Genomic DNA, 138,863 nt, shown 5'->3' on the forward strand with positions numbered 1-138,863 from the left:
GTGCTGCGGCCTTCACCTAAGTCGGTCGCATTCGAGGGAAGACAGCGTCAGAGCGCGGCCACTTCTGCGTTGCCTAGAGTCGCACGGTCACACGGTCAGTCCTACTTAGGATGGGGGCTTCGCAGGGACACGAATGACGAGGCACCACCTTGCAGGCGGAGCAGCGCACGCTCTGCAGGAGAGGAATCCCCAGGGGGCGGGAAGAGGCGTGACTGACACCGGTCCTCGGGACGCCGATGGCAGGATGCGCGAGTCACCGCCTGGGGAAAGCCCTGCACGGCCCGGTCTCTGCTCAGAAGCCTGGCCACAGTCGAAGCGGAAATTATGACGGCCCGGCACTGTCCCTCCTCCTGCGATCGAGCGTGCGCGAGAATGTGCCCACGGAGAGCCAGCTCTGCGGACGGCATCTGTCACCAGACACGCGGGCCACCCCAGGTCGGCCAGGGACGTCTGTCTGCACGGAGGCTTCCCTCGTGCTCCTGAGTGCGCAGCCGGCGCACTGTCCCTGAGCGACGGGCAGCACCAGACGGTCCCATCGGCCACAGCCTCAGTGTGGAGTCCTGGAATTGCAGGACGGCCCGGAAAACCTCAGCCCTTCTTTCAAAGCGATGGGGACCCAGGCCTGCGGGAGGGGCTCGTCAAAGGTCCAAAGCAGGCGAGACTAGACTGTGGGCCTCGGCCCCCTGGAGGAGCCTCCACCCAAAACCGACGCAGGCGACGTCCCGCCACCGGGACCAGCTGCACGGGGAAGCGCGCCCTTGGTGACAAGGGGACTTCGGCCAGCCCTTTCTGAGTACACGAAGGCGGTTAACCGAAAACGAGCGCGCGACGCGCGTGTTCCCGTGAGGGACCTGATGACTGACTGGGAGCCGCCTACGGGACAGCTCACTGTTCTGCGACTGGTGGCAGGTACGTAAGGGCTGGCGGGAGGAACGCCCCTAGGCAGCTGCGTGTCCGGTGGGAGCGCGCAGGTGAACACGTCCCGGACGGACGGAGGGCCTGCGTGTGAAGAACCGACCTGCTCTGAGGTCGGTGCAGGACCCGAAACGGCTTCTTTACACTTTCTTGGCCTTTGTGTTCGCAACTGTAAAGCACAGGCTTAGAAAACGCTACGGGTGGAACTAGGTCCCTAAAAGACGCCGAAGCCCCGACTGCCAGGGCCTGCGGACGTGACCTTGCTTGCAAGGGGAGGTGGCAGGTGATCGCGTGGAGACCAGGTCGTCGGGGTGGGCTCGGCCCCAGTACGGCCGCGACCCCACACAAAGGGGCACCGCGGGCAGAGGCAGGGCGAACACGGGAAGGTGCCACGCGAACGTGAAGACAGATTTTCCATGTGTCAAAGCCAAGGAACGGCATGGGCAGCCAGCAAGCCCCGGGCGCACCGACGCGGCCCGGGACAGGCTCCGTCCCGCAGACCGCGCCACGCACGGCCACGCGGCCACGCGGCCATGCCGAGAGTCCTCTCAACCGTTCACAGCTCGCCACCCGTCTTCCGGCAGAAGACACGCGACAGATCGCCCACGACCACACGCGAGGCAAGGCGAACTTTTCTGCACAGTCGGATAGCAAAGATGCTAGGCTTTGTGGACCACGTAAACCTTTGCCACGGTCTTACGTTTTAACAACTTTTCGAATGTAAAATTCTTCCTCGGCACAGGGGACGCAGGAACACAAGCCTTGGTGCACAGCCGAGCCCCGGCCACGGCTGGGTGGCCCCGACGTGCAGGGCCAGCGAGCCCCTCTCCCCTTGGGCGCCCTTCTTCAGAAATGCAAGCCCACGGAAACTAGCTCACCTCCTCTTCGTGACTCGGGGGACGGTGTTTTACACCAGACCGGGCGAACCTCCGATGTCCTTAGAGCTACTGTCCTTTCTTGATAATACTATTACAACGGTCCAGAAGCTTTCCCTTCGGTTACTCTCCATGAACAAGGGGCAGGGACGTGCCAATCACTGATGACGGATGACAGGCTCTCAGAAGCACTCGTCCCTCATGCCACTGCCGAGGCCGTTCCCCAAGGATGCCCTGAGGACGTGCTGCTCCCACGTCCCAGAGCGATCTGTGTCTGGAGATTTAAACACTTTCATCCCCGCCGGGCACTGTGGGTCTGGCCGTGGCAGAGCTGTGTATAAAATGTAGGGCAAATGTAGGACTCAGAGCCCAAGCGATGTCGCGAGGCTATTATAGCCGCTCTTCCTTCTCTTTTCCCGAGTCGGGCCACTGCCGCTCTCTCATGAGAGGAGGCGGTTTAGTGAGGTGGGTGACGAGGGACGCGCTCCGTGAGTGCTCGGGCACTCGCGCCTCCGGTCGGGCTCCTCGCGTGTTCGCAGAGAGAACGCGAAAACGACGTGGAAGGTTCCTGCGGCTGAGGAAAGGCCACGCCAGCTTGTCGGGAGGACATGGCAGAGACGAGGGCCGACGCGGTGAGGGCCGGCGCCGGGTGTGTGCGTGTGCCGGACGGGGCAGGGCGGGGAGCGGGGGGACGGAGGGCAGGGTCACGGCCGCGGCGGCAGGACAGAGGCAAGAAGGCACTTCGAACCCGCTCTATTTCAAGGACCGGGTCATAGAACAATCTGACTGCTTTGTAGGAACAGGCGCCTGTGATCCATTCCTGATTTGTTTTCCTACGCCAAGAAGTTTTTGGTTTCGAAAGATGACACATATTTAACATCATGCGGAAGGGTGAAAAATGGGCCTGTGTTGGCGTGGTAGGGCTGCCGAAACAGAACACCGCAGACTGAGGCTGAAATAACAGAAATTTATTTTCTTGCACTTTTAGAAGTTGGAAGTCCAAGGTCAAGGTGTCTCACTTTCTCTCCAGGGCCTGTGCACATGCAGGTCTGGGCTCTAACCTCCTTATAAGGACACCGGCCTTATTGAATTAGGGCCCTCCATAAAGATTTCATTTCAACTTAATCGCCCCTTAAAAGGTCTTGTCTCCAAATATAGTCACATTCTGAGGTACTGGGGGTTGGAGCTCCCACGCACGCATTTGGGGGTGGGGTGGGGCGCAGGTCAGCCCATAACAGGCCCAAAGCCCAAGCTGTCAGCGCCGTAGTCTGCATTTATAGTACAGCGACCGCACCTGTGTTTATCTAAGTGTCACATATGCAAATGAGATAGTGGAGTATGATGATCTGAATTTATTAAAAGGCATCTCTCTTTTTTTCAATGCAAACCCAGATCTATAAATTATGCACTAAGCGTGGTGATTTGCTCGGCGATCTGCCGAGGCCCGCCCCGGCGGCAAGCGGACCACGAGGAGCCCCAGGGAGGGACCCCTTTCCTCGCAGCTGGCTCAGGGGCTGGCCGCGGGGCCTGAGATGCCGTCCCGCCCCCTCACTGGCTCTCGTTTCCTCCGCAAGTGCACGTGATCTCTGGAAGGGCCTTCCGCTAGGCGAGCATCAGCCACGGAGCCCCTTAGGGCGGAAGGGCGAAGACGGCAGTCTTCAACTGAGTCTGACGGACGCTCTTAGTCACTGCTCTGCGGCTGGCGTAAGAGTGACAATCCCCTTCAGCAATCGCTCTAGTCCAGGTCATTCGAGATTTAAGGCGATGAGGCAGAGAGTGCTCATAACTCTTTCTCTAATAGAGAGACCTGAGACGAGAAAGAGGAAGGCGCCGAAGCAGGCGGTTTGGGCACCTGCCCTCTGCCGCGCACGCTGCTGGGTGCTCGCCCCTAAAAATACTTCTGCACAGGAGTGCTGGCCCCACTTTACAGAAGAGGAAGTAGGCGCAGATAAACCACTGTCCCCGAGCTTGCTGCCAGGGAGCGGGGGGAGCTCACGTCTGGCCCCGAGGCTGGCCCGTCGGGTGCCCGTCCGTGGGTCAAACGGCTCGAGCTCAGCTTTAGTGGCCTCATTTTAAAAACAGCGATGCTACGGCACCCACTTCGCTTGGCCTTGCCGCGGGGTTTACATGGCTTCGTTTGCACTCGTAACAGTGTGGTGGGACGCAGAGGCCTCTGGCCGTCTCGGGAGAAGGCCCACGAAGCCCTGGAGCCCTTCGCTTTTGGCCCCAGGACAGACCATGGGGCGACACGCACACCTCGGCGAGGACCTGCAGTGTGGCCATCTCGCCCCGACTGCAGGAGCGGCCCAGGTGAGGCCAGCGGAACTTCAGTCACTACAGAGCACAAGAAAAAAGCCATTTTTTAAAGCCACTAAGTTTTGCAGTGGACCACAGATGACGACTTCCATTAGACTAAAAACATGTTAGCCAACTATGCCAAATTAAAAGCCTAAGAATGAGACGAAAAAGAACATTTCCTAATCCATACTTTGAAGTTTCTCCTCCCAGAGATTTCCAAGTTTGAAAAACTGATTTTTCTAGCATAGAAGTTCAGGTGACCTTAGCACCTTTGTGACCAGTAAGAGCCGGCAGGTTCTGTGCGTCTGATGCAGCCAACTCCTCGCTGAGCCCTGCGGAAGAGCAAGCCTTTAGCTGAAACCTGACTAAAGCCAGGGCACAGGCTCCCAGGTGTGCGCGACCAGACGGCCCCACCCCGCTCGTCCCCGGTCCTGGAGGAAGCTGGCAGTCCCTCGCCGCCGGGGGCCCCCTCGGCACTTTCCTCTGTGGCGTCCAGTCAGGGAGTTTCTTTAGTCTGTCATACCCAGCTCCGAGGCCTTCGTTCCAATGCTGACACGTGAACATTCTCCCATCATGGTGTATCTGCATCCACAGTCACGGCGATGGGCGATGTCTCTCCCGAGAGCAAGACTCGCGCCTCCTAACTGCCGACGGAGCGGCCTCGGGGCCAGTTCAGGACCGAGCTCCTCGGTCGCCGCTCCCCGCTTCCTGTGCCCTTCCCTCCTCTGCACCACCCGACCAAGTCCCAGTCAGGCATCGTTTCTCCCAGACCTCTCAAGACGCTCTGGGGCTAGGTCAGGTGCTAAGCCTTTCCTGAAATTGTGGCACTTTTCTTGGTACATCAGTATAATTGCATTTATTATTAAAATTGTGCATCTTGTATGCATCGTTATAATTGTGCTTCTCACCTTGCCATTCATTCAACAAATATAACACGTAAGGTGGTGATAAGGATGCAGGAGAGAAAAACGAGGGAGGGAAATGGGCTGAATCCACCTAGTGGAAGAGGTGCCCTTTCACATTTTGTAAAAAAAAAAAAAAAAAAAAAAAAAAAAAACAGCTTTGCAGGAGAAAACGCTGCTCTTCAACTGGTGTGCGCGTGTGTGTGCGCGCACACGCAGAGAAGGAGTCTGTAGGCAGTTACAGATTTGATCCTAATGAGATGGGAAGCCACTGGAATGCTTTGAGCAAAGGCATGAAATGATCTGCTTTATGTGTTCACGTGGCAATTTGGTGGCCGGATGGAGAGTAAACTGTAGAGACAGGCGAGGAAGCAGGGAGGCCAGGCAGCTACGCTGTACCCGGTGGTTCTCGACTGGAGGCAGTTCTGCCTCCTGGGGACATTTTGGCGATGGTCGGTGTTTTGGGTGTCACGACTGTGGAGGAGGGGGTTGCTACTGGCATCTAGTGGGCAGAGGCCAGGGGTACTGCTAAGCATCCCACAGTACACAGGAGAGCCCAGTGTCCCCCAAAAGAATTACTGGCCCCAAATGTCAGTGGTGCCGCGGTTGAGAAACTGTCGTAATCTGTGCCAGGACGGTGGCTCGGATTAAGAGGGTAGTGGCAGGAGCTGGAGACGTGTTTGGACTCGAGTTATATCTGACAAGCAGAGCTGATCATACTTGCTGCGGGATTAAAGGGACAGCGAGAGGGGACGATGGTGACAAGGATCCTCGCCTGAACAACTGCAGGACTGAGGTGCCTTGTACCGGGATGAGGAGGAGGGTGGGAGTAGTAGGTAGGGAACGGGGGCTTTGCTTAGTTTGGGGGTGAGCAGAGGGACTGATGGGATCCAGCGTTCATATCGAATTTGAAATTCTACCTACTTGGCGTTAAGTGACTACAGCAGGTGGGTGCGCGGATGTAGGATTCTGAGTTCCGGGGAGGCTGGGGCTGCAGATATGAACCAGGAAGCCTGCTGAGAGGACTCTACACAGTAGCTACAGGACAGGGTGAGGTTGTCTGGGGAGGGAACGGCAACTGGGCAGCGCGGTGAGGGTCCCAACGTGCAGAGGAGGCGGGGCCAGCAGAAGACGCCGAGAAGGGGAAGAAGCCTGAGGGGGAGAAGGGACAGGAGCATCGTCAGCCGTGGCACACGCTGCAGAGAGGCCAACGAGGACCCAGAAACGACCACCCGATTGGGCCACACGGATGCCAAGGGTGACGTGACAGGGAGCTGTTTTGACGGGACGGGGGGGGGGCGGTTCAGGAGCTCGCAGCTGGGAACTGGCGACAGTGGCGTGCCCGCCCTAGGCCTTCGTAGAGCTGAGTAAGGAGAACACTATCTGGAGGGGATTGCTTCCTCTCGACTTCTTGTTTTACATGTTCGAACATGGAGAAAAGCGTACAGTACGACGACTCCCCTTCTATCCACCAGAGTCCGCATTTGACACTACCATGCTTTTCCGATGTGAACGTATGTAGTCACATACGCACACACACACGCATTTCTAAATAGTGAAGATAACTTTGCCTCTAAATACACTTCAGATAAACCTCCTACAAAAGGCCATTCTCCTATATGACCACAATAACCATTAACACACCTAGGAAGATTAAATATATCCCAAATACAGTCTATAGCTAGGCATATTCAAATTCCCCCAATATGTGTCTCACAGCATTTTTTTCTCAGACCAGGATTTAATCAAAGTCTTTGCATTGCACTTGGTTATCATGTTTCTTTGGTCTCTATTGATTGCTTTTGAAAAAAAAAAACTGTCTTACAGGATAGATTTTATTCATTCTTTGCCATGTCATTTAACTCATTCTTCTGTCCTGTAAGGAAAGCTTTTGAGGGTGGTACATATATTTATTATTCTTGGCACAATACCTTAAAATTAGCATTTCCCAACTTTCCTGTATCTGCCTTTTTATTTTCAGAAAATACTCCATTTATTCGAAGATTTTTCCCCCTGTAACGGCCACCTATTATTCTGAAGACTTAACGGAGCAACTTTCAGGGGTTACACACTCCCCCGCCTCTCACCTACTGTAAGAATTCATGGGAGACCGCGTCTTAAAGCTAATCAACACCGAAAGCAAACATCATTTTATTGATTAATCACGACAAACTACCTTTGCAAAGTAAAATGAATTCTCTGAAATTTCATTCCTGATTAGCAAAATAGCTCCTCCTAATACTTGAGGGTAAGAGCTGCTGTCAAATGTGTCTGCGCGACTGAAATCATAAGAGCCAGATGCGCCGGCTGGGCTGGTGGCCGGTGACGTGTATGGCGCACTCGTCAATCTGCGTAGTCACAATTTCCGCAGGTAACACAAAATGTGACTATGCTTGTATTAGGGCTCCTAGAACTGGTCTTTTGGAACGTAGAAAGTTTTTAAACAATGCAATGAACCTTCTCTTAGCAACTTAAAATGCAAACTGACCCAACAATGTTCATGGTTAGAATTCCAAAGAACATTTACGCATTGCCAATTTACCTTAGAAAATTTTCTGCCATAATCTTCAAATTATTGTCTTCTTCGCAGTATTGGAAATCATTAAAAATAGAGTTTTTTTTATACAAATGGATTTTATACTCTTTACTTCAATGAACAGTTCAAGATTCCTTTAACTCAACATTCCAATATTTTTTTGCTATCTTACAAAGCCTGAAATTATCTAGTAGATTACATGAAATTTAACCTATCACGAAAACGAGTTCATCCTACTCATGGGTTCATAAAATAAAATGAAATAAATGAGTGAAATAGTGAAATAAGTTCGTTTCATATGATGAAATAAATGAATAAAAAATGGCTATTATTTTTAAATTTTTTTTATTAATGTACAGTTGGTATACGATATTAGTTTCAGGTGTACAACATAGCAATTCAACATTTGTATACCTTGTGATGTGATCACCACGTAAATCTAGTAATCATCTGTCACTGCGCAAAGTTATTGACTATATTCCCTGTGCTGGAAGCAACCTAAGTGCCCATCAGTGGATGAATGGATAAAGGTGAGGTACATATACACAATGAAATGTTACTCAGCCACGAGAAAGAATGAAACTGGCCATTTGCAGCAAACATGGATGAACCCAGAGGGCATTATGCTCAGTGAAATAAGTGAGACAGAGAAAGGAAAATACCACGTGACCTCACTTATACGTAGAATTTTTTAAAGGTTGAATTATTTTTGACCATTTTCTTTCACTTACTTGCACTTCTTCAGTGCTCTGGCACCTGTGCTTACTTAACTAGTCACCTTAAACTCCTCTGGGCTCATGGAGTATTTCAGAGAGGTCATGACTCTCCCTGGCCGCCCAGTCCACCCAACCCGATAAGCCCAGCAAAAATCCCCACTTGAATAAATCAGAAGCTGTGACTCAAGACTTTACGAAACACCTCTCGGGAGATCAGAAAGAAACGATTGGTCCACAGCGAAGTCAAAATCGTAGCTACTGTCACGTGCCGGCAGGCCCGCCTGCTCTCTCGCAAGGCCTCCTGGGAGACCGTGCGGACCGAGCGGCCCCTCCCGGACCGCGCTACTGATGGAGACGCAGGTGCACGGGACGGACGCGCCAGGGGCGGAAAATCGCCCTCTCAGCTTACGCTCCAGCTAAGAAATTACACACTCACGGAGACAAAAAGACGACCATCTCACGCGACGACCATCGACATTTTCACGATTTTAATGGTTCGGGAATCAAACACTGTTGAATCACTTGCTCTCAAATGAAGCGACACCACCAAACCAACGCGAGCCCCGTGAGGGTCACTGCGCAGCGGCCTCTAGGGCGCGCGCTCCCAACGCCCCGGCGGGGACACGTAATGGGGACTGGGGCGAGCTCGCGCATCAGGCCGGGGGTCTGTGCAACGAGCGATGGTGTCACCTCTGGCGCTGGGCCCCCCTCGGACACGCTCGAGGACACATGGGTAGCCTTCAGGAGCCCGCGGCCCCGCGACCCTGAACTGGACCCAGCCGCTGGGCCAGGCCTAGCTTCCGAACCGTCAGAGACGGCGTGAGACGACGAAGGCTTGGATTTTAAGCTGCTCAGGGTGGTTTCCTACATAGTAAAATATAGTTAACACAATTTTATACACGAATTATCTGGTCGAAGTTGTAACTTTAGTACCTGTCCTTTAGGTATTAAAACCCACAGCACACTGATGTGATTGAGGTATTAAAACATCCATTAACGAATACCTTAGCACCTCCGAGGGCAAGAAAACGCTCGTTCTCGAGACTTCCTTAGAGTACTGTTCGGACTGACGTCACCACCGCCCGCGGGCAGCGGGGAGTGACGGGTCTGGTAAGTTTGAGAAGAAATTCAGAGGCTCGGCCACTTCCGCTCTCCTGTCCATCTGGGGTTCAGGGGAGCGAAGGGAGCCATTTGCTCTGGTGTGCTCCCTGTCACACGGCCAGCGTGGTGGGCAAGCTCCACTTGTGTCCATGAACTCGAGGTTTAAATCTGCCGATTTCGGGCACGCAGCACTGCGGAGCTCAGCGCTGCTGCGAGCCTCAGCCCGGGCCCCGAACCGCGGGCGTGGTAAACTCCTGTTTGAATCTTTGTCAACCTGACTTCTGCGTCTCAGTCCTTAACTGAATCCAAACTTCAGCAAGAAGGAAAAACAGACCTTATCGCCCTCTATGCTAAGTGCCATTAGGGGTATTCTGTGCCTTTGTGGAGTTTCCAGGATATCTGGGGTGTAAACTAAAACACCTGAAGGGCTACCCAGAAGCAGCAGGTAATTACTAATAAACAGGTGAGGAACTATGGTCCTCGGTGAGCGTAAGGAGAAAGGAAAAACACAGGTGCCCAGACCCCATGCCAAACCCACAGAATCAGAACGGTCCCCAGCAACTCCATTTTTGGTAAGTTCCCAAGGTAATGCTGATCCATACCAATTTAAGAACGCAAGATACACTCGGTGAGCGCAATGACTCTGGAAAAGAGGAGACTGCTGTGAGCTGGCAAAGGAGAGATGACGGCTGGCCGAGCGAAGTAAACGTGAAAGGGCACGCGGAGTGTAGATGACGAGGGTCGGAGGAAAGCGGCATTTGCCGGCTCATCAACTGCCAGGCCCTGTGCTACCTGGAATGTCATTTAAGATGATTTCACTTCATATACAGAAAAACTGAGGTTCAAACAGATTACATAATTGGCCTGAGGTCGCAAAACTAGTTAAATGACAGAGCGGGATTAGTACTTCCATTTTGTAGATGAAGTCGAGCCTCGGGGAGGTTAAATATTTTGTCAGAAGTAGCAAAATTGGAAAGTGGTAGAAGTGTGGTTAGTAAGCGGCCACGCTGCAGTCGGGTCCGTGAATCTAAAGCCTGCATTGCTGCGGCTGCTTTTCTTTATTTACTTTTTTAATAAGGGGGGAGGAGACGGTCTATATCGCTTAGGAAAATGTACAAAGGTAGGGAACAAAAAGTAAAATTTAAAAAAGAAATCAAATCAGACCACCAAACATTCGTCTCTATTTTAACTTGTGGTGCAGCCAGAGAACCAAACATCACAGACCATCGATGGCTTAAAAATCACTGTAACTGATCATTAAACAATGACTGACTGAAATTAGTGACAATTAGTCAGAATCCAATTATTAGACTGGACCCATGACAGAAAAACTGGTTAGAAGCACCAACCTACTCAAAGTCCAATTACTCTATGGTTAACCTCAGTTTTAAAGTGTTATGTTTAAAGTCAGAGAACTTTTATTTGTAACTGAAATTTTTAAAGACTGCTTTATGACAATGTTTTATTAGACTTCTTTGTGTTCAATATTATTATTTTATAGACTTGTTAAAAAGTGAAGCTTAACATTTATTCATTTCTAGTCTCCACGTAGGGACTTCGGTTCTATTTTTCTATCTTCAAGACCAAAGTCAAAATTCGACCCTGTGAGGCCTTCCCGTAATTAAAACACGTCACCTCTTCTTCACTGCTGCTATGGAACATTGCTTGTACAGCTCTGTTTAGTACTTATTTTGCCTTGTATGAAGGCCATTTGTTTACAGATGTTTCTACTTCTCTGTAGGGATAAAGACTCTGCATCATTCACCTGTGCATTCACCCGGCATTTAGCACACTGCCTTGCACGTGCAGTAAAAGCCTACTGACGAGTTAGTATTTTTCTCAGTAAGATGAGCATACGACATACACACCTTCCGCCAAACCAATCCTCAGCTAACGAATATAAGAACCTGGGGAAATTTACTGTTGAAAGCATGCCAGTGTAAGAGTGGGTTTGGTCAGCTACGGAATTGGGAATTGGGAGCCAATGAGATCATTCATTCATCAACAGATGTGTTCTATGTACCAGGCACTGGATATACCATGGGACAGGACAGATGTAGTCCTTGCCCACAGAGAGCTCCCAACCTAGCAGGGAGACACACGACAACCTGCGCACACACGCACGCACACACACACACACAAATAAAGAACACGCACAGAAGGCGGTAATAAGAGATCAAAGTGGCGTGGAGGGCAGAGGGCTGCTCAGATAGGGTAGACATTCGACAAGCAAAATTTAAGCGGAGACTTGAAGGGCGAGAGTTCAAGACGCAGAGCGGGGGGCTGGCCAGCAGGGTTAAGGCCCTCGGAGCGTCTGGGGTGGCAGGCAGGGGCGCACTGCTGCAACGCCAGCTTCGGGGGAACAGTTACCACAGCACGTTCCCCAGCCTTCTGATTTTCAGTCTCGCTTCTATCACTTCTCTTTTTCTGACGGCTTAGATTTTCCCGGCTAAATTAAGTGATAGCATAAACACTGGGGAACATACGACTACCCATTTCCAGATAATCCTCATTTCCCCCCAGTCCCTGTGACTGATAAATTCCTCTCGGAGTGACAACTATGCCCCAATTAGGGAAGTGTTCCTCCATATCGCTTTTAATTCTGATTTGGAGCCCTCCTGATTGCTAATCAACATGTCGTGTGATTACTTCAACAATCACTTACGGAATGTTATCTTGTCATCAGGAGCAAGCGGCTTTCTGAACTCTAGCTAGGCCGAGCGAATGGCACCCCAGGCCGCCCCTAACCACTGAGCATGCTCAGATCTGCTGCTGGAGCTACAGGTTGAGCTAGGAGATCGTGAAGCCCTGGACAAAGCCCCGGGTCAGAAACCAGAGGTCGTAGGTTCTGGTCACAGGTTGGCCACTTTGCTATGCAAATATGGGCAAACTGTTTACTTCCTTTAGGCTTAGCTTTCTTATTGGTAAAGCGGGAATGCACAGAAGTTGCATCTTACACAGCTTCAACTACAGGTACATATGCTTGGCAAAAAATCTAAACGAAAAATATCAATTTAAACAGCACTCCACAGCGCATATGCCCTGGAGTAAGCAAGAGCTGAAAAGCCCAAATCTGTTGCTCCATCCACCTCAGTGCTTATGTGCCTCTCATTCGAAGTCTCGCTCTGCAGTAGAATTTCAGTCTTCGAAGATTTATATATTTGTTTGTTTAGAACGAGGTCCCTACATGTAATCCACCTGCTTCATCTAGGCCTCGAATGAAGAAACAGCCGTTCAGGCGATGTGATTTTCTCAAAGGTTTTCTTTAGAATCAAGCAGGGTGTCAATTCCACTATGCCACTCTATTACAGTGGCATGTAGGGGACCCGTACACCAAAGTTGATGGAATTCTAGAAATGGATTGTTGAGACTGTGATTTATCAATGTTTTTATGTTACTGGTTATTAAATTACATAATTCATCAACCACGTCACTATCCCAACGGAACTATGCTACTATCTAAGGCACAGATGTATTCACATATCTGGAAAATGATATATGTACAAAGTTATTCATTGCACAATGCTTTTAAAAAGGATCAGGTAAAAAAAAAAACCCTAAATGTACAAAAGGAGAGGACTGATGAAATGATACATTATCCAATGGAATATTATACAGTCATAAAAAATGAGGAAACACCTCATATGATACAGAACAACTTCTAACATCAGTGAAAAAATAAAGTATATAAACGACACATAGTATCTGCCATTTATGTAAAAATGGGAGAAAAATAAAATATATATAGTACTTATTTGGTTGTATAGGCTTAAGTTTTTTTGGAATAATATTCAACAAACTGTTAGCATTGGTTGCTTCTTCTGCAAGGAACTGGGTGGCTGAGGGCCAAGTATGGAAAGAAGACTTTTACCTCATGTCTCTTTGACTTTTTCAATTTTGAACTGTGTGACTGTATTTCCTATCAAAAAGGAAACACAAAAAGAAGTTTGAGACGAAAGAGGATCGCGTTCTTAACGGAAACCATTTATATATAAAACGTAGGCATAGTCTAAGGGTGAACACCTGTAGGTAGGATGTGGGACTATGAAGGACTTTCCTTAAGAGAGCCGTCTGTTCCAAGCTTCCCACTTCATAGATCTATGAGCCGAGGGCTTGAAAATTAAGTGACCCATGTAAGGTCACATGGCAGAAGAGCAGGGATTAGAAACCGGATATTCCAACGTCTACTCCAGGACTTTTATTATATTGTCTTCTCATTCTGTGTGGGCGACACAGAGCCCAGTACATTCAGGCTACATAATGGGCTGTCATGCTCTATCTAAATTTTAGACTCTGAAGTCAGAACGATCTCAAACTTTTGTACTACTCATTTCTTGTGTGGTCTGTGCATGGCTACACTTATAAACAGGCTGTGCATATTTCTATTGCTGTACATATTACAGTAAGATCCTTCTAACTCAACTGAATTCACTGAAGGAAAGAACTAAAATGTCTTATTTTAATTTTTTTTAAATATACAAATGCCTAGTACAACTGTACTGCCAAAAATATTAACATTGGTTTGCATTCCTTAACCAAATCTCAGGGGCTGGATGTGTTTTAGAAATAAGAATTTCTTGGAACTTAAAAAAGGTTACAGGGTACACAAACCATTATGTAAAACCTCACATACCAGTGGCCAAAGGCAGCACCCCATAATCAAACATATTAATATTTCTTCAGCAAAATATGTGATAAAAGATTACATGTATAAACTCATTAGTTCAGGTCGTATTTTGCTACCAAATGAATTTTGTCGCCAAGCTTAAAAAGTTTTTGGTCTTCAAAGCCTTCCAAATGTTGGAATTAAGAAATTCCAGACTTACAAAGGTGCAGCTAGAAAATATGGTTAGTCACCACAACTCTCATCTTTCTGATGGGGACAGAATAAAGAGGCAGCTTTTACATCCTAGATCTGGGCCAAGGACTTGTGATTAAGAGATCCAACCTAGTAGAGGGGGCAAAAGCTGAGATTATGATTAGAGAAGAATAAAAGAAAAGAAAATCCTAACTACAGCACTGCATTCCTATAGCAGCTCCATATGTTATTAATTTAATAAAAAGCTCCATTTGATTAGCTCTTGTTAGTTTTTAATGGAAATAGATAAATAAAACTCTGTCCCGCACTGCTGACGAGAGGACTGAGGAGGGAAAGAGCTTTAATCCTACTGGGAGGTAACTGTGCTTGGCCAGTGCAGCACACAGAAACAGCATTCCAAATACAGCGGGCAGGAACACACACCGTTTTCTCAACTTGGTACCACTGTGTTAGTATCCTTTTATCTTATAAAGGCGAGTTTTTTTTTTTTTTTCCACTCCTTACAAAGGGAGAAGCTCTGGAGTCAAAACACAGCTCACCCTAAAATCTTTTCTTTTCACAACCCAGGCTCCCCCTCCATTTTGTTGCTGTTAATATTACATACTTCTTTCCTGGCAAAAAATCAAATTTGCACTAAAAGACTATAAGTCAACTTTGCAGAACGATGTTTGATATATTTCAGTTTGCTGATACTCATTTCTCAATCTTAAAATTTTAGCTACATTTTAACTGAATCAATTATTTTGTTCAATTTATGAAGTTAACATTCAGCAAATGTTTATTACAAAAAAAAGTATATTCCATTCCGAAAATGAAAATAGCAATGGTGAACAAGAAAAAAAAAAAAAAACCCTAAGTGTTGGCTATTCCAGGAGGAAATGCTATGCTCTCATATTTTCATCATAATTCATTCTAAAAAAAAAAACCTAACTAGCTAGATCCTATAACAAATACACCAACACATTAATAACCTAATACAACAAAATAAAGTAAACAAAAACTAACCAGGCTATTTTTTTCAGTCTGAGAAAAACAACAAACTCCCTTGCTGGGTTTCTTGACCATTCGCATTGAGAAACAGCAAAAACTAAAATACTTTTTACTGTAGGATTTCACGGGACTTGTTTCCCCATACCATCCTATCTAAATGATCAGCGCTATCCCACAATATAATCATTCCGTTTGAGACCTCTTAATTGGGGAGGGGGGGGGGCGGGGAGCCAACAGTTACTCCATAAAGCACAGGTCAGAAACCACACACTGGTGTTCTAGGACACACAACCAATCGACCTGAAAGGACTTCTGGAGTTAAGCTGCCCCCCAGATTGGGAATGCAGACTCCGAAATAGCACACGCGGTCACGGCGTCCCTTAAGCCACATGACCTTCCTACGGAAGCAGAGCCTTTTAACTTAGAAACTGAATGAGAACTGCCCCTTCCTCCGACGTTAAGACAAGGCAGGGCGCTGAAGCCGGCGTGGCAGGGGCGGCCCGGCTGCCGACTGGGAGGGACCGGCCGCAGACAGCGCAGTGTCCCTGGGCTTTGACTACTCCCCTTACCGTTAGAAGATCTGGGAGGGAGGGAAAGGAGGAGAAACACGCCAGAATCCGGGCACAGAGGCCCCTGGCCTCGAAGGTGGGGTTTGGGGAGGCGGGGAGGGGCAGCTCCGTGTGTGGTGACCCTTTGTGAACGCGCATTGGGGCAGCTCGGCTCGCCCCGAGGCCTTTCGAGTCGTCGAGACCGCGGCGCCCCGGGGACGCACCGGCCCACGGCCTCCACTGCAGCCCCGGCGAGCTCGGCAGCCCGTCCCTCCCCCGCCCGCCAGGTCACTCAAGGGCGCGCCGGCTTCCGACCCGGGCTGGCGCGGGCGCGGGCCCGGGCCGGTCCTCGGCGTAATCCCTCCGCTGCGGGCCGCGCACTAGTTTTGATCACGCCCCACCCCCTGGCCGCTGGCGTCACCTCCGCCACCCCAGCGCCTTCCAGCAGCTTCCAGAAACGTCGCCTCCCCCAACGCAGCCACTCACAGATGGCGGGCTCTGCAGCCACCGGCCCCGCCCCCAGTCGTCGCCGCAGCAGAAACTGCGGCTGCGGCAGCCGGCTCGACGGCCACGCCTCTGCGGAGGCCGGCCGGAAGTGCTCCCGTCCTCGCCTTCCGCCACGCTCACGGACCAAATCCTTTGTGGCCCGGGAGGAACCGGAAGGGGAACTCTTTTGCCGCGGACCCAAACCGGAAGCTGCCTTCCCGGCGGAGAGGCCGCTGGGGGAGGAGCGGGCCGCGGCCAAACGTGGGCAGAACGTTTCGCCGCGCGGTTCGGCGCTCGAGCCGGGATCGGAGTTCGGAACGACGCGGCCCGAAGCAGAGTACCGGCGCAGGTAAGGGAGGAGGAGCAGCGTCCTCCGGCGCCGCAAGCGGGGACAGAGCCGGGCCGAGCTGCGGCGCGGCGTGCGCGCTGGCAGGGTGGGCCGGGCCGGGGCCCGGATCCGGGGCGAGGGGCCGGGGCGGGGGGAAGGGGTGCGGGTCGGCTTCCGGAGTCGTTCGGGCGCGGAGAGGTAAGAGCTGAAGAGAAACCAGAGTCGCGTCCGCGCGTCCCGAGGGGCGTGCAGCCGCGGAGGGTTAACGGAACCGTGCGCCGCCCGGGTTCCCAGGTCGGGTTTGGAAACTGACTCCTGGGTCGTGCCGGTCCCAGCGGACGACGGCGGGGCCTGGCGCCCGACCCCCCGCCTCGGCTGCAGGCCCCTCGCGACCTCGCCGTCGACAGCGCCCGCGGGGCCTCGGAGGGCAGGCTCCAGTGCCCGTCGGGCTCCTGTGTGAGCAGCGGCTTCTCTGGGTTTCCCCGTTATGCACGCGGGACTGCGAATCAAGCGTAGTTGCATCTTTTTCGCTTTCCCGCGGCCAACCTCACACATCCATTGCGCTGTCACCGCTGCTCACTGGGCCAGCGGTTCACGTCCACGCTTTCGGAGTGTCTGGCTCCCGGGAGTAAGGAAAAGGGGGGCGTCAGAAGAGATGCCGGGGGCGAAGCGGAAGACTGGGAGGCCGGTTTGGGCTGGCAGCGCAGTGGGCTTCGTTTTAGGTCCTCGTACTATACCTTCAGGTCACACACACACACTGCGCTGTTTGGACTTTCCCACAGTCGGGCTGGTGGTGTTGATAGGGGATTTTGAGCCGAGCAAGGACAGACTCAGACTTGTTTTATAGCGGTATGGAGTGCAGACGGGATGGAAGGAGACATGGGGATGGGAGATGCTCCCAAAGAACTGTCCACAGAACTTGGCGACTTACCTGTGTGAAGCAGAGGGAAGTGGAAGGGTAGAGAATCACTCAGATGTTCTAGTGCTTGTGTTTGGAACGATGGCGATACCAACGTACAGGCGAGATTCAAGAAAGCGGAGCCAGTTATTTTCGAAGGGAGCTCGGCCAAGGTGGTCATTTAGGGACAGATCGAGTTGTAAGAATCGCCCCCCCCCCACCCCCGCCCCGGATTTTGTATATAGGAGAAGGAAATTGTATTCGGAAGGCCTGAATAGCCCAATTTTTCAACTGAATTTTTTTCACCCAGCCACCAACCTACCTGCTTTTCTCGTTGATATGGTGACATGGGATCCGGGGAGCAGATTGCAAGAACCAGCCGAAAACGTTTTCTAGATCCCTCAAGCAAGTGGAAATTTTCATGAAGAACAGTTTCTTCAAGAGACATAGATTACCAGTTTTTCTTTTGAGAATAGTGCAGGACGATACAAGATGGGCCACATGTTTTCCACAGAGTGAAGTATAGAATTAGGACCGGATAAATAGTAGCTAAAATTTACCTGTGCCAGGTGCTAAGCATTTGACATATATCATTGCATTTAATTCTTAGAACAACCATTTTACAAATAATTTGCTGAGCCCAGATGGGCAGCTGTAAAGCCCAAGCCCTTAGCCACTCTAAACCTGTAGAAGTTTGCCTCTTTCCCGTATGGTTCCCTTTTGTAGGTATAGTCTAAGTAGAACCAGCCAAAGACAGTAAATTGGTATTGTCTGTGAGGAGCTTAAAAAGAAAGAGTTTAGCACAAAGCTTGTTTTTACCCTTTCGGTAGTGGTTCTCCGTGGGGCAATTATGCCTCCAAAGGGACATTTGGCACTGTCTGGAGACACTTTTGATTGTCCTAGCTGAGGGGGGTGTGCCATGGGCATCTAGCAGGTAGAGGTCAGCGATGCTGCTGAATGAACATCATAGGATCCATGGGGCAGCCCTCATGACAGAGAACGAGCTGGTCCAGAACGCCTGCAGTGCTGTATTCGAGGAGCCCTGTCGTGGGGATATTTCTTCTGGGATCGGAAATTGAGATGCACTGGGACCGATTTGCTTAAAAGCCTCTTTATTTTAAAAACTATTCCTTGGCTTGAAAGGTGTGTAAAGTGTATACAGCTGGAATAGAAAAGCATAACTTGTTTTTAAAGTGAGCTTGTGAGCTGCAGTTTCTCTGGAGATGGTTGTCATTAAATCATGGATTTTTAGATTTGAGGAAGACCTGCTTGAAATTATTTTATAACATTTCTACTGAGTCTCCCATATCTGGTTTTCCTGTATTTTAAACTACTTTTAACAATCACTTTAATCACACCAAGCCAGTCTCATAATTTTGACTTTATTGAATGTCATTCTGATCAGTGGGACTACACTCGAAACAAGCTTGTTACATGTGTAATTCGTAGTGTAACAGTGTTTCTGTTTTGGGGCCGGTACAGATCATTTACTTTAATGTAAAGTAGTATCTTGTTGGTAGCGTTTAAAAAGTAGCATTATTGGTGGTTGAAAGCAGTGTGGGTTCTTTTCTCCCTGTCAAGTAATGACACAATGAAGTTTTTAAAGTAGTAATGAGGTTTTTAAAGTAGTTTCTTAGTATCGTGCTGACATATTTGTTTCAAATTGTGCAAAAACTCAAATCTGCTGCATTCAAATTCTAGGCAATCTAAATTGGCTTTAAATAAAAGTTACCTCTATTAAAAGTTTTGATAAATTTGCTTGCAATAGAGTCTACTATGGAAACCGATCCTATTGCCAGCCTCTGCCTTCTCCCCACAAATTTGCTAGGTTTATAAATAAATTTAGATGTTTTATTTGCACTTCAAGATTACAATTTTAGACTGTTTATCTTAGGACGTGCTGTTCTCAGAATATACTTAGTATATATACAACTTGTAAAATAGCATAGTTCTTTTTCAGAGTAAATAGGATTTTTATTTAATTGTCTATTGACTTTTTTTTTTCAGGGTTCATTGAAAAATCCTTAGTGATATTGACATGTTTCAAGTGACATAAATTAGCCAATGACTCGGAATGATGGATTCCCCGAAGACTGGAAATGGTTTGCCAGTGATTGGACCAGGGACTCATATAGGGAAATCTTCACTCCACATGGTGGGGTATTTGGGAAAAGTTAGTGAACTTATTTTTTGCCTCCGTGCAAAGTTGGGTTTTTTTTCTCTTATTTTGAGACTTTAATTCGGTTTTAATTTTACCAATTAACTTTTAAAAATTTGTATCTTCCACGGAAATCTTACAGCAATGGCGAAAGATTGTTTTACTGTGTTTACCTCTCTGTCTTTTATTAATATGTGAAAGTAGAAATAAAGCGTAGATCTTATGGCTTACTATTCTCTGAAAATGTAGAACATGCATTTTCCTTGGCAATTGATGTTACTTTGTTTCCTGCAAATAAAACCGATGCTATTCTTAACACTTAATATTTAATATTTAGAAGTATGATATGTTCTTTTTGGAAAAATAGTTGTATTTAAAGCTTGTATGCTTTTTTATTTGCCATGTCAAAAATATCTTGCCAGTACATTTCTAGGTGAAAGGTGTAATTTTTTCCTGCTTACTCTTCCATTTAACTTTTTGTAATTTGATACAATGTAGGAATATCTATATTTTAATTTACTTTATTTCTCTTTTAGAATTCTGATTCTGCTAATGTCCTGTCAGATGGGTATTGCCCTGCTTGCAGAGAGAAGGGAAAGTTAAAAGCCTTAAAGACTTACCGAATTAGTTTTCAAGAATCTATCTCTTTGTGTGAGGATCTGCAGGTAAAGTATTAATCGTAGATAGTAACGAGATTTTAGTCTTCTGCTTTTTCTTGCAGTGTTTAATTTTGTGTTTTTCAGGCTGTATATTTGTAATACATGATAACCAGAGTTTCTAGATTTGTCTGGTATGCTATTGCAATATGTTTGATTTTATCGTCATCAGTCTTGTGAGAGGACAAAACATATTTCAAGATTGATTTTTTTTTTTTTTTAACTTGTCAAAGGGCCTTGCTAGCTGTTGGTATATAGTAGTTACTCTCTCATCTCTTTCGTGTATTAACTTCGGGACTGATCGGAGAAGTTATTAGTCTCTGCAGGTTATGTACTTAAGGCCCATGTCTTTTAGAATAAATTATAGTAATGTGTACCCACTGGTACAACTTTTATGTGGAAAGGAGCTCATTAAGTTCTGCAGAGCCCCACGTTGTCTTGTACTTGACTGCTGAGAAACTCACACACGCATTTAATTCTCACAAGTTCGCGAGGGGGGTGTCCCCAGGAAGGACACGTGCAGAGCTCAGGGGCGCAGGGCCTTTGGAGAGCAGCAGGCTGTGGCTGGAGCGCAGCCTTGGGGTGTCAGGTGCTTGCGTTCCAGCTAATCGAGCAGCTCGTTCGACCGCCCTGTGCTTTTCAAACATCCCTGGGTCTCACCCTCAGGTGCTGACTTGGTGGAGTTGAGCCAGAGACTCTACAGCTTTTTTAACTCTGGAGGACGAGTCTGGTGATCAGCCACGTTTGGAAAAAACTAGGCAGGATCGCACTGTTGGTGGCGCAACTTGGCTCGGAACAACTCGAGGAGAACCCCAGGCATTCTCACGGCTGGAAACACGTTCCTCGTGCGTTTACTCAGAAAACATTTCTTGAGCGTCACTGTGTTGGCACTTTTCAGATGTTAGGGTACAATCACAAACAGAAATGTCTCACTCAAAGAGGTGGTGTTCTAGAGTGGGGAAGAAAATAAACAAGTGAAGTATGTTTTGTTTTTTTGTTTTTTTTTTTTGGTGAGGTGATGAAAAGTGCTATGGGGGAAAATAAAGCCACGGGGACCGGGTGTCAGGGAGTGGGACCCAGCAGTGTCACGTAGATGCCGAACGAAACTCCTCACGGAGAAAGTGGCTTTGAGCAAAGACCTGAAGGAGATGAGGAGGAGGAAGCCGTGGGGCTCTCGGAGGCGGAGGCTGCCCGGCCACATCTGTGCGGGGCCACGGGGAGACCTGAGGTGGGTCCGGCAGAGAAGGCAGTGTCGCAGGAGATGGGTCAGGGAAGTAGCAGGAGCGGGCCGGGCCAAGGAGGGTCTCGTCGGCGTTATGAGGCCTCTGGCTGTTCCTCGGGCTGAGTGAAGAACCCAGGTAGGGATGTCGGCAGAGCAGTGACGTAATCTGACTTACGTGTTGAAAGGGGCGCTGTGGCTGCTGTGTTGAAAGTATGCGTCAGGGGCAAGACCTCAGGCAGGGAGACTGGTTGGAGGGCAGCTGCAGGGGCAGCAGGTGGGGACCGAGGCGACCAGGCATGGTTGCATTCTACGTGTATTTTGAAAGTGGAGCCAAAAGGATTTGCTGCGGGATTGGGCTACGCGGTAGGAGAGGTTGGGCTCAAGGATGAGTCCCGGGTTTTTGACCTGAATGATTGGAAGAGTGGAATTGCCAGTTACTTTGATGACACGGGTTTGGAAGGGGAGGGTTGGGAGAAGGATCAGGAGGCCAGAGCTGGTCATGCTGGAGACATCTGCCCAACATCTGTGGGTCTGGAGCAAACAGCTGGATCTGTGCTTCTGGCGTTAGGGGCAGGGTTTTTTGTGGCCTGAGATGCACGTGGGTGTCACCAGGGTGTAGTGAACCATGAGGCGGGGTGAATTTACTGGGAGCAGTCATCGCTAAAGAGCCTGGCTTATTCTTTATTAGGTAGGGCGCTGACTCTGCTTGAGATTGGGAAAGATTGTTTGCTTTTGAACTTTTGCCTCTTTGACATTTTTTAAAAATTTTAATCGCAGTAACAACAACAACAACAAAAAACCCATAACAAAGCTTATCGTTTTAACCGTTTTTAAATGTCCGGCTCAGGAGTGTCAGCTGCATCCACACTGGGGTGCAGCAGGTCCCCAGGACTTTTTCATCTCGCACAAGGGAAACCGTCCCCACGAAACAGTAACTCCCACCCTGCCCCGCCCCGCGCCCACCCCTCTGTCTGTCTGAGTTTCACTCCTTTGGGTCCCTCACGTGAGTGGCCGCGCAGTGATCGTCTTTCGGTGTCTGGCTCGTGTCACTGAGCACAGTGTCCTAAAGGTTCATCCATTTATAGCGTGCGACAGGATTTCCTTTTTAAAGGCTGAATGGTGCTCATTTTGTGCATATATCACATTTTCTTGGCCCATTTGTGTGTCCATGGGCACTTGGGTTGCCGCCGCCTCCTAACTGTTGTGAAGAATGCTGCCGTAAGCGTGGGCGTGCAAGCCTTTCTGAGGTCTTTTCATTTGGGGGAGTATACCCCCTTTTTAGGACATTTGAATATAAAATTATTGCTCTTGATTTTAAAGCATTTAGTGACACATGTAGGATTTAGGAAATACTCTCAAGGTGTAAAGTTGTTTGACAGTGACTGTACCACTAGTTGGTAACAGAAGAATCTAGAACTTGTTCTGTTAAGCAGTTTCATGATAAATGCAGCATCATGAGTGTCGCGTTTGTATTGAAGCAGCTGTATTTAGTGCATTTCAGTTGCCTGCTGCTGTGAAACAAAACACCGCAAAACTTAGTGACTAAAAAACTTCATGGTTTTATTTATTGTTCCTCGCGATTCCGTAGGTTGGCCGGGCGGCCCGTACACTTTGGCTGCCCTGGGCTGGATGCCTGAAGTGTCCGCCTGGCTGGCGGTGGGACCGCGCCGCCTGCTGGGCGCTCAGCTCGGGCGGTCAGCCGGGTCTAGGTTCTTCTCGCCGCGGGTCTCTCCTCGAGGCTGGCTTGGCCTCTCGCAGTGTGGTGGCTGGGACTGAGGTCTTCTGGAGGGCTCCGCGGGGGCCAGCCCCGCGAGCCGGCGCCTGGCAGGCCTCCAGGGGCGTCGCGCTTGCTGACGGCCCATCGCCGCTCATCACATGGCCTGGCCCTGCGTTGTGGGGCGGGTGACTCTGCGAGGACACGAGTAGCCAGAGGCGCCGTTCCTTAGTTCGGTAGAGGCCACCGAGGCAGCAGTCTGCTGCCCGCGCGGGGGCGGGGGCGGGGGTGGCGTGTGTGGAGTGAGGGCACGCAGCACATACGTTTCTTGAATTTGTCTTGTGAAACATTTTGCTGGCTATCAAACTTAGGGAAAACTTATCGATTATTTTAGCCATGTATTTATGCTGTTGATATTTGACTGAAGATGTGTTCATGCACAGCGAAATCTGACAAAGTCGTTGAAATCCGGCCAGTTTGACTCTCAGGCCCAGTAAGGATGCAAAGTCGAGGCACCAATGTTCTCTCAGGTTAATACTCAGCTTCAAAATGAAGAAGCAGAAGTGACTCCACGTCACTTTTTTATTTGAAAATGCTTTTCTAATTTTTAGTGTTATGCAGTGGACCTGTTCCTAAAAGAATAACATACTCATAAAAATATTTCTTTAAACTGTTGAAAATTTTTTATTCGCTTGACATTAGCTTTTTATTAAAGCAAAAGTATGTATGTTTTCCTTGTCAGCTTAACCTAGGGTAATTCAGATTAAAGCCTTGATTGTATAAATTCACTAAGAATAGTTATTCTTTTGAGGACCAAATGTTTTATTTAAAAATTGTTTATCTCTAGTTCCTTCAAATTTAGATTGATATTATATCCTCTCATGTCAAGTTAATGCTAAAATTTTGTGCATATTTTTAATGACTTAGAAACAGTAAAGGAGAACTTGAGATTACTTGACTTTCTGTAGTTTTATCATTTTATCTTTCCTTTCCAGTGCATCTATCCTTTGGGCTCTAAATCGCTTAATAACTTAATTTCTCCTGATTTGGAAGATCATCAGACTCCAAATAAGCCTCAGAAAAGAAAGCTCTTGGAAACCAGCTATAGAGGCTCACCTCCTTCAGCAAATTCCAAGAAGATTAAAGACCATGTCGTCACCAGTGGCGACCGGGACCTGGGCAGCAGACGTGGAGAGGCCCGTGATGAAGCCGCAGCGGACGCACCTGGCTCACCGCACGGCGGCCATCGGGACCCGGTCAGGGCCGACGATTCCTTGGAGCGAGACGAGGTTTTGGAAGCCGCCGATGAAGATGCCACTGCGGCGGGTGATTCTGGAGCTGGTGACGCCGCCCCTCAGCGTGAAGGCGGCATGCGGGAGCGGGGAGCGCCGCCGGCCCGCGCGTGCAGGCCGCTCTGCCAGACGCTGTGCGTGCAGTGGAGGAACTCGCACGCGCTCTGCTGGCTGGACTGCCTCCTGTCCGCGCTGGTGCACCTGGAGGCGCCGAGGACGGCCGTGCTGACCCACCTGCGCGCCAGGGACGGCTCCGTGTTCTGGCAGCTGTTCACGCGCTACCACCAGGCCAGCGAGCTGCTGCGCGCCAGCCAGGGGGACGTGGCCCAAGGTCCGTGCTCGTCCTTCGCTTCTCTTTGATCTCTCAGAGGTTAGCGTGGCCTTCCGTCCCACAGCCCGTGGAAAGGTGCCACCAGTCGCCTCTGTCCCGCGTGGAGAGCTGGGAGCCAGGCGCCCCGGGGGCTGTGGTGGCACTGAGGTGACACCGCTTCCGTGGGCACAACTGCCCCCGAAGGCGGCCCTTTCACAGAGGCCGAGTGGGGATCGCAAGGGGCTGTGGCGGGTCCCAGCTCGGGGCAAAAGGCGCTCCCCAGAGAGCCCATCACAGTAAGATTTTAAGGTTTTCAATTGCCGTAAAGCAGACAAAAGAGCACAGATCACCCACAGTTCTGCAGCTCCCCCCCAAATCTCTCGCCACAGTGAGGGACATATTTTTTGTCTTATTTCTGATAAAGTAGGATACCCACGAACCAGGCCCAGCCCTCCGCCGACCCAAGAAGAGTTAAGTAGGCTGGCGACTTGCGCCCCCCACGTGCTCCTCCCCGTCCCCGAAGGTGGTCATCGCCCCGAGTGTGTCCTGCGGGCGTGTCCTACGACGTACCGTCTAATTTGTTTTCAACTTAATAACAAAAGGATGTGATGCGATGTCTCCTGGGGCCCCTGTTTCTTTTCCTAAAGACTTATCCGTGCAGCTGCTCGCTTCAGTGGTCCGTGGGTGTTCAGGGCCGTAGAAGGTTTCCACTTTGTAAATCCGTCAGCACCTTCGTTCAGCCGCCCTCGCGTTGCTGTTCACCATCTCAGTGCTGCTGCCCCGACTGTCCTCGGGCGGGTCTCCTGGCACACGGGCAGCAAGCCCGTCGGCGCTGCGATGGGAACGGGATCGCCCCATCGTGGGTGCGAGTCCCGTGTCAGAGTCCTGGTGGTGAGTCGTGTCCCGCGGCGTTCACGCCCAGCAGCACAGCCCTCGTTGGCTTCGGGCTCTGCAGACCCTCCCCGGGTGCTGCTCCCGCCTGGGGGCCTTTGCCCTTTGACCTGTGGGAGCTGTCCGTGGGCTCGGCCTGCCTTTCCCAGACTGTGAAGAGGCCGAGCAGGGCTTCTTGTGCGGGTCGGCCGTGCGCCGTCCTCTGAGGGGTGCCTGCCCATCTGCGGCCACGTTGTCACTGCCTTGTGTGAGTTTTAGGTATCCTTGCTGCGCTCATGTCACGCATGTTGACAAATCTGCCAATTTTTACCTTTTTTTTTTTGATGGCTTGGGTGCATTTTACAGGTTTTTCAGAATTTGTGTTGTTATTTTTTAAAAGATACCTGTTTATGTGCAAAAATTGTTACTCTTTCCTTTTGTAGCTGGTAATTTGGCTTTTAAAAGAAAACTTTCCCCCGAATCACAAAGTCATTCTTGCCTATTTTCACTGAAAAGTCATCAAGTTTTACTTTTGACGTCGAAATCCTTAATTCCACCGGATGTATTTTTGTGGGTGTGCCGCGATGGCGCGGTCCCATGTTCCCCCCACCGCATAGCCAGTTTTTTGAGCTCTGCTTTTCGTCTCAATTCACGTGCCCCGCCGCTTTCGGCACACAGCATCCCGTATATGAGCACAGCCGTCAACTCCTAGTTTTCTTGGTCACTTCATCCGTCTCTGCTCCGATACCACACTGTTTTAATCATTACGGCTGTTTTGGTCTTGCTATGTGCTACTGTAAGAATCCTTTATTCAACTTGGCTTTGGTCATGTAGTCTTTTATATAAATCTTACATATTGTTTCCCCATTCAAGCTGCTCATTACCATTTTTTTGGTATTATGAATAAACAGCATGGCAGATATCCGTTTATCCTCTGAATCCCTTGCTGATTGTATCCTGGAAGGGATATTAAAGTACAAACATGAAGAGTCTTTCTGAATGGCCGTGCAGAAGGCTTACGCCCGCACGCCATTACGTTTTCACAGGTAGAAGAAAGCGTCCCAGAGCACGCTCGTCACCTGGGCATAACACCGAAAAGTTATTATTTTGTTAGATGGGAAGTATTTTGTTTCCATTTGACTTTCTTTGAGATCGAATTTCTTTGCAGTTTTTAAAGTTAAGTTTTTCCCAAGCATTTTTGCTTTCGTTGTCTATTTCTGTTTTCTATAATTATTGACACCGCAACGCTGAGTAGGGGACAATTCATTGCAGAAAATTATACCTCTCGCTCAAATTTCGACTTGACTGTTGAATTCATTTTAATTTTATATTTTAATCTAATTAATTTTTTTACAGAATATTTAATAGTATTTATAATACAGTTGTAATTACATTTGAGCTGTATTTCTTTGAATTATAAATGTCCTTTTTTGGCGTGGTCAAATAACAAAAATTCTGATTGATGGTTGCGATCAGCCATATGTATTATTTATTTGTAAGATCTGAGTGAAAAGATCTATTTGTAGCTTAAGAGTAACAGGATTCAGAGGTATATGGAGGCTTCTATTCAAAATAATTTTCTTATTAATCTTGGATAGTTTTCTGTCACAGTAATTCAATTTCGAGGACTTTTGTCCTAAAGAAATTATCAAAAACATGGACAAGTATGTGCCCAAAGACGCTTGTCATGATAGCATTCACAGTAGTGGAAACAAGCAAACGTGTTACGATAGGGGGATGATTAATAAAACCGTGGCTTCGCTGGAGTGCAGTAACGAGCCTGCAGAGTTTTTAATGAGGCAAATTTGAGTGAAAAAAGCGGGATGTGGAATTGTATAATTGCTGTGATGTTGTCGAAGACCCCTCAGACCCTTCCCATCCTCCCAAACAATGACAGAGAAGGAGGGATTTATACCAGATGTCTGGGAAACAGTCGTGACTTCTCAAGACGCCTGAGAGTGGCGTGGGCCGAGCCACTGGTGGGGGGCGCGTTCGCCTCCTGAGGGCGGAGGCGGGGTGCAGGCGGCGTGGCTTTTCGTTTTGTCTGTTTGCAAGACGTATTGACCGATACACGTTCGTTCTTGGTAATGTCGTAATGTTCTTTGGAAAGATGTAGATTGATGAGAAATGACGATGTTCTCTATTATATTTTTAGATGGAGATTGTAAACAACTTAATTCAGAAGTATTTGCGAAGATAGAGGCCTGTCTGAATGAAGTCAGAGATGAAATTTTTCTTAGACTCCAGCCTCAGCTCAGATGCACGTTAGGTAAGTAATTTGAGATCTAACTGTATTACTCACCTGCCATAAAGACATACTCACATCGTAAGGAAACGCAGCACTGTTTTATGACTTCGGATGGTCAGATTCTCGGGAGGGAGAACCGGCGTGGCTTCGTGTAGGAATCCACTGCTGTGTGAACTGCGGCGGGCAGAGCTGCGCTTTGTGACTACCTGGCCGCGCGCCACCCCTCAAGCGGGGGCAGGTCCCAGCCCGGTGAGGACTCCAGGGCGCACCTCCGCCTGCTTTCGCCCGGTAGGCCAGTCCAGCGTTTTCCTCCTTGGCTGTGCGTTGAAAACCACCTAGAGAGTGTAAGAGTGACTGCTAGTGCCGGCCCGTTCAGAGACTCGGGTGGGGCGCGGGTGTCAGTCATTCTCAGAGGCTCCCACGCGACCCTGACAGCGGGCCGGGGGGAGGGTCCGTGGTCTTCACCCAGCAGAGCGGTGTGCCCACCGCCGTGGCTGGTTCAGGCGTGGACAGATGGCACAGGCTTTGCCATAGGATGTGAGCAGAAGTACACTGATGACACCTTTTGGGAGAAGGGCACAAGAATGACACGTCCTGTGTCCTCTGATCGTCCTGCGGCCTCTGGGGGCAGAGTGGAGCCGGCCGCTGGGTCTGTGTTCAGCTTCGCAGGGAGAGGCTGTTGTGCTTAGCTTGTCTGAGGGGCATGTTTTTTTTTAATTTCTTATTCTTGTATTAACTATTAATAGTGGATCGTAGGAGCAGGCCGTACGGTGCCCCTGGTACGTGCCACCCACATTAGATCGTGCGACCTCGGTGCCTTCACGTTTCCCTCTCCGCGAGGGGCGGGCATTCCGTCGGGCCCAGCTGTTGCGTCTGGAAGCCGTGTCTCTGCTGCGCGGTAGTATCCCCAACTTCTTTGTGCTACCGTTTTGTGTCCTAGTTTTATCGTTTTTCATGAACACCCACAGATGTCGGCTTACTCCATTACTGTAGTAAACTGAACTTCCAGATGCCAAACCCTGGGCATGGCTACCTGTAGGTCGAAGGGCTGCTCAGGTAGCATCTCAAATATTCTTTTTTTTCTTTTTATTAAAGTGTGATTTACCTAAAGGAAAACCCTTTCTAAACGTATTCAGCTGTGTGACCATTACCACAGTCAAGATGGAGAATGTCACTGTAAACGTTGCCCCTGGCTGTTTAGGAGTCGGCCCCTCCTCGCCCCAACCGCCGGTCTGTGGGTGAACCCTCGTTTCAGGCGCCTTTTCCATAGGGCCAGCAGAGCACAGACCCAAGGGCTCCGTGCTGCGCTGTGCAGGTCCCGTTTCCCTCCCTGCCTGACCGGAGATGCTGTGCTCAGCGTCTGGACGCGGGGTCCCCTGTCAGAATCAGCACCTCCTTATCCCCGGCGATTGCGCTTGGAACAGGGGTGCATCTTGCTCCGTCGCTGCCGTGGGCCCGGCTTCCCTTGCAGCAGAGAAGGGGTTCGGAGTCACTGTGCAGCCAGGCGGCTGGCCAGGCCGTGTGCCCCCCCCCCCCGATCCAAGTGCGCCCCGCGTAGGGGTCGGTGCCCCCCAGCTAGCACCGCCGGATGCCGCGTTGGAGCTTGGGACCTTGCGGCTGGGGTCTGGTCTTTGCTCGGGGCACTGTGAATGTTCCCACGGGTCGTCCTCGTTCTGAATACTGCTGTGAAGAACTGGGGAAAGAGTAGAGTCTGCAGTGACCCTGAGCACGGGTCAAGCGTTTGAGATCAGCCACTTTGTCGTTTTGATTATTGTTTTTAAAAAGCACATCGTAAACTGTCCCCTCTGCTCTCACCCACAAGCACAGCCGAGGCCCCATTCTCGTCCCCAGTGCCGCCCTGCTCCCACAGAGGTCGCAGCCACCCTCGGTTGGGTGTTCTCTTTCTCTCTGACCTCTGTGCTCCTTGTTTTTTTTTTCAAGAAAAGATTAATATTGTTATGGTTTCTACTTATGTAAGTCGAAAGAGCTTCCTTCAGTCTGGGTGTTGTGTTCCAGTGTCAGGACAGAGCCCAGCAGGACAGAGCGGCCCAGGCCAGAAGGCCCGCTCTCGGCGGCTTTGTGCGGTGCCGGGCGGCGATGCGGGCAGGCGGGGCGAGAAGAGCAGCTGGTGAATGGCCCGGGACAGCTGGGTCCCGAGACGGGGGAATCGGATCCTACTTCAGACCATAAGCAGAAAGAAACGTCGTCATGTTTAAAGACCCAAACACGAAAAGCAGAGTTGTAAAACCTCGGAAGAAAATGTAGACGAATGCTTTCTCACTCAGTGGGAAAGAATTTCTCCAATAAAAGATTAGTAGATCTATCGTTAAACTTTAAATATTTCTGGGCAAAGATTGAACAGAAATGTCAAGTATATCTTATAAAAATATTTTGTACATATGTTAAAAAAAAAGACAGCTTGGTAGAAAAGTGATTAGAAGACATTAATTAATGCACAATTAACAGAACACTAGATAGCTAGACAGCAGAGTCACCGAAAGGCTTGTGTCATGGCCAACGAACGCGGCTGGGCGGGCGTTGGGGTCAGGTTAATACAGGCAGAGAAACCACCTAACGCTCTTAGGCAGGAGGTTGTGAAAAACGGAATTAGGCATTGGCATTATGTGTTCGCTAGTGGTGTGCTTGATATTTAATAGCCATAAAATTTATAATCAAAGGGGAAAAAGACCAGTTTAGGGTCTATATAAATGACCTAAGATGGTCTGTAATTACAACTCATTTAACAGTGTGTCGAGCTCTTTCATGATGGTTCATTGGGAACTTCGTGGATTTTTGGGCCTGAAGATTCCATGTTGTCATTATGAAATCCAAATGGTTTACTTTTCCGATTAATATTAAGCTGCAGTAGAGTGAGCATTAATGGCTAATGACAGACATGCTACACTACGTGCCGGTCACGCCTGTGGCGTTGCATGTGTCCATCTTCAGGAGATAGGTTTGTGTTCGTTTTATTTATAAAAACGTTTTGACTTTACATTTTTGTACACAAGTAGCGGCGGGACCACACCGCAGACGTGGCCGGCGCAGTGGCCGCTGTAGCTGCTGATCTTCCCGGCGCGTGCTTCTGCAGGAGCCGCTGCCGTCGCGCCTGTCGTTCCCGCCCGGGTCGCGGCCGGGGGCGTCCTGGCCGCCGCAGGGCCGGCCGGGGCAGAGCTGGCCACGGAGGTGGCACTGCCCGGGGACGGAGGGGTGAAAGGACCCAGAGTTGTTTTCGTGCCAGATCAGCGAGGCAGCGTCTGAGCTCCCTGAGGGTGGGATGGGAGAGGAGCCCGTGGGAGAAGCGGTGGAGGAGGGGGCCGGAAACCCTCCTGGGGGCCTTGCTTGCTGACCCCGCCCTGGAAGACAGTGTCCTGGTTCCGTTTTTGTTTCAATGACAGCAAAATTCAGAGCTCCTCTAGTCTTCACACTGCCGGAGTTTAATTTTAATTGTCGTGCGCACCGCCTGGCTCTGGTGGGGGGTGGCGGGGGGTGGGGTGGCCCAGCGCCCCCTGTTGCTAGCCGTGCTGTGCTGGGAAGAGGTTTGCTCCCTGGAGCTCCTGGCACAGAGCCTTGGGGCCAAGGAGGAAAGTACCGACCTCGCAGAGTGATGATGATGAGACTCGGGACTGTGCGTGTAAAGTGTCTGCTTCACCGCAGGTGCTTGGCACGTGGCGATACACACAGAGCAAAAAAAATAATAGTTAAAAGGTGCAGAAGACGAGTCAGCGAGGAGCCAGGAGACTCGGGCTGGTGCTCTACCCCGGGCGTCCTCACCTTGACTCCTGCCCTAACTTGGGCTCCTGCTCTGACCCGGGCTTCTGCTCTGACCCTGGCTCCTGCCCTGACCCCGGCTCCTGCCCTGACTCCGGCTCCTGCTCTGACCCCGGCTCCTGCTCTGACCCCAGCTCCTGCTCTGACTCGGGCTAGGCTTTCCACCCATAGAGCTGGCGTGGGGGTAGGAGTGGTTTTTTAACAGTTTTGTCCAATTCTGAACTTACTCTACCGTGTTTCTCCAGTTATGCTGTTTTTAGGATCTGTAGCAAACCATTTACAAATGTTTGTTTTCATAACGCCCTAGGGCTATTATAGTTCCAAGGATTAATTTTTTTTTTCTGAGTAAAGCTCACAAGATCCAAGAAGCTTATGGGTCTCCTGTGTCTTTTGTCTTAAAAAGTTTGATCAGTGTCCGTCAAGAAAAATGAGAAAATAGAGACGGAAGTGATCATTAAATCTTGACTGTGGACATTTTAGAAAAACGCTCTAGCAGTCTGCTCACGTGTGAATAGCTCATCTGCGGCGTGTTCGCGTTCGCCTGTCTTCTGCCGTGAGCGCAGGGGGACAGGCGACCGTCCGTGGGTGCGTTCGCCTCTTCCAGGTCTTCGCGAGCAGTAATTGTTCCTTTCTGTTTTCGAAGGTGACATGGAAAGCCCTGTGTTCGCCTTTCCCCTGCTCTTAAAGTTAGAGCCCTGCGTGGAAAAGCTCTTCACGTACTCTTTTTCTTGGAACTTTGAATGTTCACAGTGTGGTCACAAGTATCAAAACAGGTTAGTTTTTCTGTTTTTTAAAATTCTTTTGAACGGATTCATGCTGATGAAAATGGCCTGAGCAGTGACGTTTGAATAAAAGTGGCTGCCGGGCATAGCGCTGCTCCGCCCCCCTGACCCCCTCGGTGACGTCTCCCACGTGTCCCGAAGCGTCTTCAGCTTGTGGTCGAAGGGAGGAGTGCGAACCCCGGAAATTATAGTTTGCTTCTTTAGACTGGGGGAGTGAAAGACCATGGTTTGATACATTACTGCTAGTGGGAGTTATCCCGCAAGTTCCCAGTGGGGGCGGGACAGTGGGGACCGTGTCTCCCCCGTCGGCCCCCCTCCGCCTGCCTGCTGAGTGAGAGCGCCCATCAGACCCTCAGAGCCGCGTGCGAGCTGCCCTCTCCTGCCCTCTGCAGAGGCTGGGGTTTTGTTTACGTTTCTAGCACCATGGAAACATTTTAGGCTCCCCGAGTCTGGCGGCAGTTGTCAGAGGTAACTCACACCTTCCCATTCCTACTCCTGGTCCCCAAAGGCCAGCAGCAAGCACTCCAGAACCTTCCATGAGTGCAGTCAGCCATGTTTTCTGCCTCCCATGGGTGGGGAGGGTTGCGGTTGGTGTGCGGGGCCCCAAGGTCGGCTCCGGAGGGAGCAGGAGAAGAACGACTCCACAGGGGTCCCTCGCCCTGGGCACCCCCCAGGGGATGGGGGAGGGACCGGGGTTTAGAGGGGGGACAGGGAGGGACAGGCCCTTCGGACGCGATGCCCTCACTGTGTCCACATGCGGGAAGTCACTGGCTAGCGGCCGAGAGGATTACCAGACTGGTTCTGTTAGTCGTTTGTTCAGAATTTCTATAACAGAGAAATCCTTTCTTTAAACTCACCTACTCGTAAGTTAGAAAATTTGAAGTCTTTCAAAAATATTTAAAACAGTGAGAGGAAAATGATACTTAGATATTCATTACTTAGATTGAGGTGAGTTTTAGGTATTTGGGGTCCGTTGAGGGGCGAGTCTGAGAATGCCTTAGGGACTGTGCAGGCCACCGAATCAGAACACTTTTTTACCACTTATCTTCAAAGTACTAGCATTTCATGCATACATAGGACTTACATAAACTTGCGTAAGTAAATACGAGAATAAATACCTGTTTCCTGGTTTTTATCACCAATTTATGTAAATTACCTGGTTTGCTCCCCACTCGACAGATGTAGAAACTGAAGCTTGAAAGGGGTTAAACAGGTGCCCGAGGTGACAGGCTGGCAAGAGGCGGAGTTCGGTCAGGTTCTCTGGCCTCGCGGCCTCCTCCCTGCGGCCCGCTCCGGGACCACCCCGCTTCCCAGGACCACCCCGCTCCCTGGGACCACCCCGTTTCTCAGCTCAGCTCCAGCTTCTGCAAAGGCTGCGGCTCAGTCCGGCCGCTTTTCGCTGGGCACATCGGTGCCAGAAATCAGCAGCAGTGACCTTGATCTTGGCCAACCTCAGATAGCTAGAAAGATAACACACAAGCACGTAACAGAGGGTCGTGGTTATTTTGGTCTGTTGTCTGCGTTAAGTTATTTTGAATGTGAACCGTCAAGTCCATTTTGGAAGCGCATAGTAAAAACTCTGAAAACGCAAGGGAAAGAAGCCGCCAGCGACTTGGGTTGGCTCTTTTTGTTTTTCGTTTTTTGTTTTGTTTTTAACGTCCTTTGTTCTGAAAAAAAAAAAAAAGTAGTTTCAGAAGAAAAATTAAAACGAAGTGACATTTCATTAAATACATTTTAACATATCACAGGTTAAATCTTACTTTCACTCAAGCCGACTATGCGGCAAACTCGCTTGTTCTTGAGCTGCTGTCCTTAGTGCAAATTAAGGAACATCGGTGTCAGGCCCTCTGGGTTCAGACCTCGAGTCTGCCATTTACCGCAGGATGTGCATCCTGTGTTCACTCTTGTCGTCCGTAAAACGGGGATAAAAATAGCACTTAGCATTGTTTGGAGGACACGTGCTTACACAGTGTGGCCTGCCTCGCGCATGGTCAGCACTCAGCAGCTTTAGATGTCCAGTGGAGCATCGACACTTGTTTGCAGGGACGGGTTTCCTTTCATGGGCTGAAGAATAAGGGCCTTTGCAGCAGCCGACGCTGAGAACCAGGAGTTCATGGGGCATAAAGTCAGCGCATTGGTCGATCCCTCATGCCGTTAGCTTCCTTGAGAGCGGACCTGTTTTCACAGCCTGCGCTCACGTCACTTACCACACGCCAATGTTCATTGTTGTTCCGAAGGAAGCCAGCGTCTCTTAGGCAACAATTGTTTTTTTAAAGGTAGTTCGTATGAAAGTGAATCCAGCTGGGGCACAGTGTGCGTCTCTCAAGATCACTTTCGGGACGCCTGTTGGCGTCAGGTGCTCAGACCGCGGCGCCGGTGTAGCCCCTGGGGGTGGCCTGCGGAGATGGTCGCTGCCTTCACGAGTGTCTTCTGATTTTTAAGGACCAAGAGGGTCGAGTTGCAGATGCTCCTGATTCCGTGTCTGGAAATGCCCTTTCCATTTAGGGTTGTCAGTGATGGGTAGTCAGGCTGTGAATTTTTTGAGTAAAGTGTGAGAAGTTCATGGATTTGACAACAGTGGTTCTCTACTGGGGACACTTTCGTGCCCCGCGGGATGTTGGGCAGTGTCTGGGGAGCAGCTGGGGGCTGCTGTGGGGTCCCCTGTGCAGAGTCAGGCCCATGTGTGGGACGGTCCCCATGGCGAGGGTTATCCGGCGTGGGTGTCCGGGCATTGCTTTTGGGAAGCCCTGCCTTTAAGGTCGCCTTCATCTCTTAGCTGTACGGAACTGACGTGGAGAGTCCCGCACAGAGCTCGCCCAGGGTTAGAGGGCCGCGTCGGCCTGTTCGTTACGGGAGCCGGGGCGGGGTGAGTGTAGGTACCACCAGGACCAGTACCTCTTATTTTAGACGTCGATTTAAATTAATGGGGATGGATTCCATCCAATTGAATTAAAGCTATATCTTCTTTTTTATAGATGTATGAAGAATCTGGTCACCTTCACCAATGTCATTCCTGAGTGGCACCCGCTGAATGCTGCCCATTTTGGTCCATGTAACAACTGCAACAATAAGTCTCAGATAAGGAAAATGGTGCTGGAAAAGTGAGTTGAAATTGCCTTACTGATTTTAGAATGACGTGAAGGTGGGTTCACGTACTTTTTCGGAGGTGTGGAATCTACAGTGATGACTGCAGCCCGCCCCCCAGGGGTGTGTCCCCACGCCAGGGCCTCCGGGCGGGACACCCCGAGGAGCGGGCCCCCTCCCGCAGGGGTCTCTCACTCTTTTGCCTTCTCCTCCCTGTGGGGATATCAAACATCAGTTTTCCTCCCCTCTGCCAAGTGCCCGGAGTCACTGGAACCCCGCTGTGTCCGTAACCTAATCGTAGGCACCGGGGCGACCCGGGTGCCCGCAGGTGCGCCCGTCTGCATTCCCGGCTTCTCCCAGGCACCCTCCCATCAGCTCTCCGCGGCCCTTGAGCAGGAGTTCCTGTCATGTTTGGCCAGCCTTTCCAGTTGTCCTCAGTGGTCAAAACGACTGGTCAGGATGACCTTTTCGAGCGCAGCCAGAAGCCACGGGTCCGTCCCGCGCGAGGCGGTTTGTCTGCGTCCCTCTCGTTAAAACGCTCGCCCTCTCTGACCTTCATTCCGCTGCCCTCACCTGTGTCTCTGCGCAGGAAGTGTTCCGAGCTGTGATTCTGTGTAGTAATGAGCCAGTGACGGTGACCTTTTCGGTTGCCTTGGCTGTGCAAAGAAACCCCTCAGAGTCTTTGCGAAGGGTCTGTCGTCGTCCGAGTGAGAAGCTCCTCCCTTTCTTTTTCCCCCTGGACACCCCTCTTGTGCCTCGCATCCTCGCGCCCCAGCGTTGCAGTCTGTGCCGGCTCCGCTCGGGGCCTGTGAGTCGGAGCAGGCTGACACACTGTCTGTCCCTGCCCCAGGCGGCAGCCCGAGGCCCCGCCACCGCATCCTCAGCACGCGCTGCCTGTGGACGCTGAGTCCTCCGGGGGCTCCCTTCCCTGCGGGGGGCCCGCCTTGTCGCAGCCGCCAGGCCACCCACTCCGCGGCACCCGAGCCGCCGCTTCCCCGCTTGCCGTCTGGCCACTAAGGAGCCGTCGTTCTCTTGTCCTGTTTGCTCACGTCACCTTCCTTTTCGTCGTTCTTTTGGTTAATGACCCTTTTTTGTCCTTCACCGTCACCTGATGGCATTCACGGGGCGGGGCAGAGTGGGGCAGAGTGGGGGAGAGGAGGTCCCTGCAGCCGGAAGCCCTGCGCCCGTCTCGGCCGCTGGCGGTCCAGGTGTTGACGGGGCCTCTCGTCAGCCCTGTCCTTAGCGCGGGGCAGCGGGCTGCGGGCACGTGTGCGCCAGCCTGCATCGGACTGTTGCACGGCTCGGGCTCCTCCGTGTGTGTAATTTCATCTAACAGTTTACACCTACTTTTTCTCAAGCCCCAGCATGGACGACAAACTCATGCTACTACTTTGATCTGCAACATAAAATTTTTAATTACACAAATATGTTACTTTACTCATGTTACGTTATAGACTCATGCCTTATCTGGAAATGCATCTTGAAACCTCAGTGTTTCAGAGGGAAATGCTTCTAGAGTTCTGATGGTCCGTTGATCATCAGAATTGACGGCTCATTTCCTGCATTCAGTAGTAAATTTCACTTAAAATTTAAACGATAAGGTCTTTATAAAATGCTCTGTAGTGTTTTACTTAGGGATTTGTGTAACTTGTTTTGTTGGTGTTTCATGGAACTTAGAGACAAATGTAATACAGGGTTTTAAGGATAACTTAAAAGTAATTAGGCCCATTTTGATACCATGCACGAGTCAGCGTTACAGCGTTCCAAAAACTCATAGTGTTGTAAGTTCCTGAACACCTTGTCTCGGATAATCCGCCTCTGTAATTTAGTGTTCCCATTAGAGAGAGGCCAGTGATAAACGAGATGAATGATGTTTAGCAGCTTCGGGTGCACTTTTCTTCAGCTTGTTTAGGGCTTATATTCAGAGCACGGTGACATGAAGAACCAATTGAGAATCTAATGTACCTTCTGCCTCGCAGACTCTTGAAATGACTATTGCATTCCCATTACTGCCACAGTCTCCTTTAGGAGTTTGGTCACACACACCATCCTGGATCGTCATTCGAAAAGCTTATTTATTGAAACTTCAGTTTTAACACTGACTTAAAAAAAAACCCAACTATTCGTAAAGGATAGGCGAGTGGTAGAAGGAGAAATACAATTCTGTTCTGAGCTTTTTGAAGCATCCAATGTAATGATTTTGAGACTTTTTTTTTTAAAAGCACATAAATATACTTTTCCTTACAAAACTGTGGTTGGAATACTGATACATAAAGTAGTTAAAATTGTGTTTTTTAATTTAAATTTGTTATTTGGTAGAAAACGCTTTATTATTTATGAGAGCCTTGAGCCGCCTCCAAAGAAAGACACGTTTGTAAACCTTTGCTGAACCTTTGAATTTGTCTAAAAACGTATTTTCTAGTTTCAGGTAACATGAACCAATTCTGATTGTTTGAATTTCACCTGATTTTACTCATTTTTGTCATAGAGTCTGAAATAGTTTGAACAGTGACGTAATCTAAAATGTAATGAGGTTAAGTTACATTTGCAGACTGTTTTCTGCCTAAAGCCTACATTCTTACAGTTTGGAGGTAATATATTCACATTATTACATTGGCATTTTCTAAAATACGAATCATTATTGTGCATTAGTTGGGATGAAGGTCTGAAACTTGTACTCCTGGCCATCAGCCTGGGACTGGCTGCCCTTTGCTGGTCAGAGGCTCCCTATTCCCCCGCTGTCTTTGGGAGCGGGTCGGCTTGCACAGCTCCATCGTGCTGTCTGTCTATCTGTCCGTCTGTCTGTTTTTCTCCCTCTCTCCCCCTTTCCTTCCTCCTTTCTCTTCCCCCCTCCCTCCCTCCCTCCTTTTCCTGAGGGTAGATCTTCACACTAGGAAGGGTTGACGTGCACATTAGGAGATGAGTACAAACGGATCTTGACTTGAAACCTCTGGTTCCAGTTTCCTTGACCATCCCATTCAGTTTCCTGTGGTTGAGTCAGAACCTGACTTACTGTCCTCAGCTCTGAGCATCATCTTGGGCGCTCCAGGCATGGCGGGTAGGGAGAAGCCTGAGGATAAAATCTGCTGCCAGGGGTAAACTCCTGCCCTCCTGTGAGAGGCTGGAAACGAGACAGGCTGAAATCGTAGGTAGGAGAATATACTGTGACTTTTAGGGGGCACTGGAGTCTAGGGGACCCAGGGGGGAAATAAACTAGAAAAGGAAGAGGAGGGGGCATGTGCTTTATTTTATTGGCTCCAAGATGCCATCATTCGTAAGTCGTACCAGTTTCTAAATACGCCATTGAGAAATGCTGCCTCATATGACAACTTTCTGTGACGTCTTCTGAGGCTGGTTACTGCAGCATCTCCTGCTGGTCCAGACGACACGGTCCCGTGTCTTCCTGCCTCCTTCGTGTGAGTTTACGCGTGGGAATGTACGTATCAGCTAAGTATTAACGCTCAGGGGTCAGGCAGGCGCCCGCCGCCTGCTTTTCCCGCCGCGAGGCTGCGTCTTTGGCTGCACCGTGGCTCCTGGATGCTAAGTGCTCACGTTGTAGCGTACGTGAAACGGGACCCAACACCGATGGCCTGGTACAGCTTACTTGGCAGTATTCCTTCCTGGGGGTGCGTTTTGCAGTCAGCGGCGTCTCAGACTGACGGGACAGCTGTGGTACAAACTAACAGGAGCCGGGCGCTGCAGACGCCTTGCAGGACTTCTTGTTCCTAGGGACTTGTATTGTGAAGGCTTGATTATTCTCTAACAGAACGATCGACAACGGATAATTTACAGATTATCCTTGTCAGTCTGAATAATCTGCATTTTGGACATCGATTCAGGTTCATTTTCAGCGGAATAAATTTAGATAAGCTAAGTAAGTTTTGACAGCTGTTTCAATATTGGGAAGAGAGATAGTCAACATTTTTCTGCTCTGTTAAATTTAGTTACTTGAGGCTCATATTTGAGTTCTATTTTCTGGTTTGGCATGTTAGTGTAATGACATATTTCTGAAATTAGAGATGTCTTGAAGTTTATAGTAAATCAACTAGTATGTTTTATTTTCTTCTCTACTTAGTTCAAATAAAGCTTTTTCTAAATGGAAATTTTAATTTGATGGCCCTCTTTACTTCCTGAGATAGTAGAGAGAAATTGGCCAAATTATTAGCATTGTTGGGGTTTTTTAAATGTTTGACATTTTAGGCTTGTGACCTTGTTTTACGTATTACCTGTCCCCATAGTAAAAGCACTTTATTTGGGCACTCGATGCCAAAGGAAATTCCTACGTGTCTGGCTCATTCCTTTGACTCTAGAAAGTGGTTAAGAGACCTGCCTTAAGCCGAGGCCGCCCCGCGGCGACCTTTCGTGGTCTGCGCTGCAGCCTTGTGTGGCGGCTGCCGCCTGTCAGGGCGGCCGCGTCCCGCACGGGCTCCGCGTGCGCGCATCGCCGTCCTCCGTTCCTGACCGGGGCGCGCGTCGAGGGGCAGCGAGCCCCCGCCCGCCGCAGACCCCGGCCGCCTCCCCGGCCCGGCGGCCTCACGCGCCCGCCTCGCCCCCCTGTCCCCGCAGGCTGGCCCCCGTGTTCATGCTGCACTTCGTGGAAGGCCTGCCGCACAGCGCCGTGCAGCGCTACGTGTTCCCGTTTGAGGGCGCTGCGTACCACGTCGCCGCCGTGATCCAGTACAAAGCCAACAACCACTTCGTGACGTGGATTTTCGGGGCCGATGGTAAGTGCCGGACGTTTTCCTTTGTGATGGCGAGTGCGGAGCCTGAATGCCAGTTCGTCCGCTTGTCCGGAGACGCGCTTCGGCCTGACGCTGCCTCTCTGTCTTCTTGCCCTGGCCTTCCATCCTTCGCCCTGCTACGCCCGCGCCGTGGCTGAGAGCCACTTCCGACTTTTTTCTTTGCTTATATCAGCATGTTTATATTTCTTACATGTGCTTATATATTTTTTTAGACGAATAGTAAAATCATACATTACTAGTGGTTTAGAGTTTGCTTTTCCACGTAATAGCATTGCTTTATATGAGTTATCCGTGTTTAATGTCAAAAAACGAATGGTAACAATTTTGATTTTTTAGGTCTATGACCTTGTACTTCTCTTAAAAAGAAAGTGCATACAACTAATGGTTTTTAATTGAGGAAAAAAAAAAGTTTTGCTTACAGTCGTTAGTAATGTAAATAAAAGTAAACATCCATTTCTGAGACAGTTAGAGGTCACAGACCGTGTGGCCTTCTCTCAGCACGAAACAGTATCTGAACCCCTGGTCCACTAGCCTCTGTCTAAATAAACTTTGCAGTAGAAGGCTAAATAATATAGCTCGGGGATTTTGCTGATTTTCCCCTTTTGCTTTTCTAATACGGTTCACTATCAAGTTTGTTTCGCCCATAGCTTTTGCTTTGTCTTAGCGTAACCGCCTCCTCTTAAAGTGTGATGTCAGGCGGGGTACGGGGTCACTTTGATGTTTTTTTATTTTCCTGTATTTTATTGTTTGGACTCTTCATGTTTGATATTTCCTTCCTGGGGATGGTTTGAATGGATAACACAATAATGAGTTATGAAAGCGCTTTGCAAACTGAAACTCAAGTTATCAAGATAATCATTACCTTAAACTTCCACTCCTCCAGAATTCCAGAGGAAGTGATTCTCAATAACACAAACTAAAAAGCCAACTCATTTTAATTTTTTACTGCATTCCAGAGAATAAAAGTCTTCTTCAGGCAGAAGAGGTGAGATGGGTTCCAGCCGTGGCGCATAGAAAAGCCACAGATAAGGAGTGTCCCTCCTGGTTCTCCCCTAGACCGATGGCCTCTCTCTGGGTGGGGTCCGAACATTCATTGGGTCCCCCCAGTGCACACGTGGTAGAGGGCCGCCGGCCACCCAGTTTTACTGGGCACGGAATTAGAAGGGAGGGCGCGTCCGCATGAACCCAGTGCATGGTTTTCTTCGCATTTTTGTGTGTGCAGAGGAGGGTTAACCTCTTTCCTTGTCATTCATCATCTCATTCCCACTTGACAGATGAGAAAACTGAGGCTCAGGGGAAAAAAGCAGACACCTAAATACCTAAGCTTTTTTTGACCCCCCCCCAAATAAGAATTGAAACAAATGTAAATACTTGAGGTAACAGCTTCATTTATGTTGAAAAGTCACATGTATGGAAAAGAATCTATTTTCTGATATTGCTGGATAAGTTAGATGATACTATATTCTCAGTCCCCGAGGTGAAGTGTTGTTCTGTCTCGATTTTTGTGGGTATTTTAGGAAAGGTTAAAAACTACCTCCGTTTCCCAAATTTCTGGATGTACATAACTTCGTTATCCGAGTGAGGACAGTGGCGGCGGGAGGGTGTGGCCACGCCTCCCGGCGCTCTCCCGGGGTGGGTGTCCGACGAGGCCGCGGTTAGAGTGGCCCGAAGGAAGCGCGCCCGGGTGGGTGGCGGGTTTGGCTGTCTCACCGCTTTCCGTTTCCCTCCGCGTCCCCCAGGAAGCTGGCTGGAGTGCGACGACCTGAAAGGCCCGTGTTCGGAGAGGCACGAGACATTGGAAGTTCCTGCTCCAGAGATACACATCGTCATCTGGGAAAGGCAGACGTCCCGCGCCGCGGGCCCAGCGGCTGCCTGTCTCCCGCTGCAGAAGGCCGCCGAGCGGCGGGCTCCCGGTGTCGGCGGCGGGGGCCCGGGGTCCCCAGCGCCGTGCTCCGTCAGCGGCGCCGCCCCGGCCGGCGCGACCTCAGGAAGTCACCCCACAGGCGTGTCCGTCGCTTCCGACTCACTGTCGCAGGACGAAGCCGTCCCCCGCGGGCATCGCCTGCCCGCCGAGCCAAGCGGCGTGACGGACAGTCAGAGCTTACCTTTGGCGCCCGAAGAGATACGGGTTCGCTCCGAAGGTTTCCTCTTAGAAAATGGACCCGTGGCAGGAAACGAAGTTGCCGGGACAGACGCCTTGCAATCCCGCGAGCCCCTGGCGGCCGCCTTAGGGCCAGCCCCACGGAGGGCCGAGCGTTCCCGAGACCCGCTCGCGGAGTCCGGCCTTCCGCGCCCGACCGCGAGTGCACGGCGGGGCACCGAGGACGCGGCGGTCGCCAGCGCTGGGACTGGCACTGACGCCCCTCACCCCACTCAGGGGGCGGAGCCAGTTCCGGCGGAGGGGACAGTCGCCCCAGAAGGGTCTGTTCCGTTCAAACAACTCCTTTCCCCAGAAACTGAGAGATTAAAGCCAGAACAGTGTGTTCCACTTCGGATATGTGACTTGAAGAAAAAAGAAACTCCCGCGCTTTCTCGAACGGCCAGTTCCCCCCAGAACCCGCCTCCGCAAGAGGCTCGGAAGAAGCCGTTCGTGGGGAGCTGGGTCCAGGGCCTGCTGAGCAAGGGCGCCTCCTTCCTGCCGCCGTGCATGTCGGCCCACGGCAGGGCCACCGTGACCGGCCTGCAGCCCGCAGTGAAGGGCGCCAGTAATTTTGGTGGCTTTAAAACTAAAGGGAAAAGGCAGAAGGCTAACCAGGCCTCCAGGCGAGCCCGCGGGTGTGCGAGCAAGCCGCCTCCAGCCAGCGGCCCCCCGGCCGGTCACCCGGGGCCGGGCAGTGTGGCCTCGCCACACGCCGCCGTCAGCGCCAGCCCGCAGGTCGTGGCGGGGTGTGACAGCGCCCCCCTCGCAGCCCCCCTCGGAACCCCCCTCGGACCCTCCCTCACAGCCCCCCTCACAGCCCCCCTCGCAGCCCCCCTCGCAGCCCCCCTCGGAGCCCCCCTCGGCCACGGCTCTCATGGAGGTGACAGTGACGTTTCTTCCGCAAACCCCGGACACTCCGTTGAGGGTCAGATTCATAAACTTCGTCTAAAACTTCTTAAGAAACTTAAGGCAAAGAAGAAGAAGTTAGCTGCTCTCATGTCTTCCCCCCAGAACGGAAAGCTTCCGGGTGGAAACGCAGAACTCGCGTCCCAGTGTGGCTCTCCAAACGACGGGGAGTCGATCGAAGACTTGTTGAAGGAGCTGCAGCATCAGATCGACGTCGCTGATAAGTATGGGGGCGCCGCCGTCCCCGGCATGTCCCCGTGCGGCTCTCAGGCTCACGAGGACATCCTGGCGGAGCTGCTGTCCCCGGCGGCCGGCGTCTCCGCGGCGCTCTCGGAGCGCGGCGAGGCCGACCTCCGCTACCTGGAGGTGGGCGAGCACTGCGTGCCAGCCCCGGTGCCCGGTGAGCCAAGCAGCCTTCCCCGCCCCGCTCACCCGGGACAGGACCACAACTCCCACAGCCCCGCCAAGGACAGCCAGTGCGGGGTCCAGCCCGCCCCACCGACAGGCCCCGCCCGCAGCAGAACCCCCAGCTGGGAGAGCTCCGTGAAGCCTGACGTCTTCGACGACTTGTTCTCCAGTTCTGCACTAGACTCGTTAGCCCATGACACATTAGACTTACCTTATTTTGATGAGTATCTGTTTGAGACTTGCTGAGCAGTCGTTGACGCTCTAGTTTGGTATTTATTACTGTCGGAGAGGCGTGCCGCGTGTTTGTGGTGTGTGTGCACCGACCTTGTGAGCAACACGTAAGCGGGTCGAGGGTTCACCTTCGGTTCTGCCCACAGAGCATGTGATCTGTTTCACGGATTAAAACAATCAGGAATGCGTTCTTGTTGTCTTCATTTTGTGCTTGTAGGACAAGAAGGATTTCAAAACGTTAAGAAGGGAAAAGTAAGAGCGTTTGAGACCCTGCCTGCTAACACGTCAGCAGTTTGTCTCAAATACACTCAAAAATTCTCAGAAGAAGGTGAGAAGTGGTGTCTGGTTTCTGGCGGTTTGTGCAGTTCGGGTGCCTCGCGTTTGTTCGATTTCCATGCTTCAGGAAAAACGCTCGTTTACGCACCGTGCGTGGTGTATGACCGCGCCTGGTCCCCCGAGGGGCTGTGGCCTCCAAGAGCCCAGACCTGGCCCGCGCAGCGGCCGAGCGCTGTGGGAGGGGCTCGCCCCGCACGGCCGCCTGCGTCCTCCCCTTACGGACGGCGGCAGGAAACCTCGCTGCTCGAACTGGTACGTGACGGTAAGTGATCAGGAAATGCTCCGGAACAGGAAAGAGTCGTCTACTCTTGTGTCGATGTACAGAGACTTTGTCATAAACATCTGTCCCCGAGGCATGTATTTCTATAACCGAAGTGGGGCCCCATCGAACAGCTCTGTTTTGGAAGAAAGTAACAACCGTTGCTTATAAAGCTTGCCGTGTGTTCGGCTCTGCCATAAACAAGCCATCAACTCAGTTAAACCGCAATGTTCCTGGAAGCGAAGTGCTTTTACCACGTTCGGCAGAGCCCGGCCAGGCGTGGGGCTGGGGTGGGGAACCGTGGCGACCGCAGCGGTTACGAGAGCCGAACTTGGCGAGATGTGTTCGCCTCTCAAGCTTCCTCTGAAGTGTGGGTGCCCCGCAGCACCCCTACGCAGTGCCGAGCGGCAGCGGTGGTCGCCAGGGTTCGGGGGCGGCCGTCTTGGGTGCAGGGCTTTGCCAGGGGCGAAGTCCTTTATCATCAGTTTGTCAGATTTACTCCTAAACCTCCTGCTCCCTTTTTTTTTTTTCTGATTACAGAAGTAGCGCATGTTTGTTTGTGAGGAAAGACACAGAAAGACAGAGAAACAGCAAGAGGGTTTTGGATCGTCCATCTTTACACTGGGTGGTGGTCATTCCTGAACACGTTTTGATATCTATGCACACGGGCTGTAAGAAATAAAAGTGGGATTCTGTCGCACCTGTTTGATCTGTGTTTACCTAATGTTTAATGAGCATTTTCTCGTCTTACAGTTTTCGACAGCTTTTGGGTAGTCACGTGATGTCATTCCATGGTGTCCATCGTCTTACCAGTCCTTTTTGTTGCTGGGGTGATGTGTCGTATTGTGCGTTCGTTAACCGTGTTGCAGCAAGTATGATTGTTGGTAAGTTTTTGCACACGTTCAGGTCTTCCTGGGAGTGGAGCTGGGTCCGGGACACGCACTGTCAGAAAGCCTTGCCGGCCGCGGCGGGGTCCCCGAGCCCTCGCCGGACTCGGTCGTGGTGTCGCAGGTCAGGAGGCCCTTGGCTGTTGTGTGTAAGTTGCCTCGATTACCAGCGAGGTTGAATATTTTCTGTGACTTTATTGGTCAGTTGAGTTTCTCTGAGGACGCGCTAATCCACCCTTCATTCATTATTTAGTATTCATTCACATATCTGATTTCTCCGTGCCAATGCGCTGCTGTAAACCCCAGAGACGGGCAGTTAGAAAAGGAAGTTCGTGCCCTGCGAACGAGGAGGTACTTCCTGCTGCCGGGTGGTACCAGGAGGCGCGTACAGTCGACGCTTGTCATTCGTGGTAGTTGTGTGAAGTCATGTGAACCCGAGTCACTGGGCTCTGCCACGGCTCCTCGGGGAGATGCAGGTTAGGTTCCCGCCTCTGGCCACAGCGTTTTTGTCGCCGGATCGACCGATAACCTTGCTATTCGTGCGTCTCTGTTTAAAGACACCTGTGTTGTACAGTGATCCCTCCTTTTCTGTGGGGGCTAAGCTTCAAGAGCCCCAGTGGGTGCCCGAAGCCGCAGAAGGTACCAAACCCTGTACATACTGTCTCTTCCTGCACGTACCCCCCTGTGCTAAAGTTCACAGCTCCCTTCCGGCACACCCGGATGGCCGGCGTCACCGCCCCGGCGCTTTGGGGCCCCGGCCAGTGCGGGCGCGCACAGCGGGCAGGCAAGGGGGCTTGGAGCGCGAGGCTGCGGGGCTGGGGAAGCTGTGTCGGGCGGCCGGGGCCACCGTGAGGACCTCGTCCACGCTTGAGGGTAGTGGGAAGCCACTAGCAGGTTTCGTGATCCCGTCTGAGTGCCGAAAGGGCCACCGACGTGCGGAGCGACTCGGTCACATGCACGTCCCGTCTGCTACGATCTCTTTGGAGTTAGACCAGAGCGGTGGCCGTGGCGGCGTGAGACGCGGTTGGGTTACGGTGGCATCTCACGTTGAGCCGACAGGATGTGTCGGGGGGTTGGACGTGGGGTGGGAAGAGGAGTCAGAGACGGACCTCAGCTTCTGGTGCCTGACCCAACGGGGTGTGCGATGTACTGAGCTGAGACAGACGCGGGAAGGAAAAATGGAATTTAATAGTTCTTTCGGGTCTGTGAATTGTGGCGTGCCTGGCGGGCTTCCAGGCGGAGGCGATTTCCCAGGAGGCAGGTCTACAGTGCCGGGCCAGGAGCGAGGCGGGCGCGGGAGGCACTCGGTACGGACCCTGTGTCACGCCGGGCTGCAGGACAGGGCCAGTTGGGGGTTAAAACAGCAGGCGGGAGACCAGACGAGTAGGGTGTCCCGGGAGTCGAGGGCGGAGGGTCTGTCCTCCTGAGGGACCGGTGCTCGTCTGTCAGATGCCGAGAGCCGCGTGGTGTGAGGACTGAGGACTGACCGTCGGCTTCGGCAAAGGGCAGGTCCTCGGTGACTGAGCAAGGACAGCTCGGTGGAGCCGCGAGGACAAGGGAGTGGCTTCAAGAGAGCAGGGACGGCGACCAAGTGCAGACGAGGACTCGGCCTTCCGAAACACGCGGGGCCCGGCGGGGAAATGCGAGGTCAGGGTCCTCGCGATTTTAAGGTGAGAGGTGTCCTACTACGTGTGCGAGCCCGAGTGCTCCGTGGAGAGAGACGCATGGAAGCCACAGGTGAGGAGGGACAGCCACCCGCGCCCGTCTCCCCAGGGTGGGACCCAGTATGTCAGAGGAGGGAGTGGCCTTCCGCTCCAGACGAGTTTCTCGGTTTTAACTGTGGGGAAGACAGCGTGTGGCGTGCGGGTACAGATGTCGGGGAGTCTGACGGAGATGAGCAAGGCCTCGCGACTTTTCGCAGATGTGGCAGAATCTGTCGGCGGAGGGCGTGGGGGGGGAGGGCAGCTCTGAATCACGAGTCGGGGGAGCGGCCGTGCCGAGAGCCCAGTGGAGGCGCGTGCGTGGTCACAGGTGGAGCCGAGACCCACCAGCGTCGCCCATTTTCCTCTAGCCGAGTTTGCCGCTCCAGCGCAGGACAGAAAGGTGAGAAGTCGGAGGTGTCGTCAGACTCATGGGACAGAAAGAGGAAAGGAATCGAGGTTTCATGGAAAGGAAATGACGAGGGTGATGGACAGGAGGGGAGCAGGGACACGGGGCGGGTAGGTGGCAGTCGTTTGAAAAGTGGTGGCGGACCTCAGTGAACCGGAGGTGGGCTCACACCGCCCGTCGGGGCGAGCCGATTAGCAAGGCGCGTGCTTGAAACTGGGCTTTCGGAGGCAGCGCAGTGACTGGCGGGGACAGGCATGACGCGCGACGCGGCAGGACACGGCCGCGGTTGGGGGAGAAGTCCGCGCTCAGTGAGGAGGTGAGGGAACCAGCCCCACAAACGGCAGAAGGGGTCCCGACGGGAGGGAAGACAGCGAGCCAGGAGCCAGGGTCCTCAGGGAAAGGCGGGTGCGTGAAAATGCCACGTGACGGCAGAGGAACGGCCCCGGGGGTCGCCCGACGGTCCGCGCTTCGGGGCCGCTGCGGGGTCGCAAGGAGGATGGGGGAGCAGTGGCTGAAAGCATCGGGGAACCGGGAGGACGAAACGGCCACCGCGCGCCAGGGCTGTATGGGGAGCTGCTGCTTCAGGGGATGTTCACTGTCACATCGCACGGGGCAGGGAAGAGACCGTTTGCAGAAGTCTGGGACCCGGGAGGCCCTGCCAGTGACAGCCGTGCATTCCGGGGGGCACCGGCGGGCGAAGGCGTCGGACAGGCCTGGGAGACAGAGGAGTTAATGCCCCGGGAGGCTTAGAGGTCACAGGTAAACGAGAGCAGGTTCGTGTGGGAGCTCGGGAAGAGACGGGAGTCTCAGGGGTGCCCACGGCCCCCCACTTGGGGCGGGTGTCGACGAGGCATGTGAACAGGGAGCCTGAGGGGCTCTGAGGCCCCCTCAGTCCTTCGGGGGCAGAACTGGAGTCTCACGAATCTCTGTCTACTCGTTAAGTGTAAAGGTGCTAAACTTTGTCACGTGGTAATCTTGCTTTCCAGGTGACCATTTTTACCCGTTTGACAGAAGTTGTACATTTTAAGTCTTTTTTTAGTATTGTTTTAGCAAGGTCATTTCTACCCCAAAATACATATATTTACATATATCTCTAGAAACTAAGTTTCTCTCTCGCTGTCTCGTTCTCTCACGTGTGTGGGTGGAATCTTTAATTCTGTTGGAATGTGTTTTGATGTATTGCGTTGAGGTTTCTTTTTTTCCTCATTAGTAAATTCGTTTGAATACTATTTTTGAATCACCTCACTGAGCTTTAAGCATTCAGAATACACGTTCATACATCGTTCATAATAATTATTCAATTCCCATTGTAGGCTGAGGTTATATGGAAAAAAATTTAGTGACCAATTACAGAAGTCCAATTAAAGCATAAATACCAATTTCCCAGAAAAAAAAAAAAACACTAGGAGGAAAGTCTGTTAACTTTTAGCTGACTTTTCTCGCACTTTGCATCATCACGATGAAGCACACTGCAGGTCAGAGGGTGTGAAAAGTGGAAGACATGATCAGTTGTGTTTTATCCCAGTTTTATTGCGACGTAATTGACATAGGTCCTGTATACGTTTAAGGTGTGCAGAATAATGGCTCGGCTTACATATGAAACGATTACTGCATTGCTTTAGTTAACTCGGAGTTTTGCTGAGTTAACGCAAATGCAAACAACATTGAATGGAGTGGTTTCTCCAAATGCGGAGTCTGGGGGCCAAAAGAAAAATCGTGGGACCAGCCTGGTGGATTAGAGAATGCGTCCCAAAGAAGGAGTCATCCTCCGGCAGCCCCTGTGGGTGCCCTGCCACGGGTCCGAGCCACCCACCCTTGGCTGGCTCTGAAACAGGCCGCTCAGCGAGCTTCTCTGTGACTGTCTTTCTGGCCCATGTCTGCTCCCCCTCCCCCCCTTCCCCTTCCCCTTCCCCCCTGCTCTCCCCGAGCCCTCCACACACGTTGGGTTGCTTCTGTCCAAAGCAGGTCCGTGAAAAGGTGCTCGTTACCGTCCGCAAAGCAGCACAAGGGCTCCAGGGACAGCAGTTGTCCTGGGGAAGTTTAAAGCCAACAGGATTCAATATAACCACAGAAGCAAGAGGGGCTCATCAGGAGGACGAGAACGATGCACAGCGTCAGACCTCACGATGAAAACGCACCTTCTGCCCCGGTACCGCAGGCACCTAACGGCGTGCCGAAGTGCCCTTGCCAGCTCTCTCGTTACTAAACCCTTCCCCCCGGGCTGGGAGGCAGAGGCCACCCACGTGTCTGCAGCTCCCTGGTTAATGCGGCCCCAGCCAAGGGGGGCCAAACCAGGCCTTTTCAGCATTGGCGTCCCCCGGACGACGGGACTCGCGGTCACTGCCGAGGATCCCCGTGCTTGGTCATTAATGGAGAAATTCTGTATTTAAAATTTCCGTTCTGTACTGAGTCATCCATTGCAGATTTTGCCCATGTAGTAATTATAGCGGATTCCAATGATCAGACCAGCCTATACTCTAGTATAAGTGAATATATTGTTCAACTAAGTGTAGATAAACTATCATTATGCTCACAGATATAAATGATAATTATGATAATCTGTTTTTTACTGAGGTAGTTGAGCGTCTCCTTATTTAAAGTGTGTATTTGATTTCCTCGTCTGGGAAAAACTCATGTGAGTCCTTCGAGAGAGAATAATTTTTGGTTTTATAAAAAAAAAAAAAAAAAGCAATGAAACATGGGCTCATTTCTCTGAGCAGGTAACTAAATATGACGGTGCGCTGGGTGCCCTTAATGCAACTTGCAAGGGAATACAAATTGGTCCCGGCCACTGGCATGGATGGATGCATTAAGGCCCTCGCAGACGGACAACGAGGCGGAAGAGTTAAAACCTCAAGGAAAACCTTTTTTGCGTCTCGAGTTCTGTATTAGTTTGATATGTCCACTTAATTGCTCAGCAAGATAGGAAAAAAGAAAATTGGTTTCTCTGTCCTCGTCAGTAGTATTAGACATTTCCAGTTCTTTGTGTTACATTAAAAATCCGTTCAGCAGTTTTTCCATACCCAAACACTGTGTTTCGACACACTTCATGACCTTTATCGATCAATCATTAGAATACAAATCAAATAAGTAAAATATGAAGCCAGGCCTTCAAAATCTGGGGCCAGCAACCCTGCCCCAGAGAGTCCGTGACTCCCTTGGCCTGAGAATATATTCATTCCGGGTTAGAGGTCCTTAGCTTCCCACTCACATTTTCACAGGGCTCCACGGACCCCTACGCTGTCTCTTGGGAAGTTTATCTTAAAAGTTTGTCTCAAAATGACGTTTAAAAAGTGAGGATTGTTTATGGGACTGGGTTCTAGATGCACTCCATGGTGCAGAAGTAGCCACAAATAAGATAAGCTAAGAGCACGGACGATTTATAGTTTTTCCAACATCAAGGTTTCTTAAAGACCCCTCCAAGTTCCCAGTAGCAAGCAAGCAAGAGCATCAGCAGCTTCTGGTCGCGGAGGTCCTAAGTGTAGGCGCCTGCCTCACAAACGCTTCCTGTTTCAGCCCTGAGGTCTGTCCCATCTTCCCTCAGTCAGGCCGCGACCTGTTTTCTATGCCCACCTTGGCTGGGAGCCTCGCTGTTCCTTTCAAATAGAATCGCCCCTAACTATCCTTAGGATGGGGAAGGCCTGTGTGTGCGAAACTCGGGAACTTGAGCTGTATCTCAAAGGGGTCTCCTTTGGGACCTACAATGATCACTGACAGAAAACGGTCTCTTCCCTCAAGGAGCTCAGAGCGTGGTGTAAATACAGGCAGCTGCCAAGTGGAAGGGTGCGCTTCCTAAGTCCCCATGGCGACAGTAATGGCGAATATCACGCCTTCTTCATCTCGAAAAGGCTCCATGGAAACGCTAAATGATCTTGGGCCTTAATTCACCCCATTTTCTTGTTCGCACGGTAAGCTATCCTTAAGTGTGATGGAAAGTCTGGCATTCTGAGGGGCATCAGAAAGACCCCTGCCGGAGGGTATTTTGGGGGCTCCCTGTCCCACTGCCTGCCTCCCCCCCCCCCCACAGTGTATCTCCTTCAGGGCGCCTAACTCGACAGCAGAGGATGTTAGCAGCGGTAATTCGACGACCGAGCCCCGGCCAGCAGCGCCAGGGCATCCCTCCGGAGCCAGCCTGGTGAGGCGCTGGGCTCTGGTCCTCCCAGGTCATTAACTTCTACGCACGGTAAAGTCCCTGCCAGCGACCGGGTGCCTACTATGTGACCGTGACCTTGGCGGCAGTGAACAGTGCCCTGCTGTTACTGGGTTGCCCTGTTCTCCGTCTGCACAGGGAGTTGCGTGTTACCATCTGCTAGGAAAACAGGGGTGTGGCCGGTGGGCCAGGGGGGCCGAGAGCCACCGGGAAGCCGCGGCCTCTGCGCGCCCCCGGCGCCTGCGCTTCCACGGGCTTCTCGGCGCCGGCCGCGCGGCTCCCCTGGTCCGTCGGGCAGAGCCGGGGCGCTGCGTGTGCGTTTGGGGGTCTCAGGTTTCCCGAGACTGCCCTTGTCCGTGGGCCACCCTGTTTCCACCGCAGCCTGTGCACGCGGTGGGTGACGGCGCGGGCTCCCGGCAGGCTGTGTGCCCGTGTCCCCCAATTGCACGGAAACCGTGGGTGGTTAAAAGGAAGCTCCGCGGAGGTCGCCCCCAGAAAAACGAGCACCCCCGTCCCTGGGTGGGCTCGAACCACCAACCTTTCGGTTAACAGCCGAACGCGCTAACCGATTGCGCCACAGAGACTCGGCTGGGCAGAAGGCCCCGCGCCGCGTACAGATGCCCGCGGGCGCGCCTCTCCTGCCGCGCCAGCCCCGGGGGAGCGCGGCGAAGCGGGGGCGCGCCCCGACCCGCTCTGCGCCGCCGCGGCCCCGCGGGGCGGCCATGGCACGCCCGCCAGCCTGGGACCCGGAGCGCCTGGGACCGGGCGACGGCCCTGCGGGAGGAGGCCGAGCGCCCTGTGGGCCTGGCGGCCGCGGGCGCCGCACCCAGCCTGGGGCGCTTACCCGCGCGGCGAGTGAGTGCGCGTGCGCGCAACTGTGCGAGTGTGGGTGCGTGCATCTGTGTGTACGTGTATGTGAGTGCATACGCGAGTGAGTGCGCGTGTGTGCGCGTGAGTGTGCCTGCGCGAGTACATACACGAGTGTGTGTGCATGTGTGAGTGTGCACGTGAGTGTGCACGCCTGAGTGCGTGTGCATGTGTAAGTGTGTGCATGTGAGTGTGCTTGCGCGAGTGTGTGCACGTGAGTGTGCCTGCCTGAGTGCGCGTGCATGTGTAAGTGTGTACGCGTGAGTGTGCCTGCGTGAGTGTGTGCGTGTGTGTGTACAGGAGTGTGCCTGGGTGTGCGTGCAGGTGAGTGTGTGCATGTGAGTGTGCCTGCATGAGTGCATACGCGCGTGCGTCTGCGTACATGAGTGTGCACCTGACTGTGCGTGCAGGTGAGTGTGTGCATGTGAGTGTGCCTGCATGAGTGCATATACGCGTGCGTCTGCGTACATGAGTGTGCACCTGACTGTGCCTGCCTGAGTGCATGTGTACGTGTAAGTGTGCGCGTGAGTGTGCATGCGTGTGTGAGTGTGCACCTGCCTGAGTGCGCGTGTATGTGTATGTGTATGTGTATGCTCGTGAGTGTGCCTGTGTGTGTGCATACATGAGTCTGTGCATGTGAGTGTGCATGTGTGTGTGAATGTGTGCCTCCCTGAGTGTGCGTGCATATGTGAGCGTGTGCATGTGTGTGTGCTCGCCTGAGTGTGTGTGCGACTGCATGTGCACCCGATGTCCCCCCACACACACACCGTTGTCCCTAATCACCCCGGACACCTCCAGGGCAGGTCCTAGCACGTGTCTAAACTCGCTGCCCTCCTCTCCGAGCCTGGTACATAAACCGATTGTTCCACCTTCAAGAACCAGAGACCCCCACTGGGGAACTCCGGCCTCTGTGGCGGTTCCACGGCCTCGGGGACATTCGAAAGGGCGTTGTGGAGGGAGTGACCAGTGAGGTAGGCCATCCGTAGGTCTCGGCCCCAGAAGGCCCGCTTCCGCTGACCGCTGGCCCAACCTGCGGACACCAAGGTGCCAAGTTCCTGGGGCGGGGGCGGGGCGGTCCACTGTGCCACAGTGTCTCCAGCTCACTGGGACCCGTCCCGGCCTGTCCTCTCCTGTCCTCTCCTCGCCCTGCGTGATGGGGGACCCGCTCCGCACAGTGAATCCGCCCGGCGGGAGCCACATTCAGTGTGACCCACGGGCGAGGGGCCCTCGTGGCCCCGTCCCCACCCCCCTCCTCACGGTTCCTTTTCTCTTTATTTCAACCCTGTTCTGAGCTCCACGGTCCAGCGGCCCGTCCGCCATGAGGGCCACCCCACCACCACGCATTTCCAGAATGTCCCACCTTCCCGAACTGCACCCTGTCCCCGGGGGACCCCAACTGCTTCCTCCCTCCCCTTCTCCCGGCCCCACAGCCACCATCTACTTCCCGTCTCGATGACTGGACTCCGGGGACTTCGCGTAAGTGGCATCTCACAGCATCTGTCCTTCCGTGACCATCTGGCTTCACTGAGCATAAAGTCCTCAAGGTTCATCCGCGTTTTAGCCCGTTTCAGAATTTCGTTGCTTTTTTTTTTCTTTTTAAGGCCAAATCATACTGCACTGTGCACCCGGGCCATGATTTCTCTATGCATCCACCCGTCCGTCCACACCGGGGGGGGGGGGGGGTGCTCCCACTCGGGTCCACCCCTCCGTCAACACCGGGGGGTGCTCCCACTCCGGTCGCTATGAGGAATGCTGCAGTGAACTCAGCGAGCACGTATCTCTTCGAAGCCTTGCTCTCAGTTCTCTCCGGCGCGCACCCACAAGTGCACGTGACGACGCACACGATAATCCCGCCGGCAGTTTTTCGAGGAGCCGCCGTACCACGTGCCACCGCGGCCGCGTCATTTCGCCTTCCCGCCAGCGGTGTGCCAGGGCGTCTGTTTCCCCACATCCTCCTCCGACACTCATCTCCTTCCTTCCTTTCTCCATCCTTCCCTCCCTCTCTCACAGCCGTCCCAATGGGTGCGAAGTGTCATCTCGTTGTGCTTTTGATGTGTACTTCCCTAATGGTCAGCGACGTTGAGCATCTCTGCGCTGGGTTCTAGACCCTTCCGCTCCCTGCTTCCTCGGAGCTGGAGGCTGCATCGTTGAGCCGTCTTGCAAGGCGAGATGAAGGAATCTTCCGGATGAAGAGGGACCATCTCGAGAATCTGCCGTCACCAGGTACTAGCTTATCTGTGCCGGCTCACTGTCAGAGTCGGTTATGTTTATCCGGGCTCCGGAGGGCTAGTTACGGTACTGGTGCTCGTGAGTGGCCCCTGTGTGACCAAGAAACTGATGACCTGCACCTTGGAAATATTGGAACAGATACTGTTTCCCAAACCTCATTTGTAAGGGCGAATTTAAAATTACGCTAACTTCGTGGGATTTTTTTATTTGCATTTTCAGTTTCTTCTTAAGAACGGTGAGGATTTCTTATTAAGTGTGTAAACGATGATCTCTATCTGTGTGTGTGATTTCTCTCAAACAAGTGAGATCTTTCAGATGTGTCAGAAATAGAAATTTATTTTTCTATAACTCCGTTCAGTTTCTGGTTTGATTTCTCGTTCTTCTGATGCCAAAAAAAAAGGCAATCTCGGTTGATCCAATCCCGGGTTCCCACTGTTCCCTTTCCTGGAGCCGTTCCCAAGTGCCAAGGCTTCGGAGGGAGCTCGCCCGCCGGGCGTTTGGGTCACCCGTGCACACAGACCGCAGAAGAGGCAGGTCTGCTCCTGCCGCGGGGCCCGTGGCGCCCTCTCTTGAGAAGTCGGCTTTGTTGCCTCGGCCGTCGAATAGTCACCCCTAACACAGTCCCCTCTGCCATGGACTGAACGTCTGTACCCCCAGCATCCACGTGTTGAAATCTAATCTCCAACGTGATGGTGTTTGGACGGGGGGCCCATGGGTGGAGCCCTCGTCGATGGGATTAGCGCCCTTTTAAGAAGCCGCAGAGAACTAGCTCCATCTTTTCCCACCAGGTGAGGACACAGGGAAAGGGCCACAGTCCACGGCCCGGAGGAGGGCGCTCGCCCAGCCCTCCCACGCTGGCACCCTGACCCCGGACGTCCAGCCTCCAGAAGGAGGAGAAAGAAAAGTCCGTTGCGGATCAGCCACCCGCTCTGCGGTGGTTCGTATTAGTGGCCTGAGCTGTCTAAGCTGGGAGCCCGACCTTCTTTATTCTTATCCACGTCCCTCGCACACCCCAGACTGTGGGATACACCCGTGGTTGTAAAGTTTCTCCGTCCCCAGACTGTGGGATACACTCGTGGTTGTAAAGTTTTGGAGGCGCCTGTGCGGAAGGAAGAAAAGGAAATAGACAGTAAGCGTGCTCTCGGTGCCTCAACTCCCATCGGAAGGTCTGGGGAGGTCCTTTCAGTCATACTCGTTTGGGAATAATCGAATTTTCTCTGTTAGGCCGAGCTCCGTCTCGCCTCCCCCATATTCCTGAGGGTACAACGGTTTTCCGACAGGCCAGGAATGTTTATGCAGCCATCGGAATTCTCGAACTATAACACAGGTGTTCGGGACCTGGAGGGTTCTGTCCCTTGAAATTACAGTCTCGCCTGGAACCTCCCGCTCAGACGCAAACTCCAGGAAGACAGAGATTTTAGTCACCTCTGTCCCCTGCGCCTGCACCGGTGCCTGGCACACAGCAGGCTCTCAGTCACCACGTGCCGAATCAACGGGTAAATGAGAACCGGAAACCGGAAGCCGGAAACGATAAAAGGTGACAGAAAAATTACATTCCTAATGTATAAGGAGCACTTACCATGTAATTATAAAATAAACTCTTTACGACTGAACTAAAAACAAACAAACAAACAAAAAACCAAGGGAACAAAAAAAGGTGGGGCCATGGACATTTCCAAAAGAAGAAATGCGTGATCAACATAACCATAAAAGTTTAGCCTCGCTAGTCATTGACATTAAGATCACACGATATAAAAAATTTCCTTTTCCCAAATGGCAAAGAAGAAAAAGAGATAATACTAAAAATGCTATCGCGGGCGGGCGTAGCTAGAGGCCCCTGTCGCACAGACTGGTGAGGGTAAACTCGGAATGTCATTTCTGGTTAGCAGGCCGATGATGTACACGTTAAAGGACGTCCATACCCGATCGCTTTAGAAATTCTATGTTAGCAACCTACCCTCAGGAAGCAACCAGGGACGCATGTGACATTCTAGGAGTTATTTATAATAGTGATAAACAGCAAACAACCGAAACGCCCAGCGACAGGAGAAAACGATAAATTGTGATGCGTTTAGAAAACGGAGTATTAAATATAGAGAAGTCAAAAATGATATTCTCAAAGAACGTTGGCGGTGCGGTCCTGGTGGGCAGGGTGCCGTCTGCGGGGCGGGGTCCCTGTCCTGTTGAGGGAGAGGTGAGATGGGGAGCTGTGTAGTCACGACACCTGCTGGCCGCTCGGGTCCCCCGTGAGTGCTGCGGCTGGGAGCGCCCCATGCGCCCGCTCGTCCTGGGCCATGCCAGCTGTGCGTGTGAGGTGATCGCTGTGACTGCGATCGAAGCCTGCGGGCGCGGGAGCGTGTGCAGAGGGACCAGGCGAGAGGAAGGGCCAGGCCCCGGCCGCGGCGGGGCTCCCGCGGCCTCGCCCGACACCCCGACCCGCCCGGCCTCTCCCGGGTGAGCCCGAACTGTGGTGCGCGTGCGTGTGCATGTGTGCACGCATGCACACACGTGCTGTATTTGGAAAAGCCTCCCAAACAGGATTCGTGGTGGTCTCTGGAAGGTGATTTCTGGTTTCCTCTTCACCCCCTTTTCACTACTTTCTCAAGCGTTTGCAGCCAGTGGCATTTTCGAGGAGCCGGTGAGGACGGGAGGTAGCAGTGATTTCCCTAAATTTCAGACGGGGTGGTGGGTGGTTATTTTTGGCCAGATCGCCACGTGGGGAGAGGCGTGCCGTCTGCGAGTGGGGACCGTCGTCTGGGCTGTGCACACACGGGTCTTCGCCAAGCGCGGTACAAGTGTCATGATGGTACTTCTCCAACTCCGTTTGTCACCCGCCGTGAGGGAAGGGTGTCGGAGGGACACATCGACCCCTCTCGGTGTCCGTGATGCCGCAGCGTGTGACTCCTCGGGAGCGAACGTGCTTCCACTTAAAAAGAATTGGAGAACCTGAAACTTTAGGCGACTTTCACATTCTTTTTAATTTTTTAAAACACCTCTTGGCACGATTTTGTTTCTTTTTTTACGAGTTTTTTTTTTTTTCCATTTGAGTTGAGACGACTACAGTTGTGTTGAATATTTGTAAACAGACTATGAAACATTTAGCGCGTTTTGGGCTAAGTGACAGCCAGCAGGTGATTATCGAATCTCGTGAGGACCGGGGCTCGATGCTTCGGGGACCTCCCGTCACCCCAGGACTGTGAGACGTCATTCCTGCCCACAGATCCCTCTCCTCTACTCCAAGAACCAAGTCGTGAAGAACAGTTCCCAGGCAGCAGGTGACAGCTGCAGTCTGGGGTGGGAGCGGTCACCGAGCGCGCAATTAGACCCGTGCAGGGGGTGGAGGGGTGGGCGCTGGGCCGGTCCCCGGCTGGGTCCTTCACCCGTGAGAAGAAGGAGCAGGCTTGGACATAAGTTCAGCCCGGAGGAAGTGGAGGGTGACATGGAGCTCGGCGGGGCACAGAGACAGCTCACTGGTGACCGGCTGGAGGGTCTCACGTCCCAGGCTAGGAGACGGGCATCACGAATGGTTCGTGACGGGGGACATGGTAAGCGACTCGAATGCTCGTCGAAGGGGCAGTGCACGAGCTGCTGTGGGAGGTTTACGCAATGTGCGGGGAGCAGGCCTCGAACGGGGGCGAGCCCGGATGCCGGGGCGGGCTGGGGGAGGCGCAGAAGCCGGAAGGAGGGGACCAGGGGGTGACAGTTCCCGTAGACCAGGTGTGAAGTGAGGAGGCCCCACGAGTGTGGAGCCGGGATAACGGCGGCCCCGGAATGCAGAATGGAGGGACGGCATCGGGACGCCCCGGGGTGACGGGCTTCGAGACCTTCCCGTCTCCAGCTGGACGAGCACACGCCTTTGTACACTCACTCCCTCCTGGCATGTTGTCATTTTTACTGATTCGTCTAAATTTAATACACATATGATAAGGAGGTCTTCCATTTTTAACAATCTGCATTTCTTTAATTGCTTCGGAGGCCGTTCATTTTTTTTCCCTCCAGCGATTTATTCTGCCAATAAACATGGAATCCTCCCGTGGGCACTTTCTATTTGTCTAATAAACCAAAGTAAAAAAAAATGAGAAAGGAATCCCCTGATGATGGATGGGACATGTTGATCAGCACCAGGGTTGCAGAGAGGACTGGAATGTGGTCCAGGTCCTGGAGCAGCTGGCGCTGGGCCGGGGAGCTCGGGCCAGGGAGCTCGGGCCGGGGAGCTCGGGCCGGGGAGCTCGGGCCGGGGAGCTGGGGCCGCGGAGCTCGGGCCGGGGAGCTCAGGCCGGGGAGCTCGGGCCCGTCCGTGGAAAGGATGAACGTCGTCTTTCCCGGTGTGTGCCGTGCCGCGCAGCCACACAGATGCCGAAGGAGTGTCACCCGGAGAGGTCAGGACTGACTCGGCCACAAGAATAGATGTGTTTCTCTCATTCCTTTAAAAAGTCACCCCTTCCGGGGTGGGATGCAGCATCTGGGGTCGGGGATGGGAGTTCTGGTGGGCAGGAGGGGTAGTGGGGGCAAGTGGTGAGGGACTTGGAGAAAGGCGGGGCCTGCCAGGCCCCCTGGGTCCCCTGAGGCACGCCTGGGCCTCCATGGGCAGTCTCCACTCCTGGACCAGCTGTTCCAAAGGGTGTGTCCGCTCAGCTTTCTTTTGGGAAAATGAAGGCAGGGAGGAAGCTTCCAGCAAAAAGGGTCCAAGGGGAAGGTGTTTTACACGCTTAGCATGTTGCGCCGTCTTTCTCTACGGAGTCAGTCCTAAAAAAGGCTGTTTCTCCGACCGTGGTCCTCAAAGGAGGCAGCGTCCTCTGCCACAGAACCGTGCATTCTGTCCCCCGTCGACTGCTGGTGGCGTCAGACCCTGCGTGAGGTGCCGAGCTGTGGGGGGAGACCCTCGCCTCTGGGACGGGGGTCTCAGAGATCCCGCGTTCCCCTTCGTCAGTCAGCCAGGCAGGGGTCGTGGTGCTGCTGTCTGGCCGGCGCGGAGGAATCTGGGGGCTCGGCCCGCAGTGCTGAGCAGGTGCGGAGGCCCCGCTTCCTGTCGCCGCCTGGCGGCCAGTGCCCACCGACGGCCACTGGGGGGAAGGAGGGGGACCCAGAGTGACAGCAGCGTGGCCACCGCGGGCAGGGCAGGGGAAAGCCAGGGTTCCTGCAAAGCCTGGGCGGGGCGCGGGGAGGGGGACGGAGGGGCGGGGCGGGGAGGGGGCGAGGAGGTGGGGGGGAGCCCCCGTCACTCATGGGGCCCACGGTAAGCAGGTGCTGAGACGTGGCCTCCGGCGGCGGAACAGCCTGTCTCGCTGGAGGAGAAGGCGCTGCGGGGAGCAGGAAGGACACAGGAAGCGGCGGGTCAGGTGCAGCGGGCCCGGGGTGGGCCGGGCGGGCCCAGCTGCAGGAGCACTGCGGCCCCGAGGGGCAGTGGCCGGCGCGGGGCAGAGCCTCGGAAGAATCGTCTGCTTTCCCTCTGCCCGCACTTCCTCGCCCCGCGGGCCATGATCAGCGCCCAGGACAGGCGGGGGGAAGCCGGGCCCAGACGGCTCGCAACATGGGGAGGAGTGTCCCGCGGGTGCCTCCGGGTCAGGGAGGGGACGTCCCTCCTTCTGGTCATCTCCCTCGGAGCCGTAGGGGGGCGCCCCTGGGCGGTGGCCGCTCTGGGCAAACGTCATGGAGAAAGGGAGGTCAGCTGTGCAGCCGGTGAGGAACCGGTGCATGTACATGCGTGCATGTGTGTGTGCGTATGTGCACATGTGTGAATGTGCGCATATGTCTGTGTGTATGTGCACATGTTTGAGTGTGTGTCTGTGCGTGCACATGTGTGTGCATGTGTCTGCGTGTGTGTCTCTGCGTGCATGTGTGCACGCATGTGTGAGTGTGCACATATGTATGTGTGTGCATGTGTGCACCATGTGTGAGTGTGTGTTGGCGTGTGTGCATGTGTGTGCGTGCATGCATGTATGTGTGCATGTGCGCACATGTGTGTATATGTCTCTGTGTGAGTGTGCGTGCGTGCACATGTGTGTGTGCGGGTTTTTATGTGTGAGCGTGTATGTGTCTGCGTGTGAGTGTATGGGCGTGTGTGTATGCGCATGTGTGCGCATGTGTGCGCATGTGTGTGAATGCTCATGTGTGCGTGTGTCTGTGTGTGTGCATACGTGCGTGGGTGTGGGCGTGCGTGAGCGTGTTTGCATGTGAATGTGTGAGAGTGCGCGCGTGTGTAAGTGTGCATGGATGAGTGTGTGTGCGCATGCGCATGTGTGACTGTGTGTGCTTGTGTGCGTGTATGTGTCTGTGTGGGTGTGTGTGCACATGCGTGTGAACACATGTGTGTGCACTTGTGTGCGTGTGTCCGCGTGTGAGTGTGTATGCGTGCGTGCCTGCGTGCACGGAGCCAGGTCTCCAGCATGTGTTCCCCAAACTTTGTACCTGGCACCCTCACAGGGGACTTCCAGACGGGGCGGTGGGCTCTGGCCTTTGGCCTCCTTTGCCAGACCCTCTGGGACCCCGCCCCGTCTGTGGGGTTGCCACGGCGCCCCCAGCCCCTCGCCTCAGATGCCGGATGCCGGCCGGGACCTCGGCCCCCCTCTGCTCTGGGTTGGAGGCAGCCCGAGGCCAGGAGCCCCAGCCCCACGCAGAGCAGAGCCGCACCTCCCCCGCCTACATCGAGGCCAGGAGCGTGCGATGCTTCAGAGCCCGGAACCACGGTCAGGGCAGGAATGTCACACATTCACGATGGCAGTGCCACAGGGCGCAGGGAAGAGAAACTGGGTGCTGGACGTGGAGGTTTATTCTAAGGACGGGCGTGGCAGGAAAGACCAGTATAGCTCCTGGAGCGGAGAGTGGGTGGCAGGGAGGACGTGGGTGTCAGAAGGGGGGGGCAGGGCGAGAGTGGCAGCCCCGGGAAAGCGGAAGTCGGGGGCAGGAAGCCGGGGCAGACGCCGCCAGCCATCTCGCCACCCCCCCCCACCCCCGCGCTGTGCTCCGCCGCTGGGGACCCACAGAGCCTCAGCCTCCGACCAACGCGGCCCTCGTCTGTCCTTCTACAGCCGGGCCATTGGAAAGTACCTTTTGTTCGTTTTTTTTTTTTTTCTTCCGATACTCTGATTTGGGACGTTTGGCAAAAAAAGAAGCCGGGGCCTCATGCATGCTGCCCTGCTAAGATGAAAGTACAGGGGCTGGTCCAAACCATTACTTTTCTTAAAAGTTATTTGCAGAAAGAAAAATTTCCGTGATTGTTCTGGCTTTATCGTCATTTTTGCCACGTTCGGGATAGAGTTTACAATTCGATGCAACCTAACCACGTGCCCACAGGGGCGGGTGGTGAGAGTTTTGCGCTCAGGTCCTTTCTGTTTGCTGGGGATCGGCCACCGCAGCCCAGGGCCCGGGGCTGTTAGGTCGGAATGTGCCACCCGTTGGCTCTGTGACAGGGCCCTGGGCTAGCTGTCACCTCTGGGCCAGAGGCGCCTGCGGCATAAGCCGCCCTCTCTGCCTCTTCCCTTGGCTCACACCCCAACTAGAAACCCAAATAGACATTTTCTCTGACAGTTGCCCATCCTCATTGGTCAAAATGTGCCCCGAGGAAGATTCGCTTAACATTCCTTTTTGCACCAAACCAGTTTGATTGGGGCCAAGCGAGAAAGCCCTGAGGGAGGCTAGAGAAAGGGGGGCATTCCTTGTCACCTCGGGACCATAACCGCAATTGCGTATAATCCTTTCGATGCCCAGGGACATTTCCTGAAGCATCCCCGGCTAATGAGACAGGAGAGAGGTGGACTCGGTAAGGGACAGAGCGTTTGCGCCGAGTTCAGACCGGGGACATCTCGGTGTCCTACGTGAGCAGGGGACAGTACCCACAAAGCTGGGCCGGGGCAGGCAGGGCCCCCTTCACGGTGGGAGGGACAGTGGGGTTCGGCCGAGCAACATCCTCCGTCACTCTGAACGTATGGGGGCTTCCCCGGAATTTGGGGGTTTTTTTGGAGCTTTGCACTTAATTTGCAGCCGAGCGCACGGTGGAAAAAGGGGATGACATGTATATCCAGGAACTCTGGGGAGAGGACACCCCACGGGGCTCTGAGCCACGTGCCCAGGTCTCACTCACGCTTTCCAGGTCATCTTCTGACGGGAGAGGAGAGGAGGGAGCAGGAAGAGCAGCCAGAAGCCGCCTTGGGGCTTTCTCCCCTCACACAGGGGACCGGGGGAGCCTAGGGTAAGAAGGACCCCCTAACCAGAGCCGCTAACCCCCCCAGAAACATCGCGACCGCCGTGGCTGCTGAGCAGTTTCTTCTGCTTCTAAACCAAAGCTTTCCCAGGAGAGCTATGGCCCCCGCCAAGGAAAAGAAGAATTAAAGACAGCGAGCCATCACCGTATGGTCACCATCTGCTCCGCCACCACCTCCGGCTCCACAGGCGTTTGCCCGGCGTCTGTCCTGGGCCCGCGGCTGGTCTTGGTAACAGAACCTCGTGGTCGTGTTTCCATGGGAACCGCGTGGGGGCCGAGGAGCACCCTGGGCTCAGACTGCAAGGTCTTGATGGTAAGAACGTGAGGGCCCACACCCGCCCACCTGGGGTGGCGTGCTTCGGGTGTTCCCGGAGCCTCGGGCACGCTGGCCTGGGGTGTAGGAGAGGATCTGGGGAGAACGTCTGTCCTGGAGGCAGCAGCAAACGGACAAGGGAAGGTATCTTCCGGAAGAGGGTCCCACACCGCCATGCGCGACGCTGCTCTGGGCTAAAACCATAGCGAGCAGGTGACTCCTCAAGAGAAACAAGGACAGACACAGAATGCCGGCAGGGCCTCAGGAGGACTAGGGGCGCCCGTATTCGTCCCCTCCCTTCTCCTTAGCGAAGCCACCTCCCCCGGGAGTTTGGGCCTCTTGGACCTTCCAAGACACAGCTGGTTACGTTCACACACCCAGCTCCCCGGCTGCGGGTTTCTGAAGCTCGTCCGTCCCACGGTGCCGATAGCTCACCCGCCTCTGGCCCTTGGGTGGCCCCTCGGGAATGCACATACGTGCCCCGTTGTCACCAAAGGACCCACCCCAGCGCTCAGGCTTTTGGGGGCGCCTTCCCAGCGACTCGCATGGGCGATCGACACGATGGTGTTAGCACACGCCTGGAGGCCGGAGGCGGCCACACTGCGCGCCCCCCTGCCCCTCTCGCCTCTTCACGTCGCCGTCATAATCTCCGCCGTTCACCCTGCTTTTCCTGCCCCCCCCCCACATCCACGGGGGTCGCATTGGGCTGCGTTAGCAGAAACCTGACCGCACGGACGTAACCACACAGGGAGGGTAGTTTCTTTTCGTGACCCCAAGGACATGATGTCAATGCCACACATTTCGGTGAGTTTCGGCACAGGTGATGCGGCTATGCGAAAGCACCCCATCAAAATAGGGGTGTTTTTGTCACCCTAGACAGCAACCTCGCACCTTTCTTGTGAATTCCGCACCCTCTTCCCCCGCCCAGGGGGCACTCACTGCGGCTCGTCGTGTAAGTAAGAACAGCACAGAAGGCATTCTTTCGTGTCTGACTTCTTTTGTTCAACGTCACGTTCATAAGATTCCCTTACGCCGTCGAATGAATCGGCAGGTTTTCCTTTTTCATGGCTAAATCGTATTCCTCTAAATTCGTTTCTCCGTTCGCTATTGTTAAATATTTGAACCGTGTTCCATTTTTCGCCTATTACAAATGAAGCAGTGAAAACATTCTTGCGCAAGTTAGCTTTCGTTTATCTTGTATTCATTTTGGGGGGCCGGTAAATAACCGGAAGCAAAACGGCCGGGCAGTGAGTAGACGCACCCCGACGGCCACGAGAACCGGCTTTCCCGGCGGGGCGCACTGCCCTCACGCGCCCACCGACACTTTGTGCCGCCGGCTGTGAACGTCCTAGCCGAGCCGGCGGACGTGGACCCTCGCTGGGGCTGTAATCACACTTCTCCGCCGTTTCGCCTGCTTATTGGCCATTTCTATAGCTTCCTGTGACGTGCTCCTAAACCCGTTTGCTCATTCTTTAACATTGTCGGGCTATCTTTTTCTTTGTTTCTTTTCTCTTATTTCCCTTATATAATAGCATACATATTCTGGATACAGCTCTTGATTAGATAAATGTCCTGTGACTATTTCCTCCCGGTGTGTGGTTTGCCTTTCCACTTTCTGAACGCCTCTTGACGCGTGAGAACTTTAAAGTTTGGCGGAGTTTCCCATAGGTCGGGTTTTAATTTTGGGGGCCAGCACGTCTCTATTTCTGGGCTCTCTGTTGTGTTCCGTCGATCTATTGGTCCACTTCCTGCTGCTTTCCGCTTTCCTGACTCAGGGCTATTATCTTGTTTCCAGAGATGGTTGACCAGGGCCGGTGGACCTGTCCAAGGCAGTCGCCTGTTCAGAGCCAGGCTCCTCGTAGCTTTCCACTCCACCGCCTTACGCAAGTTGATTTTGTTTTCCAGGCAGCAAGATGGTTGTTGTTGTTGTTGTTGTTGGCACTGTATTTCAGCCCCTGTTAGGAAGTGGAGGACAAGTAGGAGAAGGGCCTGGCTGAGTTCCCCCCCTTTAGATCCGAAGTAAAAAAAAAAAAGGCAAATATAGAAAAACCTGCCATAGAAACCTTCCCGAGCCCCAGCTAGATCGCAGAAGCCAGAAGTGGCCTCACAGCTCCGAGCGGCCGTGGGGACCGGGGAGAGGGCTATTTACGTGCTGTGCGCTGGCCGCGTCCGTGAACCAGCCCCTGCGTGAGGGGCGGGGTCCCCCCTAGTGGGGTGCCTTCCCGGGATAAATGTGAAGACCGAGGATAAAGAGAAACACCCGGAACATTTTTTTTTTATTGTGTTTTGCCTCTCCGGCTAATTCTCTATCGGTGTCAGCGAAGGGTTACGCAGAAGGGTGTAAGGTTCGTGGGGAGTTTTTCAAATGATATGATGGCCCATCCACAAGGCGACCTGATCTGTGACAAAAACAACATCAATCTCTTATTCAGATCATCAAGTAAGTTTTGCAAATTTTGGATCTTTGAACACCGCCTGCCTCCTTCATGCCTTAAATTAATGACGTCTTGGAAACTCAAAGCCAGGGAAAGACTTACGGCAAATACTCGGGTCCCAGAGGTGTCGGTGAGCACAGCCCGCTTCTGTTCAGAGCCCACTCTGTGTGCACCTAGTGACCGCAAAGGGCTCTTGCGGGTGACAGTCTTACCACGTCCCAGAGCGGGCGCTGCTCACGGCGCAGCATGGACATAGGACTGTTTCTTGCCCGCGGGGCGGATAAATCCGCGCCCACGGCTTGCTGTCGAGGCATTCGGGGAGTCTGCCGCATCCCATCCTGGTTCCCGGGAGACGCGGAGCTCAGCGACAGTGACCAGGCAAGGGCCTCGTAGGCGGCAACCCAAACGTGGTGCTGTCCGGCGGGATGGACTGAGACAGAAGGGTCCCCCCTCACAGGTCACGGGGAGATCTGGGCACCACAGAGAATCCGCTGAGCCGGCACCGCCGGCCCCACCTGCTGGGTTAGTGACCTCGAGCTGAGCTGCTGTAACCTGCGAGGCTCTCTGGGTCCTGGAGCCCAAGCACCCAAAACCCAGGTGTCAGCAGGCGCCCCCTCCGCGGGCTCCTGCGAGGTCGTGTTCCGTGGTTTTCCCTTAGGTTCCGACGTCGTCGCCCTTGGGGTCCCTTGGCTCGTGGATGGGTCCCTCCAATCTCTGCCTCCTTTGTCACGGGCCCTTCTCTGTCAAGCACCTGTCTCCCTATCTGTCCTTCTTTGGATAAGGGCCCGCCCACTGCAGTGCGGCCTCATCTCCACTAAGTACATCTGCGGTGACCTTATTTGCAAATAAGGTGCCAGGCGTTAGGACCTGGGACGTATTTGGGGTGCGCGAGTCAAGCCGTCGCGGCTGCCAGGACCTGTCGTGGGGTTCGTAAACTGAGCCAGGCCCGAGAACAAAGCCAAGCTCGGAGGAGGGACATGGTCCCCTCACATCGGGCGTTGGGCTGGACGGGGCGACTGCCCCAGATGACGGCGGAGGCCATCTCACCGCCGGGGACTCTGAACTGCAAGGGGACGCCCCCCACCTCCCTGCTCCAGCTCCGGGGCCCAGCTCCGCTTGGAGGGAGAAGCCGACCCACAGAGGCACGGAGCGGGAGGCAGGGGCAGCCCGCGGGCGGGGGGCGGGGGGGGGGGGTGTCCTGCTGCTGGATGTGCTCCCGCCGCGTGGGGGGAGGGAGCCCACACGCCTTCGTTTCTGTCCTCAGTTTCCTCCACTCCTGACCTGGCAGACGTCGGGCAGAGACAGGCCCCGCGTGCATTTGACCAAAACGCGAGGCGCCGGATTTCCTAAGACACAGGAAGGTACACCGTCTGCAGACGTGGGGGGCGGGGGCTGGGAAGTGGGGGTGCTGGTGCTGGTGCAGGGGAGGAGATGCGGGGGCTGGGACGGCCGGCCCCAGGGGCGTGGTGAGACCGGCCCGCCCGGTGGAGTGACAGAGGTTGGGAAAGAGGAAGTGTCCACACCAAGTGCTGTCCTTCCACAGACCTGAGGCTGTGAGGCTTCCTCCCCACAAGGTGCCAGGGAACAAGGAAGTGAGGAAACCAGCAGCCTGGCCCCCTCCCCCCACTGCCCGAACCCCACAGGAAGAAATGGCACCTACCCCCTCCTGGCCTGGGGGAGCTGGGGAGGCGGGAGGCACCAGAAAGGGTCAGAAGTCACTTCCCTTCACCTGGGGTCGTGGAGGTGACGCAGTAGCAGCCTGGCAGGGCAGAGGCTGGAGCTGTGGGGTGCCTCTCGTCCCCCCTCCCCCACCTCTGTCCCCGGCTTCCCTCCCGCCCCCGCCCCCTGCCCCCCCGCCCTGGCATGGCAGCGTCCTTACTTGTCTGGGCCGTTCTGTGAGAGCCATGCAGATCTGCCTTCACCGCGAGCCGGGGCATTTGGGGACATCGACAGGGACCAAAGGTGCCGGACTCGACCACAGCTGTCTCAGCGTGCACGGGGTGGCCCGAAGACCTCTGCATCTGAAGTCTTTAGGCCCCTTGGGGGACATTTACGCCGTCGCCATCCCTGAGCGGTAGTACAGGGGTGTGTGTGCGCGTGTGCACGTGTGTGCTGAGGACACTTTCTGCACGTCCCCTACAGATCTGCCCGGGCCCCACGGCCTCACGCAGAGGTTTCCAGGCTCCCAGAAGTGGTGCTTGGAGCTGGGTGGTCTCGGGACATGCTCCCAGCCCCGCGGCTTCCAAATCCAGTTCCTTCTAAAGTCGGGATCCGTCAGTGCGACTCACAGGTCACGCTTCCGGGCGGGCGGTGGGCATGTGGCCCGACAGACCCGGGCGAACCCCAGAGCCCCTCTCCGCCCCTTCGGCGGGAGAAGCCAAGCCTTCCTTCGTGTGCCCTCCCTCCCGCCACGTCTGGGCTGGGGGGTCGCGGGGGCCGCCCATGGCTGGGGAGGCAGGGGCCCCTGCGTGGCCAGATCCGTTCCCCACGGCTGTGGCACACACAGGCTGTGGGGGGGCTGTCCACTTCCTTGGTTTGCCACCGCGCTCCTCCTCCGGGTTGACTTGCGGCCTTGGACGGGCCGCCTAGCCCCCTGGGCTTGCCCGGAACAACCAGATCTCGCCGACTTTGCAGTCAGATAGGTCTGGCTCTGAGTTCATGTTTGAACTTGCTGCGTGACCGCTGCCAGGTCACTGGGCTGTCTGAGTCGCACTCTCCCGTCTGGAAAAACGGCAGTAATGACAGGCGTTGTCCCCACTCAACGAGACAGCGGGCACCCGGTACGTGGTATAGAGCCTGGAATGTTCATCGCGCCTGACCATCTCTCTGTGACTCTGTGAGCATGGTCATGCCACGTGGCCCTGGCCGAAGTGGAGGTGGTGAGTGCCTTCGCGGGCCCGGGGGCTGCAGCGTGTCCTGCCCGGTCCTGCCTGCTCCCCCACCAGCTGCTGCCCAGCTCCAGGGAGAGCCCCGAGCCTGGGGACAGCCACCCTCACGCTGGGAGGAGCCCATCTTCCGGGGTGTGTTCAGAGGCTGGGACATTTCGCAAAGTTCCCCGTGGAGTTTCCTTCAGTGACGTGTTAACGGGCTTCTCTCCAGGACCTTACATTCAGGCAAGCGGCCCCTTGATTTTATAATATCGCACACTATCGAATGTCGTAGATTACCCAAAGCCCCCAGGCCACCCAAACAGATCTGTAAGTGGCTTGCAGCAGCCTTCACACACAATGCGAATTGTAATATCTCTCGGGATATGTGAGAACATCTGTTTTTCCTCCACTGCGGTAAACAGAGAAGGGTCTCCTGGGATATCATTTAAAAAGACTTAATGCAACGTTCAGGAATGATAAGCAGAGTATGATCACAGTCGAAAGGGAGTGCGAGCACTTCAGATTAACGACGTTGGAACCCCGTGTTTAATGCAGTGTCAAAAGTTGACAATTAAGCGTGTAGGAGTCAGGAAATTCAATTAAAAATGATCACGGTCGTACGAATTTAGCCACATCCTGCATTAGTTATGAAATCCATTGAACACCACAAACAATGATGTGTTCAGCGGGTTTGTTCCAAAGGAAAACAGGAACCAAAACGCGTAACCGCTCTGCGGACTCCGCTCGTGCGGTCGGGCCGAGCCGGCCAGGGAAGGCGTGTAACCCTGGAGCCTTTGAATGCCCAGTCACCGAATCTGAGCCCTCTGTTTGCTTGCCTGTTGCACAATTTCTGTCAATAAAAGGAGGACAGAAAGACAAACAAAGGTGCTTTTCTCTCTCCCCCCTGCTGACCCCTGAAAAGACCCAGTGCCCACATCTGAGGGCGTCTCCGATGTCTGTCTCCGCCTGTCCGTGGAGAGGACTGCTCTTTGAGTTTAGGGCTTGTAATTCAGTGTGGATGCCGAACCCCTGATCTTGGGCTGGGCGACCCCGTGGCCGTTCATCTGAGGGCGAATGAAGCCAGTGCTTCCCTTGTCCCCTCGTCGAGTCTGCTCTGTCGCCAGCCAGCTGGACACATGCGGTGATCTGCAGGGGACGGGCGCGGATCCCTGGCGTGCCCCTGAGTGCGGCCGGCCTCCTCTGAGGGGCATCACCAGGCAGGGTCGGGAGCTGCGCTGCTGGTCAGACCTTCCCTGGGAACGGCCAGGTCGCCCAGCCCTGGGAACTCCAGCTACACACCCAAGCGATCCCGAAAAGCGCTGTGACAATGACGACCCCGAGAGGGTCTCAGGGTATGGCGCGGCGTGCCGTCGGAAATCGAGACTTGCTCTGCATTCCTCTTCCTCTCCCCCATGCCATCCTGAGGCTCTCGGTGACTAATCAATAAACAGCCCTCGAGTTCACCAACTCCCGGCCGGGGCCTCTGCTACCCCGACAACCTACTCTACCGACTTTTGTCCACTGACCGCACGGCGGCCCCCGACCCCTCTCCCTGCCTTCCTGCCGGCCCCTCCCATCTCTTCTCCACAGCGTAGCTGGAGTGGTCTTCTAAAATGCAAACCTGGTCTCCAGACTCCCCCACCCACCTCAAATCCTCGGTGGACCTCCCTTCATCCCCAGGTTCATTTCCAGACTCCCCAGTGGGACCGGCAAGGCCCCCCTCCCCCTCCCCCAGGACCTCTCTATCTAGTTTCCAGCGAACCGCAGAACTTTTCAGTTCCTCAGCTGCATTGCGATCTTTTTCCTGCCCAGAATCTTCGAATACGTGACTTCCTCTCCCCTCATCCCTTTGTCAAGCCGATACCTACTCGCCCCTCGAGTCTCATCTTAGATGCCGCCTCCTCTGGGAAGACGTGCGCGACGTCTTCCGTGAGCAAGACGGGAAGCGGGGGCCCCCCCGCGCCGGCGCCCCCGCATCCCGGACGCCGTCGGCGCGGCAACGTGCCGCGATCCTCGTCTCTTCCGAAGCCGGGGACAGCTGCGCGACCGCGTTCCGGCCAGTGAGGTCAAAACCAAAATTCGTAGGGTAAGGCTTCCAGGAAAGCCATCGGAAACGCTGGTTCCTCTTTTCGCCTCGCACTCCCTCTCCTTCTTGCTTCCGAAAAGGAAGAGCACACAGCGGGAGCCCCGGAAGCCACCTCGGACGATCGGGGGGGGGGGGGAGGCCGGTGAGACGGGACAAAGGGAGGGCGCCTGGGTCTTTGACGACCCTGGAGCTGCCGCCACAGCCCCAGGCTGCCTACCGCCAGAGTCCCTTGACAGGAGGGAAAAATAAACCTTTACGCATCTGGCCATCGTCATTTCGTGTGTGTGTGTGTTTTTTTTCCTGCTTATAAGCAAATGAACTTAATCCTTTTATATATATATAATATAATATAATATAATATAATATAATATAATATAATATAATATAATATATATGTTATATATTTTACACACACACACACACACACACACACACTACTTTCTGGGTCTACTTTGCTCAGTACCAAACCAGCGGTATGTAGGCTCAATACGTATTTTTTGAATGAGTGAACAGATACGAGGAGACAGGTTATGCACCATTTTGGCCGCCTGCCTAGCTGTCATCCGATCCTCTTTAGGACTGTCCAGGTCCGTGGGACCGTATCTAATTCCACGATGATTCGATTATTCCTTGAATAGGTCAGTCGGAGAGCCCGGATCACTTTCTAACAAGAGACTTGAGACTCTACTCACCACACGTCTCCAAAAAATAGTCGTCCTGTCGAAGATCCCTTCAGATCATGATTTGTTTCGGATCCACTGACTCATTGCCGAAGCAGAAGATATGAAGAGACTCATGTGTTGATAATTTTCGTGAGGACTATAACGTCTGTGTCTAGATTATTTTTTGCATGTGGATGTCCAGTCGTTCATTCCATTTCTGGAGATGATGGTCTTTTCTTCAGTGTCTTGCCTTTGTTCGTTTGTCAAAGATCATGTGGCTGTTATTTACGTGGGTCGATTTCTGGGCTCTCTATTCTGTTCCATTGATCTATTTGTCATGTCTTTTCCCAAACGATAGACACTGTCCCGATTACTGTGGCTTTACGCTACGCCTCGAAGCCACGTGGTTGCGGTTCTCTGACTTTGTATTTCCCCTTCAATATCGAGTTGGCCCTTGTGGGTCTCTTGCCTCTCTGTATAAGTTTTAGAATTTAATTCATGAACACCCGCAGCATAACTTGGTAGGATTTTCATTGGGATTGCACCGAATCTATAGATCAGGTTGGGAAGAAGTGACGTCCTGAGAATAGTGAGTCTTCGTTTCCATGAACATGAATTATCTCTTCATTTATCAACTTAGCCTTTTAGCTCGTTCATCAGAGTTTTGTAGTTTTCCTCATATAAATCTTATACATATTTTGTTAGATTTATGCCTAAATATCTTACGGTGGGGCTGCTAATGTAATTGGCATCACGTTTCTAATTTCAAATTCCATTTGCTTATTGCTGGCAAGTAAGAAGGGGCCTGACTCTGTATATTGATTGGACCTTGTTCCTGCAAACTTGCAATAATCACATCTGTTCCAAGTTGTTTTTGTTTGTTTGTTTTTGGTCGATTCTTTCAGATTTTCTACATAGACAATCATGACGTCCTCAACGGACAAAGACAGTTTTATTTCTTCCTTCCCGATCTATGTATCTGTCATTTTATTTCTAGTCTTGGTGCATTAACTAGGATTTCTAGGACGATTTGAAAGGAGTGGCGTGTCATTCCTTAGCAGGAAAGCTTCGAGGTTCTCACCGTTAAATATGATGTCGCTTGAAGGTTTTTCGTGGATGTTCTTTATCAAGCGGATGACGTCTCTTCCAGTTTCTTAGTTTGCTGAGAGTGTGGTCCTAATTGAAAATGTTCATATTTTGTACCAGATAACTGAGAATTGAGGAGCGGACCAGAGCCGGTGGCAGAGACCATAAAAAGTGGAAACTAGACCCGAAAGAGAGACCAGTTCTTCCTTTAAGTCCTGCCATTGACCGGCCTGAATCTTGAGCAAGTGATCACGAGCCTCAGTGATGCTTGGTAAAGTGGGCCGAATCAGACAGTGCACGCAGAATGGCCGGCACCCGCCTGGGCTAAAGGCGAGCCCTCAGGAGGCGTCGGCCCTCACCGCCCGTCCCCGGGGGGAGTTCAGGGTGTCCTCTCCCAGCACCCCCAGCGGCCAGGTCCGAGCAGAACTATTTCATTCTCTCTTTGCTTGGGATCGCACCTCCTGGGACTCCCCTGGGATGGCTTACACGCTTCCGCGAAGTCTTCTGTGCCCGACTCCTAACGGAATAAGGCAAACTCCTGTCCGTTCAGCGATCCTCTTCTTCTTTGAGCTAATTTGCATGTCCTCCCTTCCTTTAGCTTCTAGACGCTTTATTTCTTTGTCGCTTGTTTTTTTCTGGGATGGAGCAGGTAATCCAATCTCGCAGTTGGTTGGCTCCTGGCTACCGATAGAGCATCCGAGACCTATAACAATTTACAGCTATTTCATTGATTTTTTTTTTCTTTCCATGTCTAGAAGTGAAATCTGTTTGTTTTGTGGGCCAGTCCCTGGTCCCTGACCGTAGACGCTCAGACAGGTGATCGTCGCCCCTAACGACTTAAAACAGAGGCCCAAGCAAACGGTGGAACAGGGCGTATGTAATAAGATACTGATGTTCCGGGCTTTGTCCTGGGAGCTTGGCTGGTTCATTCAGGAAGAATGAATCATGGGGGTTTTTGCCACCTGACACTTCTAACCTGTTTGAAATGCAAAGCCAGACGATACTCTAATCCATACAGTCCATAGTTCAGGTGGTATAAACTCCTTTGTTGAACATTTATCAAATAAAGCGATTATATATTTCTATGCAAGTCACTTTAACCCCGAACCGAAGAACATTACTGAGCTTCTCAAGCCGAAATTAAAAAAAAAAAAAAAAAATGCTCTTTTACTATCGATCTTACTGAGGCGCAATTTACATACAATGAAATGCAGCATTTTAAGTGCACACTTGGACGGGTTTTGACAAATGCATGTGTCCGTGTCACCGTCACCGAAATCAAGGTACGGAACACTTCCACGACCCCCGACCGGCATCCCCTGCGGCCCCGCCCTGGTCACTCGGCCCCCAGCCTCACTCCAGGCCGGCACCGTCTGCTTCCTGTCCCTACAGACTGTGGGTTTCATGATCCTCCGCACCCGTCTGCCTCTGCCCAGCGTGCCGGCCTCGAGACTCGCCTGCTTCATGGGCGTCGGCGGTTTGCTTTCGATCATCACTGAATAATCCCATTGTGCGAATACGCCACAATTTGATTATTCCGCTTACCTGCTGGCTGATGGACATCTGGGTTGTTTCCTGCTTGGGCTGTTTTCAACAAAGCTGCTGCAAGGGCCACAACGCAGGCCTGTGTGTTCACGTGTGGAGGGTCTGTGCTCTACGAAGCTTCCGCGGCCTCTCGGGGGCCCGGCGGCCGGAGCCGCGTGCAGTGTTCCCTCCGAGGTGAAGGACGTGTGTTACGTCTGACCCCTCCCCCCACCGAGAAAGTCATGATGCAGCCGGACCTATGCGAACCTCAGAGGCAGCTAGTCCGTTGCTAGTCCAAGCCGCTTACTGAAGACCCTAAAAACCTGCCCGTTTTGAGTGAGACCCAGAGTAAGACGAGGCCTTGCATACGCAGTCAGGCTGCTGCGCGAACCGCTCAGCCACGTGGGTCTGGAGACTCAGCAGACAGGTGCTGATTACAGCGTCTGTGGCCAACGGGGTGCCATTCGCGGCCTCCGGCAGCTCTGCAGGTGGGTCCCGGGGTAGGTTAGCGCCTTAGGGTTTTGGAGCAGAGCTATATTACCTTCTGAAGATAAATAACTATTTTCCTTTCAGAAAACACCTGAGTTGCTATTGAAAATAAACACCGAACGCTTCAGCGTGGGCCATCAAGTTGTCTTGTGGCCTGAGCTGTCCATCATGAACGGAGTGTCCCCCGACCCGAGGCAGGAACTTGGGTTCCCGCCGCAGGATCCCGTCAGCACGAGGAAGGGGTGTGTGTATGTACGAGACGGGGCGCCAGCGCACACTGCACGAGCCAGTAGCACATGCCCTCGGCCAGCACCATTGCCGAGATGACAGCTCCCCTGGGTCAGAATCTACGGCCTCATGAGGATGCCCGATGAGTGGCCGACCGAGAGAGAAAAAAATCGAGACGTAGTCTGCAGGTGTCTGCACATCATGCTGGTACCGCCCCATGTGGACAGCTGCAGACTATAGCCTCCCTCTGGGGGGACCCTGGGGACAGTGGTAAAGGACACTCCCCCAGCGAATGATTGCAGGGCAATGAAAAAATGGCCATCAAGATGAATGTGAGCTACCTCATGGACAGCGGCCAATGGTCCGGTTGGATTGTCAGGAACCTGGGACGTGCTTGGAAGCCGGCGGCAGGAGGTCTGGGGCAGAGGCAGGTGGATCGCTGTCTCCAAACGCACAGAAAATGTGAGGCTACGTATCCCACGCGGGCGCTTATAAAGGCGGCTGCGGCAGAGAAGGCACCTGAGAGCCAGGTGGGCAAGACGGTCCCGTTAGGTGGCACCATGAGCCTCTTTGTCCAGCCACCCTGCTCCTGGCCCGATGGGCTTCCGCGCCCAGAGGTCATGCGGGCGGGGTTATATAGCGACAAAGTCACGTGGATTTCTACTCTTCAGGACCAGTTCGGCTCTAGTCGCTGCTGAGTGCCGGGCCCGCCCTGCGTGGAAACCCGCAAGGATGTGGCACCACCCCCTGGGTTGGGGGAGGAGGCGAGGAGGCCACATGGACCGCTTTTAGCATGCCAGGGACGCTGAGTTGTCCTCACTGGAATGGACACCTGCCCCGGACGCGGACTTGCCTTCCCGGACCGCGAGGCGCCTGCCCGGCCCATCATCCCTGGGCCGCGTGCTATTGCCGTGGAACTCTAGCCGCCATGGCTTCTGCTCGAAGGTAATTTTAGAGCGAAGGAAACACGACGATGGACTCGTGACCGGGAACTTCACCGGTCTTACAGGGAAGCGGCTGGCCCAGTGGCCGCTGTGGCATGGACTCCCCCAGGCTCAGTCATAGCGGCAGCTGGCTGGCAGCGCGCGCAGGGCTCACGGGCCCAGGAGTCACGGGGTGAAAACGAGAGAGCCACTCCCGGTGTCCTCGCCTCTGCAGCCCTGGGCTCTGCCCGTTTAGAGAGCTTCGCCCCCGTGGGGGGGACCGCTTCCGCCGGAGACCCTACAACCGTGGCTCCGTGAAACCGAAAGCCGAGGGCCATCTCCGCGGGCCAGAGAGGATTGGTGGTGGTGGTGCTGGGTGGGGGGGTCCTTTCCCCTCTGGGGTGGTCTGTGCTGATTATAAAGGGGAAACCGGACCATCGCTATGCAGTCAGGTGAGGACTTCATGCTCCTGTGTCTCGGTGATTAGTGTCCATGGCAACAATCCAGTGCCTTCGGGACCAACGACGGTCCGTGCCCCCTAGAAATACACGCCTGGGTCATTTCCCCCAGGCGGGAGGAGCCTGACCCTCTGAGGTTCTTGCTGATGGCCAGTTGTAGAAACGGGGACCGTCAGAGTTGACTATTTCTTCTTTACCTTGATCTGAGTGTGACTGTGTATATGGTCACCATTTTTCCTATTCCTCTGCTTAAGTCCCTACAACATGACATAATAATAGATATCGATAGTAGTTAATCTTATCTCGGCATTTAAGTTGCCAGCTCTCAAAAGGGCGAGGTGACTCAGGAGCAGAGAGAATGGTGAACGAAGATGAATAAAGAGATTTATACCCTTTTTTTGGGGGGGGAGAGGGTTGGTGCATCTTCTGCTTTATGGAAGTTTCATGCTGTTAGATGGAAGCACGATTTTGCCGTTGCCTTTTTTTCCGGAAATTGGCTTGTTTTGTTATATGTCGTCCGTGCGTGTTTAGCCTTTTAAGAAACCACCCAGCGTTTCCCAAAACGTGTTCATCTACACTTCTCCACGTTTACCTGTACCGTCTCTCAGCCTCGCCAGCGACGGATCGTGCTCTGCTCACCGCACACACCCTTGCCGACCTGGCTACGAGGCTCGCGGCGGGCTTCGTCGTGGTTTTAATCTGCATTTCCCCGATGACCGATGAGGGCCACCATCTCTCCATGCCTTCATTGGCCATTTGCATGTCTTTGTCTGCGAAACATCCATTTAAAGCATTTACCCATTTTTCACATGTGGTTATCTCCTTACCATCGACCGGAAATAAGTCCTTTATATATCCTGGATAGAAGTCCTTTGTGAGATTTATGTATTATAAGTATTTTCTCCCTGTTTGTGGCCTGCCTTTTTATTTTCTTAATGGTGCCTTTTAAAATGCAGAAGTTTTAAATTTTGATGAAGTCTAACTTATTGATTTTTTTTTCACCTTACGTAACTCACACTGTGTCTAGCTTAAAAACTTTGCCTTCCTTATGGTCACAGAGTCTTTCTCCTATGCCTTCTTCTAGAAGCTTTATAATTTTAGTTCCTATGTGTTTGTTCAGGACCCATTTCTAGTTACATTTCGTGTGGTTTTGGGGTAGGTCAAGGTTCGTCCTCCCCCCGAGCCCCGATAGCTGTTCTAGCAGCCTTCGCTGAAAGGACTTTCCTTTTCTCGTTAATTTTCTCATCATAAATTAATTTGTCAGAAGTCAACTAAGCATAGATGAGCATCACGATTTCTAATCTCGTCGGAACCACATGCTCCCAAGTCAGGCCATCGCCAGCCTCCTCTCCTTAGATCATCTGTAAGAGGGGTCGGGCTGATACTCGGGTAAAGGAACCCACGTTGACCTCTGCATGCCTCGCATGGCGTGGTGTTTCCTGCGCTCGTGGGTGACTCACTGTGTCTTCTGCAAACTCGTAACAGCACACTGTGTGGCGTGCATCTGCGGTGGGCAGGGGAAGAGGCCGTCTGGTAGGAGAGCGGTTTCCTGCAGTCTGAGCAAACGCCTGTGGGCCTCTGCTCCTCTCTGCCTTCTTGTACCCATGTTGTCGGCTTCTAGCTTGGGAGTCTAGGTCGGGAAGGCCATGCCTGTAAACGTCATTCGATTTGTGAATTGCCGAGCTCGGGGCCCCGAGCTCGCGTGGCATCGAACCAGCAGCGCCGAGGTCACGGCAAATCCACTCTCCCTCAGCGTCGTTATTGTATGAGAGCTCATCTCGATTTAGTGTCGCTCAGTTCAGAAAGGCCGTGGCCTGCGGCTGGAGGAGGAGACACGAGCCTTTCACCGCGGCCGATCGAGTTCCCCTGGAGACCAGCCCTGTGTGCGCCGCGGCGCGAAGGCCGGGGCCTCGCCGTCGTTCACGTCCCTGATCCCTCAGCTCCGTACCGATCCGACTCTTCTCTCGACTGACCGAGATGAAAGGAACTGCTTTGCCACCGTCTAGGGCTTGTGCCCGGAGTCCGGGGCAACCTCTCTGGGTCCCTTCCGGCGTGGCCAGCCCGGCCCAGCGGAGTTCTGCACGCCCTCCCCCACTCCCAGCTCTTCGTGTAAGGGGGAGTCGTCCCCACCACGGGTGCCTCGTGAAGGGCGGAGATGTCGCCGGGGCGGCCAAGGAAGATGGGTGGGTGTTTTGCCCGACAGCTACGAAGTGGCCCCATGTTGCCATGGCGATGGAGGCGCGTCGAAGCCGCGCGCCTGAGCAGCTTCCCTGTTCCAAACGGCATCTGGTCGGAGCCATCGCCGGCCTTCCCCGCACAGCTGCCCCCCGAGTTCCCGCTCCGCCCCAGCTGTCCGGGGCTCTGCTGACAAATGGTTGTCCTTCACGGTGAAATTACAAACTGCACTCTAACTAATGAGTGTACTAATTCTTCTCCTGCCGCACGCCCAGCGCATTTGTCCCGCGAGCCTGTCACCCGGAGAAGCGCACAGACAAGGGCGGGCGTGCGGGGCGGGTTCCGCGCAGTCACCTTTACCGGCAGGCGCCGGGGAGGATGTTATGTCCCGTGAAATGTATCCGTTTTCCTTTCTTTTCTTTAAAAACGACTGAAGGTTGCAGGAACCTTGGCTTTTCTGTGTCGCTTGCCGAGGGCAGCCATTTACCGGAGAGGAAGGTGTCAACCGCCGGGCCACCTGCCGCCACCCCCTTCCCGCCTCCCAGCAAGTTCACTGTCACACCTTGTCTCTGCTCCCGGGGGAGGGGGTCCCCACACTTAGCTAGGGAGGCCAGCCTCAGCCTTCACCGCTTCCCCTCGGGAAGGTCTATTTAGGGGTCATCCGCAACCCCTTCTGCCACTGTTCTTAATTCTTTGGTTGAGCTTTAATTCTCTTGGTGCTTTGGTTTTGTAGAAGAGGAGACATCGGCTGAGCCTCTTCCCCATTCATTCATTCATTCATTCAGTCATCCATCCAGGCCTTACTACATGGCCACCCCTGTGCAGTCTGCCGCCTGTTGGTCCTTCCTTGTCTCCCAGGAATTCTGGGGAAGAAGGACAGTACTTGGGGACAGACCTTTCAGGTGCTCTGCAAACAAAAAGCAAGTCTCGTTTGTTTGTTTCTTTCTTGCGCCTCTGCCCAGCCCTGCTTCTCCTGGCAGGTCACACGGAGCCCGAGCACGTTGGTGGCTAACTGCAAAAAAAAAAAAAAAAAAAAAAAAGGGAAGCAGAAGGTGGCATTGTGACTGTGCCGGGCCCTTCGGAAATTCTAATGATGAGAGGCAGAGAGCCGGCCCCCACTTCCCCTTCCTGCACAGTGCGGGCCTGGGCGCCAGCGAGCAGTCCTCGCGCAGGAGCCCGAAGCCACCAGCATGGACCAAGAGACCCTGGGCAACATCGTCTTGCTGGCCATCGTCACCCTCATCAGCGTGGTCCAGAACGGTAAGGGGGGGCCCCCCAGGCGGGGGTAGCATGGGGGGCTTTTGTTAGCTCGTGGTCTGAGAGTCAGACTTGCACAGATCTGCGTGCGTGTGTGTGTGTGTGTGTGTGTGTGCACGTACGCACACTCCTGCTTTACCTGTGTGTCGTCGTACGTGAATGCGTAGAGGTGTGTGCATCTCTGCGTGGACTCAGGGTCTACCAGTTTCACGGGACGACTGATCCCGTCGGCAGTGCCGGGACAGGGGCCCAGGGGCGTCCCCAGGGGCCCCCCCGCAGAGGTGCCGGAAGTGCTGGCAGGCAGCCTTCTGACAGTTAATCAATGTCGCCGGAGAGGGGGTCTCGAAGCCCGGGAAGGGAAAGGGGGTGGTGTGTTCACTCAGACCCCGGGCTTTCCGCGTGCGGCTGGGGCGACCTCGGTGCGTCTGAGGTTACCTGTCAGGTGTAGGCTCAGAAAACAAAAACTAAATTTCAGGAGTGTGAAAGGAAAACCTCCCCATCCCTTTCTCGCCTGTAGTTTCGCTTTTTTTCTTTCGAAGAAACATGTTCTTTGTGATACTCTCTTTTCCTGTAGCGCTGTATAATTTCTGAAGCATTTTTCGTATGTGTTCTTTATTCACGTAAAGAGAGGGAGAGAGAGGGAGAGAAGTTTCTTTTGTTTGGTTTGCATCTCCATTAACCGAGCAGGGTCCCCGGAGCTGAGCGCGCAGGACTGTGCCGGTGGGACCTTCTCCCTGCGCTCCGGGTCTGGGCGGGGGCTGCGTCAGACTTTTCCGAGTTGCTCCTGTGGCTTTAGTCCTGCAGTTTATGAAGATGCAGAGAACAGGAGAGTCCTTCGTGGTGATTCCCATCGCGCTGCGGGAACTTCAGTGTTTAACCGACCCGGGATATGCTGACATTTCCCCCCAACTCGAGTGCCGACCGAGGCTGGCGATGAGCCTTCCAGACGTGGCTTCTCCGTGGCCCCACACCCCGAGGGTGTGTCCTGGGGGAGGACAACTTGGTGACTTTCTGACCCCGACGGTTTCGTGCTAGATTGCACGCAGCGCGGGGCGGCGGGGGGTGGGGGGAGGCAGCTCCGGAGGGAACGTGGAGCGTCCGGACGGCCACCTCCACCCCTCCGTTGGTGCGAGACGTTCACTCACTCCACACACCCACAGGGACCCGCTGTGCGCTGGGCAGTGGTCGATGCATGGGGTGCAGCAGGGGACAGGCAGCTACAGTCCCAGCCCCCAGGGAGGGAAGGGCAGTGGGGAGGGTGAGCAGCAGTCTGCGATGACCTCTCCGTGGAGGCCGTGCCGTGGGCGGGGGTTGGGCAGTGCAGGCTAAACTCCGGGGCGTCTCCCCCCGCCCTTCCCCGTAAACCCAGCAACGCAGCTGGGCTGAGGGTGTCAGGGGCCGGGAGCGGGCGCCCTCACGCCCGCCTGGGCGCACAGGGCTGAGCTCGGCCGGGCCGTGGCTGCTCTCTGAGCTGCCCCCTCTCAGCTCAGAGCTGGCGGCGGCCGGGGGAGCTGCAGTCTCCTGCCATGACAAGTCTCTTCGTCTCCCCTAAGGGAGAGGTACCAGGACCGGCCCTGGGCCGTCAGGTGGGGGCCGGTCTTTTCCGTGGTGACCTCGCGAACCCTGAGCAGGCTGGAGCTGGATGGTGACACTTTGGTTCTTTTGGGCGGGTGGGGTTCATTCAGGAGTTCGTTGGTGTGGGGGGGCGGGGTTTAGCTGGCCGAATGTCTAAAGGCCATTTAAGGTGGATGAGGACAGCAGTGTTCTCAATCACGGGGTTTCGCCAGCTGACCAGTGGGGCGCAGGCTTCCTGGTGGGGGACACACGTGTGGACAAGCATGGAGCTTCTGTTTTGGGTGGATTCCACACGGCCCCCATCCCAGCCGCTGCCCCTCCCCAGTGCCCTCTGAGCTGTTCCAGCCACATGGGGGCAGAGTGACCCCACGGCACCGTCCGGCCCGCTTGGAGGAGGGACCCACGGTTGCTCTTCTGAGCCCCAGGGGCCCCTGGGTGGCTCAGGACGAGCTGTGCTGCTCTCTGAGGCGCAGCCCTGGGCTCCCGCTGTGCCCCCTTAAACACGCCAGGCAGGGAGCGAGAGTGTCCCCAGGGACCTGGGCACAGCACCTCTGCGCAGTGTCAAGCGAGCTTTAGGCAAAGACAAAGGCCCAAATGTGTGTCCAGAGCCGCCTTTGCAATTCTAATCAGCCTCGACCACAGACCCACCTTACAGACTCCGGGAACATGCAAACACGGTGCTCCCTTCCCCGCCCCCAGGTCATCCTGCTCCCTTCCTGTTAGATTTAAAAATATTTACATGCCGTTGCCAGGCACCGCACACTTCGTCTTTGTCCCTCCCCGCGGCCCTCCGGCCACGGCCGTCAGTGTGGCCCCCGGGGCTCTGTGCTCTCGCACACGCGCGAGCGGGGTTCTTGGGGGGCTGGGCGGCCACCGCCTCAGTTGCCTTCTTGCCGCCCTGCGGTCTCCGGGGTCTGTGGAGCTGGATGGGGAGGGAGGGAGAGCTGGCAGCAGGGCCGCCTGACCCTGCCGCCCCCGCCACGCCCGCCTGACACACATGCACAGCGAGGAGGCTCGGTGGCACCGTGTGGGAAGGTCACACGCCCCACCCCGGGGTGTGACCGGCCCTGGACGCCGGCTCCTGAGCCATGGTGCGCCCCATTGCAGAAGTCTTTGCACCGTCCTCAGTGGCTCCTGCCAGACACCCCGCTAGTGGGGGGCTCACGCCCCACCGAGCATGCCCTGACGGTGGTCAGGGTCCGGAGCGTTGGCCTCGCATCCAGCATGTCCTGCTGGGCGTGACGCTGTCTCGATTCGTCCCTGCCCCCCAAGGGAACAGATCGATACTCTGGTTGTTCCTACTTTGCAGGTGAGCAGAGTGGGGTTCGGGGAGGCCGCACCGTTGGTGGGGGTCCTCGAGCCGGGAGTGGCGGCACTGGGACGCGAGCCCCCTCCGGAGGGGGGGCCCTTCCCAACACTGAGCGGAGACCCGCCCGCAGCTTCTGCCTCCCGGTCACGGTGCTGCCCTCCGGAGAGGCCCGGACCGCGCCCGCCGCTGCTGCCCTCACGGGGTCAGCTGCGACCTTCCTTCTCCGCCACACTGTTCCCCACGTGGCTTGGCTTCCCGAGTCGCTGGTCGCTGGGTCCGTCTTGCCGGGTTCTCCCGAAACCGCAGCTTTGGGCGTCTCCTGCGCAGAGAGGCTGTTCCCGACGTCCAGACAATTCCACGAAAACGGTCCGTGCGCGATGTGTCCCTCTGAGGACCCGTGTCGCCGCCGGCTCAGACTAACCCCGCGGCTCACCGGCATCTCGTGACCCTGTCTCCGACCCTGGCTTTCCTCCGCCGGGAAGCGGTGGTCGAAGGCCGTGTGTGGCGTGAGGTCGGGAAGGCCCTGGCGGTGCCCAGCGAGCGGTCAGCCTCCTCTCCCTGCGGCTCCGGCCCCCTCCCCTGCACCCATGTCTCTGGTTTGGTCTAACGTCAGCGGTTTGCCTAGGGACGCGTGTGAGCGGTCTTTGCACACACAGTGTCTGTGGCCTGCCGGGCGGTGGCAAGAGGGTGGGCGTGAGGGGGGTGGGGGCTGGGCAAGGTCAGCTGAGCTCTTCCAAGTGCAGCTTAGAAGGAAAGAGAGGCAGGTCTAGTGCAGGATCGGACTGAGACAGGCTCATTTCTGTCTTGTTTTGGGGGCGGGAAAGATCTGGGTGTGTTTCTGGGGCGAAGAGGAGAAAAAAGAAGAGACTGGCGGTTCAGGAAATGGGGGACACACCAATGAAGCAGAGCCCCGAATGGGGTCAAGGTCACGGGCAGCGGGCCCGCCCGGAAGAGAGGAAGGGGTTTGTCCTCTGAGCGAGGGGCTGACGGGGGGAAGGGCGGCCGCACGGCACAGCCTCCGACCGTCCCGACGCTCCCTCGGGTCACGGGCTCGGAGGCTGGGACGTCACCCCGGGTCCTCGAGAGGCCGTGCTCAGAGTTCTGGGGAGGTCGCCGGGGCTCGGGCGTGGCCTCGAGCCCTGGGCAGCGGGTGGGATGCGGGCGGCGGGTGTCACAGTGTGAGAGACGGCCCGGCGGGGTCTGCTCCTCACGGCGGTTACGTGGCCTCGTCTACGAGGTGCGGATGGCTCCGCCCCCATCACGGAGTTGGCGCGAGGCCCGGCAGGGAACCAAAGCCCCGTGCCTAGCGTGGGGACCCCTGCCCACGAGCCGGGCCGTCCCGGGGGGACGGTACGGAAGGCCACGCGAGGCTTTTAGTCACATATGTGATTGATAAGAGGCCTTTTCCACGCCTTCCGAGGAGGCGAATACGGAGTTGATGAAGAGGGACCCTGTGGCCGGTCCCCGACGATCTCACGAAGGCCTGGAGGCGGGGGCTTCATCGGCAGCCCAGCACCCCGTCTGTAGACCAGCCGGCCGGGTGCCGTCTGCTCGGCGGCAGCACCTTTAGGGTCCGCAGCGGTCACCCTTGTCTGCTCCCTGCCACCTCCCCCCAGCCTGGGCTCCCCGCTCTCCGCCTTCGCCCCCACACTGAACACGGCGACTTTCCGATCGCACCCGTCGGTCGCTGCCTGTTTTTCTCCAGACGGAAGCAAATTCCGAACGTCTCAACGGGGCTCTCACCAGGGTCACGGGCTCTGGGCGCGCGCAGGGGCCACGTGTCGGGGCGCAGGCCGTCTTCCCGCCTCGCCCGCTCACCCCTCGCTCTGTCCGTCCATCCGCTCTGCTGGGCGCGCCCCGGCCGTGTGCACCTGCTCGCTGTGCATTGTCTGTCCCATTCCCGGCCAGGACGCCAGCTCCCGGGCCCCGGCTCCGTGTGCACGCGTGTGTGTGTGCACACGTGTGTGCGTGTGTGTTGCTCTCAGACGCAAGCCGAGGGTCTGAGTGTGACGGGATAAGTGTCGTGGAAAGGACAGCCCACCGCCTACCGCTCGGGCGGCCTCGTAGTTCTCGGGGTTCCGCTCCCCGCTCCCCATCGGAAGCAGGACTCACTGACCCGGGGACAGTTCTCAGCTCTGGACTTGTGCATATTCCGTCCCGCTAAGAGGAGGGCCCTCCCCTGCAGTCCCCCGTTTTCCCTCCTCCCTCTGCCGATTCCTCAGGTGTAACCCTCGGGGCCACCACCCCCAGGACGCCTCTGGGACCCAAGCGCTGAATGCGGCCGCTGGCCCGGGCCCCGGGAAGCAGCGAGTTCTCACTCCATCTCTTCCCGGCGTGCGTCACTGTGGGGGAGGCGGGGTCCACTTCCCTCACGCACCCGTTTCCTCGGCCGTAGGGGCGCGAAGTGGGGGGCTATGTCTCGCTCAGAGACGCACCCCCACAGCGGTTGGAGAGCAGCAGCTGCTGAGTAGGTTCTGACCGACACTTCGGGCCGTCTGAGGCCACGTCGAGGAAGCACGGAGCATTTCACGGGGGGGCGGCAGGCTCGCCAGCGGAGCGCGCCGGGCGCACCCCAGACGCAAACCTCTCCCCGCCAGGGTTCTTCGCCCACAAGGTGGAGCATGAGAGCAGGACGCACTCGGGGCGCAGCTTCCAGAGGACGGGGACGCTGGCCTTCGAGCGGGCCTACACCGCCAAGTGAGTCCAAACCCCGACCCTGTGGGGCCGCCCGGCCGAGTGACCCGTGTCGGCCCGGGCCAGCCTCCGGGATGCGGGGGGCGGGTTCCCCCTGCGGGAGGCTCGGTGAGCACCCCTCACCCCCTGGGTGGCGGGGGGGTGGGACCCCACACCTCCTCGATCCTGAGGCCTGGGGGCTGCGGAAACCCAGCGGCAGCCCGGCCCTCGTCGCCCCTGGGGGCAGTCCGGGGGTGACACGTCCACTTCCTGATGCCGGTCGCTTGGGCAGCCAGGATGTGAGCAGAGGAAATGAGGAATTAGGCGACGGTTTTCCCCACTCTCGGTCTTCGCTTTTGAATAAACCAAGTGTCGTGTGGAAACGCACCTGGCCGGCCCGGCGAAGTGGACAGCCACCGCTCGGGGCGAGGGCGCCGGCGGATGCCGTGGGACCCTACCTCTTCCCTCCACGCGGACGGCATTTACACAGAGGCCCCGCCGGCATGTCCCCCGCCCCCGCGTGCCTGCCCCAGGCCTGTCGGAATGGGGGTCTCGGCCGCGAGCTGCTGGCGGGCCTCAGGCTCGGCTTGCAGGTGGCTGGCGCCCCCAGGGACCCTTCCAAGGGAGGCGTCGTGGCCCCCATGGAACGGAGTTTTAGGGTGTCAGGAACAGCTCAGACACAGGGCCGGGAGTCCCCTGAGGCTCCGTGGTAACGGCCAGGGAGAAGGCGCCACCCGCCGGGGACCGACCGTGTGAACCGAAGTGACTTCAAGGGCTCTGCACCGTGCAGGCCTCCGTGACGACCCCGACACGCTTCCTCCGCGGCCCATCATCCCGCTCAGCTACTTGTCCTTGCTCTAAACGCAGCCCAGGCGTGGGGGAGCCGAGGGCGGGTCTCGGCGGTGCCCCTTGTCCTCGTCGGCCCCCGTTTGTCGCCCAGCTTCTAAACTGCCGTGGACACAGTCCGAGCCACTCACGGGCGCGTTTGTAGGGCCGTGCCAGGCTGACTCCCCGGTCCCCACCCCCATGTGTCCCCGGTCCCACCCCCAAGCCCAGTGCTCCGGTGCGGCTCGTCCTGCATCCTGCTCTCAAAGGCACCCCTCGCTGAACCGCCCTTGGGGGATGGGGGCCTGTCACCAAGGGGGCCTCAGCGTCTCAGGCCCCGGCATCAGATCGAAGGCGTTTCGGACCCACTCGTAGGAGGGCAGGGAACTCGTGGAAGGCGCCATCGGCCACCTGCAGAGGGAGAGGCCAGAGCCCCTCCGGACACGGTGCGGGGCAGCCGTAAGGTCGGCGTGTGACGGGGGCGCCATCGAGGCCCCTGTGGACTCGGTGCCTCCTCAGCGTCCCACGGTGTCCTGCGCGAGCCTCGGCCCGCCCGCTCCACGGACGGCAGGCAGGTGGCCACGGGCGGAATCCCGCCGGCCCTTGTGAGACGCTAAGTCGCCGTTTTATGGCCACGAGGATGCAGCGGAGCAGGTCAGGCTGTCGCCTCTCCGCCCGGCCCCCGAGGAGCCAACCGGCTCCGCCCCTGAGAAGCCACCGCCTGCCACCGCAGCCTGCAGTGTGATGTCTCACGTGTAGGTCGCCGGACCTGCCAGGGGGCTGGGCCCCCGCCGGGCGTCTCCGCGGAGGAGAGGAAACGGGTTCTGAGCCCGCGTCCCACGTGGTGGCCTGCGGGCCACCGCGCGTGGGGTCCCGAGCGAGGAGCGTGCTTACGCGTGGCGGGTTTCGGGCGGGTGGCGGACGACACCGAGCCGAGCCCGGGGCTGATGTCTCGTCTCCGTCTTTGCTTATTCCACAGCCAGAACTGCGTGGACGCGTATCCCACATTCCTCGTCGTCCTCTGGAGCGCAGGGCTCCTGTGCAGCCAAGGTGAGGTGTGGCCCTCTGAGCGCTCCCTCCTGGGACCCGGCCTCGGCCTCACGGAGGCCGCCGCGGTGCCCGGCCTCCGGCTCCGATCTGGGAAGCCCTGAGAGGTGGCGGACGCAGGGCCACGTGTCCGGCTGCTCTGTGCCCGCCGGGCGGTGTGGTAATGCGTGGCCGAGGCTCGCTCCCTGCGGGCCGGTTTAAGGCTAACTGTGACGCGGAACCCGTAAGCAGCATCCTTACGCAGAGACGAGGGCATTATTAATGAGAGCACCAGAGGGATCCGCCCTGTGCCCGCTGTCCTGTCCAGCCCAGGTCCTTCCTCAGGCCTGCGTCCGCAGAGCCACAGCTGGATCCAAGTGTCCAGCCTTCCCTGGGTTGTCACCTGCCCACAGTCTGGACTTCTACCAGCCGAAGCCCAGCGTGCATTTAAAATTAAATGGGAACCAGACTCAGATTTTTTGGTCCCCTTTGGAGACGGGCACTATGTCCGGTGGAAGTTTGGCGTGGCCTGGCTGGTGTCCATGCTGCGGCCTAGCAGGCTGCAGCAGAAAGGCCACGAGCGTTCTCGACGACCTGTGTAACCCTCGTCACCTTCCCCCGCGTCGTAAAGCAGGCAGGCTGTGTATTCTTCCCCCCGCCATGATCCCCGAGGACACTTCAGTTCAGGGGGATGAGGTAGCATGTTCAAGGTCGCTCAGCTGGTGAGCAGCAAACCAGGACGAGAGCCCAGGCTGTTTGGGCTAAATGCTGGAGTTTTCACCAGGAGCCTTTACTTCATCATGTACACAGCACGTGTTCATCGAACACCTCCTCCGTGGCAAGCCCTGTGCCTGGATGCACGGAGGGACCTCAAGGGAGAAGGCAGGAAGGCACACGGAGGTTGGCGGGAGGAACCGTAGAGAACCAGTGAGCGGATAAGTTACGGCCAGGAATGGAAAGCGCCGCGAGGGGCCAGTGACAGCGAACAGAGGCGGGCGGTGGCCTCTTCCTGGGCTCCGCGGGCCGTTGGGAAGCTCGCTGTTTGTTTAGTTCCTGCTTTCTATCCTGGGCCAAACAAGAACCGTGTCCAGCATTTCCTGAAAAGTCGAGTCGTGCTACACTCATTCTAGGTGCGAGGATTCCTCCCGTGTCTTGGACGACACTGGGTCTAGGCGAATCTAGAATCGTTGCAGCCGGACGCACGCACGGGGCGTCCGCAGGCACGTCAGCCTGGGACCGTGCATTTCCTGTCGAAACAAGCATGGGCCTCTCGAGGGGACGAAGGTGTCAGTCTGCCGGGCTCAGTAATGGTCACGTCTTGTCAATGTAGTAAATGGTAGGAATTTTTAGCTGAGAGGAACCCCAGAGATCACTCTATCCGAAACCCTTCACGGCACAGACAAGGAGCCCAAGCCCCGAGGGGCGAGTGGCTTGCTCGAACCTCAGAATTGTGAGCCCAGAGGTGAACCCACTATGCGTCCCTTCCGCCACTGCTGTTCTGGGCGGCCCAGGTCCCCGGGGCGTGCACCGTGCCCGGCCTGGAGCCCGGCCGTTGCCCACCCGACTGCGGTCACTGTTCGGCCCCGGGCGAGGGCAGGGGAGATGGGCCGCTGCGTTAGCACAGAGCCACCCAGGTGGGACGAACGGGAGAACGCACAGTGAGCTGTGACAATTTCGTGGCTTTCGGAGAACAGGGCGCAGCTCACGAGCAGAGCCTTCTGTGTTTCGTGAGGCACAGGGGGTCCCTTGAAGAGGCCCAGGCTCAGAGCCGGGCTCAGGGTTCGAGTCTGCCCGTGCCCCTCCCCCCGACCAGCACACCAGCCCGAGCGGCCACACCTGGAAACAGAAAAGGTGGCGGACATGAGAACCCCTCGGGAGGGAACGCACGATGCCCTGGGCCGTGGCCGGAGTTCACGCCGGCCCACGGTCGGCACCCGGGGCCTCGGCTTGTTTCCGCGGCCCACAGCGATCGCGTGGTGCCCGGGGCCGGCGTTGCGCGAGCTCGGCACGTCTTGGCGTCTGCCGGACTGACTGACACAAGGTCCCCCCCTCTTCTGCACACAGTCCCCGCCGCCTTCGCGGGCCTCATGTACCTGTTCGTGAGGCAGAAGTACTTCGTGGGCTACCTCGGAGAGCGGACGCAGAGGTAGGTGCGGGCGCACCGGGGGCCACAGGGAGCCAGGCTGCTCGGCCCGGAGGAGTGACAAGTCACGGCCACCTTCTGCCTGGCATGCAGGCGTCTGGCGGGGGGGGGGGGGAGCTGGTGCGACCCCTCCTCCTTCTGTCCCTGAACTTCGCGGACTCTGACTTGACCCAGGCTCCCGCTGAGCACCACCCGCCCCGCCCACCCCCCCACCCGGCGCTGTTGGGCTCGCAGACACTCAGGGCGCACGCCTCGCAACGCCCGCCCCCTCCCCAACCCGCCAGGCTCTGGGGCTTGGATGGCTTCTCCGTCTGGCCTCCCCAGGCCTCCGGGGAGAGAAGCCTTTCGATGTCTGCCTAGAGAGGGGACGACTAACGCTTGCGCCTTGTGCTAAGTTCTCTTGGAGTGACGGACCTACTGGGGACCAGCGGGGTGCTGGGGAAACGAGATGCCATCGCAGGCGGAGGGCGGGGACTGAGCACGGTCACCACGGCACATCCGGGCGACAGCGCGCCTCGGAGGGCAGGGGGCCCGAGCCCAGCCTTCCGCGGCCTCGTCCCTTGTCTGGTTCACACGCCACCTGGCCTTGTGCAATGGCACACTTCTCCGGGGGCTGGTTAGCATCCTTCAGCGGCGGCAGGTCACCGCCTGGCGGGTCACCGCCTGGCAGGTCCGCAGGTGGACACAGCACACCTGGGGAGCCAGGCGCCCGAAACTGAGAGACAGGCAGGTTCCAGGGTGACAGGCAGCCGGGAGGAGGAGGAGGAGGAGGAGGAGGAGGAGGAGGAGGAGGAGGAGGACTTCCCGCAGTTCTTTCCAGCTCACGCCCCTCATTCCTCCCCAGGGCCCCCCTACTCCCCCTCTAAAGCCACGACCCCAGCAACTCTCCCCCAAAGGAAGCCTTTATTCTTCTACCCGAGGAAGTGTCTACTCTGCCCTCCCCAGGAGAGTGCCCGTCGTCAGGAGTTGGGGGCGGGGGGCCACTTGCCTGAGGTCTTAAAGTTGCTTTAATTCTAAGACGATCCACGGCACTTGATAAAACGTGCCTGCCTACCCCTGGCTCTTTTTCCCTTTAAAGCTAATTACAAGCAGGGGATGGGCAGAGGTGGCAAAAAGAAACACTACAACACAGACTACGAACCCGAAAATCCTCGGGTTCTCCAGACCCCACCGGAATGTGAATGGCCTCGCCTCTCAAATCCCCCGGGTCTCCCCCATCGGATGGCAGTAGGAGGGTCCCGCCCGCCCCCTCCCCACGGCCTGTGCTGGCTTCCGCCCTCCTCGCCCCTCCCTGGTCCCCGGCGGTCATCACTGACCAGTCACGGTCTTGCCCGCTGACCTCCTTAACAGGTGTTCTCAGCGGCGGGAACGGCGGTCCCGTGCTCCAGGCTCATTCCCGCAGGAACCCAAGCACAGCCGGGGTGCGTTCCCCTCAGGGGCTCTGCGGCGCGGCCCAAGGGGGTCTTCAGTTCTGCCTTCCAGAAACCACTTGGGCATACCCTCCCCCATCGCGAACCCCGCCTTTCGTCCGCCCCCCTGCGTCCTGGGCTGTATCACCATCATCGGAGGCTGCGGCCACCGCGCTGGCCTCACGCCTTCGGGACCCGCTGCGGCCCTCGAGGCAGCAGAGGAGGCGTGCTCAGCCAGCTCCACCCCCCCGCAAGACGTCTCCCTCGGGCTCTAGGGACAGTCTTGCTTCTCCGGCTTCTGCAGCTCTCTCCTCTGCCCCACGAGGTGTTTATGGCTCTCGCTCTCAGTCCTGCGGCCTCCTGCCCAGCACCCCTCCTCCCCGCCCTGACCGCCCGGTCATGTCGCCTGCGGCCCCCGGGACTGCGCGGCAGCGAAGGGCCGATCTCGGCTTCTTCCCCGTCCGTTCCGAGCGGCTCTCTGGGCCCAGACTCAGCGGCAGGCGGCGCTCCGTCCTGCGGCTCTGTGACTTCTGTCCCCGACCTTCCCCGGCGGGCACGGGGTTGCTCTCTCTCCCTGCCCCTCGCTCTCCCCGGCCCTGCCCCCTGTTGAAACGCCCGCTGAATGCAGGCGACCGGGGACCCCTCGAGGCCGCGCGGGCCTCTCTCCCGAGGACGGCTCGCTCAGTAGCACGCATTTGCCGAGGGCCCGCGTCACTGGCCAGACGGCGGGGACGGCACCCGAGTCTCGTGGAGCTGTCCTTTCCATTCCCTTCAGAAGTCGCCAGGTTTAGAGTGCTGTTTCCTCACCGAAAGGAAGAGGGCTTTAAAGCCAGAGGGACCGTAAAGTTTTGCGTGAGGCGGGGAAGGGCCAGCGAGTTGCCCGAAGCCACGTGGCTGGGGCGGGAACCTGGGTCACCCCTCATCCCACACCACCCTCCCCAGAAGTGTCAGGCACACAGGAGCTGGGGCTCGTTGGGCCTCTTTTATGTCTTCCTGTCGTGAATGACATCCCGATGCGAAATGCCTGGTCCTTACAGACGCTTAGTGATTTAATCCCGACCGCTGACGCCCCCCTCGCCCACCCCCCATGGCCAGAGCCACGCACCAGCGGCGGAGGAGAGGCCGGCGTGGGCCTGGGTCCAGCGCGCGGCGTGGACCGTCGGCCCTCGCCCGTCCCCATGCTCTGCCCCACGGCGGTCCTCGGCGGCTCCGCCCGAGCCCCAGCCAGGTCCGCAGCCTCCCTGAGCGCCCCCTCGGCCCGGCTCCAAGCCCATCGAGCGCCCGGCGGGGGCCGCGTCCGCCCCGGCCCCTGTGCCAGCTCTAGCCTTCCACGCCTTTCGCACGGCCTGGGAGGGGTTAGGGCGCCGTGGCCTCGCCTCCGTGGGGTGGCTTGGGGTGGCGGTCCCTGAGACCTTCGAGAGGTCCCGCCCGCATTCGAGAACAGCGCTCTGCCGCCGGGAGGCACCGCCACGTCCCACCCGAAGCGGCTTCCCCCCGTCCCTCCGCCTGGTTTCTGAGCATGCGGTGGCCTCGCGCGCGTGGGAGAGATCCCGGCCACCACGATATTTGACGTCTCACCGTTTAATCCCTCCAAACCCTCTGTTCTCGGTCGGAAAAGCAGGCTCCTGTCCTTTCTTTCCACTTGCTTGCCGGCGCGAGCAGGTGAGTCGGTCGGAATTCGCCTGCCAGAGCCACCATCGCAGGAGCCCCGGACTGGGCGGCCAGTCCAGAAGCTCCGCGGGTCACGGTCCGGATGCGGCGCTCTTCCTGGGCGTGGGGGCGGCCGTCTCCCTCGGCTGCCCTCGCTCGGCCCTCCGCGCGTGTCTGTCCAGATCCCCTCTCCTACCAAGGACAGCAGTCGGAGTCGGGGCCACGCCGGTGACCTCGCTCCATCCTCGCCACCTCCTTAACGACCTTATCTCTACGTTCAGCCGCTTTCGGAGGCCCTGGGGTTTAGGACTTTAGTGGGTGGGACACAGTTCAACCCATAACCCTCCCTTTTGGGACCACATTCTCCGCCTACCCCCCGCCCCCCAACAACAACAAAAAAAACGATAGAACGTCTTAGTCCGTGAGCGTGACTTGCGGTCCCAGGAAGCCGGGGGAGAGGGACGCGGATGGCGGGGGACAGGGGCGCCCCAGCTGGAGGTGCTTCTCAGACTCTGCTGCGCCCGGAGTCCCCGAGGGAGCTTGTCACCACGCAGTTCTGACGCGTAACTCCCAAGGGCCCGCGGGCCGCGTTTGGAGCGGGGAGGGGGCCGCCGCTCACCCATCGCGGGATCTCGCACACCTGTGCCGGGGAAACAACGGGTCACACTGCGAACCTTTGGGGTCCCTTTAAAAAGGCAGAATTTCTAGCGTTAGACCCGCGGAGGCCACACTCGCTCTCCACAGGGAAGAGGCTCAGCAGCGTTGACCCGCCCGCTCGGCCGGCCTGGCCGCCGAGGGTCCCCTCGCCGAGGCCGCGTCGCGGCCTTCACGAGCTGCTTGGCCAGGCTTAGTGAGCGCCACGCACCAGCCACAGCGGTCACAGGATTCGGCAGAGGGAGGGAGGGGGCCGCGGTGGTGGCCGGGCAGAGTAGGCGGTCACATACCCCTGGCCCCAGCTGCCCATCCGCCTGGGCGGCTCAGGATTTAGGGCCTTTGATGGAAGGGCGGGAACACATACATCCTCTGTCTCTCCACCCGCTAGAAACGCCCCCGTCTTCCTACTGGGGGCCCCGCTTCTCCTCAGAGCGAGCGTGAGTTATATCCCGGGCCGGCGGGTGGAGCCCTCAGCCACCAAAGTGCCTTTCAGGCTCCTTGGGCCTCGAGGGCCCGTCTGAGTCCTCGCTGCTCCCCCGAGGCCCTCCGAGGCCTGCATCATGCCGTTGCCGGTGGGCTCGCTCAGGCGAGCCGGGACGGGACCCCAGGAAAAGGAGCCGTCACTCGACCCCCGCCCCCACCACACGCACACGCACGCACGCACCATCTCCAGGCGGGTCGGGCTCTGTGCGCAGCCGGGCCGCGCCCCGGCACAGCTCCGCCCTCGTCTCTTCCAGCACGCCCGGCTACATTTTCGGCAAGCGCATCATCCTGTTCCTGTTCCTCATGTCCCTCGCCGGCGTCGCGAACTATTACCTCATCCTCTTCTTCGGGAGCGACTTCGAAAACTACATAAAGACGGTCACCACCACCATCTCCCCTCTGCTCCTCATTCCCTAGCCGTCGGCCGAGTGCGGGCCGGCGCGCGTGCGGCCCAGCGACACCTGCAAGTCGTCGTGGTGACTCAGCCCCCGGGGGGGGCGGCCCCTCTCTCGGCGGGAGAAAGAGCTGCCGGGCTTCGCGGCTTGAGTCAACCCCAGACAAGTTACTAGATCCACTCCGTGTGCTCCTCGACTTACCCTGCCTCCTGGAGATGTTTCGAGACCCGATTTATGTTTTCCTAAAATAAAATACAGACACGTGTTTTCGGCTGGTGGACGAGTTTTTCCGTCGGGCCTGTCGCTACAGCTGAACGTGTGTGATTTTCTCAACCTGATGATAATAAAACGTACACTATCCTCACACGCACACACGCACACGCACACCTGGAAGGGTGGTCACCAAAATGTCAGCCGCGATTCTCTCCGGGTGATGAGAGCTGGGGTAAGGTTCAGCCTCTTGTTTATATATTTGCACATATTACTTGATATTTCTTAATGAGCAACTAAATGCCTCTGAGACGCAGCCGAAGCGCCGCCCCTTCCAGGAAGCCTTCGCCAGCCGCGGGTTGCCCGGGGTCTCCCACGACCGGCCACAGCACCCTGCACGCGGCTCCGCCACCGCGACTCCACCGTGCCACGTGGAGGCGTCTGTGGAGAGGTGTCACTCTGCCCCCCTGAGCCATTAGCTCCTGACCGTCCCCGATGCCCCGTTTACTCTCCCTTTCGTGTGCCAAGCTCAGGGCCGGGCGCGTAACAGGCACCCAACGACTGGGAACTCAGACCAACGTCCTGCAAAGCGCTGGGTCGCGGCGGGCTGCAGGTGTGAGGTTCACTGAGGAGTTCTCTCGTGGGTCCTGAAAAAATGTGTGCACCGTGGACGGACGGGCCGGCCTCGGAAGCGTTGCCCGGCCGCGTGCCCGTCGCCCCCGCTACGAGGATCAGGCCGGCGCCCTCACGTCCAGCGTCGTGCCCAGCGCGTGTCACGTTATCCGGTTTGACACGTGCTGTGCCCCAGTGTCAGAGCCTCGGATAACGCCCAGCCCATCGTAGGTGTCCCCCAAAACTGGTCAAACAAGTGAGCGAATGAACGAATGGCTGGCAGTGTTTGATAAAATGGGTGCGCGGAGCCATTTCCCATATGGCAGACGGTCTCGTGGTGGTTCGGCCACGCTCACACCTGGGGTCCCTTGGCACAATTTGGAAGGCGACTGGACGTGGCTAAGAGTCCGGGCCACGTGATGGGGAGAAGCCGGCTCCCATGGGGAGGAGGGTTGTCATCTCATCAGCGCTGAACTCAGTGAGAGTCTCGCGAGGGGCCAGGCCGAGGAGAGGGGGTGAATCCAGGGGCCCACCTCCCCCAGGCCCCATCGAGCCGCCCGGCTGGGGAGCGGAGCAGGTGGAGACCTGGGGCCCGGCCTGCGTGGTGTCCGGGTCCACGCGCTTCACGTGCGATGCTCAAGGAGGCCGATCCCTGCATTCAGGGGGACGGAGCCCACGTGGACACGGCTTCCTAGGCCTGTCTGCAGGCTCAGGCCGAAGCCCCGAGCTGTCATAGAGCTGGCTCTGCTCTTAGCTCCCGGTGGAGAGCGAGACTCCAATATCCTAGCTGAGCACGTCTGTTCTTCTTGGTGACAGGAAAGCCACAGGAGGCCGCAGGGAGGACGTGGCCTCCAGGCCCGCCCAGGCTGCCGCGTGGCCAGGTGATGATTGGCCGGTTCGCCTGGGGCTAAGGGGCCCCTGGCGGTGGGGCTTTCAGCCCAAACACTGGGACAGTCCTGGGAAAACCTGAGGGTGGCCCAGGCCCGAGTACTCACGGGGAGCCTGGGGACGCCTTAGCTCCCAGAGGCTGACCACGGGGCTCAGAGCGAAAGGAGAGGAAACGCTGAGATGGCTCCCCCGAGGCTGGCGGCCTGGGTGGGGTGCAAGTGACCGACGAGGGCACGACGTGGCCTCGGCAGGGTCCCCGTGGCGAAGAAGAGGGTCCGGGGCGCGAGGCCCCCCGGGGAGCCCCCCGTCCCCCCGGAGGCAGCACGGGAGGTGTTCTAAGACTCTTGGAGGCCCAGGCCCCCCACGCGGCTCTGTCACGTGCCGGGGCCACGACGACCCCTCGGCCTCAGGCTTCGTGCGCGGCGACTCGGGATCATGCCGGTGCCGGGTTTCGGGGTCGTCGTGGCGAATGGCGGGGGGCGGCAGGTAAAGTCGGCCGGCACGGAACCGGTCTTTGTTACATTTGTTCTTCTCATCGGATTGCTTTGCCGCGGCCCACAAATCCGGCGGCTTCGGGCCGCACACGTTCCCTGTCTCACGGCTTCCACGGCTGAGCCGGGCCGCCCGCTCGGGTCTCGGGGGGCTGTGACGGAGGCGCCGGCCTGACCTGCGCTGTGAGCTCGGCTGAGGCTCGGGGGTCGCGTCCCGGCTCGCCCGGCGCTGGGCCCCTGCCCTGCGCTCTGCGACATGGTGGCATTGTCCTTCCTCACAGCCTGCAGGGGAGCCTCGTGGGGGCTTTTGCATCTCAGACCCGGGGACCCCACGTTTGTGGGCTCGCCCACTTAGGCCAGGCCCACCCAGAGTGAGCACCCCTTCGATTAGCCTAAAGTCACCCGGCTGGGGACCTCGGTTACATCTGCAAGATCCCTTCACCTTGGCCTTGTCCTGTAACTGAGTGGAATCATACCTTGGGCTGCTCGCTCTCGCGGGGCGGGGATCGTGCGAGGTGTGGGTCAGTTCAGGACACTGACCGCCTCCGATGGCCCCAAGGGAGCCGGGTTGATGGTGACCACGCGGGTGCTCAGGGAGGAAGTGGGAGGTATGCAGATCTGTACATGCAAACACCTGGAGTGGGGGTCCTATGAGGAAGGAGGCCGGGGCTCCCTCTAATTCCTGGGGTCGGGGACGCCCCTTCGCCTCTCCCGTGGCGCCCGTGGGTGTCGGCAGAGCGACAGGAGAGACGAAGCAGAGACGTGTGTCTTCGAGCTGAGCGCCTCCCTGGTTGTGGAAAGGGAGTCTGAATTCTTACCATCGCCCCCTACCTGACCCACGCCCTCCCCGGCTCGGTACACGTCCACCCGCCGCCGGGCGCCCGGGCCGCAGACGAAGGCGCCGTCCCCGTCGCTCTGTCCTTTCCCACCCTGTGGCCGGCCGCCACGCCACGTCCCCCCAGCGGTACCCCGGCGTGGCTCCCGCCGTCCCAGCCAGCGCCGTCTCTGTCCTGGACCGTCTCCACGGCCGCCGCCAGCAGCCCTGTGCCACGTGCCCGGGCTTAAAACCCGCCGGCGTGTTTTCATTTCTCTCGGGACCAGCCCCACGTGCCTTCCCGGCTTCGTGGGGATGGTGGGTGACCGCGAGCCTCTCTGCTCCCGTGGCCCCAGCCTCGCCTGCCACCCTGCCTGCGACCGCCTCAGTTCCTCCCAGACGGCTCTCTGCCCCCCGCCTCCCATCGTCGGCCGTCGGCTGGAGGTCACACCTCCACATGGAGCCCTCCGGGACCACTGCGTTCTTAATTTATGAGGTGAAACATTCTTCTTAAGACTCGCAGGCTTTTCCCGCCGAGCTGGCTGCTGGCCACTCTCTCAGAAGGTCTCCGCCCTAGAGCGGTCTCACCCCGTCCTGGCCGGGCGCGGCGACCGGGCCCCGCTGGGTACCGAGATGAGCTGCGACCGCAACATGCGCACCAGATCTTGAAGGCTTGGTGCCAAAAACCCACGTAGGTGATCTCATCGATAGTGTTTCCGTATTGATTACACGTGGAAACGGTAATCTCGCGGCTCCAGCAGTGTGTGAAATCGAACGCATTGTTAGAACCAATGTCGCTGTTTCTTGGTACTTTCCCTCGGCGTGACTACGGGAGAATTGTATAGTCCGCCTGCAGCATAATGGACAGAACTGATTCGGAGGTCCCCCGGGAGCCAGCGCGTCCTCATGGTTGGGAAAAAAAAAAAAAAATGCTGACCCCGGCCCGAGCACTTAGCTCAGGCGGCATTCCTTGCAGAGAATACCGGAAGCTCCCACGGGAAGCCGACTGGTTTTGTCGAAGTCCGGGGAACCGTCCTGTGAAGCCTGCCACCCCGATCGTGAGTGTGGCGGCAAGTGTTTCCGATCACAGACCCCCGGAGGCGAGGGTTCTCTGCACGGGGACAGAGAAGCGGCCCGCGGGAGGCTCGTGGAAATGAAAGCCCTGGGAAGGGGTGCGCTCGACCGCACGGGGGCTCGGCGGCGTATTCTCACCGAAACGTCTCGGTTTGCGTTCATGTCTGCAGAGCCGCTCTCCACGTGAAAACTCTGGCTCGCCACACCGCTCGACGCGCATCCTTCTTCCTGACGGTCCTTGCTGTCCAACTGCCAGGCTTCAGACCGCGTGTGGCACGCGGGTTAAAACCGACCACAGCCCCGCAGACCGCGCCCCGCCCCGGGTCTCGAAGAAGTCAGCACAGGCATCGAGGAAACCAGAATGTCTGTCTGTAGAAGAGCAACGGCTCCGTCTCTCTTCGGATCATTCCGCGAGATGGTTTTTCGTGGAATCTGCCCTGAATGATTGAAGTTGCTGAGAAAGCCGGCTTGCTATGAATAGACCGGAAACCGCCGCAGTCACGTGATGAAACGTAAGGCTTCTCAGGAGTCGAACTAATAAGAAACTGCTCGGCCGATGGACAGGAGGGAGGAAGGATGTGCAGTGGGTGCGTGATTCCTGGCGCCCCGCGCCTACCTCCTGGTTTTCAGTGCCATGGCAACCAGAATGTGGCCGCAGCACCGTCTGGAAGTGTCTGTTCTCACCTGGAGCCTGGAGGCCACCCTCCCTGGGCACGTGCCCCCCTCCCCCACCCAGGACGTGTAACTTATCAATCAATGCACGTACCAGCGATCAATGCCATGAGGCTAGATGAGTCTCGTCATTTCCAGCCTCAGAAAAAAGCTGGGGGGCGGGGAGGGGGTGGAGAACAGGGGTGTGTCGTGCATGCGTGTGTGTGTGCGTGCGTGTGCGTGTGCGTGCGTGTGCGTGCGTGTGCGTGTGTAGTTTTTCCCCAACAGAGAGGGGAAGACAACGCAGTCACATTTTGCAATTCCGCTGATGCACGCTTTCCACCTCCGCTTTGATCACCCGGTGAACGGGAACCCGGAGGCCTCTCCTCTCCTCCTCTCATCGTGGCTGTTTCGAAGCCCTTCCTGCCCTGGGTCCCTGCTGTCCTTTTCCTCCTTCCCCTGCAGTGAGGCTGTTATTGAGAAATTACACGGGGGAGGCCCTGCCGAGAAAGGAAGTGGGTTCCCGGGAAGCCAGGAGTGGCTCAATCCCCTCCTAGAAAGTTCCACGTTACCCCCGTGAGGGATTCTCGGCAGGTTGCTTGCGTTCTCATGAAGCAAGTCAAATAAATCTCTGAGCACAGGGCCCGGCCTTGACGAAATGCAAACACACACGCAACACACACACACATAAATAAATGAGCAAGCCATCGCTGATTCCGCTCATGGCCCTTTCTGCTGTGGCGTTGGAGGCGTTTTCAGGCGGAGCCCCAGAAAACCTGCAATTGCTTTCCGGTAACTCGGTGTTTGTTTCGTTCAGACCTGAGAAAGGAGGAAAGGAGAAGGAAATGCCGTCCAGGGGACGGGAAATCGAGAGGAGAAAAGAGAAGAAAGAAAAGAAATTGATTCCAAATGAAAATGTTCATGAGACACTTTGACGCGCACAGAAAGCGTTGCCGTTTGAGCTCAAGGGTCCTGGCTGCCACACCCGGGGACAGACGCTGGTGTCTCGGGGGGGGGGGGCTTTGTCTCAAGGAGGCTGCCTTTTATTTAGGGGAACAGAATTCCTTATGAACAGATGGGCAATAGTTCAGGCTACAATGGTTAAGACCAAGAGTGGTGACCCCAGGGTCTCAGAGGAGGCCGTGGCTGCTGCCCCAAATGGCGGAGGTAGGGAGGAGGGGCCGCCTGGGGGCCCAGACCTGTGATAGTAGGGGGTGGGGAATGGGGCTCCCCGGTGAGCTAGAGAGTCCACAAATCATCGGGCTAACTGGGCACGTCTACTCGGACCCTGGAGACAGGATCCATCCAATCTTACGGGATGCCTATCATCTAAAATATTCCTACATCACGGCAAACGTGTGGATGTATTATGTGATAGAAACACAAAATTCATACGCATTCTTAATAAAAAACGCAAGACTTGAAAGCTGCGTCTCCCTTTATTCTTGAGTCCCCCCCAGCCCCACGCCTCCCCTCCGTGATGGAGGGGCACTTCAGCAGCAGGTGTTGGGGGACTAGACTGTGAACGTGGGGGCCAGGAGGACAGGGAGCAACCGTTTTCGCGTGAAGTGAAGGACTCTCAGAAGGAAGGTCCGTATGTTGGGTTGTGGAGATGTAAGGTTGGACGCTCTCGGCAGAGCGTTGTCGAAAGTGGGTGATAGCTTTTCATTTGTCTGTTTGTTTGTTCTGAGAGAATGATGAATTGTGGGAAGCAGAGTCGTAATAGAACGATGGGGCAGCTTTGCACAAGACGGTCTGGAGGAAGGAACGGGCGGGTCGCGGGAGGGCACGGGAGCCGGAGATCACTGCCGAGTGACAGTTTCAGTGGTTTCAATGCACGATGGTGCCGGACTCGGACGGTGGCTGGGGGGCAGTTTCGACTGACAGTTCTGTGTAAATCGTCATGGAAAACGAACGTTAACGAACACCGGAAAGCCGCTTAGAGTAAGCGGAAACGAGAAACCGCGAAACCCCGCATCCCTCGACAATCCCGGCAGCAACGCCTGCGTCGCTGGCCGGCCGTGTGTCCGGTACGTCGCCATGGGCCTTCCATCCCTGCCCAAGCCACAGGCGAGGACACCTTCCCCAAGACCAAAGAGCTAGGAGGTGGCTGCGGGGGCCCACGTCCGCGTCGTGAACTGGCTTCACGAAGCAGACCCAAGCTCGGCTCTGGTGACCCGGGGCCTGTGGCGGCCCCGAGGGACCGACGGTGGGCAGGGGTCAGCTCTGCCCTGCGCGCTCGCTATCATGCTGGGGGAGTAAGGTGGAGGCCAAGTTCGGCCACAGATATAGGACCGGCTAGGACGGGGCCTCACGCCACCCCCAGGCTCATGACCGCAGAGTGCCTGTCGCAGTCCTCCGGACTCAAAGACCTCTGATGTCCCCACTGAGAGCCTGTTCCTGGCAGTGGCAGTAGACCAGCAAGCCTCTCTCATTCCACTAATAGAAAGCCGTCTTCGGCTCGCACAGTCTCAATTCCCAAAGCCGTAGGCGATGACCGAGTCGTGAAGGGCCCGTCACCCCCGGGGGCCGAACTCTCTACCAGAGCCCCTCAGGGCGTCTAGAGTTGAGGCTGCCACTGAGGCAAACCCAGCTGCGTTCCCATGCATGACATCCAACTGTTTTAAATTATGGGCATCGTAAAGTAAAGCCACACTTTTAACTGTTACTCCGTAAAACCTATGATATGGATTTTTAAAAAACGGATAAACTTTAATGTACCGATATTGTTATTTTGGGGGGGGGAGCAATAGACTCCTAAACTCATGGCCCAAGCATAAAAATAACAGCTACTGATGACCGGCTTTATTCACGCCAAGGCACTGCGCCCAGAGCCTCAGAGGCGTCTCATTTAATCTTCAAAACGATCCGGTGAGCCGGGCCGACAGCGGGCCTGGGGGAGAGCAAGTAATTCGACCCAGATTCTGCAGGTCAGGACTGACAGATGTGGGTTCAAGGTCTGAACCTCGGGGGTGGGAAGCTCGAAAACCCCAAAATTATCCTCGAAATCGTGTCTGCGTGGGCACCCGTGGCTATCCGGTTGTCCCTCAGGGCGGGGGAGGGGAAGGGCTGCTCTGTCTGAGCCGGACGCCTTGCTGGACGGCCGCCTGTCCTAAGTCACCGTCCTAACGAAGGCACATGGCAGATGGCGCATTTCCTCCCGCACGGACTGGCGAGTTGAACGGGGTCTTTTAAGGTAAAAACGCAGCAGCGTGATCCTAATTTACGGAAAGCACGTCAGGTTAAAAAACGTAGCATTCGTAAGAAATCAATCGATCCTTCGCATTTTCCAACTTGGAACTAGCTCAAAGAGCAGAATGGCTCCACACGAGGAAACATAAAAACTCAGGACTTTTTCTCATTGTTTGTTAAAAAATCGCAACTTTAAGGCATTTTCCTGATAACGACCTTAGGAGCCTCTCGGACTTTTATGGGGGATTTCTAACTATGTAGTGCTTTGCTGTTTGGAAAAAAAAAAAAAATCACCGACTCCCATATTTATTTGCGTGGAAACAAATCGATCATGTTTCCTCTGGCTCGGGGAGATGACAGAACAGATCGTCGAAATCTCTGACGGTCGCTAAAACAGACCGACTTGAAAAACAAGACGAGACCGGGCGGGAAAATCAGGCACTTCTCGGAAGCACTTAGTCCTTCTACCTTTGTTCTGAGGTATCTCGGAATAATGCTTCAGGAATTAGTACAAAAAGAAAATAGAAGGGAAAAAAAGAAAAAATTTAAATCATGGTTTCAGTTAAAAAAATAAATAAATAAATAAAACACCTGCTTTCTCTGACTCCTTCTCAAGTCAGACACGTTTATCTAAAAATCGCCTGAAGTTTTACAGAAAAAGGTGTAACACTTTGTGATAACTTGAGACGTAGTCTCCCTACAGGGGCCCGGCAACCCACCACTTTGAGTACTGACCAGCTCTCTCTCTAGAAACGAGGCTAAAACGAGCCAATACCCGATTTTCCCTCGAGGCCCATCGCCCCTTCTACGAAGAATTCCCAGGAGCACCGAGCTTTGCTCTGTATAATGTCAGGGTTTGGGCCCAATATGCAGAAATCCACGAACTTCCCCCTATCGACCCTGGCTGTGCAGAATGGAGAAGAACATTTTGGGGTTTCTCTACCAGAACTGAGGGAGAAATCGTTGTGGAAATGGATTTCTCCAAAGCTTCGGCATTTCCGATGCGAAGGTTCTTTTGTCTGGTGGCTTCTGGGGAGATGAACTGGGAGCTAATGAACGGGCAGAGACCCCAGAGGCCGGCTGCAGCTGGTCCTAATTGCAGCCCCACCACCAGGCCCAGGGGATGCTCCCTGATTCACACCCGTGGCTTTACCTGCTCCCTGCCTTCCTCGGGCTCCACGCCCTGCATGCGTGTGACCCACAGCGAAAGGGAAGCACCTAAGGGTGCCTGCCGTCAGAGGGACGTTTGGTCTGGACGGCCTCCCACTCCTTCAGACGCCCAGGGCCCTTCCGCTCCACCCACGACTGCCTTTGTTTCCCCTCTGAGTCGTTCATTTGCATTCGCTCCGGTCTAGACTGCACACCGCACCGGCGGAGGCCCCGGCTGACGTTCCTCCGACGTGTTCTCAGCCACAGGCAGGAGCCGTGGCTGCAGCTGGCGCCCAGTGGCTGCCCGCGAGCGAATTCCGCCTTTCGATGTGGATGCCGCGTCTTCTCCAGGAGTCAGAAGGCTCCGCGAGGACAGGAACGCCGTGCTAATCATTTCTGCATCTTGTGCAACGTCCGCTTCAGTTATGGATCGGAGTCGGGGCGCGGTTACTCCAGGGGGACTGAACACAGAGGCAGTGATACGTGGACCGAGGTTGGCGACGCCTCAACGCGGCGGCTTACGAGGTTGGAAAATGCGACGGGGCGGCGTGCGGAATTCCTTCCTGGCCAGCTTTGCTCACGCTCGTCCCCTGAAACGCTTCGTGCGCTTGGCTGCCAGCGCGGCCCGTGCGCCTGGGTGCCGGCCCCTCCCCGACCTCGGGCGGCTTCATGCCAGGCTGTCTCGACGTGCAGTCCCCGCGACGGGCAGACGCCCCGAGTTCTCTCCTTTACACTCGCCGATTTCCGAAATCCTCTCCTTCGAAAGAGACTTCTTTTTTCATTTTTTATTTTTAAACTCCAGACTAAAATAGGCAATGGCCCTCATCATGGTTAGACTTAATATGTTCAAAATAAAACCTTTAATTTCCCCACCGCCCCGAGCACCCACCGCCGCAGCCCAGCGGTTCGTATCGCCGTAAATGACGGCCGTGTGCCGATCGCGCGGGACGAAGCCTTCATGTCGACACTGTCCCCTCGTTCTCTCCTGCTGCACATCCTGTCCTCAGCCAGTCCCGGCAGCTTCACCTTCAAAGGAGGTTGCAAAAATCTGGCCGTCTCACCCCTCCGCCGCCTCCGCCCCGTTCTAAGCGCCCGGTCCCACAGCAGCGTAAACTTCCAGGAAGGCACACGCCTCGTCCGTTTTGTCTGTCGCTGTATCTTCCGTCCCCGGGCCGTCGCCCGACACATAGTAGGCGCTCGTAACTATTGGTGAGTACTCCCCTGACCCCGATTTCTCCATTTCGGCGCTGCTGACTCTTGGGACTGGACCATTCGCTGCTGCGGGGACCTTGGGCGCCCCGTAGGCTGGTCAGCAGCATCCTTGACCTCTGCTCGCCAGAAGCCAGTAGCATCAGTGGTGACAAACCACGCCTGGAGACGTTGTCCGGAGGCGGTCTGGGTTGTCCGCGAGGGGGCAGGTCTCCCTCTTCCATGCCCATGTCCTGCGGTCTCCAGAGTGACTCTAAACCCGCAAGTCGCACCACGCACGCCCTCAAACACCTCGCGGCCCCTCCCAGGCCGCTCCCGTCTCCTCCTACCCCGGTCATGCCCACTGCTCTCTGTCCCGGCCCCACTCACTCCTCGCTTATCCTCCGGACGCACGAGGCGCAGTCCTGCCTCCGGGACTCCCCACCGGGACACCCTGCTCCCGCAGTCCGCGCGGGGCCGGTCGAGCAGTGCCGTCCCCGACCTCGCTGCTATGCCTCTGTTCGCGCTTGCCGCCTCCTGACAGACAGAGGTGCCTGGCAGTGGCTAGGCGCCCAAACGCCGTCGCCGAGCGCACGACGAACCGGCAGGCGGGTGGGCCGAGGCGCGGCCGTGGCGGGGTCTTCGCGGGCCGGCCTCCTCTTCCGTCGTTGGCTGTCCCCTGAACCCTGCCAACGGCCGGCTCTCCGTCCCCCTCTCACAGAACATGTGACCAGAACTCAACAAATGACATAAAAGGGACCCCACACAGGCAACCAGAAGCCGCACACGGGGGACGTCTTCCAGAACGCCGCTGGGCCAGGTCCCCTTTTTGCCCCGGGATTTGGGCTATATTTGGGGTCAGTGACCCAGCTTAGTGACAACTTGGGGTTGGATGGCCTGGGGGCTTCCAGGTACCTCCCCCTACTCCCACCCAGCCCCCTGTGTGGTCACGGGCAACTTACTTTTCCTACCAGTGCTCCAGGCCCTTATCTGGAAAACGCGATAATAACGTGACAATTCCCAGGGCTGTTGTGAGGATTAAAAAATTAAACATGCAAAGTGCGTAGTTGCGAAGCAGCCCTGGTGCCTGTTTGCTGGTGCCATGGGTCTGCGGAGGATCTGGTGTCCAGCGGGATGTCAGACCTTCGAAACTGTCTGCAAGATGTTCCCTCAGTCAGTCCGCAGGTACCGACTGACAGCCTACTATGTGCTGCGCGCTGTTCCGGGTACTGGGGAGACGGGTTGGATGAGACAAATGTCTGTCTTCCTGGGGTTTACCTGCTACTTAGAGGATACAGGCAATACACAAATAAAGTGCTAAGACCAGAATGAAACAGGATGATGAGGTGCAGAGGGAGGCGGGGGTGGGGATTGCTGCGGGTTTCGTGAGCTGAACGAGCTGCCTCGAAAGGCAACTCTTAGGGCAGCGACCAGGTGGACACCTGGGGTGAACATTTTCGAGGCACCGTGACCGGCTCAGGCTGAGCCCTGAGCAGGACAGAGCCTGGTGCGTTCGAAAAGCACAGAGAAGGCCAGTCGGCGTCGGTCGGCGGGGTGGGGCTGCGGGTCACAGTAAAGGGTCCGGGTGTATTTTCAGAGGGCCGGGGAGCTATCGCGGAGGCTTAAAGCCAGGGAATGGCCTTTTACAAAGACCCACCTGGCTGTGGATAGAGAACGGACCGCAGAGAGGTGAGCACAGACATACGGACGCCAACGGAGGTCAGCGCGGAAGACGCGTGGCCAGTGGGGGTCGCGACGTGACGCTTAGATGCGGTCCTCAGCCTCGGTGCCACGAGGCGTCAGGGTGTAAGCCAGGACACGGAGCCAGGTCGCTGACCCGTCCCCCTGCCCCCAGGAGGGAGCCGGCTCACCCCACGCCGCTTGCCTTTTGTCTCCGGGGAGGTTTTAAGGTAAACTCGTAATGTCATCTACGTGGGAAAAAAAAGGGCAAGGCTAGATCGCTTTTACTTCCAGAACCTTCTCCTACAGCTCCTAGAAATATTTTTTTAAAAATAAGCTAAAGCAGTGTTGGAACTGAGAGGAGCACAGGGGGCCGCGTTTATTAGATATCAGCTTCGACGGTGGCAGTAACTGCAGGTGGACGGTCACTCGGCAGGCAGCCTGGTGTTGAGGCGCCCAGACCAAATACAGAACGCCCAGTTAAACCTGAGATTCAGCTCTTAAGAAACGAACCATTGTTTAGTGTAAGTATGCCTTAAGCCTCACGTGGGCAGAATTCAGCCATTTATCTGAGACAGATTCGACTGGGCATCCTGTGTGTTTATTAGCTAAAGTGACGTCCCCGGCTCTGGTGGGGAACGGGTGTGAAGTGTTCCCAGCAGTGGGAGCCTCTGAAGTCACACTGTGCAGCCGCCTTGGGCCTGTCCATCGCTGGTCACCCAGCTAGAATCGTCAACGTACAGCAAGTGCGCATTGTCACTGAGGCGAGCAGATCTCTCTCTTCAGCTTTCTTGTGTCTCAATTAGGGTCCCATGACTACACTTAGGACAGTCCCTCCTTCACCTGGTCCATAGTACAAGCCACTCCCTATCCATCCACCCACCCACCCACTCATCATTCCTTCCTTCCATCCATCCATCCATCCATCCATCCATCCATCCATCCATCCACTCATCCATCCATCCATCCATCCATCCATCTATCCATCCATCCATCCATCCATCCACCCACCCACCCATCCATCCATCCATCCACTCATCATTCCTTCCATCCATCCATCCATCCACTCATCATTCCTTCCATCCATCCATCCACCCATCCATCCATCCATCCATCCATCCATCCACCCACCCATCCACTCATCATTTCTTCCATCCATCCGTCCATCCACCCATCCATCCATCCTTTTGATAAGTATTTGCAGAACACCTTTTAAGTATCAGACACCATGTGGCAAATCCATACTCTCCCTGGGAACATGTCACGTGGGCGATTCCTAGTCCGTTTTGCAGCCAACCTCTTGGAAGCAGCTGTTGTGATGAGCACACGGCTCTGACCCAGCCCCTCTAGGCCTGTCTGACAGAGCTCACGTACCTCAGATGCCACTAGGCACCCTGGTACTAGCCCCAGCACGTGAGATGTACAGGGAAAGCCAGACAGGGCTGGCCCGTCGTATCAGTCAGGAAAGGCCGCTTGCGGTAGCGGACACTGGAAGTCCACGTCTTGTTCAGGGTCCACCTCTGGGCAGGTGCAGAGGTTGGTGGGGCAACCTTCTTAGCGTGACCATTCAGGGGATTCGGCTGGCACAGGCTCTGCTCATTTGCCCAGAGGTCAGCGTCAGAAGAGAGGATTGGAGCGTGGAGGCACACAAGGGCCTGCGGGGGCCCATGCTCTTCTTCGGGGATCCCTCAGCGAGCCACTTGGCTGCTCCGAGCTGCTGGGGAGCGGGGTAACGTGTGCCCAGGAAGAAGCCAGGGGCAGGAAGGGGCTGGATTCAGTGACCTCTGAGCCACAGTTTCCTCACCTGTGAAACACTCTACTGACGGCCTCTCGAACTTAATTGGAAACATCTGCCTGGACCCACTAGGGCAGGTCTGACAGCGCCCCCTAGAACCCCTTTGGGAGCACTGGACCCGCTCCCCCCCCAGGCTGCTGTGCAGTGAGGGAGAAGCGATCCTTCCTCTCTTTCCCATCCTGCCTGCTTCTTGGTTCTGCCCTCTTCCCGCTAGCTGCCAAGAGTGAGGTCACTCCATCTCACGGGATGTTCATTTTATGGCCTGGTCGCTTGGGAACTCGGAATGCATTTCTCCATTAAAGCAGCCGCAGGTGGGAGGGCTCGGACCCCACTGGAGCCCCGCCCCCCTCTTCTGGCTCAAGGTGACTCTGAGGGGCGGCTGGCAGAGGCCCTGGCATCTGGGCAGTTCCCATGGCAGCATGGAGTAGGGGTGGAGGTGGAGTTCAGGGGCCCCAGAGGCTTTGTGAGTGGCTGGTTCCCATGACAACTGTGGGGAGGCCTCTCGGTCTGCCAGGAGCCTGTAGCCTTGGCTAGAAGCTGGAGGGAAGTTCGGTGCTTGTGAGTGAGTCTGAAACCGCTTGTGGCTGTCACCCGGAGCAGGATACCTTTCAAACTGGCATATTTCCATTACCAGTGTACCCTAAATAAGCCGTTTCCATTTCATTGAGACAAACATTTATTTATTACGCATCTGCGTGCCAGACACCGTAGTGGATGGATACCGGGAACCTGAGCTTAAGACACTCACAAGCCGTCTCCTGGCGGGGCGCCCAGCCTACAGGGTGAGATCAACGGAGGGAGACAACGGAGGGGAACATTGCCCATGTGACCCAGACAGGGAGGAGGTCGGGGGGCTCTGGGATGGGAGAGGTGTGAAGGATGAGGAGGGTTTCAGGAGGAAGAGGGACGCTGGTTGGTCCAAACGGCAGCCACAGCATCTGCAGAAGGTGAGTGTGTGGGCGGGGCCGTGGCTGGGAGCTGCTCATGGACTAGGAGGAGCACTGTAAGGACTTGGGTGACATCTTGGAGGGGGCCTGGAGTAGCAGGGGCGCGTGGACCCTGAAGCTTTTTTTGAGATGAGCGTTTGAGGACGCTGAGTTCAATGGGTCCATGGGTATTATGTTAACTAGTTTTAGACTTCTTGGATTCATAAAACGGAAAGAAAAACTCGGGGATGTTTCTCTAATATTTGGTGAATGCTGCCCTCTGATAAGCCCTGTTCCATTCTAGGAATGATCATGATTGTATTCTGGCCTGGAGACCAAGGCTGGAACTTTCTGGAAAGCTGGCAAGGTTCACACTGCACCCCCTCTCCTGGTGGGGTGTCCGTGGGTAGCGATGCTCCCTCCCCTCGCTCCATGCGCCTGGCGTCTGCACCTCCACCTGAGGCCCATCTTAACAGCCAGGTGTCCATACTCCCTTGTAGGGGCACCAAACTGTCTCAGTTTTTACACTAAAAGTCCCGCGTCCCAGGAAACCCGTTAGTCTCCTCTGGTCAACCTCCAGAGAGAAAGGGCCAGGCGCAGACCGCTGGCTCTCAGGGCGCCGAGTGGCAGGCGGTGCTGAATGGCAGGCGGAGCTGAGTGGCAGGCGGGGCCGAGTGGAGGGCGGGGCCGAGTGGAGGGCGGGGCCGAGTGGAGGGCGGGGCCGAGTGGAGGGCGGGGCCGAGTGGCAGGCGGGGCTGTGCGGAGGGCAGGGCCGAGTGGCAGGCGGGGCTGAGTGGAGGGCGGGGCCGAGTGGCAGGCGGGGCTGAGTGGAGGGCGGGGCTGCTGGGAGATGGCTGGATTTGAAGCCAGGTCTCCGCATCGGAAGCTCAAGTTCTCGCGGCTGTGCCATCAGGCAGAAGCTACTTTGCCCTTTCCAGCCTTAGATTTCTCATCTGTTTTAGGGGGAAAAAAGAGCACATATGTTATAGGTCTAGGAAAAAAATGTATGTTAAAGGCTATATCGCACAGGAAGCGCTCGGTAAATGATAGTTATTATTTATGTCCTGGGGAAGGCGGAGCGGCAGTCCCCATGAAAGTGGTAAATGCTGTCTTGAGCTTGCACGTTGAATGTCGAGGAGACAAGGAGAACATGCAGTTGCCTCTGGTGGCAGGGAGCTCTTAGGATCGCCACCAGCGCTGGCGAGGCGCTCAGGTGGGGCTCCCCTGCTCCTCATACGTCTGCTGTGGACTGTGATGAAGAATTAGAGAAACGGAAAATTTGAACAGTGAAGGTCGCAGGCACAGAACATGCCCAGTCTCTGAACTGTCATGCGGGAGGAAGAACCTGCAGGTGGGAGAGCCGCAGCCTGTGAGCTCCCTGGAGCAGGATGCTGGCTTGGTTGGTAGGAGTGTACAGGGATTCCGGCACTCTCAGGAAGTTCTGGAACCTTCTAGGACATTCCGGAATGCACGCCCTGTGGGTGAAGCCAGAGGGCAGGGAGAAGTTCGCAGAATTATTTGTGAGGGAGATGCTGAGTTTGGGACTTACCTTCCTATGGGGGGCCTTGTGGGGGGCCACAGACAGCAGCCTTGTGGCCACACCTGGAAAGCCATGCCTCTCAGAGGGGCCAAGGTGACAGACAGTGAAGCAAACTTCCTCCGGGGAGTAACCGGCTCTGAACCATGCTGCCTTTTCTTCCCAGCACCCTGAAGAATGCTGACCGTACCTCCCTCCCATCCCCCTCCAAAGCAGACAGGAGAATTCTGGTACCCGTCAGCCACTGGGAACCAATGGTCTCCCCATACTGGCATCGATATGGTCACTCGAAGCTAGGTCACTTAGGCGGGGACCAGCATGTTGCTCCCAGGCTCCCGCTGGGTCCAGATCTGTGACAGTCACACGTGACGTGTGCGTGAGCATTTACCATGCCCGGAGCCACCCCAGTGCTGCTGGCTCAGGAGATTAGGACAGCAGGAGGGTCTGGGCGTCATCGCTCCTAGTGGGTCGGGGGTACATGCCATCGACCCCGGCTGCTCACCTGCTGCTTTAAAAGCCTAACAGTACCGTCTGCAAACCCAGGAGCAAATGCCAGGCGTGACAGAGCACTCATCAGACTTAGGGATGAGGACGGTTCCCTGGTACCGTTCCCCTGAGCCCAGCGCGGGAGCCCAGTGTGGACACGGCGAGGGGCCGCAGGACGGGAGGGCAGGAGGAGAGGGGCTCTGCGCCAGCCAAGCCCCCCGCACGAGTGCTCACCCCACGAACAGCAGCCGCCTCGCCCTCCGTACCACTTTGCGTGGCTTCGGTCACCCGCGGGCGACTGAGGTCCGAAAATGCGAGGTGGAAAGTTCCAGAAACAAAGAATTCGTAAGTTTCAAATGCCGCGCTGTCCCGAGGAGCGTGACGACATCTCGCGGCACCCCAGCTCTGGGGACGTGATGGCTCGGGTCTTCGTCCGGCGTCTCCCTGCTGCAGAAGCCACCTGCCCGTCGGTCGCTTCGTAGCCGCCTCGGTTGCTAGACGGACCGCCACCGCGTCTCGGTGCTTGTGCTCGGGTGACGTGGGCAGCGCCCGAGGCTGAGTCACGCCGCCCACGTCATTCACGCGGGCTTCGGGTCATCCCACGGCACCCCGAGAGGCGAGGAGGCCGCAGCTGCGTAATTTCGTTACGGCGTGTCTTTACGATTGTCCTCTTTTATGATTAGTTGTTATTCTCTTGCCGCGCCTGATTTATAGATGAACCTTTGTCATCGGCACGTATGTATCGGAAACAGCAGTACGTACAGGGTCCGGGGCCGTCTGCGGCCTCAGGCGTCCACCCCTTTGGACGGAGGAGACTACTGTGTTTTTATCATCGCTTTTATTATATTATTATTATCATTATTATTACAGATAAGTGGACCTGTAGCTCAGAGAAGGTGAGCAAGGCACCCAAGGTCACACAGCTGTGAGACAGGCCAGGGTTTGGCTCCTGGCCCTTCGCCTCCGAAGGCATGAGCAGAGGGAGGACTCACACAGGAGGAGTGTCCCAGCATCCTTTTGAAAGGCTCCCCGAGGAGACGGGTCCCAAAGGGTGCCCCGGGGTCAGAGATTGAGAATCCACTTTGCCGAAGGCAGCCTGGGTCCCCTGTGTCTCTAAATCTCTCTCCGCAAAACCAACTCACGCCTTGTCCGTCCAGGTTTGTGAAGAGGACGGGGCCAGAGCCAGGCGCCAAACGGGCAGCAGGGGGTCGAAGGCCATCTCCAGGGCAGCCGGAATCCAGACTCTCGAGGGCTTTATTAGAGATTCCCGTTTCCTCTCGGCTCCCACCCAGGGGCGCCGAGGTGGAAGCGTCACCAGAACACGAGGGTTTCAGAGTCGGGAGGGGCGGGTGGCGGGCTGGCAGGCGGGGCGGCGGGTGCCGCCTGCTGACCTCTGTGCCCAGGGTGCCTCGGAGGTGTGCCGGGGCCCCCAGGCTCCTCCGGCAGCACCAGGGAGGCAGAGGGCTGCCTGTCTCGGGTGCACAAATTCTTTAGTCCCTTCTCCATCGCCTCCCCACCCCTCAGGACACGCTGATTTTGCAGGCGGTGCTGGCCCTGGTGCTGGTGGCTGTGAGTCTGCTGCCGAACAAGATCTCTTGGCGACATCGATGTGGGAGGTCTGTGGGCCCTGTTTTGAAAACTGCCTCTTTCCTCTCCCACCAACACAGCTGCATGGGCTCCCCTCTGGCCCCAGTGGCACGTCCTGGACCCATCGGATCTCAGGGCATCCTCTAGAAGACGCGTCCACCCTGGCCCGCTAGGCAGGGCCTGTTATGACTCTAGGGGAGGGCAGGGAGCAGTGGCCCGACCAGCCGTGGTGGGCCTCTCCTGCCCCAGAGCCCGGAGTGACCGCTTCCTGCAGCACTGCGGCTCCGAAAGGGTTACCAGACTCAGAAGCCTGGATTCCAGGAAGTAACTCGAGCCCTGAGGAAACAGGGCCCTTTCCGCCTGGTACTCTGCACCCCAGCTCTAGCGTCTGCCCCCCTGGGCCCTCCCTCCTGTCACCCCACAGTGGGCTGAACCCTCAGGACAAAGGTCAACTTCCCCTGAGAAACACAAGCACCGGTGGGCTGTGTCTGCACAGCTCCTCTCAGTTCTGAAAAGGGACACGAAGCTGGCAAATGCCCGAGGCAGTGACGGAGGCGGGCAGAAGACGGATGTCCCTTTGGAACAGGCGACGTTGGACGGTGACCGGGAAACGACTTGCCGTGGCCCCCACGCCCCCTTCTGCGAGGCTTCTCCCTGCTTTCTTGGTCTTTCGGGGTTACAACCGCCTGTGGGAACTAACAATTCTGAAAATTTAGTGCTTCGTAAACACAGCAAGGAAAGCATTTTCCCAGGCTGGCCATGCCGGCAGGGAGGGAGGCTGGATGGGGGAGTGGGTGCTCGTCGGCACGGTCTGCTTCTTAGGAAGAAGTGGGGTGCTCAAAAATCCCCCCAAAAGGGTCACAGGGAAAGCAACAGGAGCCGGGGAGAATGAGATGCATCCACGGACTTGAAACAATTCCAGCTGTTGAAATTTGCTCATAGAAATGCATGTTTTCCGTAAAATGTGTGTCCTTGGCAAGTCCAGCTTATTAGCCGAATTAAAGAAATCGGTTGTTTATACAGCTCAACCCACAGACAAATTACCCTCTTTGTTCTTTTAAGCCTTTAGGTCTGGCCAATGACACACAATCCTTGGAAAGGAAAAAAACCTCTCAGGACAGACACTCAGAAGCAGGCTGGGGAGAAGGGGCTGCGGCCTAGGGATGATGGGGTTTCATGCCAGCCTCAGGGGCAAGGTGCTAATCCTTCAGGGAGGGGTGGGGAGGGGCGGGGATAGGCAAGGGAACCAGGGGACGGAAGGGGCTCCTCGGATAAAATACCAGCTGCCCAGCTGTGCTCCCTTGGAGCAGGTTCCTGGTCCCCAGGCCTTTCTACCTCATGCGGCCCTTTTCCATTTCCCAGCCCCTCCCCTTGAGTCCCTTTCTCCTTGAGAAAACCGCAGTAACCAGTAACGTCAGTTAAGGGAACACTCACATCTCTCCGCACCTGGGGCCTCGGTGATGGGCATACTGAGGCCTAGCCCAGGGGTCCCAGCCATCCTTCCCCAGCGTCTGGGTTTGGCTGTGTTGGTTCCTTCATTTAACAAATAGGACGGAGCGTTTCCCGAGTTCAGACCCGGGGGCCAGTCTTTGAGGTGCAGGCGCTGAGTTCTCCCCAAAGCGTGTCTCCGCGCTCGGACCGCGAGGGCAGCCGGGACGTCCACTGCTTTGGGGATGGGCGAGCTTTGGAGTCCGCCACGCCCCAACATTCTCTGTTTCGTCGTAGGTTTCGAAGGCACCAGCCAGACTAGTGACATGGTTTTGCTTCTGACAGAAAAAGAGTTTAAATTTGTGAACCTATTGAAAATTAAAAAAAAAAAAAAAAAAAGAATGAAATCTGCTGCCTAAGCCCTCTGAGAAGTTAGAGTATGCTTTCTAAAATGAGAAACTCAGAAAGAGGAGGCTTTGTGTTTTATATGCAAAAGAGGAGAAAATCTACAAGGCACGACGTGGGGGTGTTCAAATAAAGGGGACCCCAAGGAAGGTGATAGCGAGTAGATAGTATTGGACGCCGTCACCCCTTAGACAGCCTGGCAGAAGATCTTAAAACCCTCTCTCCCCGCAGAGGAGTCCAGGTAAAAAGCCGCTACCCCTAACGAGCCCTCTGACCTCATGCTCTGCCACAGAAAGCAAGCGTGTGGAGATTTCATCTCATTCCGTCTCGTTCCTATTACTGTTTTGCTCTGTCGCGCATACCAAGGAACTAAGGCAGTTTACAAAGGAGACACCAATGCCAGTCTAATATACACAGAAAACAGGAGCAAGATGAGAGGGAAAGATAAAAGGGGCCACAGAAGACGGGGCCAACCCCCGGGGTGAGCGGAAACGAAGCCCCGACTTCCCTGCTGCCCGCCGCAGGCTGGGGGCCCGGCGCCCGCAAAGAAGGGGAGGCCAGGAGCGCGGAACATCAAAGCGCATCAGTGGCTTCCGAGCAAAGACAGGCTCTCCTGGGTCCTATCCAGCTCCCCGTACCTGACTCGCCTCCGGGCGGTCAGAATGTACCACTCTGGGTCCTGCTTCGGACTGCGCTCCAGTTTTTTTCTGGGTGCACCGTCTGCGCCTCAACACCTCAACCCCGGGCAGGTGCTTTTTTCAATTCCGACGGACCTGGGTCCAGGCAGTGGCACCGTGGAGAATCCGCCCTGCGGACGGAGTAGACGGCATAGAAAACGCCAGCGGGCGCATCTCTCACGTCCCCGCCCCCCCACCCACCCCCGACACTGCGAGCGTGTGTGTTCGCGGGGGACCCATCAGAAAAATCCGGGTCACCTGAAATATGTGGAGCACGCGGACGCAGCGCCTGGGAGAGCCCCGCGGGGAAGGGCGCGAGGCCGCGCGGTGCCCGCACCTGAGCCGCATCCGGGCGCCAGCGTGCGCCCCGGGGTCCCGCGTGGGCGCTTTGACCGCTGCAAACGGCGGCAACTCTGTTCTGCACGCCTCGGGCGCGTCTCACGCCGGTCACATCAGACGTGCTCAACCCGCGCCTGCGGAGGCGCCCCGGCGTCCGGGGACAAGCCAGCCCTTTCCTCCCGTGGCCTGGCCTCCCCTCCCCCCGCCCCGACCCCCCGGAGCAGGGCGCGTGTCATCAGGGGCGAGGACAAGCCCGGGGTCACCCCCGCCCGCGCCCGCCCGCGCGCTCCCGAGCAGGGAAGGGAGGGCGCGCCACCTAGTGGCCGCTCTCAGCACGTGCCCTGGCCGCGCTGCGGACGCCCCCGCGTCCCCTGATGACAGGAGGAGCTCGCAGGTCACATGTCCGCGCCTCCCAGCGGGTCACATGTCCGCGCCTCCCAGCCGGGGTCAGGGTTGTTGCGGGGGGTGGGGAGCCTGGGTGAAGGGGGCGTCGGGTGGAGGCAAGAACCGGTTGAGGAAGAGGCGGTGTCCCTTGGCCACAAGGCCCTTACTGCCGCTGCAGACCCCGTCCCTCTGTATCCCCAAGCCACATCCCTCTTTGGCTAAGCCCCGCTGCATGCACTTCGGGGAGCTCTGAGGTTGCCCCCGATTGATTCTGCCAGGAATGCTGGCCCGTCGCTCCTCGTCCCCTTCCCCAGCTGTTGCAGAACTTGCAGGGGAGCTGGGAGCAGCTGGGGCAGCTGGGGCAGCTCAGGGCAGCTCAGGGCAGCAGGGCCCCCGGCTCTGCCGGGTGCTCGGACCTCAGGCTGTCCTTTCCTGCTATTTCAACATCATTATGAATTTAATGGGATTTTGCAAAACGCCCGGGAGGCTCTCCTCCCGTTTAAACAGGATTTCCATGAGAAAACGCTTCCCAAATTCTAAATCACCACCCACGTGTGCACGATCTGTTCATCAGGTGAAGACTTCCCTTGTTCACGACTTCCCTAGCCCAGAGTCCTCTCCCCCAGGTCAAGTTCAGGGGCCAGGACGCTGGGACTCGGGGTTGACTACATGCCCACATCAGGAGTGAGGGCTTCAGCACGGCTCGGGCTGGGCCACTCAGCCCGTGGGGAGGATCAGCCAGGAGCAGTGTGCGGTGGTCCAGGGCACCCAGCAGGGTGGAGATGCACTTGGGGCCTGGATCCTCTCCCGGGGCAGGCGAGGCCGGTTACCAGGGTGATAGGCGTGGCTGGTTGGAGCCTCCTTCAGGATGCACTCAATTTCCAAGCCACCGCTCTCTTCAGGGGATCCATGACCCAGGCCAATGTCAGATCAAGGCTGTGCTCCCCAAGGACCTGTTGAGGGGTTCCTGGTGAGGTCGCTCTCCTACCTGACTGCTTCCCAATTCTGCTTCTCCCCCATCCCTCTCATAGGAGTTTCTCAGGTGCAGGTCCTCTGTACCCCTAACTCCACCTTGCTCTTTTCTGGAGAACCCAACCTAACAGGCTGACTATCCTAAGGAAGCCAGCATCTTCGACATTTCGGGGACCATGAACCCTTTTGTGATACTACGATGAGGTCTTCCCAGGAAATTCCCCCACAGGCACTCAGGGTCACAGAGTGCAGCTCCCCACCCCCCACCCCCACATAGGGCATCCATCCCTGGGGCCTTTTCAGAACCCCTTGACTTGAGGGAGGCGGGAGGGTTTGGGGGCCGGATGGGTGGGCCCTGGGAAGATGGGTGGAGGGATGAGGGCTTGTGGAGAGGCGGCTTAATTCTAATTCTGCCTAGGGTCTGACTCTCAGCTCAGCCTGCCAGGGGCTCAAGGATTCTGTGACAAGTGATCAGAAGCCGGCTGCTTGAGGTGCCCTGCAGGCCCTGTAGGCAGTCAGTCACCTGGCTTGGCCCCGTGGGGCTCTGCGCAATGCTGGGCTCAGCAAACAGGGCGGCTCGGCCCTGCCCGGCTGCCCGTCTCGCAGGGCTGGGGGCGGCCGGCACGTCATCCGGCGAGAGCTCAGGCCTTATTTAGTGCCTCGAAAGCGGATGCTCCCCACAGTGTCCAGCCGGAGAGGCAGAGGTGGCAGCGGCATGTTACAGCGCCTCCTCCAGGAAGGCCCCCTTCCTGAAATAACTGGCAGGGGTTCGCGGGGTGTCAGCCGTCCACCCTTAACAGTAAGGAGCAGTGCTGCACGTCCCCAACAGGGGCCAGGCCCCTCGCGTGCGAGGCGCTGGCTCAGCGCTCACACGCGAAACCGACCGACTTCACCCCTGACTTCATGGGACAGGTCCCGTGTCCCACCCACAGCAACGGATGCTCGGAGGGGTTTAGCAAACAGCTGAAGTCACGCGGCCCGAAGGCCCAGAGCTGGGATTTGAGTGCAGGCTGTGCGGGTCTGTGCTTTCCGTCTCTACCTGTGCCGGCTCCACACCTGCCGCCAGTCGAGAACTGGACGTTGGTGCCAAGGGGCTTTGGGTCATTCCCGGCTCCCCCTCTTACTGGGTGTGTGATCCCAGGGGGCTTCGGACCTCTCTAAGGCTCGGCGTTCGGGACCGAGTGTGAAACGACGTGAATCCTACCCTGCAGAGACAAGCGAGGTTGAGATGAGCTAACTAACTGCAGGAAGGGGTTTTGCTGGCGCGCAGAAGAATGTTCGAAATGACATTGCACTGGACCTGTGCGGGCCACGGAGCTCCAAGCGGCTTCTTCAAAGAAACGTCCACCCCGGACTCCGGCCCAGCCACGTAAAGCCTGAGGTGGGGGCCTGCGCCCCGCCGTCTTTCCCACGGATCCCCGTCACTCTCCTGGTGGCCGCATGCTCTCTGTCTCCACAGAGCGAGCGTGCCGGAGGCCCCCCGGCCCCGCACATTCCTACTGTGCCTGAATCAATAACGCAGTTGTGTGCCTCGGAGCCAGGGGTGTGTGGGAGAAGCCGAGGACACACGGTCGCCCCGCCGAGCTGTCTGGAGGACCTGGAGGGAGCTTGAGGACGGAGGTGACCGAGCCTGGGGAGGTACCGCCTGCCTCCTGCAACCCTGCGCTGACAAGGACCGAGTGCAGCTTGCCTCGTGGGAGGCTCTCGCTGACGCGGTTCGCCAGCGCAAAACTGCCCGACCCCACGAGTCACGCTCAGGAGCCCCGCACGCAGGTGCTGCAGAGTCGTCCCTGCGGGCGGACGGAAGGCAGAGAGAGTCCACGGATGCGTGGCTGGAGAGGGGACGGCGGCGGGAGGGGCAAGGGTCGCGGAGCTCTGGAATGGATTTTCACCCGTTTTAAAAATGACGCGGGGATTTGTTTTCAAACCTTTGTGAAATGACGAAAAGCACAGTGTCAGCTCCCTTTACCACGTGAGCCCACCGAACAGGGTCCCCAAATACCCAGAGGCCTTGGGCGGGGGCTTTTGTCTTTAATAAGCCCGCATTTTGACCTTTCTTGTCTCAATTCAGAATTCATTAATTTTGTCTTCTTAGAGGTCTCTCTCTCTCTCTCTCTCTCTCTCTCCTTTCTTGGGGGGTGGGGCTGTCCTGGCAGTAAGAGCTGGAGCTTATCTAAACGACCTTGACGAGCCCCAAGGTGCTCATTCTCACCTTAGCTGGAAGCAGGAGCTACTTCGGATGAGAAAGTCTTTCCCTGTCCCCTGTTCGCAGGATCAGACCCAGTGCACTAAGGACCTTCCACGAATGCAGATGTCTTTGCAATGTAAGAGGGTTTCTCTCCCCACAAAGTAAATTTGCACAGATGTTTTCATGAAATCAGTTAATTATGCATGCACCGGGAAAGCTGATTTTTTTAAAAAAACTACCCTGACGTGAGCACTTTTTATCCTTTTCGTTGGCTTTTCCTTAACCCATAGCGAGTGCTGCTTGTGTGTCAAGCGCTAGTCTGGCTGAGGGGACAGACGTGGGACACGATTAGGTGTCTGCTTTTTCTGGAGCTTCGACTTCGGAGCCAGCGAGTTTTAAAAACGAGCGAGCTCGTTTCAGAGCGTTACAGTGGAGAGAGGCGGGTCGGGGCGCCACCGGAGACAGGCCTGCTGGGAAGGCCTTCGGGGGTCTGCGTCGTGAAGTGACAGCTGAGGAGACTCAGCCACACGTGCCCCTAGGGTGGCAGGCGGGTCGGCGGGTGCAGAGGCCCCGAGGTGGGATGCTTCGAGGGAGCGATGCCTGGGGAAGCCGGCAGGCTTTGGGGCGAGGAACTGCCTTGTTCCTCTTGGTTGGTGAAAGTCCTCCACTGACGAGGGCTGGCCGTGAAACGAGGTGGGCTGGGTACAGTTAGCGCAAGACTAGCCGTGAGCTAGGTACCGAAGCCGGGATGTTATATTCTCTCTTGCTTTGTGCACACTTGAAAACTGCTGTCGTAAAAGTTCAGAGAAGACCTCTTTAACCTGAGAAAGAAACGCAGTGGGAAAGGAGCCCTTCCGACTGCAGACAAGCAGACGGAAAGGACGCAGGCGCCTCATCCTCCCGGCTGCACTGGGCCGAGCGGTGACGGGGCGTCTGGTCCGGGCAGTGGGCCCAGCTCAGGGGAAGCAGGACGTGTGGGGGTGGGCCTGGGTTTTGGGGACTTGCTGGTGGGCTGGATGTGGACGTGCGCGGGAGGGAAGGGTGAGTACCAGCGATTGCGAGGCACATCTGTATCTCCAGCGTGGTCACGGCCGCTAGACGTGACGGTCCTTCATTCGACTGCATCGACTGCTTGGTGGGCTGGAGAAAGCGCATTAATCGCGTTTCGTATGACCTGTGTTTTCCGATGCCTTGGCTGGCGGGGCTTTGCTGGCCCTGCAGGGACTGCCCCTCCCTGGTCCACTGTTAGATGCAGCCACCAGCTCGCCCTCCTTCACGTGCAAATCGGGGTCCAGAGCCCACACCCCCCCACCTCCTTTGTCCCCCAGACCCCCACACTCAGGCTTCTTCCCCTCCCCGATCACCCAGGACACCCCCTCTGCCCCAGCCCCCCTCGAATGATCCAAACCAGCCTGTCTCCTGCCTCCTGGCCGACCCCGGGGCTTCCCCGTGTGCCCCTGCCTCTTGGGGACAGTGGGCCACAGGTTGTCTTTGCAAAGGCAGTTAGTTAGTTATACGTAAGAGGATGTTTAGCTTTGAAGAAACTGCCGAACTCTTCCACAGGCGGCTGCAAAGAATGAGAGTTTCTGTTGTCCCGGGTCCTTGTCAGCCTTCGATATTGTCAGGTTTGGGGGTTTTTTGGCCATTCTAATAGGCGCGTGGCGACGTCTAATCGTCGTCTCGATTTGCGGTTCCCCAATGGCACGCCGTGGGGTGCCTCTTCATGCCCCGGTTTGCCATCCGCGCGTTTCTTTGCCGAGGCGTTTGTTCAGATCTTTCCCCTACTTTTAAAATAGGCCGTTTGTTTTCTCGGTAAGTGTTCAGAGCGCGTTACGTATTTTAGGTGCAAGTCCTTTATCGGATGCGTCTTTTGCAAATCCGTCCTCCCTGCCGGCAGCTTGGGTGTTCAGTGTCTTTTACAGAGCGGACGTGTTCATCCGGTGGAGCCCAGCTCATTAAGTCTTTTCTTTCACGGGTCATACTTTGAGGGTTGCGGCTAAACACTCATTGCCAAACCCAAGATCATTTAGCTTTTCCGCCTTGTTATGTTCTAGGAGTTTTGCGGTCTTTCCATTCTCCACTCAGGTCTGTAGTCCGTGGCGAGTTAGTTTTGTGAATCTTAGCCTGTGCCTAGATTCCTTATTTTGCCCTGTGGCTTCAGTGTTATGGGTTGGAAAGACTGTTCTTTCTTCACTGAATTGCTTTTGCTCTTCGGTCAAAGATCGACCGACTGTTTTTGCGTGGGGCTGTTTCTGGGCTTCCTCCTGAGTTGCCTTGGCCCGTTCGTCCCTCCCCTGACCGAGAGCGCGGCACCCTGATCCGTGTGGCTCTGTGGTAAGTACGGACGTCGGGTGGTGTCAATCTTTTAACTTGCCGGAGTTTTGATCGCCGTGACACGACCGTCACCATCTCAGGCGCTGCCACCGTCCGTGCGTGGAGTTACCCTGCCGAAGACCCCGGCGGCAGCCCGGCTCTTCCCGTCCCCGCTGGTCGCGAGCCACGCTCGGCCGGAACTTGCCGGTGGCCGACTGGCGTGCTGGGGCATTGCGAATGCCAGCCTCCCGGTGGGAGGCAACAAAGAGCTTTGACGGCCACTTGGTGACGGAAAGCTGAACCTGGGAATGCGAGAGGAAGGCAGCGTGCTTTTCAAGACCGGTCAAGGGGCTGAACTTGCCTTCGCTCAATGACAGAAAATGTTGGCCGGCGAGTTAACAGGCTGAGCATTTCTCTGCACACCCATTGACTTGTGCTCGGAGGGATGACCCATAAAGGTACACATCTTTGTCCCAAGATCAAATAGGGCCTGGACCTGCTGGCTGGATGTTCATAAGTGTAGTGAGCAAGAGGAATGAGCAGAGAGGCTGCGGCAAGCTGCTTTGACTCTGGACACGAGAGACATAACAATACGCCTCCGGGGCCCCTTCCACGTTCGTCAGCGCAGACGCCGCCACCCGCTTTGCCGCGTCGGCTGGGTCTGTCCGGCTAGTCCAGGGCACCCGTGAGCGGATCTGGCTGCAACTTTGTGGTACGTGACTTTTTAAACGCCGGAATCTGCGTCGTTGACGAGGGCTTTTGCCTGGGCTTTCTCCAAGGCAGCGGTACCCAAGCCCCTTCGATTTTGTCGTTAAAGTCGTAGATGGGTCCACAAGGACAGCGAGTCGCTGCGGGTGTGAGACGGAGGAGGGATCACCAGAAGCTGCGTGAGCCCCACCGAGCCCGCGTCTCGGGATCGCCGTGCAGAAAGCCGGGGTTCCCCCCGTCCTCTCTGGTCCGTGACCGTGACATCGGCGACCGTCTGGGCGATGATGAAATTCACGTCCGCACGTCCACCCGCACCTCTCACCCACCCGCTGGCCACTCCTCCCCGCCACGGCTCACGCCGGCCCGGCCTGCGGACCTGGCCCACGTGCGGCGAGGCCCCCCGCATCCGTCAAGCCCTGGCTGGCGCGCCCCTCCGCCGTGCTCCCCGCGGCCCGCATCCTCCCAAAGCCTGTTCCTCGGGCTGCCCATGTCGCTCTTTGTTTCCAGCCGCCCAGCGTCCTCGTCTCAGGCCCAGCCGCTCGTGGCTAAGCCGGCTTCCTAGCGAGTCCCCCGTGCTCCCCCGGCTTGGCGCCTCTCCGATCTGTCTCCCCCGCGTGGCCGAGTAAACGTCTTCTCTACGTGGAAATCTGCTTGTGTCGGCCCTTCTTAAAACCTTCGATGGGTTCCGGTCGCCTTCAGGGTAAAGACCGGGTTCCTGCGGGGGGCTTCCTGGGCCCGCCGGCCCCTCTCCTGGCTCTTCCCGCTCAGGCCACACCTGCCTGCTTCACGCAGCATGTCACAGGGCCGTGTCTCGTCCCCGCCGGCTCTGTGCACATGGCGCTCCCGCGGCCTTGTCACTCACGTCTCCGGCCCTCTCCCGGCCACACCGTCCCTGACCCGCAGCCTCAGCCAGGCGTCTGTCTGGTCACCTGCTTCGCCAGTGCCAACACCCGGCCCAGCTCGCGAGTGTGAGCACTGGGTCCCCCCATGTCTCCTGGCCGGCCCGGGCCTCCGCGAGACCAGATTCTACGTCTAACACTGTCCTCTCCGCCGGGGCCGGCGCAGCACCCGCTGCCCGAGTAAAGCCGCAGAGTCACCCCCAGAAAGGGCCGTTGATGCCTGTGCCAAGTCACCAGTATCATCTCGGAGAGGCAGCTCTGGAACAAAGAGTGTCTGTTTGATGCCACGAAGAAGAATTCCAGCAGGAAAGAAGGCTCCGGACCGTCCGAGGCATGTGCGCGGGGAAGACGGGGTGCAGAATGAAGAGCTGGCCAGCTCAGTGGTGAGCTCGGGGCTTCTTTTCCTGCAGGGTCGCGCGCGGCCCAGGTAACGGGGCCGCAGACACGATTCGCCTGGTGCCCGTGCCTTGCCTTCGGGGCTCGTCGGCTTTCGTGGAAGTGACTCCCGGATCCCGCGCCGTCGCTGAGGTGGATGTGGGAAGGGCGATGACGTCCAGGCAGCGGCGATGCGGAACCCCTGCAGCCGAGGGCTCTGCTGATGGCGCCCGGCCCGGGTCCCCCATCAGGCGCCGCCGTAATGCCATGGTAATGCCCGGGCTGACCATCCGCTAAAACAGCAAAGGCGCACGTCTCAGGAGAGAATCGGGAGCCATCACGCGAGGAGCAGAGGCCGCCGCGCACGGGGAGACCTGCTCCTGGCGATCAAAACTAACCCAGAACGGGCGCTAAACAGGGTCGCGCGGTTCGTCTAGAGAGACCGAGGGTGCCGCCTGGCCAGTAAGGCCTCCGGAACCAGTACCGCCGCGGGATGGGGGACACTGGTCAATCCCACGTGCTGTGGGGACCCCAGAGGAACGAACCCCAGTCAGAGTTCAGAAATGTCACAGGTAAATCGAATGCTGGAGTCCCGGGTTACGCAGGCAAGGGTTAAGACCACAGTGGGAAGAGGAGTGTGTGTGTGTGTGTGTGTGTGTGTGTGTGTGTGTGGTGTGCGTGGCCTTGTGCTGGCCAAGAAAGAATTTGCGGGCACGTTTTAAGCCTTTCATTTGGGCTCATAAACCCCGCTGGCAGTGACGGGAATTCGACACCCCAACAAGGAGAAACCTCCTCACACCAACCCCCTTAGTGCAGGATATAAATTAGCTGTGTGAACACACAGGGGCGGGGGTTCGGCAGGCGGGGTCGAGGGGAGGGGAGCGCCTCGAAACGTGAGCGAGCATCATCTGTTAAAACCTGGAGGGACAGAGAAGAGGGACCGAGCGCACACGGGTCCGAGACCCTCCTCTCGACCCGCTCGCGGCCGAGGAAAGTGGCGTTAACCTCCAGGCGGTGTGCGTGACCTGTTCCCGATTGTTATGCTGAGAACGGACATTCCTCTGGACCTGGAGACGCAAACCGCCGCAGCTCAGTGAGAAGCGTCGGCCCGTGGATCTCGTTTAGCGTTAATTCGCGAACAGCGTCCTCCTCCCAATGTTTTAAATACAATCTCTCATCTTCGTTCATCGGGCTGCGCCTGTGCCGCGAAGGCAAATGTAATTCGCGTTGGCCAGATCGCGACCATTTCGACTTATTTGGGCCGTCGAGGAAGAGGAATGTGGGGGATCGATTTCTCTCCCCTGTGAATTCTCCAGGTCGTCTGCTCCTGCCTCGGCTACGACAATCCTACCCCGTCCTCTTAGCCTCGGAATCGGAATGTCTTTGAAATAAATCAGAGAGAACAGCGCCTGAACGGAGCTGATTAGCAGAATTGCACGGGGCCTTTAGAAACACACAGCTCCTGGATCCCAGCCCAGATCTGTTGAATCGGCAGCTCTGGTGGTGGGACCGGGCAGCACGGGCCCCAGGAGACCGAGGCGGTCAGCGGTCAGACACGTTGGCTTCCCTCTCAAGGGTGGCCTGAAGGACGTGATCACAGGACATGATCACCTTCTGGCGTTTCGGGGGAAGGTCGATTAATCTCGGGGCGGTGACTGAGTATCATGGGCAGGTCCACCCCCGGCTCGGAGTATTTTCATGTCTTCCGCGTGGGAGGTGGCCTTCGGTTCCCTTAGGGTGGCTTCAGGCGCCCGCGCCTATGACAGGAGCATTCTCCTCTAGCCACATGGCTCTACTTCTGCAAACCCAGAGCGCCCTTCAAGGCTCAGGCAAAGACTGGCCTCTCCCACGAAAACGGCAATGGTGACGGCCACCACCCCCACGCCTCCCAGGATGCCGCGGGCCAGCCACACCATTTAACACTTAATTGTTTTCTAATTGCTTCTGGTCTGTTCTCTTCCCTTGCCCTATCACAAGCAGCTCGAGGCTGGAGATGGAGGTTCCCGCCCAGCGCCTTTGACGAGGCTGGCGGCTTGCCTGGCCCCAGAGCCCCACACTGGCGCCCAGCTGTCAACAAATTTGGTGACGGATTGCTTATTGGTATATAGAGACAGAAGACTTGGGCCTGAAAACAAACGACCTTGTAATGTGCTCGGTGCTGTTTCGTTCAATTGGCATTTAATAGATAGGTACCGTATGGCTCCCGCGTGCCAGGCCCCGTCCCAGTTGCTGGGGACACAGTGACAAATGTCCTTTATCATGCACTAAACCCGAGGCTCTGACTTGGGCAGGCTGAAGGCTCTCGAGGGTGGAATTGTTCTTCCAGGTCCTGGAAATGATGAAAAGCAGGACAGGGATCCGTTTGGTAATCATCATAACTCAGAGAGACGTGGGCTGACGGTCCGGCGCCCGGAACCGGATTTTGCAATACTACAGTTCACAGAAGCAGATGCTGTCGCAGACCTCCTGTTTCCTCGTCTTCTGTTCAAAACAGCTTTGGCTTTTGAGCCGGGGCGGGCTCGTCGGTCCTTCCCGCCCGGCCGCTCGCTCAGAGCCGGGTCGTCCCTCGCACACTGAGGCCGGCAGCAGGCGTCTCGGCTTGACCCGGGGCCACCCTGCCCTCGGCACAGGGCGCCGGCCGCCCCGCTTCGTGGTTACTGCCCAGCGGCCCGCGCGGCCTCTCACCGTCGGGGCCAGGGTGGTTCCCCGGGCCAGGAAAAGAGAGAAAAGAGAGAGACCTGAGTGAGAAAATGGGGTACGGGTGAGAGAAATTAACACAAACATCCGGACGAGGGGACGGAGCAGAGGGAGGCTCAGGCGGGGGCGGCTTCCCTTAGTCAAAGCCGGCGAGCGACTCCGTCGCGCGGAGGACCGATGGGGCTTTCTGACCCCGTCCGTGGCTGCACCTGCACAGAGGGACGACCGTCCCACGGGGAGGCCGGTTTCGCTGGGCAAACTGCTGCCCCAACAACGGCGCCGCCTTGCCTCTCGCTGGCTTCGCTGCGTCGGGAGCCCCCTGCTCTAGCGCTGTCCCTGGGGTCCCCCGCGTGGGACTTCGTGGGCCCCCCCCCCCAGGGCTTCCTGTGGGCCGTCTCCCTCGGGGGCGCAGGTCGCTCTTCCCGCCGAGGAGTTTGTGGAACAGGCCCGGTTTCCTGAGAGGTGGGGGTGAGGTAGGGCCGGGAGGGGCAGGAGAGCCTCTCGCTTTCCGCGCTCGTGCCGGAGACGCAGCCGGGCGTTCTGGCTTTCCGGTTTCCTTGACGAGGGCGGCCAAAAGCCAGACCCTGCGCAGCGTCCGGCCTGGGTTTCCGGCCACCTGGACCCGTGGGATTTCCTGATTTGGGAGTCATTCCAAGTCTTCAGGAAGGGCAATTTTTACGTCACAAAATAAGCGAGGCTTCGTTTCTACATCTTTGTAAAACCTGATGATGAGACGAATGAGAAAAAGACAACGATGGCGTCTGTGCTGAGACTCGTGCGTGAGAGACTGAGTCACTCTAGGGCCCCGGGAGTCTCGGGCTGTGCACCCCAAGCTGGCCGTGCGTCTGTCTGTCGCTCACCTATCTATTCTGATTACCTAGCTATCATCTATCTATCCATCCATCAATCATCTATCTTACTCCTCTCTCATCTATCACTATTATCTATCTATCTATCTATCTATCTATCTATCTATCTATCTATCTATCTATCATCATCATCAATCTTACCTACCGTCTATATCATTATCTATCATCTATCTGTCGTCTATCAATCTATCTCTCCTAATTTGTTATCCATCCATCTCTCTGTCACCTGTCTGTCTGTAGCATTCATTTCCTTGCAGCCGGCCGCCCCCTGGGTTCTGGAAGCTTCTGCGCTGTGCCCCCACGTTCCGTCTCAGAGTCCAGACGGGGGCCCGTTCCCCAGCGTCCAGGCTTCTCGAGGGCCCTGAAGCTGCGGCCCGGCCGTCAGCGCCTCGGTGGAGGTGCTCACGGACCTGGCTCTGTCTGACGTGGTCAATGCCGCTTGCCTGGGGACCCACCTCTTAGTTCCCCAGCTTGAAAACAACTCTGCCCGCAAAGTTCCCGCCAACAGGCTGTCACCAGCACGGTGCCAACGGCAGCCAGCAAGGGACCTCGGGGGGCCAGAGGCTGCTCCGTGCGGTGAGGCCGCGCCTTGCACTGTCGGGGGTACGAGCTCTGCGCTCACCTGCCAGTGCCCAGAGCCCAGGTGTCTCTTTGCCTCTTCTACAGCCCCTGCGGCCGGGGTTGCTCCTCCTGGTGCTCCCCTGGGCGCTTGGTCCTCGCGCCCCCGGGCGCCCTCGTGTGATGACCATTCATTTGTTCTCACGCCTGCAGCCTCAGCAAACCACGGGCTCCCCGCAGGACGGAGGCTGCGCTGGCTCATCTCTGGTTTTGAAAGGCCGGGCAGCGGCCAGGGCTGGACAGTGCCGCTCTGTTTAGGGTTTGTGGCATCGGCGAACGAGAGGCCGGGGGGTCAGTGGTGCGGGGCGCCTCTCCGACGGTCGCCCCCTCTCATTCTCGGGTTTCCTCTTCCGCTACCAGTCTGTGGCCAGTCCCCCCGAGGGCGTGTGGACTCTGCCTCACTTCCCTGTGTCTCCGACTCCGTGGTCCCAGAGGTGGCGGGGGGGGGGGTTGGTGAGCCCCCACGGGCTCCGCCAGCTCCCCCCGTCGCCACCCAACCTCCCCCAATACGGCGCTATCTCAGTGACGGGTCTTTGGGACCCCAGGTTCTCACGTGAAGCCCCCTCACACAAACACAGCACATGGTCACGTCTGCCGCAGGACACAGTTACGTGACCCCTGGGTTCGATGGCTCGACGGAGCTGTGCTCTGACCCCTGTCAGGCCAGCCGGGACACACCTGCACCAGCCCGGGCCCCTGGCAGCGGGGAGGGGTCAGCAGGAGCCCTCGTCTTGCCAGAGAGGCCCAGCGAAGTCATGGGATGGCTCCCTCGCGGTAAGCAGGACTGAGACGCGTCTTCAAGCAGAGACTCTCGACGTGTGGTCTCTGGGTCGGAAAACCATCCCCATCAGTGAGCTTGTTGGAAGTGTGTGCGTCCCAGGCCCTGACCTGGGCTCACGGAAAATGCCCTGGGGACGAGGAGGCAGAGCCAGTGGCTTAACGAGCCCCCACCTTTAATGAGCCCCCCACCCCCAGACAGGCGCCTGATGCTGTTGCTGATGCTTGGGGAGCCCCGTCCTCCGCCGAGGCCGGTCTGCAGCCTCCCGCCTGGGAAGCGCTTGAGGTGCCAAACTCACCCCTGGGCCTCCTAGATCGGGGTGTGAGACCCCCAAGAAATTCCATCCTAAAGCCAGCCCCGGGAGCCCACGGTCGCTGAAGTCGGCGGAAAACTCTGGTGAAGGGCTGAGGGGCCTGGGAGGGCGGGAAGTTCAAGAGGAAGAACCGCCCCGTGTCGGGCCGTCGAGGAAGTAGAAGCAACGCGGCCGGTTTCCGATGATCCGGCTGGAGGACCGATGAGCCGCCGTGTGTCCCCATGTGCCCTCGGCACGTGCCACCAGCCCCCACGGCTCTCCGGCTGGGCTCCGGCACGTACGCCACCCTCCCCACCCTCTGATCCGGGTCCTCTGCACCGTGTTCCCGCCGTGGGCAGGGAGAGGTCTCGGGTCCTCTGCACCTTCCTCTCGTCCTGTCCCTGTGGCACAGCTGTCCCCCGACTCCGACCAGAGCGGGGAGGGGACACTGTTCCCCTGGGGTAGCCCCTTCCCCCGAAGGCCCCTCTGCCGGGCAGAGACCAGGCTGAGTGCGTGAGCAGGTGCAGGGGTGCGTGGACGTGAAGGCCGCACAGAGAACATGACCCGTGTCTCGCGGGCCCGGCCCCACCCTGGCGCCTCCTACGGGCAGGCCTCCTGCTTTCCCCCCCTCCAAGGGGCCATCATGTGTGGTCCCCAAATCTGTGCGCCTCAGGATCGGGGCGCAGGTGGACCTCAGTGCTGCCGGAGAACATTTCCTCAGCACGGCCTCCTCTCCTGCCGCAGGCCCGGCTGGCCACGGGCACATCAGTCCCTTTCGAGGGAAGGTCACTCCACCCTCGGTCAGTTCGGGTCCTTGTTCTTTGGGATCAGCCCAGCGCTGGGTGCCAGAGATGCAAAGACACATGAGGTGACCGCTGAGTGACAGAAGGTTCGTTGCTGCTCGTTATTCGCCTCGGTGGCCCCGAGCACTGACAGATGCGGGCGCCTGGGCCTCCCCCAGCGGGGCTCAGGGCCCCGAGAGCAGCCTGGGCTGAGCTCACTGCCCGGTGCCGCTGCTGGCCGGGTCTGCTCACCGACGGAGAGCCGGCTGTGAGTGGAGCCGGCGCCGGGGTGCAGACGTTAGGCTGAGCAGGGAACCGGGGGCCGAAGGCCACGCCGGGCCGGAGAGGCTTCCGGAAACTGTCGGGGGGCCCTGCTGCACGAAGTGTTTTGGACGGTGGACGTTCGAGGTGCCGTGGGCGGGGGCTCCCCCCGGGACATGGGGACGCCGGCTGGATCCTGCACACACCTCATGCTTTGTTCATCGTGGACGTTCTGCATTCATTTCGATTTTTACAAATATCGCATTGAAATATTACGTGCGCCGGTCGAGGTGGGCGAGTGGGAGCCTCCCCGCCCCGCCCCCCGGCCCCCCGCAGGGGGTGGTCTGGCTCCCGCAGCGGCCCTGTGCCTGAGGCACACAGACAGCCCCTTGTCCCCAGCCCACACCTGCCTGCGGAAGCCGGAGGTGGTGACTGCGTTGCTGGCGGGGGGCCCGGGCACGCTCAGCAGTAGCCTCCCGAGTCCTGCCTCTTCCAGAAACTGCCTCGCGAGCCGCTTCTGGGCCTGGGTGGCCCTGGGCGGGTGTTTTCATTTTCTGTCCCTGTTGGTTTTTAAGCGCAGGCTGCTTTGGGTGCCAGGGCTCTCTGGGTCAGCCTGGGGCCTGCTCCCTGCCGCTGTGGCTGGCGGGGAGGGTCGTCGCCGTGACCCCCTGCAGAGCAGAGCCGTGAGCTGCCCCCGCCACCCCCACCGCCACCCGCGCCACCACCGCCACCCCCGCCACCAGGCCGAGGGCTCCAAGCAAGAACAAGAGCTCCGGGTTTCTCTGGTCACTCAGGAGAGTGACCCTGGACTGGCCCCTTTGTCCCCGGAGCGGGGCGCCGCCCTCCCCCAGCTGCAAGGCTGTGCGGCACTGAGCATGGCCTTCGTCACGCCTGGGCTGCCGTCGGGCAGGAGACGGGATCGCGTGGGCCAAACAGGCACAGAAAAGTGAAACCACTCGCCCAGCGTGTCGGGACGTGTCCTGAGCTAGACGGGCTCCTTCTCCAGGAACTCTGGGTGCAGCACTGCGGGGGACCCTGGCTCTGGGGTCCTCTGGCATTGGAGTCCCCATCCCCTGGCACTGGGATGCCCTGATATTAGGGTCCCCTGACACTGGGGTCCCCAGACACTGGAGTCACTTGGCACTGGGGTCACTTGGTACTGGGGTCCCCTTGCATTGAAATCCCTGGCACTGGGACCCCCTGATATTGGGGTCCTCCAGCATTAGGGTACCCTGACACTGGAATCCCTTGCATCGAAGTTCCCTGGCATTGGGGGATCCTGACACTGGGGTTCCCTGGCACTGGGGTCACTTGGTACTGGGGTCACTTGGTACTGGGGTCCCCTTGCATCGAGGTCCCCTGGCACTGGGGGATCCTGACACTGGGGGACCCCTGGCACTAGGATTTGAAGCCGTGTCATGAGAACAGCTGAAGATTGGAGCGCGCTGGCCACGGTGCCCTCCGGGGCCGCTGACAGAGAGTTGCGCCTTCTCTGCTCCTAGGTGGGATGGAGCTTTCTTGCCGTGTTGGACTCGGGCGTTTGCGTGGAAGTGACCGTGCTGGTCTGAGTGTGGCCATCGCCTCATTTGCCATGGTCACCGGCAACGCCCCAGGGAGCGGCCCCTCCCTCCTGCTCCTCACGCTCATCAGCCTGGGGGGCTGACGCAGGACCCTTAGCCACCTCCACAGGACCCGGGCCCTCGGGTCTGCGGCCCTGGCCTCCGCCAGCTCCTGCAGGCCACGGCAAAAGGCGGGAGAAGTAGCTTCCTGTCCCTTCGTGACCCTGCAGGGGGCAGACTCTGCAGCGGCATCATGTTCTAGTATAAGCATGTCCCAAGCAGTATTGGTGACATACTTAAAAATTACGCGTTGTTTACCTGAAATGCGTATTTTCTCCGGCGACCTCGCCCATAAAACCTTCTTTCCCCTGCACTACGGTGCAGAGGGTTCCAGCTCCACCTGTCACGTGCCGCCTGGCACTGCCGTGGTCACCGCCCCCTCGGACTTGGGGCCCTGTGAGGACACACTGGTTTCTCCCACAGCACCGAACCCAGTCTCCCCTCCCACAGCAGCAGCATTGATTCAATGAAATCGGCTTCGCTGTGGCGAATGGGGCACTTTCAGGGGTACTCGAGGAAAAAGTTGAAAGTTCAGACTATCGAACGTTCGTCCCAGCACGGGCGTTAGGGGACCCTGGCGTTTGGCGGCTCGCCGCGGCTGGTTCCCGGGACAGGAGCGCACAGCCGGACTTCTCCGTGAGGCCGAGCTCACCCCGCCGCAGCGGGCCCCGAGCCCTAAACGGCCCAGTCCCTCCAGGTCCGTCACCGCCTTGGGAAGCTGTACAGCACACCCTGGTGGCTCCTTCTGGGTGCAGGGCACACGCTGCCTCAGAAAGCAGGTGTTTCACGGAGGGCCAAACGCCCGGAGGCCTTCCCGAGCCTCTATACGCAGGTTAACCCTGGCAGGGCCTCTGCTGGGGCAGGATCTACTGAAGGACCTTGGGGACAAAGCTGTAGACGACCACACGGGGAGGTGGCTGGGCCGAGGGCCGTGCCTTTGGAGGGACGCGCGACCCCCTTTTCAGCCTTGCAACCCCCTGTCGGAGCCGTCGAGGTTGCACTTCCTGCAGTGTCTGCCCTTTTAGCCCTTAGGGACGTGCCACCACCCGAGAGCAGACGTGACATAATGTGTATGTCACTCGTCTGGGCGCGGGGTGAGGAGCGCCTGGCACCCGCCATCGGTACCTGCTGATCCTCCAGCCTCAGGGCTGTAAGCAGCTCCGAGCTTCTCCCCGCCCCTCCTGCCCGCCGCGCCCTCCCCAGAGCTCCCGCGATGTCGGGGGGCAGGAGCAGACTAAGCCGATGTTTAGAATCGTGCGAGACCTCCGACTGTTACCTCCGCCGACAGTGGCCAACGTGATACCTGAAACTCAGCTCAAAGGGGTCCATTTTCATAAAGGTTCACGCGGCCCACGAGTTTCTCTGCATTGCAATATTTCTCCCAGGTTCACGCTGGTTCGATTGTCCCGCATAATAATGACCCGTAACTCTCCATAGTAACCCCATCCCAGAATAAGTGAAGAGAGCCGCCGTCTGCAGACTTGCAAGCGGGGCGCTCGGGGCTTCTTATCTTTTTCTCGCAGGCCCTCGGGGTACGGCAGGTATTCCTCGCTCTCCCCCCAGATGTGACAGACCCCTGCCCCTCGATTTCCCTGCGGCGGCCCCTTCCCCGCGATTAGTTAGACACACGAAGAGTTTCTACCGGAAATCGAGGAGGAAGAGCGGAAAGGCCCACATCACGGCACCGCGCGTCGGACGAGGGAAAAGGCGAAGACTGGGCGCCCCCCGCCCCCCAAACTCCTGCTCCCGTGAAGCCGTCACTGGGACAGGGGCCTGAGGACAGCCTGAGGTCCCGGCCTCTTCTGTGCCTTGACGTGGGCACGGCTACGTGGCTATTTGCTTTACACTGACTTTTGAAACGGCGCATACGCGGCTCACTCACCCTCCCGGACGAACGCCGTTACCTCCCATTGAAAAGGGCAGGAAAACAAGGCCCCGTGCGTTTCCGACGCGGCACGGTTCGGCTCTCGCTTGTTTACTCCTCCTCGCCAGGCCCCAGAGCCCTATCTTCTCTCCCGAGTGGGTTATCTAGGCGTTTGGCTACGTATGGGTGATTCTTCCCCGGAGAGGAATGTCTTTACGATAAAATTTCTTAGCGGGACAGGCACCGCAAGGTTTTGAGAACTGCCAGGGTCCAGGGTGGCCGGAGTAGTGAGTGTTTCAGGACAAGAGGCAGGAGACCAAGATGGGAAAGCCAGCTGGGCCCCCCGCCCCCCGAAGGGCCCCACAGGCCGGCCTACGATGCCGGCACCTAATCCCAGTGGCCAGGAGCCACGGATCCAAGCGGAGGTCAGCACAGACTGGGTCAGAGGTCGCGATGGGGCGCTTCAGCGCCTCGGAGGCCAGTTCGAGGGACTGCTTAGGTTCAGGTGGGCACGGAGCTGGGGTGATGGATTGGGGGGCGGGGGGCTCGGGAAGAGCTGGTCAGCACTAGAACGTTGTGTTCCTGGTGAGCTGCGTACCAGCTCCGGGGCTCGACGCAGCCCCAAGGTCCCCCATCAGAGTGCGGTTCGCGACCCGCCACCCTGCGCGACGAGTCCCGCTCTGCGCCTCGAGGCCACCCAGAGCGCGGCCACGCGCAGAGGACAAGGGCTTAGCGACGTGGGCTGTGCTGTGACGAGCTCTCCGAGCACACTCACCCGCAGACACCCCGCTAGTCGCCCGCTCTACGTGCTGCAAATCACACACACACACACACACACACGCCCCGCTGCCAAACAAACACCTTCCTCGGCCTCAGTGACTCTGTAAACGAAGCCGGCAAAGGCCGAACACACGAGCGGGGCGGAAAAGCCTCGGTTTCGCATTTAATTCTAACGTGCTCTTCTGAGAAGCGTAACGTCCTCGTGAGAGAGCCGGGTTGCCTGGGAGACACGGTCCTCAGGCCAGAATTCCAATTGTCTGCAAAGGAACAGTGTCATTATTTTAGAAGCTGTCACGCGGTGGAACGGCGAGAGGAGAGGCCACTTGGATAAAGGCAGACGGAGAGGCGGCCGCATGGGTGGGCGTGCGCCCGGCATGTTCCCGCCGCGTGTGCCGGACCGCAGGGCCCACCGTCTCTGAGGCCGAGCAGTTTCCGGACGCGTCACGCAGACGCCTGAGACGGTCCAGAGGCCCACGGTGTGACGTCCTGCTCGCTCTGCAGCTGCTTGCCACCGCGTCTGCTGCGCACTCAAAAACGCGCCACCCCCGTGCAGCCCGCCGAGGGCACAGCACCCCACCGGGGCCCGGCACGTCGCTCCGTGGGCTCGGGGCGGAGCAGCCGGCGCCAGCACCTTGACTCCTCGTGACGCAAGACTGCTGCGGACAGCAGTGTTTTTCCTCTCCGGCCTGGGAGTCTCGTGTCTTCCACCAGCACCCTCGAACCGTCCCAGCTCCAGGCGAGGCGAAGCCTCAGACCCTCCGTGGGTCTTGGCAGAAGAAGGCAGCTGCGTGTGTGGGTTACAAGGCGGCCGCCAACCCGCGAACAAGGGGCCTCGTGCGCAGGCGAGAACAGCGCCTGGCGGCGACCCCCAACGGCGGTTTCGACAGAGGAGACCAGCTTCCGCATAATGTAAACCTTGGGCGGATGATGACATTCATCTGAAAGAAAACATCACACTTAGGTATCACCTTCTTGTCGTATTCCTCAGCACTACGGTGTTCCTGAGTCAACGATGCTTTGTTCGAAAACCGAAAAGCCCTGCGGCGAGAGGGACTCACTGCGAAGAAAGCGTGTACCCAGCGATGGCCTGCAGGGCGACTTCCCCGAGGAGAACGCACCCTTGGCACAGGTGGCTGTCTCCCCGGTGAATTCCGTTGGAAGTCGCTGGATCCAGCCAGTCTACGCTCAGGCAGCGTGCGCGCCACCCAGCGGGGCCCGGGCTGGCGGCGACATTCACGAGCTGCCCGGCTGCTCAGAGGAGAGGCCACCGAGTGAGGCTGTGGACGCGAGCACAGCCCCGAGGCCTGGGCCCGGCCCCCAGCCCTCAGGAGCAGGAACTGGGAAGGGGGGGCGCGACACGGCACCCCACTCATCCTCCGCGTTTCGTTCTTGCGAAAGAGAAGCCCCTTTCCCAACCCCGAGCTCAGCGAACCTCTGCTTCCCCTCCCCCACTCCTGACCACCTAAATGATGGGTCGGTGAGCTGGTCCCCGGCCTCCCAGGTGGCCCCTTAGCCTAAGGCTGGTGGGAGGCCCTCAGCCGGGGCGCGGGGAGGGACAGTGAGGCGGGGGCCTGTGCTCACCGACAGGTCACCGTCCAGGACTTCGATCCAGGACTTGGGCAGAGCTGGCTGAGTCGGCCGTGAGCTGCAGAGGGAGCACACGTTCGACTCTGCTCCGAGCAGCTGAATTCCCGGCCAGGCGGGCAAGTGAGGAATGGCGCGGCTGAGCAAACGGACGAAGACGAGGACAGCGATGGCCGGGCCCGCGTTGGCGGCCGCTTCCCGCCTGCCAGGTGTCCTCCCGGCTGGATGTCGTCCAGCCGTCCAGCCGTCCATCCATCCGTCTGTCCGTCCGTCCATCCAGGCAATGTGAATCGAGCACCGTCCACGCCTCCAGCGCAGGCCCCAGCATGAAACTTCGAGACGACGCTGGCCACGGCCTTGTCCTCAAGGAGCTTATCATCTAGAAGACCAGACAGGCGTGAGTGACGTGGCCACACAGGTCCGTAAAAGTCGCCGGCAAAACCTCTCCTCGGCCTGACTCCAGCCAGGCTCCGCGGGGCCTGCTTGGCCGCCGGGCCCCGGCCCCGGGCCCCGGGCCTGGCCTGCCGAGCACCCTCAGCCAGCTCCGCGCAGTTCTGCACCCTTCCTGCTCCCCCGCCCTCGGCATCTGATCCCGTGGCTCATCCCGCCCTGGGCACCGGGTCCCCCGCCTGCCTGCAGCAGGAATCCCTCCGTCCTGCTGTCCCCTCCTGGGAACCGTCCGCCCCCCGTCCCCTCACTCTGCCCGAGGGCCAGAAGTCCCCGTGGTCCCTGCGCTGAGGGTCGAGCCCGGCCTCTCCTGCATGGCGGCCATCCTGACACCTTTTGTGATCGTCCCGAATAAAGTCTTCGTCACCTTCTCAGCAAAACTCGGGCTGAGCTTTCCTCGGACCCAGCTGCCGTGCAGGTGAAATTCTCCCCACGCTGTGGAAACAGACGAACGGGTGGCCCCGACCTGGTCTGGGAAGGCCGAGGGGGCCTGCCCGCGGGGGCCTGCCCGAGGAGGCGGCGCTGGAGCTGAGAGCTCACTTCTCGCAAGACGGAGGACAGGTGATAAAAAAGGTCCAGAGCAAGAAGAGAGTGACGTGACCGTTCGCGCCAAACCGCAGCATTGCAGAAAAGGCCCAGGCAAGGGGAATCTTACTCTCCAGAGCAGCGGGCCCTGACCTCTGTGGCACCAGGGACCGGGGCTCCCGTGAGAAGCTGGTGCCCGAGGATCTGAGGCGAGGCTGAGGCGGCGATGCTGGCTCTGGGGAGCAGCTGCGAACGCAGATGAAGATTTGCTCTCTGCTCACCTCCCGCTGTGCGGCCCGGTTCCTAACAGGCCTCAGGCCAGTACTGGTCCATGGCCCGGGGGTTGGGGATCCCTGCAAGGGATCCACCTGGTCTGGCCTGTGGGGCGATCCCTTGTTTTGTATCGAGCTTAGCACACTTATGTCACCATTCCCTCCCTGAGAGGACGTGCCTCTAACTACCCGTCCCACTGGCTCCCCGTTTGGGAGCGAAATAGCCTGTTAGCATATCTTTGTATGAGTGTCACGCTTCTAAAAATTATTTGAAATCCTTCTCGGGTGGGGTGGGTGGAGCGGACCGGACAGGTGTGGTTGGTACTTCGGCTCTGGGCTTTGAGGAATCTTGGGGAGACCCGGGAAGGGGGTCGCCATGCTCATGGGTGAATGGAAACGTCACCGAAGCGTCTGCCGGGCAAGGCGTGTAGTGGCGAGGCCACTCTGTCCCCCGCTCAGTGGCGGGGGTGGGGGGAGCTGTCACTGCCCCTCCTCAGACACAAGATTATGTATCTAAACGGGGATTCCCTCGCCTTGCTTACCCCTTCCCTGCCCGCACTCGGAGGTTTTCTCTCTGTCCAAAACCTCGGCTTCGTCCCTGGGTGGACCTCGCCTGCTTGTTCCTGGGCTGGTGAGCTGCCGAGTCCGGTGGATGCTCGCTGCAGCCTGGCCCTGGGCTCCTGCTTCTGTCTCCACGGCCGCCGCCCACTCCCGGGGTCTGGATCCGGGGTTTTGAGGCTCTTCCCTCTCCATTCCTTTCCCGCACGTTTTTGCCACGTTCGCTTTCCTCGTGAACCTGCCGTTTCACTCATAACCGCCCTGTTCTAGAAGTGTCACACTGGAGAAGCCGAGTGAGGTGCTGGCTGGCGGTATTTCCTCCTGGGAGACCTCGGGGCTCTGTCCCCAGCCCCAGGTCTCCCCAGCTGTGGGGTCCGAGCACAGCCTGCCAAGCCCCGAGCCCCGCTAGTAAATTCATCAGCCTGCCAGAAGGCACTTGATTCGTGGGCGGCCAGCTTGGGCGTCCCAGCGGGAAGCCCTGCCCGGCAGCCACAGGCGGTGTTGAGCGGAGGCCGCTGGACCCGTCTGAGCCTCTCCTGAAAGTCTGACGCCACACAGGGCAGGGGCTGAGGACGTCACCCATCCGGCGTCCCCGAGTGGCGGCCGAGGGACAATGAGATGGTGGCACTACTAGAGCCACCCCGTGTCCTGAGGGGGCTCTTGGCCAACCACGGCGTTTACGGTCTACGTTCTGATGCTTCGACATCGGGGTCTTGGGGACTCTGGAGGGACCGGCCCTCCCAGGGTGAGCTGGGGCTGAGAGCTGGCACGCGACTCACAGGGAACACCCTTTTCCTATGCAAAGCGCCCAGCCCAGGGCCCGCACCCACCACCTCCTCTGCGGGCTCTCACCCTGAGCCAGTGCCCCATTACCCCAGGGTCCCGTACCCCAGAGGGAGGTACCAGACAGCTGGACACAGCCCTGCACCCCAGGACCCACTGAAACGAGTCACAGCAGTGGATCCCACATCTACCCGCCCTGCCTCCCCGCACCACGGGGGAGGCTCCTGCCCACAGCTCCTCCCCCGCCTCCGCCTCCAGGCTGGCCCTGGGGCTTCCCTGTGTGGCCCCGCGGGGCGAGGCGCAGTGGGCCCCCACCCCTTGGGAACTGTGGCTAACAAACTCTCTTCTCAACAGCCATCGTCCCCTGATCTGTGGGCCTTACTATCCCTCGAATTTCCTCGTGGCGCTCTGTGCGTTGGAGCCCTTGCTGCCCATGCCCCACGGTGCCTTCGAGCCTGCGGAGTCGGCTGCGCCTGCTTTTCTCAGAGGCAGTGCCGTGTGCTGGTTCCCCGGGCCCCCGCCCGGCTCTGACTCAGCCCCCTTGGCTTAAGGTTCCCGTCCTGGCAGCAGAGGGTCCCGGAGGGTCCGCCAGAGGGTCCCAGAGCGGGCCGGCACCCGCGAATCCCGCCATCCTTCTCAGACCCCCTGTTTCAACCCCACGGGGCTCCATTTCCCACACCTCCCAGGAACGCCCCCCACCCCCGCTCTCCTCGCGGCGTCCACGACTCCGCCATGATGGCGACCGCCGGGGACGTTTATGGGACGGCCCGCGCCACCTTCCGCGGTCGGCATGCACCTCGCAGAAGCCGGGTGCGCCGTGTCCCCCAAGCCTTTACGTGCTCTCGGTTCAGGGGCCAAGCGTGTGATTTGGTTGGTGTCCAACACCAAAGGTGTCCTGAACACCTCTCTTCCCATTGGGCTGGGGAACAAAATTGCCAGGAGTGACAACAGCTGTGGCCTTTTTGCACCAGGGTCTGGCCGGGAGAGGATGTCAGGACCTGCTCACTCCTCCGTCTGGGCCTCCGCCACCTGCCCCCGGCTCTCGCCCGGCTTCCTGCCTCCTGATGGCTGGGGAGATGCCATGATCCTTGGTGCCCGGTCAGGCCTGGGAGGGAGGGGACGGGGGCCTCTCAGAGAAATGGGGGAGGACCCGGGGAGGGGCAGGGCCCCCGGGAGGCACAGAGAGGACCCTTTCCTGCGTGCAGTCTTGGAAGGCAAACGGGAACCTCCCAGTTTGGTCTTGAGCTCACTTGTTTATTTGAAAAAAGGAAAAAGAGAAAAAAAAAAGAAAAAAGCCTGTGGTCTGACTCCCACAGAGCCCGGCACATGATGTAAACGCTAAAGCATTTTGGGCTGGTTCTTTCCCGTCCCCGGAGAGGGTCTTTTCGTCAAGCACGAGGGCTGGCTTCGTTCTGAGCCATGCAAATACCTCCCTCCGGTGCTGGAACTCAAGCCCCGAATGCGCAGTTTATAGGGCACAGGATCTGTGCGCGGTGGACGGCTGGTGTCTCTTTAAATGCTGCTTTCATCCCTCC

General features: G+C 56.8%; 3 protein-coding genes, 2 long non-coding RNA genes and 1 other non-coding gene across 11 annotated transcripts in view; 4 read left to right on the plus strand and 2 right to left on the minus strand.

The window, feature by feature from the left end:
* Nucleotides 1-16,052: 16,052 nt before the first annotated feature.
* On the plus strand, nucleotides 16,053-45,241 carry USPL1 (ubiquitin specific peptidase like 1). Of its 4 annotated transcripts, XM_016151876.2 has the most exons (9): nucleotides 16,053-16,535; nucleotides 19,420-19,585; nucleotides 20,107-20,235; nucleotides 24,158-24,785; nucleotides 27,790-27,903; nucleotides 32,297-32,426; nucleotides 35,411-35,536; nucleotides 40,086-40,243; nucleotides 42,001-45,241. In XM_016151876.2, exons 2-9 carry the CDS (start codon nucleotides 19,487-19,489, stop codon nucleotides 43,959-43,961), a joined length of 3,345 nt encoding a protein of 1,114 aa, XP_016007362.2. In that variant the 5' UTR covers nucleotides 16,053-16,535; nucleotides 19,420-19,486; the 3' UTR covers nucleotides 43,962-45,241. The 4 variants fall into 4 exon arrangements, with proteins under 4 accessions (XP_016007362.2, XP_036084303.1, XP_036084301.1 ...); XM_036228408.1 differs by lacking the exon at nucleotides 19,420-19,585 and having other exon boundaries at nucleotides 16,072-16,535; XM_016151875.2 differs by lacking the exon at nucleotides 16,053-16,535 and having other exon boundaries at nucleotides 16,721-19,585.
* Nucleotides 45,242-45,871: 630 nt separating this feature from the next.
* LOC118609335 lies at nucleotides 45,872-55,131 on the plus strand. Its single transcript, XM_036228411.1, has 2 exons — nucleotides 45,872-51,720; nucleotides 54,565-55,131. Exon 1 carries the CDS (start codon nucleotides 45,899-45,901, stop codon nucleotides 46,853-46,855), a length of 957 nt encoding a protein of 318 aa, XP_036084304.1. The 5' UTR covers nucleotides 45,872-45,898; the 3' UTR covers nucleotides 46,856-51,720; nucleotides 54,565-55,131.
* TRNAN-GUU lies at nucleotides 52,198-52,271 on the minus strand. The gene has a single exon. It is a non-coding gene; the product is annotated as a tRNA-Asn (tRNA).
* A 24,222-nt stretch (nucleotides 55,132-79,353) lies between the features above and the next one.
* LOC107514309 (arachidonate 5-lipoxygenase activating protein) lies at nucleotides 79,354-94,018 on the plus strand. The gene is made up of 5 exons (XM_016151874.2): nucleotides 79,354-79,492; nucleotides 84,971-85,070; nucleotides 86,851-86,921; nucleotides 88,962-89,043; nucleotides 93,491-94,018. Exons 1-5 carry the CDS (start codon nucleotides 79,423-79,425, stop codon nucleotides 93,651-93,653), a joined length of 486 nt encoding a protein of 161 aa, XP_016007360.1. The 5' UTR covers nucleotides 79,354-79,422; the 3' UTR covers nucleotides 93,654-94,018.
* Nucleotides 94,019-111,093: 17,075 nt separating this feature from the next.
* LOC118609336 lies at nucleotides 111,094-114,924 on the minus strand. Of its 3 annotated transcripts, none has more exons than XR_004953291.1 (3): nucleotides 114,759-114,924; nucleotides 114,383-114,552; nucleotides 111,094-113,707 (listed from the first exon to the last, which is right to left on the minus strand). It is a non-coding gene; the product is annotated as an uncharacterized LOC118609336 (long non-coding RNA). The 3 variants fall into 3 exon arrangements; XR_004953292.1 differs by having other exon boundaries at nucleotides 111,094-113,677; nucleotides 114,680-114,924; XR_004953290.1 differs by having other exon boundaries at nucleotides 114,680-114,924.
* Nucleotides 114,925-138,706: 23,782 nt separating this feature from the next.
* The window catches only part of LOC118609338, a 17,375-nt gene continuing 17,218 nt past the window's right edge, over nucleotides 138,707-138,863 (plus strand). The window contains exon 1 of the long non-coding RNA XR_004953293.1: nucleotides 138,707-138,863. This exon is cut by the window's right edge and continues 26 nt beyond it. This is a non-coding gene — a long non-coding RNA (uncharacterized LOC118609338).

This window comes from Rousettus aegyptiacus, unplaced genomic scaffold (genome assembly GCF_014176215.1).
Source record: "Rousettus aegyptiacus isolate mRouAeg1 unplaced genomic scaffold, mRouAeg1.p scaffold_m13_p_11, whole genome shotgun sequence".
Classification (NCBI taxonomy): domain Eukaryota; kingdom Metazoa; phylum Chordata; class Mammalia; order Chiroptera; family Pteropodidae; genus Rousettus; species Rousettus aegyptiacus.

Bases quoted from the DNA above. Each gene is read 5' to 3' on its own strand.
- LOC107514309 (XM_016151874.2), top strand. From the start codon at position 79,423: ATGGACCAAGAGACCCTGGGCAACATCGTCTTGCTGGCCATCGTCACC. The intron at 85,071-86,850 runs GTGAGTCCAAAC...CTTATTCCACAG, and splicing joins GAGCGGGCCTACACCGCCAA to CCAGAACTGCGTGGACGCGT. The intron at 89,044-93,490 runs GTAGGTGCGGGC...CGTCTCTTCCAG, and splicing joins CTCGGAGAGCGGACGCAGAG to CACGCCCGGCTACATTTTCG.
- LOC118609335 (XM_036228411.1), top strand. From the start codon at position 45,899: ATGCAGGTTAGGTTCCCGCCTCTGGCCACAGCGTTTTTGTCGCCGGAT.
- USPL1 (XM_016151876.2), top strand. From the start codon at position 19,487: ATGATGGATTCCCCGAAGACTGGAAATGGTTTGCCAGTGATTGGACCA. The intron at 20,236-24,157 runs GTAAAGTATTAA...TTTCCTTTCCAG, and splicing joins CTTTGTGTGAGGATCTGCAG to TGCATCTATCCTTTGGGCTC. The intron at 27,904-32,296 runs GTAAGTAATTTG...CTGTTTTCGAAG, and splicing joins TCAGCTCAGATGCACGTTAG to GTGACATGGAAAGCCCTGTG.